This window comes from Anas acuta, chromosome 2 (assembly GCF_963932015.1).
Source record: "Anas acuta chromosome 2, bAnaAcu1.1, whole genome shotgun sequence".
NCBI lineage: Eukaryota > Metazoa > Chordata > Aves > Anseriformes > Anatidae > Anas > Anas acuta.
In genome coordinates, this window is record NC_088980.1 from 118,546,011 (window position 1) to 118,690,189 (window position 144,179).

At 40.8% G+C, this 144,179-nt stretch overlaps 3 protein-coding genes across 13 annotated transcripts; 1 reads left to right on the forward strand and 2 right to left on the reverse strand.

Moving 5' to 3' along the window:
• Window positions 1-208: 208 nt before the first annotated feature.
• On the reverse strand, window positions 209-50,842 carry PLAG1 (PLAG1 zinc finger). Of its 9 annotated transcripts, XM_068671894.1 has the most exons (6): window positions 50,643-50,842; window positions 24,818-24,989; window positions 22,524-22,745; window positions 11,177-11,276; window positions 7,118-7,476; window positions 209-6,543 (listed from the first exon to the last, which is right to left on the reverse strand). In XM_068671894.1, the coding sequence occupies exons 5-6, from the start codon at window positions 7,357-7,359 to the stop codon at window positions 5,280-5,282; spliced, it is 1,506 nt and encodes a 501-aa protein (XP_068527995.1). In that variant the 5' UTR covers window positions 7,360-7,476; window positions 11,177-11,276; window positions 22,524-22,745; window positions 24,818-24,989; window positions 50,643-50,842; the 3' UTR covers window positions 209-5,279. The 9 variants fall into 9 exon arrangements, with proteins under 9 accessions (XP_068527995.1, XP_068527997.1, XP_068527998.1 ...); XM_068671896.1 differs by lacking the exon at window positions 24,818-24,989; XM_068671897.1 differs by lacking the exon at window positions 22,524-22,745.
• A 174-nt stretch (window positions 50,843-51,016) lies between these two features.
• On the forward strand, window positions 51,017-55,489 carry CHCHD7 (coiled-coil-helix-coiled-coil-helix domain containing 7). Of its 2 annotated transcripts, none has more exons than XM_068671906.1 (4): window positions 51,017-51,276; window positions 53,674-53,747; window positions 54,330-54,428; window positions 55,259-55,489. In XM_068671906.1, exons 2-4 carry the CDS (start codon window positions 53,694-53,696, stop codon window positions 55,358-55,360), a joined length of 255 nt encoding a protein of 84 aa, XP_068528007.1. In that variant the 5' UTR covers window positions 51,017-51,276; window positions 53,674-53,693; the 3' UTR covers window positions 55,361-55,489. The 2 variants fall into 2 exon arrangements, with proteins under 2 accessions (XP_068528007.1, XP_068528006.1); XM_068671905.1 differs by having other exon boundaries at window positions 51,017-51,184.
• Window positions 55,490-76,413: 20,924 nt separating this feature from the next.
• SDR16C5 (short chain dehydrogenase/reductase family 16C member 5) lies at window positions 76,414-89,417 on the reverse strand. Of its 2 annotated transcripts, none has more exons than XM_068671908.1 (7): window positions 89,291-89,417; window positions 86,371-86,714; window positions 81,363-81,494; window positions 80,252-80,351; window positions 79,070-79,214; window positions 78,683-78,808; window positions 76,414-78,152 (listed from the first exon to the last, which is right to left on the reverse strand). In XM_068671908.1, exons 2-7 carry the CDS (start codon window positions 86,689-86,691, stop codon window positions 78,059-78,061), a joined length of 918 nt encoding a protein of 305 aa, XP_068528009.1. In that variant the 5' UTR covers window positions 86,692-86,714; window positions 89,291-89,417; the 3' UTR covers window positions 76,414-78,058. The 2 variants fall into 2 exon arrangements, with proteins under 2 accessions (XP_068528009.1, XP_068528008.1); XM_068671907.1 differs by having other exon boundaries at window positions 89,259-89,412.
• Between the last annotated feature and the right edge of the window lie 54,762 nt (window positions 89,418-144,179).

The window sequence follows — 144,179 nt, forward strand, 5'->3', positions numbered from 1 at the left end:
GTTCCTTGGTGAAATCATGAAACGCAGACATTTATGCTTTAAGATTTTTCTGAAAAACTGACATTTTACCAGTCATAAATCAGAAATAGTTATACCTTTGCAAGATCAGAATAAGTACACCCAGCAAAACTAGATGTATTTAAAATTACTTACTGTAATCCCAAACATGCAGACCGAGATTATCTATTGAAATGCCAGGCATAAGGTATTCATTAACTAAAACCATTCTGTAATTTTATTGATATATTTTGTGGAGTTCACATATTTTTGTACAGCAAACATAACACTGTAGGCCACAAGAAGCTGCAGCACTATTGTTTAATAGCAGCAAGGTATATTTTATAATCAGGGTATGTGGACAATAAATAGTCTGTTTCTTTGGATGTGAATGTTTAAAATGAAGTTCTGCTGCAGCTTCATAATGTGATTGCTATTTTACAGAGCTTATACACAAAAATATATATGCAATCTTTTTGTCTATATTTTATACAAATACAACAGTAGTTTGTGAATACATTTTAAAGTACATATACATGATAAGCAACTCGATTTCCCATATCACAGGATAGCAAATTTTAAATGCAAGAAACATATACAAATTCAGTCTGGAATGCAGGGTTTTCTGTGTTCTTTTTTTTTTTTCTATATTTTTGACTCAAAACTTTTATCATTAAAACATTTTAGCATACAAGTCCAAACAATTTTTCCTCTAGCTAAAAAATATAATTTCAGCAATCCGAGTCAGGTTTGGGTGTGTCATCATTCCCCAATATACTTTTTTTTTCCCCAGTTTTTGTCTAAATTCAAAGGCTTTTAGTAATATACGGTGTGTTCTTCACTCCACACCGTACAAAAAGCCCACGTTTAATTTTAATTAAGTCATCTATTTTTGTGAACAAGAGCTGGGCTTGTCAGCGTTTAAATTTGCATGTCCAAAATTTTACTTTTGCAAGTGCATATGAATACATTGTGGTGTTGTACAAAGTTCATTAATGACAAATTAAGTCACAGTATAAAAATATATCATACAACTATAGGTCTAGTATAGTCCTTTTTTCTATGGGTAAAAATACATCTGAATGAGACAGGGAGGTTTGTAGCACCATGAGAGGAGTTGTATCCCAAGTTACATTAGCAGCATGATCCAATATAACAATATTGCAGGAGTGTTTCTGAGGAGATAAACATTCACTCTGGTTCAACTGTACCACTGAAGCTTATACTGAAAAGTGTTTACATATGATTAGCAATAGTTCTGTGTCACTTCCAGGGCTAGATAACTGTTATCAAAAGACACTGCCTTCCAACAAAGTAAGACACCCTTATTACATAAAAAGCTTTGGGACTATCCAAACACATTTTGAGCTACTGTGGCGTTATTTGCATGGTGAGGGTCATGCTAAGTAGGCTATGGTTTTAATGGTACACTGGGAAGATGCAGGATGGGCAGCTAAGTCTATACAGTTTACTACATAACAGGTAAGTACATTTATTTCAGAGGCTTATCTAGAGACCGAGAAGAATACAGGACAAGCTGCTAAACCAGTGTATGAGACAGACATAACGAAGGATGCAATCCTGCTCCCCTTGACGCTTATGGATGCAGGATCAGGCCCTAAGTTAACTTCAGACAGCAGCATAGCGTTGATAGCATAGGATAAAAAAAATCTGCATCAAATACTGCATGTAAGTATTTCTGCAATAGTTTACCATCCAGAACTCCAGAGGACACAGTTTACAATTGGTGAGGACAAACTCCTAATTTTTCTTTTTTTTTTTTTTTGACTGGTATTCAAAATGGCAGTAGAAGACAGTGTAGTTTGAAACATGTAAACCTAGTAAAAACCATTGTAAAACCCTTAAGAAAGACACACTGGTTCTGTGCAATATAGCAAATTGATAAGAAAACACTGTAAAAATGTACCTGTTTAAAATTACAATGTCTACCATTTTGTACACAAAGCATTATACCAAAGGCCTACATATATGTAATCTAATGGCACTTGAAACAAATTATAATAAAAGGTTTTATAATAAAAAGCATAACCTGTAAGAAACTTTCTTAAAAGGTTTAGGTTTTTCTTTTGAAAGTGCTATATCTTGTAATATGTGTAACATAGAGGTTGACCAAGCTTTATTTTAAAAAATATTGGCCTATAATACATGTTTAGCTCACTAGGCAAATGATCCTGAAAATATGTACTCTTAACATTCATTATTAGCTTAATAAAGCAATCAGCTCTGGCTCATGTTTCAGTCAGTATATGGTTTTTAAAAACCGCTACTGCCAAATTAACAATAAATCACTCTATTCCACAATTTACTACTAAATAAAGCACAAGCAACAAGTACACAAAAATATATATATTAAAGAAAAAAAAAAAAAAAAAAAGACCTTACTAGAAGAAGTTGCACAAAGAGTGGTGCATGATCGGCCAGCCCTCCCCCCTCCCTCGAAGCATCAATTTGAAACCTAGAAAACAGGGTTTAAAAACTGACATTTTAGTAGTGGCCAATAACTCTGCCTGAACATTATTCGAAAGCACGAAGGTGTTAATATTGCTTACAGCGTCAAAGCTGCTTCCACGTAATCATACATCCTCGTTCAGCGGCACGCTAACCTGGCCGACTGAAGCCCTGACTGAATGAGGTTCAATATCTTGTCTGAGGTCCCTACTTCTCGAGTGAAATGTACGTCTACCTCTGAAGTGAAATGTCAACCCCTGCTCAGGAAGCTAAGGCACTAACCAAGTGGTAAGGACTCCGGCTAAGTACTAAGAACTGGGTGTTGGCCAAGTGTTTGTTGTGTGTGTGTGTTTTAATCAAGTCTAATCAGAAACTGAGACTGATAAGCAGGTGGCACTGCCTCTCGCTGAGTGTTAGATGGGCCACATCAAATCCCTTCTGCCACTAGTCTGGCAGAGCATCTGGCAGCAGCAGGTGAGATTAAATTTACTAGCGATGCCTGAACGAGCAAATTCCTCCATGCCATACCAAAAACTCCAGCTTTGAAGCTCCCGGTGCCTGCACATTCCCTGCCCAGGAGGAAGAGTGCTGCCACCAATTCTGCTGCCAGAGCTGCCCGTGAGATGCTGAGCACTCGCAGCTTCCCCCTGCCAAGGGGAAGCTCCACGCGGGGCAGAGCCCACCAGAGGAATGAAGTCCACTGATCTTCATCCCTAATTGATTTAAAAAACTGAGAGTAAAGCCAACGTCTCCCTATATGCATTGTGGTTGCTGATTTAAACCAGAATTACATTCTGTTGCATTCACCTTGTGCTCTGTTCACCTGTGTTTTTCTTTCCTTTATAAAGGTGACGAAAAAAAAAAGCAATATTGAACAAATCATTCAACTAAAGATGTAAGTAAGCAAGCGATCTGTTTCATAGAAACCAGAGGAAGCAGTCATGAAGCAGAGCTAAAAGCCCACTTTGAGATAACATGCTCCTAAACCCAAAATCTAGGAGTAGTTTGCAGAATTTCAAAAGGTATTTTCCTTATTAATACATCCTTATTTTAATGCCTTTGGAACACAAACACATTTATAAAAATGTTATCTTTCAGTAATAAAATTTAAATACACATATGTATAAAATAGTAAAACTACACCTGCATATTGCTCCTAGAATTAAAAAAAAAGTAGGAGCTACTGATAAAACATCTGGAGCATGAGCTCCTTAAATGGGAGCAACTTTTGTTTCTGTGAAGTATATTCAGTTTAACCACTTAAAACCTTGTATGAATCCTCATTATTGTTTGAGAGATACTAATGTATTTGATTTCTATTTTTTAATTCCTTGTGCAAAAATGACAAGGAAAAGCGCGTTATTGTTGAATTACAGCAAATCTAGTTTGCTTTCATGCATCACAGGTTTGTTTTTTTTTTTTTTTTCTTTTTCCTCTTTTGGTTATTAGGGGTTGGGGAATAGAATATATTGCATTAGGTAAAAGTGGTGTAAGCAATATGCTTTTACTTCACTCCTAAGAGTCCTGTCTTTAAATCTTGGCAGTGGGCAAAAAGTCCCTAACCAAGTACCCAGGTGTAGAAAGTATGATTAACATCTAACTTGTTGCTTAGGAGGACATAACACACCATGTAACACAACTGAAAAGTTCATTCCAATAAAAAAAAATATTAAAAACTGGTATTTGCAAATTTACATTCACTCTCTGACTGCACACTAATATTGAACTGAAAATAGATACACACTTTCTGGCTGGACTCGATCCACCCTTTGGCGGTGGCAGCTGGGAGAAGACTGATGCCTACAAATGTGAATACGCTATTGGAAGATTCCTATGCAGTATTCTTTCTATGCTACTAAAGAGAAAAAACAGCAAGTTAAGAATTAAAACAAAAACTGCGACAAAATATTCTGCATTACTAAATTACAACACTTTTATATTTCAAGATCAGCCATTAATTTTGCCTGTTTTCCTCTACCAGAGTCATGAAAGCACAACACAGTTCCAAATTCAACTTGAAACTTTTGTCATTTAGGCAAGCAGAGATTCTCTGTTGAAATTCTGTTCAGCCACGATTTTACAAAATTAAACTATATTTTTTTCTTCCAATATTCATAACAGGCCACAACAATTTAAGCCAGAAAATGGCAAAATTTGTAACACCTTTTATAATGACTTCAATACAAGTCAAAATGTTATATATATGTACATGTGTATATATGAACTTCTATATATACACATACAAGTTTTCAGAAAAAATCTGAATTCTATATTTATTTAAAAATTTAGAATTGTCATTATAGAACAGATCAGATGTCACCATTTGGGAAGAGTTTTTTTTTTTTTGGAAAGGGACTAGGGATTTTTTTTCCCAAATCTTTAGGAATCTTTGCAATACATATTTGAACTGGATTCTTTGCAAATGCTTAATATATAAAAGGTAAAAATGGTAGTTCTACCACTGACATCAATAAAACAGAGTGGCTGGTATGGTTGAAAAGTTTATAAAAAGGGATGCATGTTGAAAGTTTGCTTGGGATGACTTTCTAGTGAACATTTTAAATGTGTCAATTGGCAGTGAAAATGAAAACAATATAATGAGACTTTTAAAAAAAAACAAAACAAACAAACAACAAAGTAAACACAGCTGAGAATAAACACTTTCAAAACATTAAAAAATTTCTTACTGGCTTCATGAGATTGGTACTGTACAAAAGCAGAGAATTTATAATGTCTTATAGTAGGCACTAAGTTAAAAATGGTCACCTAAGGCATTTCTACAAATAGACAGTAACAAGCCAGCTTTGTACATCCTATTGGAAAGCTTGATGAAATCGTGGTAGGGTGGTGGTTGTGCTTAGACTGCTTGTGAAAGCTGCTGACAATGAGTGCAGAGACCCAAGACCTATACTATTGCTAGGATCTTGTGGATCCTGTGTTTGTGGTGGAAGTTGAGTCATAGAAGAATGTGCCTCCTCCTGCGTATAACTCATTCCAAGGTTTCCCACTGAAACAGAAGGATTATAGGGAGGGCCATTTACAGGTATGAAGTTGAACAGCTGAGAAAAGTCCAATGATGGGGTGTTTAGAGGTTCACTAATAGGAACAGAGCCCTTGGAAAGGGAAACCTCCCCAGACCCATCATCTAGTGGCCCTACTTGTGGATCCAGCCCTAGTTTTGATGAAGATGCTTGAGAATCCTGGGATGAAGAAGGCATACCACTTTGCAACTCCATTAAGTAACTTTCGATTTCCCCTTTCAATGGCTGTTCTTTTTCAGGCATAGAAACTGCGTATGAGGTAGAACTGAGCGGATATTTCAACGATAGCTGGTGAGAAGGGTGGACAGACTCCATATCTATTGGACAAGGCATTCCCAATGGTAATGATGTGGCAACCATTTGGTGTGCAGATGCAGAACTCTGCATGGACTGAATCTGAGTGTTGTAGAGATTTAATTGCAAAGTGTTTGTAAATGGCTTTGATGTCAGTTCACTGGAAGGTAAAGACATCACTGGAAGCAGCTCATCCTTAATAGGCACAGAAACGTTGCAGGTAAAGGGATCTAGAAGGTCCATTGGCTCTGTTTTGACCTTCAAAAGTTCTTGGTTGTGACTTTTCTTCATGTGGCGCGTTAGGTGATCCTTCCGCCCAAATCTCTGTGCACAGTACTGACAGAGGAAGTCCTTTCTTCCAGTGTGCACTACCATGTGTCTACGGACATCCTTTCGGGTGTAGAACCGACGATCACAGTGTTCACACTGGTGTTTTTTCTCCTTCACTCCACCCGATGACTTGCCTGCATGAGTTTTTAGGTGCTCCAGCAGCACTCCTGTGCTTTCAAAAGTCTGCAAACATACCTTACAGGTGAGGTCACCGCTTGTTGCTGCATGCAAAGCCAGGTGACGTTTGAACCCAAGCTTGGTATTGTAGTTCTTTCCACATTCTTCACACTTAAAGGCCTCTTTGTTGGGATTGTGTGTATGTAGGTGATTCTTTAGGTGATCTTTTCGGTGAAACATTTTCTCACAATAATTACACTTGTGGGTTTTCTCAGGAGAATGAGTAGCCATATGCCTTTAAACACAGATATATTCTGTAAGTAATTATTTTGATCAAAAAACACACGTGCTCATTTTTTAATGGCAGCTAAATACTACACTAAGGTTGCTTTGCAACAGAACCTTTTAACTGAAAGCATGACACTACAAAGACAGTTTGACAAATTAAAATATAGCAAAACACGAGCCATTTCTCTTAAATTGACACTTTAGTTTTGGTGGGTTTTAGCTACTGTAACAGGGGTATAAGGGCAAGTATGAAAGTACTTGTGTAAAAGTCCATAGCCAAAAAATTTCAGTCCATACTCTTTTCTTGTGACAATTCCTTATACAAATGAAAATTCTATTCTCATTAAGAAAACAAACAAACAGAAAACAAAAACAGAAAACAAATTAAGAAACAAAATCAAAGACATTAGCTTGCAAACTTATGTAATTTAGATTTCTAGAAACAATCCAATGGCTACTTTTAATTAACACATCCTCTCTGCAATCAGCTGAAGGCGTACACAAATATATACTTTTACACGGCTTAACACGGCCAACATAAAATAGATAATATAATCTGAAAGATAAATAGAGTTTAATACCTTAGTAATTTGTACTTAGAAACAAAGGCCTTGGTGCAGTCTTGTTGTGTGCACTTGTAGGGCCTCTCTCCTGTGTGAGAGTATGAGTGAACCTTTAATTTCTCAACACTGTTAAAGGCCTTGTCACACAGTTGGCAAGGAAAGTTTTTTCTTGGTTTGGTTTCACCACGCTTACGTTTCCCTGAAGGGACTTTCTGGGTATCTCTTACTTCTGACAAATCACCAGGAATGACAGTGGCCATCGCAGCCTAAACCAGGCCTTCTTGTTGGACACTTGGGAATTGCCCAACTCCACTAAATGATTTAGCTTTAGATGGCTTCTCAAGTTTCATGTGGTCGTAAAAGAAAGCAAAAGGGGACTGGAAAAAAAAAATAAGAAACAACTAGTTTGTAACTAAACTTAAATTTTGAAGTTTACTTGCTATGTGATGCTTCTGAATAAAACTTAAAAATAAAATTAGGTTCAGCTGGTCTAATGTAATACCTGTAGGTTTCTTTACACTATTTGCTGCAACTCTTAAAATGCATTGCTCAGGATGAACAGATCCACATATGCCCTGAAATTACACCTCACAACTTTCCCCTCAGGCATTGATGGAGAACAGCAAAGTTTCTGTCAGGTTTCAGGAGGCATCAGACAAAGAACTCACTTCAGAACATATGAAGATGGCTTTTGGCAGCTTCAGGTTTCAAAGGAATTAAAGCTGTGCCTGTGGTGTTTGTACGGACATACACACACATGCACGCACACATGCACATACACAGTTATCAGAATGAAAATCTGCACGTCTTGAGATGCAACTGGGTGTTTGAAAATCGATGTGAAAAGCAGCGTTTTGACAGCCTGGGGTGGGGGGGCGGGGCGCAAAGCTCATATTCTCTGATATACCGGCTCATTTTGGTTACTGTCTGTGCGTCTATTCTAGCAAAACGCACACTTTTCCAATAATTTGTAATGCCAAGTGAAATTCTCCTCTGCTAACGGAGGCTCAATGTGTTAATAACAGAAACCTCACAGATTAGGCTTTTTATCAGCCCGGCACGGGAAACCCACATCCTCCTCACACCACCCTGCAAGGCACAAGGGTTTTAAGCGTTGAGGTTAGCTCGGGATGAAGGCTCCTCGTCCTCCGAGAGGACCCCAGCCCCTCCTGGGGTACTGCACACTGGGAACTAAACCGGCAGCCTTCAGCTCCAGGAGGTGGGTGATGCTCTCATCTGAGCTGTTGCCAAGAGCGGCTTTAAACTCGCAATCTGGTAACATATAGTAGCAACTGGGCGCCTGTGATTACAGGGTACTCAACAATCCTCCATTGTCAGAAGCCGCTGACAGTTTTTATTTGATCGCTGGAGCGCAATTGCTACTTTAGATACCCAACCCGGTGCTACCCGTGATGGAAAGGGTCAAACGCGAGGTCTGCAGTGGCAGGGGCAGAGAGGAGGACGGCAGAAGGGCAGCACCCAACGCAAGCAGCGGGCAGGGCTGAAAAGCCCCCAGATTTGGCCTTTCTCTGGCAAAAGCAGCACTCCCCCCCCCACCCCGGTGTCATGGCCCTGCAGCTGCCACCCTCCATGGCCTCCACTGGCACAGCTGTGCGAGAGGAGGCCGGGCCGGGCCCGACGGCAGCAAGGCCGGGGGCAGAGGCAGGGCTGGGGGCTCGGTGGCCGGCCACCCCCTGTCCCCTGGCAGCAGGGCTGGGGAAGCCGGCAGCTGTTGGGACAGGTGGAGCAGGGCGGCCAGGAGTCAGGCAGGGAGCACCAGGCAGCAGCTGCTCCGGCCTGGTGCCACCTCCCCAATAAGCACAACAAACGCATCCCAGCTGGCAGCCAGGGGAGGCTCGGTAGCTTGGAGGTCCCTGCCATAGCCCCAGCGTGGCGCTGGAAGAAAGCGGGGAGGAAGGAAAGCCTGTGTTTATGTCAGGACGCGGCAGGACAGGACACGAGGGGTGGGGTGACAGGAGGGGTAGAAGGGGGTGTGCCTCTTTAATATCTGCATGTGCATTTTTACGAATGCTTCAGATTCAAGATTTCCATTTGAAACGCATATACAGAGTATGTCTTTGTCTATGCCTCTTCCTCCCTCCTCCCCGTAACTTCTCTCTTGACTTTGTAAGAGGAGAGAAACACTGGCAGAGCAAGATGGAAACCTGCTACCTTTCAACCCTACAGTCTTTGAATAGCAGATTAAGCTATACTATACTCTTAAAGCAAGAAGTTTTGTAAGACCACCTTTCCTCCCCCAAATTTTACACGGAACCACTAGCCTCTTTAAAGATACCCAGCAACAGAAAAGGTGTTTCTTTAAGGACTCTTATGATTTCAGATTTGTCTCTGGCCCATTCCCACTCATGGGATGAAGCTTGGGGACCACAATTCCACGAGTGGGAATGTGCACAGGTCTTCAAAGAATCAGCTTAATTTCAGTTTCTGTCTCATAAGTGACATTCTTGTTTATAAGTGAAAAAAATTACAGTTGTTTGGAGACTTGAGACCAAAGTACTTCTGTAACAAAAGTAAAAGAAAACCAATTCCAAACACTTAAATGGAGCTGCCAATGTATTCAAGAGGAGGATCTCATTCACATCAAGTTTGTGATAAGTTTATAGGTTGAAAGATTTTTCAGTATACACTTTAATGAGAATCTGGTAATAAAATTTATTGTGCCTTCCGTAAACAAATACACCAGTCTTCTATGCACATTGGCCTGAAGATAGAATGAAATCTCATTTTAGCCTGTTCTTTCCTGACAACTGAAGTTCTGAGGGAGAAAAAAAATCCAGCCCCCTCTATGTTTACATACAGCATACCCATGCCTCGTGGGCACCTACGAGACCTGGTTCCCAGAGTGTCCTGAAACACCTACTGCCTCTATGTGGGGAAGCAGTGCTACCACCTAGTGCCTCCCAGCCAAATCCCCACCTAGCCTGAGCTACAGGCAGTGTTAGTGACAAAGAGCGAAGGAACTACCTCTAGTGCTTGCTGTATGAGAGCGTGATTAATTTGACCATGCTGGGTCACAGCAGCAAGTGGCTTCCATGCCAAGCAGATGACAAGAGGAGAAGCAGGCACAGCTGGCGGGATGCAGGCAGGGCGATGCTGGGTTGAGACAGGACAGTGGACAACAGTAGGGGGGTGGGCAGACAGTTGTGGGGAGCACTTCATGGGGGTACGAACATCTATGGACAAGAGGACAAGGTAGTCTGGTAATGCTGAGGGGCAGGTGGGGAGCTGAATGCATGTTGAACTTGAGAGACACAGCATAGCAGGCCATGCAGATGGGCAATGTGCAGGGTCTGACGCGAAGCCAAAAGCAGCGTTTGTTGTGGAACAGCATACGGAGTTTAGCTGTTAATTTAAACAACCGACAGCTTCTCACTCCTGTTCTAAATGCAAGGATCACATCTCAGGCTTGAGGCCATCCTATATTCAGGCCAATATTATGTTACTTTCATCTTCTCCAAAATTTCAGGTGATCTAGTTGCTGAACCAGATGCAACTCAGCACATTCATATGGATGACGAATTCAAGTTTTGTTTCTTTATGATCAAAACTAATTAAGCTGACTTTGAACTGTGTTTAAGTGTCCTTAAAATGCATTATTAGAACAAATATAGTATGGATTCAATCTTTGGCAATGACAGTGTTTTATTAAAAAAAAAACATGTAAGTACTATTATCTCAGTATCATTTCTCAACAGATGAGGCAATTAAGAACTTCAGTATTGATTTCTGAATAGCAAATAACCACTTTCATTTTTTTTTTCGTGTGGATATATAGACTGAGCAATGGAGATAAAACTTAAAAAAACACTGATCCTCAAATATTACACTTTCCAAAGACCAGCTGAAAGAATTTTATGAGTAATATTGCCTGTCTGTGTCTCAACACAATATCACTTAAAATCCTCATTCTTATTGGTGCTTTCACAACTGCAGGATGAGTGATTATATGCAGTATCAAATATAACAAACACATTACACAAAAGCTCATATATAATACTATTTTTAAAGAAGCATATACTTAAAACAGGAATAAAGGAGCCTCTGTTCAATGCACACCTGATGTTTGCCCACTAAAGTCCTCAGATTTTGGTCTTAACCAGTTCCGCTGACTCTTCTTGGAGGAAACCAGAATCCAGTACTTCCCATTTTTACTGGTCTGAAAAACAAAAGGAAGAATGGACTAGACTCTAGTGAAACCAGTATATTCAGAAAGTCTGGGATGTGGTAAGACTGGGGGTTGAAAAGGATCAGAAAGGAAAAGTTAAAAGGGAAAGAGCCAACCCATGCACAGAACATTAAGTACTGTTAATTATAAACTGTATGAATCAATTGCTCTTGCATTATCAGTAGCAATTAATGCACTTCAATTTCCAGCATACTTACATCATTTCAACTAACTCTACGCTGGACAGTAAAAAATAAATAAATAAAATTAGACAAAAGCAGAGGAGTTTTCAATAAAGTTAAAACAAACCAAGAAATCCACAGACCACAAATAATTTAGAAATAGCAGTGAAACATGTAAAAAGCTGGGCCCAGACTTGAGTTTCTTACTCAGAAAGGACTGAATAAGAGAAGATTTCTGGATTAGGCCCAATTTTACTAGAACCTAATGCCTTCATTCTGCTTAATTATACAGGAAATAGCAGCTTAAAAGGTGACCTGCAAAGGAAAATAAAATTAATTTAAAAAAATAATAAAGCATCCTAATGATGTACGCGCTACAGGTAAATCCCACTAGAGGGCAAGTCTAGGTGTGCCTGAGCAAATCCAGAGGGCCTTTCTGGAATTTCCCTTACATCCCCCTTTTCCCTGCCACCATCCTTTTTAAAATTGCAGTACATCTTCCTTTTCTTGCCAGAAGGCCTCTTGGATGACACAGGTATATACTGAAAACATGCCCAATGCCTAATTTTAGTGGAGAGGTTTATCCCCTCCAAATCCTCCAGGTATGTGAGGGCAAAGCCCTGTATAGTACACGTACCCTATGTGACCTATTCAGCTGAAGGTATCTGGTAGGAGCCCTGGAACAACACAATATTGCCCCCCCCCCCCCCAGTTTTCCCGTCTCATTTTCCATTCTCTCTGTTCAAGTTTTCGTTATTTTGATACCAAATGCAGCTTTGCACAGCCCCAGCTTCCTCTGTTGGGAAGCACAAATGTAAGCAAACCAGCATGCTTGAACACCTATCAAAGGCAGAAGTGCTCCACAGCAACCCACTGAAGCTTTCTGGCAGCCGTGCAGCATTTATAGGGGGCTTCTTACATACAGGCAGGTGATAGAAACAGCTCCAGTACCCAAACCAAATCTGGAAGCTTTTTTTTCAACTAACAAGAAAGAAAGGAGACGCAACTCTCACCTCCTCTTTCAGAGGTCCCCCCATCACTCTGTTTTGGGGAGAAAATGCTGATGATTTCTTGCTCCATCTCCCAGCAAGACCATTATAGATTAGTTACCCTGTGATGCCTATCTCAACATATCCCACTGCCACAGCAGAAAGGAAGTGCTTCATTATCCAAATGTTTCTCCTAAAGTAGCTCACAATAAGCAGACAGCATTTCAGACAGCCACAAAAATTTAATGAATTAAGTCCTAAGGGACTTATTCCCTTCACTATTGGTATTCACAGACTATTTCCAGTTTAAAAAAAAATAATAAAAAAGTGTAAAATAATATAATGAATATAATGCTCTCTCAACTGTATTCAACATTTTTCACTTAAATGCTTATGGTACTGAATTCTCACATCTGAAGGAGCTCTAGCAAAAAGCAGACGGCCTTAGGGACAGGCCATCAGAGGCATGGGAAGACTGTCCTATCAAGGGGAACTGGAGCAATGGGAGCAAGTAAATAAGGAAGGTAAATGCCCGATGTACTTAAAATACTGAACAGAGTGAAGAAGGAAAGTCAGGTACTCTTATTCATTACCTCACAAATATAGCTAAATTGCAATGCAGTGGATCCAGATGAGGGCAATGCAGGATCTCAACTTCTACAAGACCATTATTAAGACAAGGAGTTCAACAAGATACATACAAAAGAGGAGATGTTTGAATGAATGGCAAGAAGATCTGCCACATTTGATGAGATCAAACGAAAATACAAGATAAGAAAACTATGCTTCATGGCAGCAAGTCAGCTATTGGATAAAGGACTTTCTCTTACACACAGAATACCACAGTTGTCCATTATAATGCTGATTTTCAGACCACCTTCTTCAGAAGCTTTTGGTGCTAGAAAATCTCTGAGGCAGAATACTGGACAAAGATTTATCGTTCTTCTCATAACTGCTTATAGTGTTACTAAGCTTTCCTCTCAACCAGGTGAGATAGGAACAATTTTTAATGAATATTAAAGCTCAAATTATTCTTCACATGAAGCAGAGAAGCATCACAATGTGAAATGCACTGTTACATGCGCATACATGCCTGAAACCCACGTGGGAATTTGTACCAAAATAGACTTCCATCATTTATCAGATTATAATTCTTAGAAATTATCAGATTTCTAGTCTCCATGAGGCGTTAATTTTGCCAACCCTACAAACATTCAGATAATTGCCAGTTAGACAATATTTTAATTTACCAGATCTAAGGAGTCAAAGGGAAAAAAAAAAAAGCCCCCAAACACTAAAGTAAATCACTCGTTCCTGCTTTTGAAAATTAAAAGAGGGACATTTGTTTTTTTCAAAATTCACAGGTCATCTTTAAGAATCTGAAAAAATAGCTGCACTTGGAAATGTTTTAAAACATGACTTGTATATGTAAACTAAAAGGATAATGAAGACATTAAACAAACACAACCAATAATCCTCCCCCTAGCTTGCATGTCTTACATTTGTTGAGAGCGTCCAAACATAATAAAGGAAAATGTCAGTGTCGTGGTTATTTTCTTTCAAAATAAGGGAGTTATAATGAGAACACAGTATTGAGAACACAGTATCTGTCAGCAAGTGTCATTGCGTTTTGAATACAGAGCAGTGCATCAAGTTTTGATTCTTGAAATTCACCAGTTTGTAAAGCAGAACAAAGGTCCTAGAAACATTAGTGGTAATAATGACAGAATTAAATATTCAACAGCATTACAGAGTCATCTTGGGTTTTAAATATTTATTTAAGGAAACAAAATGAAAAGTGGTTACTTACCCTATGGAAACTGTGATTCTTTAAGTGCTGTCCGCACAGATCCCAGGTGAGCAAGTACTCACGTGAACAGGACCAAGTTCTCTGCAGACAATAATGTCCATCCAGGCTGTGCCTGTCAACCCTCATGACTGCTACCGTCAGTGGTGTAAGGCAAAAGACTGCCAAACTGTGCCGTGCACATCCTTACAACACCCAGCGTGGTGTGCAGCAAGAGCATCTCGAGACGCTGCTTTCCAGTCACACTGTGGGCTAAGAGCCACTCTGTACACACTGCCACCAACACGCTGCTTTGGAAAGTGGCCACCTCCAGCTTCTGCATCTGCTCCTGGGTGGAAACAGTGTCTGCTACAGCCCTGCCAGACCCAGTCCTGTCTCAGGAGTTTGGATGCTGGATGAGAGGGGGTTGTCAAGGTTTGCGGTGGCTGATGAAGGAGTCAGGCCCTAGCTTGGCAAGGAGAGGGAAATATGTGGCTGGAGGTCGATGGCCTAGCTGGGAGTGTGGTTTGAGGGCAGGAAAGCTGAAACACGGACGGACATCCCAGTTTGGGAAGATGGAGGATGAATAGGAGTAGCCAAGGAAGACAGGTGATGCTGCTGCTAAGGATGGCGATGGAGAAAACCATTACCAAGTTTAGGATGGCCCGGTCTGACCTCCCTCAGATTTGTTACTAAGGAGTAAAAAGATTCCTTCAGAGTGAAGGACAGATCACTTGTGGTGCCTCTGTGGAGAACGTGTTTGGAAGAACCGCAGTTACTGTAGCATAAGAAGCCACTTTTCTTCTTTTCTTTAAGTGCTGGAAGAGGAGCAAAAATACTGACTGAGGAAACCTGCTCAGGCACACCGAGCAGTCAGGCGATGGCAGTGGTAAGGGATAGCAGGGGGAGCAGAGCTGAGGAAGCATCCAGTGGTCGATGCAGCCACTTCCTTTGGTGCAGAAGAGCCAAGACAGCAGTCAGACAGCACCTCCACTACTGAGCAGCAGAACTGAACTACGAAACTCCTCACCAGGTCTGCTTGTCTCAGCCAACGCCATCAAAAACATCCAATATCAAAGGTGTGGATTTAACCCTCCTTGCATCAAACTCCTCTGCTAGGCCACACAAAGGGGTGTAGGCACAAGTGGCAAAGTGCTTGCAGTGCTCCAGGACAGCACGCTGGGACCTACAGGCCTGCAAGGCTCCACCATCCTTCCTGGATCATCAAGGGTCAGTCACCATGCCTACTGCAGACTTGCTTTGACCTCAGGGCAAGTGGTAGGTCTCAGTCCATCTGACTTGGTAGAAAGACACTTGACTTTTGCAGGAGACTCATCTTAAAGCAGATGTAGGTAGCAGGTCAGCCCCCAGCCAAGGCTGAACTCTTGGTCCAACCAAGAGGTACCTCTTACTGAGAGTGATCATTCAGTAAGGGAGGGTCTCAGCTGGAAAAGTTGATCCCACCAAAGGAAACAGTCAGGCACGTAAGAAAAATCTGGCAAATCTTAACTGGCAAAGATGCTAAAGTATTGATGATTTCAGGGGTGCCTTTCTTGGTGTTGAATTAAAATCAGTCTTCTGACAGAAGCAAGGGTCTGAGACACTCTTTGTTCTTGGCAGGTGATCTGATACACATTTATTTGAACAGCATGTCACTTTTTAAAGGAAACAGCCAGTAAAGCCTGCTCACCTTTGGCACCCATGTTTAGAAGGACAATCCTGTCACTGGTAGGAAGATTCTCCAGTTTTCTCCAGTGAGACTGACATCCAGAAAGTGCTTTAACCAGGGAGCTCAAAGAGGCCAGGAGAGGCTCATTTCTGCATTTCCACAAAATGATACTTCATTTAATTTTCTGCTTGCTTTATTGTGTAATTTGGAAGAGATTTGAACAGCAAACAACATGTACGCACATGCTTCCCCCCTAAGCAAAGAAGACACCTGGCACGACAGTCTATAAACACGGCACTGCCAAATGGCAGGAGGGACAGCTTTCAAACCCCCAGAGCCCTGCCTTCAGCCATTGTGGCCTTTTGTACGGGATGCAGCGAGAGGAAGAGAGCCAACAGGTACATTACCTTGTAGTAACAGAGAACTGGTTGAGGTTTTTACAGCTGCTGTTCTCTCACAAGCCTACGGAAAGAAGTGAAAAGTCCAAGGGATCCATCCAGAGGCCCTCAGGGTTGGCAAAATGGCATTGACAGGTGGGTCTCGATGCCATCAAACTTGGCATTTTACAGTTTTGGACAAGATATCATAAATAATTGCTCACAGACGTAGACATTGGCCCTATTGTACAACAGCATTTCACATAAAGGGAGCACGCACACATATGCAAACTACTCACAAAAGAACTGATAAGTGGTTGTTTTTTTTTAATATATATGCACAGCCATATTTATCTTATCTTTAACTTCTCCCCAAAAGGGGAGAAGGTTCTTCTCCCCTTCAGAGAGGGTTCTTCTGAAACCAAGTTCAGAAGAACCCTTTTCCACAGAACTAAATTCTAGTCTACTGTATGCATGGTCCTTCATGGTGGGACAGCAGTGAGAGCAGGCATGGGTTGCAGTACGACAAGACAAAACCCAAGCATGCACCAGGAGAATTGACCATTAAAGCTACTGCAGGAAAATGAAACGATGTGGGAAAAACAATGAAAATACCTACCCAGTGATCTTGGGTATAAGCATGAGAATGACTTAGAGATAACAATACAGAAGACTTCACCCCCAGGGAAACAGCCTAACAGCTAAAACATAAGGAATTAACATGAGCACTGAAACTAACACCAGGCAACCATCGCAGTCTAATGTTAGGGACAGCACACTGCTAATACCTAGCGTGCGTGCAACAAAGATCATGCTGCAAAGTGTACTATGCACAAGGCAGAAAAATACAAGAATTAAGATACTTCATCAAATTCAAAACTTCAACAAAGTCTTTTTTCTTTTTTTCCTTGAAACACATCCACAAAACAGAGAAATTTGCTGAAACTGCATAAAATTGAGTGGGGATAAACAAACATATCCTTTCAAACTAGTGTGAAAGATGGGTAGGCAAGAGGAACAAATGTGCTCACTAAGATGCCCAGACCCACTTCATGTTTCTGTGAATAAACAAACAGATCCCACTAGTAAACATTTGTTAAATATACATTTTTTTTTCTAACTTAATAAAGGAAACATCTGGAGGAAAAAATCTAAATTGCTGTGGAACAATGGCCACTATATGAAGATAGCATTCATCTAGATTTGACTACTACATACAGAACTTTTTTCCTGATCATGAAACAATCTGCAACTCTTAAAAATCTGTACTACAGTCATGAAATATGGACAATCAGTTTTTTAATTTTAGAAAATAACTCAAAACATGCTAGAAAGAGTATAATAAAACTTTTTTTCATAATATATAAAAAATCCTATCATGCTTGTCTTTTTTTTTTTTTCTTCTTAAGTTTCTGGAAAAGTAGAAAACAAATTCACCAAAGTTTATTTTATCATGACTTAATAGTCTGTAATTTAAAAACAAAACAAAACAGAATTTCAGAATGCTAACCAGCATCTCTTTGTGGGCTTTCCATATTTTAAATTACTTAGGTCCACTTTAAATCTTGAGAGCTCAGTTTTGGTTACTAAATGTTCCAAAGGATTCCGAAGAGCTGCCTAGAGTTTAACCCATCTGATGCTTGTGGTTTTATGGGCTTTTTAAGAATCTCCATGGCACTGCATAGAAGTTTCTCTAAAAAATCTGGAAAGACTGTGACACAAACAATGTTGATGCTATAATTATTTTTAGAATGTTTAAAACCTGCAAAAGTACTTTTACGTATTTTGGTGTTAAAACACACACACACACAAAACACACACCAAAAACTACCAGGAACGATCTACCTTTATGATGCTGGTGATGCTTATGTGAAAGCAAACATTGGTTACTACATAATCTGCATATAGGAATATGGCATTTTTATAATAAACCCTAATCAAAAGCAATTCCTGCATACATGCAAGCAAACACAGACACAAAATGTGCCTGAGATCCTACACTAAAACAATTAAGAATTAATTGATGTCCATATAAAACATTATTCTCCTTTGTCCCAAGAGTAAAACAAGACATTCTTATATCTAAAAAGATGAGAGTAAGTGTGTGGGACAGATTAATGGTACACCTAGCCCATTATTCTGTCTCCAGTAATAGCCAAAAGAACAGGTCACAACTGCGTGACATTTCTTACCAATACTCTTCTGACCTGCAACTATTTTCATGTCAGGGGCCTCCTGAACCATTATATAGTTTCTGTTAATTTAGCAACTTTCAGCACATCATTCTTCCAAGCAGTAGTTCAGGCTCCCCTTAGAAACCACATCCCTTTCTAATATCCACAGCATACTTTGGAAAAGTTGTCCCACAGGTCTCTCCGCTTCCAATTTTATGGAGAACCTTTTGAAGGCTCGGGAGCAGCCTTCTCCCTTAGCTTTGTATGCTTTTCCTTGTCCTTCTACTGTTCTTCACGGCTGGCTCCCTTCTCCATAGTAAACTTGCTCACCCACTTGCTCATCCCCTAACTTACACCATTTATGAGTGTGATGAACAGCACAGATCTCTGTGGAATCTAAGTGGGACACTCCTTTAATTGAGAATGGACTTTTTACTTCTACCCTTTGATCCTACCTTTAATACGTTATCTGTGAAGAGACCTAAAGACACTCCCTCCTGCATTATAGCTCCTTAGTTGCCTTAAAAAGCCTTTTATATAGTTTACTTGGGAGTTTTGAACCAGAACATCTTTAATTCTCACTGATGCCTCCAAATAACTCCAAAAGGACCCTAAAACAGGACCCTAAGAGTCTTTGACTCTTCCCAAATAATCATACCTACCCGCGTGGCCACTGACTCTATGCTTTATTGTAGCTTCTATCAAAAATGACTGATGGAAATTTCATATAACCTGCTGAAGGCCTGCCTGTCTTGGACCACCCCCAAAACTGTTTTACATCCTTACCTTTCAGAATTTTTTTCTAAACCTGCATACTTTAGGATATACCATTTAAACAACATAATTAGGATGCAGAGCAACCTAATTGATGACTAATTGATGAAAAGCTTTACTTTTCTGAGAGTCATCTGCCCTGAAACACAATACAAGATGTTTTTAACAGTTTCAATAATCTGTCAAGTAAAAGGGTTCCTGCTACTGTGGTCTGCCAGGTGGAATTCACAATGACACTGGTGAACTGAAAACAAACTCCACTCACATCTATTACCATACAGCATAATCTCGTGCAGCTAGATCTTGTCCGGCTCAGCCGGAGAGAGACAGACCAAACTGGAACAGCACAGAAGAAAAGCAGCCACCAGTCACGCTACTTTGTGCTGTGCTCATCATTTAAGCTGAAAATGTAAAACTTACCAAAGAGCTCAGCAATTTCACTTGAAGGTCTGCTATGCAGACAGCACAAAGGAACTGGCTGTACTGGAGAAATTAACAGGGTGCCAGAAGGCAGGGACAGGTTTTAAATAGCAAAGTCTGTAAAATAAGCATGGGCTAGAAAGTCAGAAAACGTTGGACTACAACAATCCAACCAGTGATTCATCGTTTGGGCTTGGAGAAATCCTCTACCCCACCACAATTTTTGCCTGCTGAGGGAAAAAAATCACCTATCTCACTAACACAGGCTCAAGAGGGGCAAGGTGGTGGGAGGAAGTGTTTGAAAAATTGCAATAGCATACAGAAGCTGAAGTGACTGCAACAGGGAGAGACCATTCACAGGAGAGTTAGATTTGCCTCATGAGGTTAGGTTAGATGGTTAGGAAGCTCACATGTGGGACAGACAACTCCTAACAGAGAAATAAAGTGACTGAGAGAAGGGTCATCTCCCCCCAGTACCCATGCCACATCCTCAGTTTACATGGTGTAATATGCAGCAGCCCAAAGAACACAGCAGAAACCCAGTCCTGTCCTTACTCACACAGCCAGAACAACAGGGCCTGGGGCTCAAAACTGTGACAGAAAAAGCTTAGCAGTGCTTTTTCTTCTTCTTTTTTTTTTTTTTTTAATAACCTCAGATTTTTATATGATTTATTGGTGCTATTTCAATTAAAGCATTGATCACGACTCCCCCATCTCATCTACTTCTTTTCCCAGCCCCCAAAGTAAAGCAAAAAGTATGAAAAAGAGTGCCCAATTTCTAAGCTGCAGCAAATCCTCCAATATACCCGACAGTCAACAAACTGCTGCTCTATCTGAAAAGAAAATAACTTCATAGATCACCACAGCCTTACATTAAATAAAAAGTGTCACAGATAGTCAACATGGCGTTTGCTACTGTTGCTATAGCTCTGATGCTGTGTGACTGTATCATACAACCTTATGAGCTAAAACACAAAAGACTGAGGAGAGGATAAGTAAAGATGCAGAGTACTTTAGGTGGAAACAAGACATATATTGAGAGATCCAATGGGTTCTGCTGCTTGACATCTCAGGCAATGGCCTATTGCCACATGTATGCGAATGACTTAAAAGAGCATGGAGCAAGGGACAATATGCAGCAACAAAGCAAATCCCTCTTCAAACTGGTCAGTTGTCTGCCTCAAAGCTGTTGTCAGTGAGCCTTTTGCAACCTGTGCAGCGCAGGCACTGCAGGTATTTTTGATTCGGTTCATACAAACCAGCTTCATCTACACAGTGCTGTTAGCATACACACAACCAGCCTGCTCTGCTTATGCAGAACCCACAGAGTGCTTGCATGCTGTTAAGAGAGCATCCTTGCTAATGAGATAAAGACATAGCCCTGCATTTGTTCCCATTTCCCATTTGGTGTGCTGAGCAGTTGGTTCACAGTGCTCTGCTGCAGTTTGTCATGCAACGTGCTTTGGGGTGCATACCTGAATCTCCAAGAATTGAGATGTGACGCCAGATTGCTGAACAATTAAAAGCACTCGTGTAATTTAGACCTAGACAACTGAGCACAGCAGAGGGAGGTGAAGCCAGGCAGTTAGTATCCGGAGCAGCCACCTGGAGAGCAACTTTTGGGATCAGGAGACTGGCAGCAACTGCTAGTTTCAGGCAGCGAAGGCAGAACTTCCCAAAAAGTCCATACAGAGCCTGCCCTGGAGCTACAAGACTAATCTGGGAGCTCCTATCAGTCTGATGAAATGTCATCAGCATGTAGTCACCAAACAGTTTTGCCATTAATCACCAGATAATCAGCTCGTTACTGGCAGGGCAACCAAGCCAGGAAGGCTCACAGCAGCGTGAGGAGGTTGCTCCACGGCCCGTCAATGCGCAGGAGGTCACGTACAGCTCTGGAGGGATAGGGCTGCTCGCTGGCACAGAAGCAGGTGGCGAGAGACAGACCTCTTCCCTGTTCGATCCCCATCTCTGCCTCCCAAACACACAGATTTAGGACTTCATCAAGACAGAGCATTCCCCCACAGTCCTGCCAGACACAGTTTATCACAGTAAGCATTCACCAGTACTAATATTAGGCGGTCTGTGGTGAAAAATCTGCATTCTGCAAAGTCATTTTTGCTCTCCACAATCCAAGACACCGGTGTAGTCAAGAGTTCTCTATTTTTTTTTAAAGCAACTTAGTTCAGCTTCCCTGATTTCCGAGCCTACGTGAAGTGACGGTAGAAACACACACACACATGACTTTGCCTTGAACAGCTGCAGGCTGCCAGGAGGGCAGGCTTCCAGAAAGGTGGAAGGAAGATGGTGACAAAAAGGATGGAATAAAAAACAGTCTTATGACTGTATGGTATGCAGCAATGTTTCACGCACATTATGGGAAAAAATCCTGGAGGGCAGATGGAAACATGAAGTGGAGATGCTTTCGCGAGTCCCAGAGTACATTCCTCTAACGAGCTGTCCAACAAGACGCCTGAGCTCCTTTCCTGCTGCAGGAAAGTAGCTGTAAACTAGTGAAAAATTTGCCATCAAAAAGGTATGTTTTACTTTAATTTTATTTTTAAAATGTTGTGACAGGGTGAGCTTTACATTAGTCATGCACTCAGTTTGTGTTTCAGACAGGTGTTCAGAAAAGGGATTTATTTACTGATTTCACTGGTGGTACTTTTTCAATAATAATAATAAAAACCCTTAAAAACAGTAGGTTGTGCAAGGAGTGAGATCCCAAATACTGTCAGGAAACACCTCTAATTAACTCAGCTAGCATAGTGGTCTCCTTGTGGAGCATCATCTATGCTTTGCTGGGTGCTGCAGGTAGATGTGAAATGCTTGGTCAGTGTTTTGCTACAACTGTTTATGTTTAGCACCTTTGTATTGCCTGTTTCTTGTCCCCTTCCAGAACTGCACAATCCATTTCAGTCTTCCGGGAGTTCTCCAGGAAACCCTCCTTTCACCATTCTGCCTTTGCCACCTCCCGCTGAGCTGACAATTTCAAGGTTCAGATCCACCTTTCATTTATCTTCTGAAACCTGATGGCTATCTTTTAGCTAATAATTCCCCTCTTCACATGGGCTGCAGCTTTTTACGTGCTAAGAGAAATCAGAAAAAAATAAAGTTACCACTCACCCCACTTATTACAAGCTACTTCAATAATGCTGACTGGTTTCTTCCCTCTCAACCACATCCAAACTCTTTTCCTCCCAGCTTTTCTTTTCACTGTGTTCCCTTCAAACCTGCAGGATGCTTTCCAAATTACCTCCACATACTACATATGCTGTTGTGTTTTTTTTTTTTTTCTGGGGCATGCGGAATGGGTTAAGTTGGTTGTTACTGTTTCAAAATTTGAAATGGTCAGGCACTGCTGCATAGGCATTTGAATGTAAAGTTCTGATTTTTTATTATTATTATTTGTATAGAAAAAAGACAGTTGGGATTTTATTTGTAACTGTGCAAACATGCAACTAACTGTCCTTAAGCTGAAGGGTATTACTCCCTGGCAAATTCCTGGGAAGTGCAAGGGCCTCATTTATAAAGACAACAGGCAAAGAGGGATAATGCACTACAAGGTTACCTGCTAACAAGATAAATGAACATTTCCTAGAAGGAAAAAAAAAAAAAAAAAGGAACTCCTTTACCTTGCCATATTTGTGTCAACCCCCCCTCCCACACACTCTTTTTTTGTGGTTCCTACAAGTTACTGTAAAGCATAGTGCAAAATTAAGAGAAATCTGTCCTAGTTGTTACGTTTCCACAAGCCCACTATGCTAAATGAGGTTTTAGAAAAGCAAAGCAGTTTGAAATTCCTCGGGCACTTCACCCTCAGCACGCTAATGAAACTCAGCGACAGCGTGGCTTTAGATTTGAGGCTGCATTAAGATTTATAAACACTCTGAGCATGACTAAGGTCTGGAGCAGGGGGGCAGCATAACCAAAGCTGGGGAAGGCTGTGATTAGTGAGGAGGAAATGAGAGGAGATCAAATCAGCTGAGGAAAGAGGCAGAGGAGCGCAACTCGTGTTTGGGACTTGGCACAGCAAAGAAATGAATTGTTAAAGCTTCTACATCGGCCTGAGGAGGAGGATGCCATTTCAGTAGGTTGGGGGGCAGGAGCAAGAGAAAGAAAACCACACGATATGAAAAATGCACAAGCACCAAAAACCGTGATCAAGAGCTCTTGTATTTGTGGGGTCTGGTACTGAAGAGAGAAATTTAATAATCCCCGTGTCACTGGCACAGATTGTCACAGATGGCACTGACTAGGAGGAGGTCAGACCCACGCTTAGAACTGAAGGGCAGCTCGCATGGGCAGAGGTGAGGGGCGCAGACAGGAGGAGGCAACACGAGTCCCATGTAACACCACCCATCCTCTACGACCGTGCCTCCCCCCAAAACAAGCTACCCTCCAGCCCCCCAGTCCTCTCTCCTTCCACCCACACGAGGGGCCAGGATGCTGGAGAGCATGGAGGCAAGCTGTGCCCTGGCTCAGCTGGCATGGCTTTGCTCCTCACCACATCTAGCTTTGTGCCTTCCCCACATAGCCAAACACCCCAGGGAAGGCAGGGAGAGGGCAGCGTGCTCCCAGGTATGTCAGCACTGACAGTGGGGTCACCCCTCTGGTCCTTCTAAACTCCTCCAGACAACAACCAGGGCAAGGTAGATACAGGATGGAGACCTGGGCAAAGAGGACTTCATGCCACTCCTCATGGGATGGGGCTCTTACACAGAGGGTAGGGAGTGTAGGTAATGGAGGAAGGAGAATTGGAGGTGCAAGGAAGCTGAGACAGCAAAGCTTCCTTCAGCAAACCAGGACTGACAACTAGGCAAGGTTAGCTGAGTGAACGAGCCGAATTTACTGGGTTGGATGTGCAAGAATTTGGGGAATGGCAAGGAAGGAGCATCAACTGTAAGGCTGTTATTCTCCGGCTGAGGTGGTAAGAGAAAAGAAGACACGCAGGGGTCAGAGCTGAAGCACAGAAGTTTGGAGGTGGCCGGTGAGAGCACATACGTGTGGATGAGGAGCCCGCAGCTTATAAAGACACGTGCCTGCTCCGAGCTGAACGGCGAGGGGAAGGCTGCTACCTGCGCCAGGACGCTCCAACCCAGAAAAAGTAGTTTAAAACCCTGCTGCGAAATGATTGTGCAATTGGGCATGCAATACTTACTGGATCGGTTTCCTCCTCCAGCCTCTGCAGGATCCTGTAGCTGTTTCTTGAGTATTGTTCGCATCTGATGAGTCACAGTGCTTCCAGCAGGCCCAGGCCGGGCCGGACAGTGTGGCATAGGTGAGGCTACTGACCTTTATTTGCTGGGCTTTTACCTGGTTGCCTTGGGCCTCTGCTGTGGCATTGTGCACCATCCGGGGAGAAAAATAAATACATCACTCCTGGACTTGGTGGCAATGTCACCAGCAAAACCCCAGCCTGGGGCATTTCAGAGGGCACTCATGAGAACCCCGCTGCGTTCCCTCACCTTCTGACGCATCCTTTGCGGTCTTTTGCATCAAAACTTCCCTGAGGCCATGCCCAGGTGTGCCCTCTGGCTTTCACTTACACGGGCAGTGACCTGTACCAGTCCATCCTGCAGTGATCCTCCTCTGAGTAAGGTCAGACCGGAGGCCACATGATCCCAGAGGCTTTGCAGACCCTTCGTGACCAGTAACTCACCACAAGCAACCTGTTTGCAGCCATTACCACAAGTACAAGCCAACACGTATGGTGCATTTACATCCAGACTGGACAATCCTGGAGTGAAGGAGGACACGGACAGGGAGCCAGGTGGGAAGAAACAGAGTGCAGAAAAGAAACTAGCACATTATAAGCCAGTAACTCAAAGAAACCTCAGAGAGGAAACTAACTCACTGCACCGGTAGGCCTTTTTGATACGGCTTCGAGAATTAAGTTCAGCACACACACGACACTGACAGGAACTAGTGTGGTCAAGGTAACATCCTACTGCAGACAGAACCACAGTAGATTGTTAATTATTTCCCAGTGATCAGGAGTCCAGACATTCTTTCGCACTGCCTCGATTTTAAGGCTTACAAAGGGACAGTTCTGCACGTTATTTGCTTGACTGAATCCTACGTTTCCGTACTTAGGAAAGCAAAACAGAAGGAAAAAGAAAAAAAACAGTAAATTTGTCATGCCGTTTTGATTTGTTAGGGCAAAGCTTTATTGAACATACAGAAGAATATCATGCAGAAGGGAAAACAAAACAAAAACAACAACGAAAACCCAACCCCCTTCCCCAGATCATTCCTCATCCTCAGACTTTAACAGCCCACTCTAATAGGTAACAGGAACGGGTTCGGGCACCTGCACTGACTGTTTTCAAGCGTGTCTTCTCAAGCCACCGAGATGCCAAAAGAATGGGTCAGGTGGACACACATCTCAGGTCTGATAGACCCCGGTCCCGTTTCTCTGATACCACCTCTGTATCTTTGAGCAGCGGTGCTTGGATGTGCTGCTTATCAGCTGGTGCATTTTTATCAGCCTCCAATCCTCGCTTAAATAAAGGAACAAAACCACTTGATCGTCTGCCCCTCTGAGGAGTATTCCCTTCCCACGCAACCTGACCTGCCAATTCCTACCTCCTGGGCTCCTGCAGCTTCCCCAGCACAGCGCCACCATCCTCCTGCAAGGATTTCACCTCGAAAATGGTAAAACCTGAGCTTCATCTCCAGGCTGCAAAAGCCCGTAGACCACCAAGCGTTCAAGTTTTCTGTTAGATACACAGGCTGCTTTTTATTTACGAAGGCTTGGATGTTGAGCCGAGCCCACCACAAACAAAAGGGGTATTTATTTACAGATATCACTAGCAATTTACAAGAAAAAGTAATAAACAGGTCACACATGAATGTGAAGATGTCTGAGCAGCTGAAGCGTTGAGCAGCTAGCAGGACATTTCAGCTATCTCAGTCAACTTCAGTATTGCATCCAATGCTCTACGAGAGCGACAGATCGCTAATGCCAAGTTAGTCATTTTCAGTAACAGTTCTCATGGAATTTTTTCCTTCTAAATAATCAAAACAATTGGTCATTGGACCTTATAAGGGAAAGTGCCATCCCAAACGGAATTTCATCAAATACAGCTGGTCTAGCTTTGTGGTTCCCCCTCCAGTGCATCTGCAGCACCTGAGTATCGGGGCTGTGTTTTATTTCGTGATTTAAACAAGATGACAAGATCATACTATTAAAATAATTAGCAGTAGACTAACTTGGTCACATAGTTTCAACTCTTCTTATGACAATGAGAAACATCCGATAATACCACAGCATAGCGATTTTTAATCTAGTAAATACAAATACTTTATTTTTAACAGCAAAGTCTTAGCCTGTGGGATGTACTGCCAGGAGGCAACAACGTACAGTCAGGCAGACAACACTTATCTCCAACTGGATCATCCCGAATTGTAACACGATTTTAAGAGGGCTTCAGAAAAAATAATAGCAACCCTCTTTTTCCAGGACGGGATCCAAACCAGCAGAGAGTTAAGAGAGGATTTGCTCCTCTGTGTCTTACGGTTATACCACCCCCTGCAGCATCTGATAGCTGCTAATATCAAGACAAAACACAAGGACTAGACAGAACGGTAGTCAGAATTCCTGCTGTGTCAGATCTAGAGAGGATAACACCTTTGTGAACTCCAAGCAGCAGCCTCCCATCGCTCCAGAGCGTCACCTGAAACACGCAGTTGAGCTCGCCTCGAGTCTAGCAAAGTATATGTTTTAAGACCTCGGGCACTGGGACACCTGCCAAGTCACAACAAATATGTATACACAATCTAATCTACTTAAATTTTGAGTGGAAACTCTGTGCCCTTTAGATATATCCCTCAAGGCTACGAATAGCTTACTTGTTAGACAGGATGAAGTTTCCCTGTGTAAGTAATAACCCAGCTCGTCTGGCATCTAACCACGCCTCCCGGCTCCTTCCAAAATCAAAGATCGAGGAAGGAGGAGGGATGGGGATGAAGGTGAGGAGATAGACGAGGAGATAGGGGCGAAAGCAGAGTAAGGAAGAGGAAACAGACAAATTATAGGTGGATTAGGAACAACAAGGCTCCCGTAACAGAACAATCATAAGGAAGCAATCGCTTCCCTCCCCTTTATTTGGCAGATGACAAGTCGGTTAAAAAACAAAACAAAAACGAAACAGGGAATACTGTGAACGGGGGAGGAGGCGGGAAGGGGGGGGACTAGAAAGCGAAGTGAAGCAAAGCAGAGGCAAGGCAGCAAGGTTTAACTGCAAGGCAATGCTCACTGTCCAACAGATCTGAGCACAGAGAGGATTATTCACAGCCTTGGTATGGTCACCTTTTCTTAGGAAAAAGTGTCCAGAAAGCAAGCCAATGAAATCCTCGGGAGCCCGTGCTGGCTTCTGCAGCTAAAAATAAAATTAACAGGAGAATAATCAAAAGAGTTTAGTGTACAGATGGATGCAAATGAGCAGGGGCACGTCGCGCCAGCACAACGCGGTAGTTAAATAACTGTGGCGCTTTCTAAAACGAGCTAATACTACTGTTTTTCTTTAGAAGCAGGTGACCATTGTGTTTGAAATTTCATACAGCACTTGTTTTCATGACCTATGAACCCTCTGCTAAGAAAAGCTAAACAACTGGATAAATTTTAAATAAGGGATCTTTGCATTTGGACGCTCTGAGAAAATTTTCACCGGCAGCCTCGTTTCCTACCACTGACCAATCCCTTATAATATAATAACTATTAATCCTTTAAAAACCTTGGTCTAATTGCACACAACAGTGGACGGGCTTATCTGAAGTAAACCCGGTGCGATTACACACTACTTGTTTTAGCAGGTTTTATTCTACTCTTAACAGATAACGTTACAACTCCACATTTCCCAGTGCAACCACCCTGCTTACACAAATCCGAGTAGCAGAGGGCACGTGAGGGAGACGTGGAGGCTCACACCCATGCCACTGATGTTTGTGAGTGCACAAACCTGCAACCTTTAGGAGAAAAGAAAGGGTTCATGACAGCGAGCACTGGGTAATCCAGTCTGACAGCACGGCACCCACCCAAGCTTTCCGTCAGCAGCAGCACACGAGAAAGTAACACACAGAGACTTGGCTGTAGAAATTAAGTTTCTTTCCGGCCTCCTATCAGATCGCAGAAATCTGCAGGAGTAACGAAAGGTATGCATCCCATCCTCCTGCAGAGAGAGCTGGAAGCTCGTCAGACTGAGCCACGCGTGCTATGTATCACCGACCACACGCGAGACACTTGTTGTGTCGTCCTCCTCACCCCCAGCTGCTGAAGGGATGGGTACGCAGCAGCCAAAGAGAGGAAGGGTTGTGTGGAGGAACGGCTAAGAAAAGCAGCTCAGTGCTGGAAAAAAAAAAAAAAAAAAAAAAAAAAAAAGGTAGAAAGGCCTGATGATTTCTGTGTCCCTTTCTGAAACCATCTGTGTCCTTACAGCTTTTGGAGGGGCCTGTATCCCAAATGGGAGCTGAGAACATCAGACGTTTGTATTTCAGCCTTACTCTTGCATCAGTTGCCACCAAAACTTTGGGGTTTGTAGCCGAAAGGCTGTACGTGCACGGATGAGGGCTGCTACTTCACTTCAAATGCAGGGCTGTGGGAACCAGCACTGAGACACCTCATGCTTTTTTTCCTTTTTTAATTTTCTAAAAACAAAACAGTGAAGAATCACTCAGCGTGGGTATAGATACGGTACAGATAATTGCTGGCAGTTAACCTCAAGGCCTGATTCCTCATCAGATTTGATATCTGACTTGGCAAGCAGCTTCAGCGGTTACGTTCCCCTCTCTGGAGCGGTCCCAAGAGCCGAGCAGCTACCTCCAGCATTAGGTAACTGCGCCCAACCAGCGCCTTGTTTACCGGGCCAGCCGCGGGCAGAGGACACGGTGCCCAGCCCGTGCCCCGGGCTGGCCAGACACAAGCCACCTCCTGGCTGCGGGCCAGGGCAAGGCAGCGCCAGGCTGCAGGGACCGCAGACGGCTCCGAGGACAGAGGGATGGAGGAGCAGCACAGTGCCCGCAGCTCAGCAGGGAGGATGAGAGGCACTGGGTGGCTAAATCCATGTCACCAGGGGCATAAGCACTTCCCTGAATGAAGCCGGACTGCCGAACGCCCACAACAACTACTAACTACAAGGAGAAGCAACAGCAACTGTTTCAACTGGCTACTCCCACTACAGGGAAAGTAAGATAGAGGTTCACAGCCCTCGGTTCACAACCAGAGGCTGCTTCCAACCTCCGAGAGCAACACGGGGCCTTCTGGAAGGTGAATCAATGAAAGAAACTCAAGTATCTGGCACACGGACGTAGCACCACCTCTGATATTTCAGCACTACCTTCTGATTTAACAGGAAGCAACGCTCCCACGTGATGAGACGGGAGGGTCTCAGACCTGCATCAAATCCAGAAAGGCTTTGTTTTTTTGGCCTCAGTTCAATATTGAGGAAAGGTAGAAAAAAGTTATCAGGCCATACTATACCTGATGATAGCACGGCCTCCTGCTTGGAGCATGTTTGGAAAGAAAGAATGAAAACACGAAGGTAGAGAGAAAACAGAATAAAACGTAACATGATTTTTAAAAGCTGAACGATGTCAAACATCCAACTTTCCTTCAACATGCCAAAATACTCGTTACACAAAGGAAGCACAACAGTTGTAGTCTAACTCAGTCGGACAGCTGATATACCACCACCTGAGCTGCAGTTTGCTGAGCCGAGAGGAGAGGGGTTAGTTCCAGGATGGCCAGGCAGGAAAAGCAGCAGATCAAGAGGAGATGACAACAGATTTCTCTCTGAAAAGTGGAAGGATGTTATTTATGGAGTGCTGCCAAGACTGGTTGTCAGTCTTTTTTGATTCAACATTTTCATTTCCATATGTACTTTTTTATGCCTGTACGTGAGCACTACCGAAATTTGTGGAAAATGCAAACCGAGGTACCAGAAGCTTAGTACAGACTGAAACAACCCATAAGGAAAAGTGCGACAAATCTTAAGGACAGCTGCGACAGAAAGGGGATGAAAAGTTGCAACAAAAGAGAACTTAATGCACTTAGAGACTAGTGACTTCTGCTGAGAAGTGAGGAGTCATCACCTGGAAGTAGCAGAGAAGGACAATGTCTGTGTATGACCATCCTATAAGCAGCTATTAAAAGACACTAAAGAGAGCTGTTGCAGAAGAAAGAAAATAAAATGATTCAAAAAGCATCAGTATTTCCAGTGCAGAAGGGGACATACAGACATTATTATCAGAATCTTGCTAGGGACACCATGTACAAATCTGGTAACACAGATTTGCAAAAGATTTATTTGGGTAGCATGACAAGACATCTGAAAAAAAAAATAATCACAAGAGGTCTTAATAATTACACCAAACACAGTCAGAAGGCTTGGCATAAAAAATAAATATAAGCTTACCATAAGTAAGTTTAGGTTGGAAATTAAAAGGGTTTCTAGCCAACAAAACACTGCTTTACAGTTTACATGTCGAAAGATGGAGGAACGCATAACTAGTTTGCAGGTGGACCTACACCGGGTCACAGACAGACAGACGGACGTGGTTCCTGGGACAGCCAGCCACTCATCTCAGCCAGGGCAACTTGGTCCAGTCCCACGTCCGAGGTCCCAGCACAGCATGGTGACAGACCCTGCAGGTCAGGCCAGGGGCCCTGCACCAGTCAACAGCAGGCCACGAGGAAAGGAAAGCACACAGGATTTTGGGGAAGTATCACTGCTTTCTTTTAGCTTGTTCTGAACCAACCTCCCACTATTTCTCTTGCCTTCTCGATAATTTTGCTCCTCCTTCATCTCATCTACCTCATTCATGAGTCCTTTATGGCCTGTGATTTGAAACCTCTACTGTGTTTTGTAGTCTCTTACCAGGCTGAAAAATCCAAGTCTCCTTAGACCTTTCCTGTGTGGAAGCTGCTTCACTACTTTGTTCATATTTACCACGTTTTCCTGTATTTTCTCCATTCTACATCTCTCTCTGGTGTGGTATTCAAGACAGAGACACTGTGGCTTGCTCCCTGCTTTACAGTACATGGTCTTCGCATGCTTCTGCTGGGGAACGTCTTGCAGCAGGGTGCTCAGACGCTTGAGAGGCTCAAAAGGTCACAGGAAAAAGTTCATGGAAAAAGTCTAATAAGGGTTGGTAAATAAAAAAAAACACCACATCTGGCCTTTGACCAGCAAATTACTGGAGACCAGGAGAATACTCTGGGAAAGCTACAGTGACGTGCTTGTTCCTGTGCCTGCCACTACACGTTTGGTTTTGCCACTGTCAGATACAAAATGCTGGGCTTTGATACACACACCGGTGTAATCATTCTTACTAAACAGATTTGATCAGCACTTATCAAGCTGATTAAAAGCAGGATTCTTCATCTCAGGCCTGAGTTGAAAGCAAGACAATTCCGCTGTTAGCTCACACAAGAATTGACAGCGCTGTCAGTAGGTGCACGCGCTAGCTCAAACCCAGCATATTTTACTATTGGCAGAATTAGGAGTATCGCATTTCACGATGCTGCCAAACACTTGCCATCATAAGACAAACTTCTCTACATAAGACAACAGATGGCTCTGCCAAACTGCCATTGTTTGGGCTGAAGTTTTACAAGTTAGTGTCTGCTTCAGTATTTTGTTTCTTTGCTTTTTATTCATTCAAAACAGTACAGACGTTAAAAAAAAAATCTAAGGAAAAAAAAGTTTTGCCTCCATCAAAAAGCTCTGACGGATTTTTCCTACTTATCCTTCTCCTAGAGTTTTGAACCCCTGTTCTTTGGGATGGAGACTTGAAATCAGACAGAAACAGTGGTCAAGCTGTCATTCCTGTGACTTCTGCCCAAATCTGGCCGGATGGATTTTTTTTTTCCTCAATTACTTTTTCCACAACCTCTTTAGTCATTCAGAAACGAATCTTTTGAGTCAGATAATTGAACGCTGTCCTGGAGAACTCAGAATCTACTGGAGATCTCTGTCATTTAAATCGAACACTATAGAAGAGGTCATTAATTTTCCAGGTCCTTGGCATGGGTCTCCAAGGAGCGATTTGCAGAAATACTTAATGCCTGCAGTTGCAGTGGAAGGCAGCGAAGGCTGTGTTCTCAAAAGATTACGAAAACAATAGTTTTGAAAAACTAGGCCTAGTAATCTCAAAACAGGTTCTCCTGAAAAAAAAAAAAAACGCCACAGAAACTTGATTCTTAATAAACAACCCTCAGGAAAACCACAAGAGCCGTTTACTTTATTTTCATGCTGGATTTTACCCTGGCCACGCATTGCAGGCTGCCTCGTTTTGGTATCGAAGTGCCTAAGGTGCAGGTCCTGTGGCTCTCCATCACGAGAGGCAGAAACGATGTACCACCGCGTAGGTAACGTCGCGAGGGTACGGGCTGGGGCTGCAGGGCAGGGTTTCTCCAAGTCTCCAGAGCCTGCGGCAAAACATCAAATGTGCTAGGGAGCATACCAGAACTCTGCATAAATATGTTCCATTGTCAAGATCCATGTATAAGTTTCCAGCCAGCAAACTGGCTTGTGAACTCCCATCTGCGGGATATATACAGCTCCGAGAACGAGCATCCCGCTGGGTACGTGCCTTCAGTGATCCAGGGCCTGAAACGCAGGGCAGCCCCGGAGCGCACATGGCAGCGACTGAGAGGAACGTAATGTGGCTTTGTGTAAACGGGGGGCAGAAGATTTTACCCACTTGGTTTAACAACAGGAGTGTCACCCACCACTGCTAAAGTGACACACAAAGTTAAAGCATGCATATATGCAACTGCAAACACTTTAACTGCTTCCCCCCCGCTTTCCTTTCCACACTTCTCAGCTCAGCTCTGTAAGCCTGACAGGGGAAGGACAGATGCCTGCTGTGTTTTCCTTTTCAGCCTCTAGAACACTGAATCCTAAAAATGGATGCTATTTTTTTTTTTTAAAGCACGCGAACAAAGCAACACAAGTCCGAAAGCCTCCTTTAGCTCTATTTATTCTTACACGGTCATCGGTGCTTAGAAACAAACATTCTTCCTGTCCACTGCTCTCCCGTGAAAGCCCACAGTATCTATAGTTACTGGAGAAGAGTGCTTCAGTTATCTAGGCTCTGCTCCTTCCCATGCTTTACTTGCAAGCTTGCCCCAGAAGGCTTCCTTTCTCAGAGGATACCAGAACCACGATTTCGCTTTCTAAAGGCAGCGGCTGAAAGTTCTCTCTCACCACTGGGAAGCTCATCGCTCCTTAAAAGATTCAGATGCTGCGATCACATCTGAGACCAGAGATCTAGACCTGCTTCTGATGGATTTAACAGCTTTCAGCCAACCCGCCAGGCCCCCAGCGGTGCAAGAAAAGTTGAGAGACTGCAACTCTACCCCTAAGAAATGCTGCTGGAGAGCACAGGCTGTGAACAAAACAACAAACCAAAATGAAACGACAGCTACCAACTTCCCCCAGACCATTTTTTCCTACTTAGTTGTAGGTCTTCCTGTCAAAGGAAAGCATATGGGGTAGGTGGCACACACCACCAGAGTAGCACTGCGAAACTCTCAGCAGGACAGAAATAGCATCAGGAAGAGCACCTCAGCTTCCTTCAGAGTGTCCATGGTTTTCTAACAGCCCTGAAAAGCCAACACCGCAATGACTCCCCTGTAAAGAACAGAGTGGCATGAGGGTGCAAGGGGAGAAGGACTATATCAAGCAAGATGCTTTCCTACCTTTCTTATGCCACACCTGCTTACAAAAGGCAATCTCACACAAATATGAGATACTTTGGGCTGATTTTGCTGGGCTGTTCGCCCTTGGCCACTTGAAAATCAAATTTTCTAAAGAACATTTTGTATTTTTAGATAGAGGTAGCTTAAAACCATTCCTCTGTATGAGAGGATGCTTCCCCCTCATTCAATGGGGCAGCAGAAATTTGGGGCATAATTCTGAAGGAGCAAACAAACAAGCCAAAGTCCAGTTCATGCAAATATCCTCCCAGGATGGCGTTATACGATTCTTCCAGCGGTGCACAAGGTGCTCTGAACAAACAGAGCACACCGCAGGACACAGGGAAGCAGCCCAGAGCAAGCCACGCACTGTAGCAGAGCCCTTCCCCAGTGTGCGAGGTCAGAGCCCAGGGAACTGCTGTTGTACAGGACACAGGACAGCAAAACCCATGGGCTGAAACTCTGCTGGGAGATGGGCATTGCTGGGAGCTCAGCGAGGAGAGCAGACAAGAATCCTCTGACGCACACACGTAGTGTATCTGATGCATTTCAGAGGATGATACATACTGCAGGTATGTCCTTGGTCGCAATCTGCCAGCACTTTATCTATGAGCTCCTCACCATTAGACAAATATCCCTGGGTTTCCTAGTGCTCCTCTGTCACAGAGCACCATCCAGCTATGCAGGGAAGAAATAAGAACACAAACATTTTTCTTTTGCAAAGACTGAGAAATGCGTGACAGAAAAATGATGAAAGCAGAGTAGAAAAGCAATTTGGTATGGAAAAGTACTACATTAAAAACAGCAAGGAAAGATTCAGAAGAGTTTGAGTCAAAACAAGTTAAAAAACAACAATTGAAGAATGCCTATAAATCAAAGACTTCAAAATACTAAACAATAAGAGACTTCATTACGAAGAAAAATAAACAGAGAGACAAAAGGACCAGATCAGTAAGATGTTTTATAGTGCTGTTGAAACAACAGCCCACCTTGAGAAGGTAGCTTTCAGATGCACTGACAACTTTGAACAAATTTATGCTCTACATTTTTCATTAGAAATATAAATCAGAACTGTTGTTGAGGAACAGTTGCACAAACTTGAGATAAATGTGGAATAAGAGTAACAATATAGGAAACAAGTCATTTTTAGATGGGCAAGGAGAGAAAGCAGAAACCCAGAAAACCTGAAGCAGGCAATGAAACAACCAGTCTGCTCCTTCTGAAGGCAGTGGGATGCAGTGATGATGGCTAGGAACACACACCCTGGTACTCTTTTACTATAAGGAATTTATCAAGGGCTTGACCTCTTGCCTGCCTCGTTGTTTCAAATACAAAAACTCCTCTTTGGCAAATACATCCTCGTCTGTAAAACGTAATTATGGTCTGAAAGTTGATGCTAAAAATAACTCTAAGGAGCTTCACATTCATGTCTTCTTGATTTCTGTATCAATTTACTTGACTGCAACAGTCAAGTGTACACCCTCTGGTCCTCAGGACTGAAATGAGTCCTTAGGAGGTTCAGTCCTTCAGAGGTGTTTGACAGGGTGACAGTTTTGTATTTACATCTGTAAATAATAGTTTAAACATTTGTGTGCAACTGTAAACACGGATCTATAAAGGACAAAGCATTCACAAATGTTTAGTAACTTTCTTATGAAAAGCAAGCATCTGAGTTTAAAAAAAAAAAATTAGATTAGGGAAACTTGAAAAAAATAAAAAAGAATACATATTCTACTAATCCATACTGGCATGCCAGGAAAACTTAAAGACAATTTGGAACGAACTTCACAAATTCTTACAATTAGGAAATACATGAGGAATAACATCATGAATAAGTCTTCAAATTAGCAAGTGACCAAGAAGTACGCACTTTGCCAATTTCAGTTCAAATCAAAATACTTCATGATACAAGCATATTTTTAGTACTTTTACAAATAAATGATTTCTTTGGAATAAGATTCTTCACTCACTAACATTTTCATTTTTTCCTGCAGTGTCAGAAACAGCCATTTCAGGATGACTTTCATGGATCTGCAAATTTAAAGGGACAATAGATATGCAACCTCACACAAAGTCGGTGCGTCAGGGAAAAAAAAAAAAAAAAAAAAAAAAAAAGACAAGATTCTTTTAAACAGGAATCTTGAAAAAGGCGTTTTTCTTCACTCTAAAGACTGCCTGAAATGACCACGGGGCTAACCTGATGACACATCTATTTACTATATTTTCTTATGCCCGTTACTCAGTTGTTGGCAGTAAGACAACTTTCATTTAGCAATAGCTTGGACCCCTCGTAAGGGAATGTGTACATAGTAGCTCTCTAATCTCGCTGCCCAGCTGCTAAGACAGTCACATGAGTCACTTGCTGCCTTTAGAGCAACACACACCACTTGCTGAATTTAGAGACAGTCTCTGTTTCTGCACTGGCCATACATACAAACGGAGCAATAACTATCCTAATCACACACCAAAGTGTCTAGGTATTGTTTTCTCTTTTTTGTTTGTTTTGGTTTTAAATGTGAAAGTGGTGAGCCAAAGCACAGCTTTTACTAATGCAGTTAACAACCCAGCTCCACAAAACGATTCGGGAGCTGTTTTTGCAGCAATCGTTTCCACACAAGTTAGGCGAACTCCAGGAATCGGTTCAAAGGTAGGCAACTTCATCTAATTGCTGAGCGAAAATACAGCCGTGGTGGAATGAGGGACTATCTGCCAGGACGATTAAGCATACAGCTGCAGGACAAAACAATTTACAACAATTCCTTCCTTATCAGTTTTTCAAACTGTGGCTGTTTGGAACACCATCTTATTCAGCAGTGGACTTAAAAACACTTTACAAGAAGACTGGCATAGCAACTTCCACGCAGCTCCACCAAACTCCACGTTGCAAACATTACAATCACCAAGATAATCTATACGCACTGCATAGGATGTATTTTCACAAACAAATAGCAGACAGCCTAACAACAAAGCAGTTAGTTTTTTGGGCTGTCATTGCTTCCTCAGTGTAGGCCCTATGGTGTTTCATTTACCCTGTACCACATGCTACCTCCTCTCCCATATTCTCCCCGTCTGTCGTCCTGGCACTGCTGTTTGCAGGTGGCTGGGTACAAAGTGGTCAGCAATGCAAGGCATTGAGCTATGGCTGTGTGTGTCCAGAGACCACTTGTGTAACAAGCACAGAACCATACTTCAAGTTACAGAGTTCATCTCACCAAACGAGGACTCTCTTAAAAAAGATTACCCACATCTCTGGTGCAAAATACATTGGCCCTACTTGCAAAAGGTGTTTCAGTGTCCCTAAAGAAGCAGCGTGTCAAACCCTACCTAACTCTATTAGTTTCATGCGCAGCCAAGCTCGTCTCGAAGTGTTCTCTGCAGACATCTTGCCACTAGGAAATCACAGTAGGTAATGTCCCAGCTCACCAGTCAAGCAGCAGCACATTTTCAAGTTAAATACTCTAATTTGACAGATAACATCAAATCGAGCTCCATAACTAGCCAGAACAGAGTATCAAGTAGTAATAACTAAACATTTCTCTCATGTTGTACCACTCTGAATTAGCATTAGCAAGAAGAAAATGAAAATGGTTATTGCTAAGCTGTTCCAACAAATTTTGCACTGTAATTCACCTAAGTAAAAGCAAATTGCTTGCCTTAATATCTAATAACTAAAAAAATCCCGGTCACTGATGCACCCACAGCAGCAGTCAACCTACAGCCAAATTTCAGTTTCACACACATATCTACTGTTCTTCCCAGTGGCATCGAGCAGTTCTGAAGTGAAAAGATAAGACAGAACTTACTTTTCAGCTGTACTTTGTGTGCTTTACAGACCTTTCTGCAAAGTCAGTATTGCTGTCTCCCACCTTTGTGTGTCTCTCTACACAGAGACAGTATAGAATTACAAACACTGAATGAGGAAAATGCCACTTCAGGAAACAAAGTGTCAGAGGAACATGGAGCAAGATTAGCAACTGAAACGGGTAATTCCCATGAATTTCCCAGTCTCCAACCCATCTAGCATAAATTCTCATTGGTCTTTAACCTCCATGTAATCAGTAAAGCATTCCTTTCAGGTGTTTGGCTATCACCATCTAATATTCTACATTAAAACCAGGAACTGTTAATGCCCCTATGCCGAGAAAAGGGCTTTGCATTCACCATTTTTAATCATCAATTTGTCTCAAATGGCCAGAATGCTTTAGATCAGGCCAAAGCAGACTGACATGTAAAACAATTCTTGGAAAAAAGGCTGCAATTTGATAATGCACGTGTTACACATAATATTAAAGAAGTCTCTCTCCTGAAGAATTTGAGTTTATGGGTGTATTTCTGTGATAACCTGAAACCTCTCAGACTGACTCTAGTAAGAGACAGCTGCCTGGTATAAAAACATTCCCTACAGAATGATGTACGATGGCTTAGTGGATTAGCATGTTAAAAGCATAATCTCTTTTGACACAGCTATTTTTAAGCTGTTTAAAAAAAAAAAAAAAAAAGTAGAAAATATTAATTCTGTTTTCCAACAAACATAACTTTTGATCTGCTGAGTCAGAGGTGTTATGCATAATAATCACAGCAGGAGTACAAGGCTATTTGTGTTCACTTGCAGGAAAAAAGACGAGCACAATTCTGTGCAAATAATAATAATAAAATCACAGAGCAGACTTCAATTAAAAGCAAATACACCAGAGGGAAACAGCAATTCTGACAAAGCAAAATACTCGTATTCCTAGGAACACTCCACGGTACTAGAAAGCGAAGTCCAAAGCCATGTAACATTTACATTCAAGTTTTATAATAAACACTCTCAAAAATGGACTAACATGCCAGGTGTTACCGAAGTCATTACCACATCACTTATAATTTTGAACTCTAAGACACAAACCCAGTAAGCTCGCTAACCTTAGAAAGCACATCATCATACGCTGTGTGAATGTAGTGGAAGAGCTCTGTGCTTGTACAGCTCCCAGAAATAGTCATGGCAGGATTCTCAGTACCTCTGCCTGTGTATGTGTCTAGCCTTTTTACCTCTAAAAAGGTTATGGATGTGTACAACTTTTTTTCATCAAGTTCTGATGGTTTTGTTACATAAAACTAAGTTCCTTTAAATGAACATTACATATTATTTTTATTAATTTACTACTGTAATACACATTTCCTTTCTGAGGGTTTCAAACTATTGCTAAATGAACCCCAACATCTAAATATTATTTCCTTGGTTGAAAAACATCAGATTAGTATAGCAGTTATTTTTGTTCGCTTTCAAGACAGTTCAATACTTTTCCAATATTTTTACTGAAAGGATTTTTGTCCTTTTCAAAGCATTAACTTCACATGTGGTTACATTTAATTGACCTTTCAAGTCAACGGAGTTGTAAAAATTATCCTGAAGTGTCCAATTTTGATACTGCAAGAATAAAAAAAAAATGAAAATGTTACTTAGTGAAGGATCTTATTCCAGAGAATTCATTTATCTGTAAAAGCCAGAGTAAAGCAGTTCTCTGTTCATACTGCAGAAAGAGACCGCTCCTTCACTGCAGGTCTGCTCCTCCCCAGCTCAGGACATTGCAGTGCCATCATTAAGCAGCGTCCCCTGCCGAGAAGCACATGACTCCACTGTTCTATAACATGCCCTGAATGACCACCAGTTGCTGAATGATGCTAAAAAAATACTGACTTTAACCTATAAAACCCTGAACAGTTTGATACTTGGCAACCTGAAAGATCACCCCTTTTCACGAAGGCCATCTGAAGCTGTCTCAAATGCACATTGTAATGGAATAGAAATAAAACAGTGGGGAAATATCACTTGCTCCCCAAGAAGCATGTCAGCTTTAGCACAAATCTCTTGCTCTGAGAGAGGCTTACACAGACCACGCAGTTACTACTGTACTTCTACAAGTGACATAGCCAGAATTTGACAGATGGAAATCTTAGATATTTAGAGATAATGAACTAGAGGCTGAATCTTGGAGGTAGTAGTGAAGAAGTACTGTCAGCATTCAACTGGATTTTAAGCTTTGCCAGAGGAACCTGGGACATGCGTTTTTATGGACTTTTTGTTCAACTTCATTTGTTTTGATTTATAGCAAAGCACTGCTGAGGAGGCCAAGGAACCATGCAAATAAATGTGGTCAGAATCGGAAGGAAAAAAAGTCTCCCTCTTCCATCTTCAAGTTTCGTAGTTCAGAATTTGTCACTTAATAACTTTGCCAGCCGCTGTAATGTACTTCTCAAAAAAAGTACCGAGAAACAGACTTCTTAAACAACTGAAGAATGCAACAGGTGAAGGAAAAAAAATAAGAACAAATTTCTGTCTCTGTGGAACCAGTCTAAATACCCACGGCAAGGAGGCAGAATACCTGATATCAGGTTTTGACTGCGTATTTTCTCAGATATGCCCTCATCATTAAATCCTATCACGAATTTACAAAGTTGCTAAATAACAGATTATCTCCATCCCCTAGACCTCTTAAATCTCTTACAAAGGCCTAAGTTACAAAAAGTTTGGACATATGCATGTACGGATGCCATTCGGAGCACTGTCAGCATCAGAAATGGCCGATTTTATTTGTAATTGGGGAAGAAGAATTAATGCATCAGTTAAGCCCCATCTTCTTCAAAGTCTTACTGTTTCAATGAAACAAGTATAACTTAAACACTATTACACGTAACAGTTACAGAGCACTTGCAACTTGGTAGCAAATTCCTGCCTGCCTTTACACTTTTTTTCTTAAGCTATTTACATAAAACCTTTATGATAAAAACACCCCCACCAAGTATCAAAGTACTGCCTTCATGATGAAGGATGAAAGCTTAGCAGAAAAGATTATTTTAGCTTCAAACTCAGTTTAACAACTAAAACTACAACAGGAATAGCCTCCAAAGTTTAGGACGTCCCTAAAGACTTTGAGGGTTTGCTCAGAGAAAAGAGACTTTCTACGGCTTGATTCCTGATGAAATGTTGCCCACATTTGAAAAAACATCACTGTGTGCAAGGACTTATTCAGACAAATCCTTTGGGGTCCACCTAAGGAAGGACTACAGAGTTCATCTCACGATAACAGAACGTATCATGAGTTTCAAGGTTGCAATGGGACTGTGCAAGAGAAACCAGGAATTGTCATAATTAAAGAGACTGAGGGTCAGCGAGTGGTTTAAGTCATCACAGCCCTTTCGTGACCACACCTCCCTTCTCACTCAAGGCTGGAAGAAAGATCTGGTCTCCTACATTCAGTGCTTTTATGAGGCTAACTACAGCAGAAATAGAAAACAACGACATGTTCAACCTCCCCAGAGCGAAGCACCTTTCTGCCCCAATCGAATGGACCAGTGATCAATGCAGTTAAAAGCTTCTTAAATGCACTTTTCTTTCAGTACAAATATTTAAGCATAATGAAGAGTATGAAGTTTGGTCTACATGAGGCACAGATAAAAACTGTACTAGAAACCAAAATTAATACTCGAAATGGACTTAACTTACTTGTTCTCAAGTATTCTGAAGTGGCCAAGTTCTCAAAGGTAAAATAACGTTATACTGCGGGGGATACCTCTAAAACCAGTGTTTTTTGAGGAAACCGATTCCACAGTTCACTATTTCTGAAAGCACAATCTAGATTTCTGTTTGCCCTCTGTGACTGATGCTCAGAGAGTGTTTGATACCATTCACCACTTATCTGATCAGTGCTACAAGGCTGCAAAACCTGAAGTCTTTTCCTCATAGCTTAATTTAACCTTCATCCGCTCTGGGGCTATTCCCACCGCCCAAATACCACTACCACTACATTTGCCACGTTACTCTACACCCTGCTTTTTACACTTGTAGCATCACCAGCACAAGTCAGTTCCCCAGCACTCCTCAGTACAATTTCTGCAGTACAAAAACAATCAGTATCAACCCTTAATGGGACACAGATTCAATCGGAGAGAATGAAAGAGATTAAAGCAAGTTGAAGAAGTGCTGCGATTTGAACCCAAAAGGAGAGGAAACACTTGTGTAGGTAAGACAAAACCTCTTTAAAAAATTACAACTGGGAAAACATTACAATTTACAAGTAATGAGAAATTAAACTAGTTTGATATAAATATTTCATATATACTTTTTAAAGCAATTTCAACACATATTAAAACCAGCCTGAATAATTAGGATAATTAATATATTATGATTCTCAGTAACTTTTTAAGTAACAAATAATGTAACTGTTGTTTAGGAATAGAGCTGATTTCATTGTACTGGTATGCTTATAACCATACTTAAACACCATTTAAAATAGCATGTAGCAACACCATCCTTTGACATATGCAATAATATTTTTATTACTTTTTCTGAAACTGATTAAAATATAGCCATAAGCTATATGTTTGTGCTGGGGTATAATTAGAAGTGGTTTAGTCTAAACACAATCCCAGTATTCAAAAGAATTAAAGAAAACTGTCAAGTCACAGAGCAAGAAAAAAAAGTCTGCATATCCCCATTAGCTGGCATCTATTGTGATCAGCTATGTCCAGGCTCTTCCCTAAGCTACGTGGTTGACAGTTTCTTAGTGTCCTAGATGAAACAAATTATGCTTGCATTGACCACAATAACTTCCAGAGAACAAAATAAGCTTGAACAATGCCTACGTTCAGCTTTTAAGCAAAGTACAAAACCCCACAGGAATTCTACGTTGGTTTTATTTCAGCTGAATCCTCATTCTGCTTACAGGACTTGCGAGGGCAGGAGCACCAGTACCTGATAACAGGTAGCTAACACCATAAATTTACACCTCTGTACTGCATCATCGTATGAAAGCATAAGGATAGCTGTAGGCAATTTCTCCTTTTACATATTTATACTGTATCTATACCTCCACGTGATAAATACTGTATTCTTGTTCCGCCTCGAACGTAGGCAGCTGGACTAAATGCACAATTAGTATACATGAGAATTCCACACGTGACAGTAAGAGTTTGAAGAAACTTAACGTTTACAAACTTGTAAATGTTTTATTACTAACTATACAGGCTTGATTGAAATTTAATAGTAAGCTGCCAGAATTTTTCCTTCTGCCTTTTCTTTTTGGTAATAAGATCACTGGTTTCTTTTCAAAAATGTCTCTTTTCAGAAAAATTCCTATATTACAACTGATTCAAAAGACATGACATTCTTCCTAACCAGCCAGATGTTTCCTTCAAATATGTATATATATATAGTGCATATATGTACCATTCGTGATAAATACGTATACCACACAATAAACAGTTTTATTAGAAGTGACAAGCACTTGGTACAGTAAAATCTAATTTGCATACACAGGGTTTTTCCTCCTGTTCAAACATTTAGTGTAATGAGATCTCATTAATTCAGAATCAGATGACTTGCAGGGCTTTTTAAAGTACTCATGCCCTGGTAAATCTGATACCCTGTAGTATACAAATACATACTCAATAAGTGAAGAGGGAAGATAAGCTTTCTGACTTTTTCCTTGCTGTTTGATTACTTGGCAATTCACAGTGAATGTGCACAAGGCAAAAACCAACCCTCTACATCTCATTTCACGAGGAATACTTTGGATTTGGCAGCCTCAGAAGTGCAACGTGACCATGACCATAAACAGAAGCTTTCAGGGTGAAAGTCAGCAATACACAGCACTGGGCTGCCAGGTAAATTACCTGGATGGTACGAGTAAGGTACAGCCCCTGTGCGAGCTGCACAGCTAAATGGCATGAAATAGAAGTATTCTTTACACAAGTATGGAGGAGATTATTATAAGTTATCCTAACTTTGGTAAAAAACAACTTTGACAAATAATTCCCTTTAAACACTTTCTAATCTGATTTCTAGGGATATTCTCCTCTGAGAGGGGAATTTAGCACATTAAGTGCAAAAGAAGCTTACAGCAACACAGTTTACTGTAACAGACACTTTTTTGCATTTTTCCAAGTTTCATTACATAATTATTTCTTAATTGCATTTGATGGCAATTCCAGATTTTTCTTTCCTGATTCCCACTTGACTTCTCAAAAACTGATTTGAGCTGTTTTACTTTGGAGTTTTGAGTTACTGTTCTGTGCATTATAGCCACACTTGTCTACATTGATTTGTTTTATCTGTCTCATTTTTTGGTTTTGTACTAGTTTGGTCCTGGGTTTTTTAACTTTATTTTTCCATTTTCTTTCCTTTAAACAAATAAAATAAATTTATGCACATCAGGGCACATTCTACTCTCTTCATGCCCTTGCAAGTCTATCAGAACTGTCAGGGTTGGGCAAGTGTAAATTTGTCCATCATTTTGGCCATGCATTTGGATGTATTTGACAAGGTACCTATGCTCTGAACAGACAGGGAGGTAGAAAAGGAACAGAATTTATTACAAAGAAGGCTACAATATAAATTGATTTATTCCTTCAACATAAGAATAACTGCATAAGCTTTCCCACTCCTAGCTGTCAGCTATGTACATATGCTGTCATCTCAAATCACTGCTATGCACTGTGGTTAACTTTAATGCCATGATCCTACAATAACTGTTTACAAGACACGCAGGGTCCATTTAAATACTAACAATTTTTTATATATTCTATGAGAAGGCCCCATCATTTATAACTACTTTTCAAAGCATGTAATATCTCGTTAAATTTTTAAAAAATGTAATTCTCTTAATTTCTGCTAATTCAGCCCTATGAGATGAGACAATAACAAGTGAACAGTGATGCTGAAGTAGACAAGAGCTACTTTAACAAGCCTGTCTAAATAAAACACTTACAGTAATGGTGATCAACTTTATTCAACATTAGGTTTTCATAACTGGCACACAATTAGAATTTTTCACATTTGATGCTTGGTGGACAAGTTTTCCCTGAAAATTCATTAGTATTGCAGTCTGCTCAATTTCAGGCAATGGGCCACTATGTTCCTTGAAAAATTACAAATAAAATATAGGCAGCTGCATAAGTGATTCTGCTGAGGGCTAATCAATGTGTTTTACAAGCCAGTTACAAATTTGTACAATTTAAAAAAATCAATATAAATTTAATTAAATTCTGGATGTGATTTTTTGATTAACAATTAAGATACACAATTCCTTATGATCAAAATGCTCAGAAAAAAATTAAAAAAAAATCCCTGATACTTCAGAAACTTAAACATTTTACTTTTGATCAATACAAAATGTTACTGTGCTCTCCTACTTGAATTATTTTTAAATAGTTTTTTAAGGCTACCTAAACATTTGGTAATTGGATAAAGATGCTCAGCAGTTCAGTGGATAGATGCTGCACCTTTCTCTCAAAAGCCCTGCAAGCTAAATCCTCCCTAGCTGCAGATATTTGGAGTACCTCTCCTTGAAAGCAAGTGCTCTATCACTTCGGTGGAGGTGGCTGCTAGCTCCTTTTAACTCTACACTGCCTTTGAGAATGGCCTCAGTGCTGTAGCATACTTCACATTTTCCAGAATATTTTTCCCTTGGTAAACAGATAAACTTGTTCAAGAACCTCCCCAAAAGGTATTTGCCTGCTCACAAAAACTAGTTTTAAATACATAAGAGGTTACAGACACAAAATGTAACAACTTTGTTTTAGACTCTGAAACAAAACCTCCCTTTTAACAAAACAGCCTTAAACAGTTACAAACAGTGGTTTATTTAGTGCCTGAGCAGTGCCCTCTTTAACCCATTAATTTTAAAACATATGCACTGCCCTGAAAGGAGGAGACTTAAGGGCACCATTTTGACTGACTAACTGCAGAGATGGACGACCATTAGAAGTGGCTGCGCTTTGGATGCAGTGGCTTTTTGAATTTAAGAAACTCCTGCAAAGTTTCTTAATTTAAATCTCAAAGTTCTACACTGGAAAAGTCATTTTTCAGGATTACTAACTAAAATGTACACACTGAGAAACACACTCGAACTAAGCATTCAAGACTAGTTTAATGCAGGTCAATTTAAATTCCTCTATTTGCTGTACTGTTGTAGAACACCACAGTTATTAACTTTTAAACATTATTGAATAGGATTGAGAAATATCTAAAAAGGTTTTAAATACATTTAGAACTCCCCAGTTCGCCTACAAGAACTAGGGTAACTTCACCAACAACAGCCCACAGTATTTGTTTCTTCAGGTGTTTTAATTTTAAAAAATATTCAAAAAAATTACTGAATCATGTATAGAACCAAAACAACATATAATAGAGAAGATTATCTTAACTCTTAGAAGTAAGGAAGCTTTGAAAATTACTTCTGTTTTTATTAAACACCACATCATCCCTATAAGAAGAATTCAGTTTTCTTCAAAAAGAGAGTAATTAAGTTTGTAAAAAACAATCCTAAACAACATTTAGCTTCTGCTATTATCATCATCATCTGGATGACACCTTAAAATTAAGCCCATTTAGGAGAGTATCAAGTTCTGTGAGAACACCCTTCCCTCCTTCCTCCTCCCTATGTCCTGAGTTTTGCACTCTGGTTGGACATACCGGATTTACTTTGTAATGCATCGCTCTAAGTCAAGAGAGAGCCTCCACAACATGTGTGCCTTTCATGTTGTTATGATCAGTGCTTATACCTTTTTTTAAGCACTACTAAATTAATGATTTAGAAGCTCTTGAGCGGGTAAAAAGGTTGTAACACCTTAAATATTTTGTACTGCTGGTCACAGATGCAGTATTTGAGGAGTTCTTACACACTGCTCTCAGCACCATGAACTAGTTTATTAAAGGCAGTTCTCTAAATCTGCCCATCTACCTACCTACCCTGGCACATTAAGGAGAAGAAAAAAAAAAAAAAGAAACCACACAACAACAGATGATGTACTGTTATTAATTTATCAACTTTCTATAAATTTTAGGATACTGTTCCTTCGGTCAATAAAAAGAAGAGACCAGTGTAAGAAATATTTGGAAAGGAACTTTGAAGTAGGAATTCTCACTAACTATAAAAAAACTTCAAACCATGAAAGACAGCTCTGGAAAAATGTTCAATTTCATTTCTTTATACAAACTGATTAATCTTTCTTCCTTAATGAACTTCTTTTCTAGCCTAAGAGTAGCTGATGTGATTTAATTTTCACAACTGTGACTCAGTGGAAAACTTTGAGATTTCTTCCAAAATCTCTAACCACAAGACTATACTAGTCAACAACTACTGTACTACAGCTTCTTTGGCCACACTTGCAGAAAAGGTAGAGATCATTTGTGCACAGGCACTATTAAACACAGACAGCTACCACAACTGATACTCAAATCCCAGAAGTTCAAAGAAAGCACTTGCTGGAGCAGCCTCCCTGCCAGTTTAGTGCTCCATCATCCCTCTCTAGAACCCCACACCTGCATTCAGCTTTTCATCTAGAAGCAAATACAAAGAATGCAAAAACAAAGGGTGTGTAAGGGAAGCACTGAAACTCCTCATAAAGCTATCAAATTGCCAGGTTAAGAGGCGATGTTAATTTTTTTAATAGGATATTTTACTGAAAACTGAAATCCATAGGAGGTAATTTGAACAAGCAGAGCATTTCACATCATGACAGTTAAACACTTCCAAGTTAACAATTCAGCAAAAAACTGTACCAGGCAAAACCCATGCTAAAAGCACGCCTGCACACACACATGCACACGCATACCATGAAACTAGACCTCAGTTAGGATGATTTTTCTCTTTTTTAAACAAAGCCAGAGGCGATTCTTCCGAGAGATGCTATAATTACACAGGTAAGGTGTACTTGTAAAAAGCCCCTAGTTTGGCCAATTAAAACCTGCAGTTATTTTCACTATTTTCGAAACCTTTTGGAACTGTTCAGAAGAATTAGGTGTAGGACAAGCTCCCCAACACTTTTCAACAAACCCAGGTGCCCCCAACAAAACTGCATTTATTTGAAGTAGAAATAATGCACCCCGCAACTTTTCCAAAATGCCTGCGAAATCGCACTGCACACATAGGTCTCCTCCCAGGGAAGTCATAGCTAGCAGAACAGCACTAGGTTTTGACATAACAACCTGAGACCATTTCATTTCTGCAACACCCTTTCCAAAAAAACGCTCTCCAAAACACAGCATTTTAATTAGCACACCACGAAAACTCCCCTGAAGACTTTGCTACGCACAAAAGAATTGCTGCGATCCAAACGAATCTGCACGTTTCCCCCTGTTATCTATGATTAATTTCTCAGACCAGGGCTGATTTGAGACCTTTCCATTAAAAAAAAAAACAACAACGAACCACCCCTCTGCTAGAGGCAGAGGTACTGCAGAGGTGATGATAACCATAGGAAAAGAGAAGCTGTCTCTTTAAAATGCCCTGATCCCACGTGGAACCAACATCAGCAGCACTTTCGCATTAACTTCAATGTGAGGCAAGATGAGGCATCATTATTTTATATAAATAAAACGAGGAGACTGCAGAATACATTCTTTGTGGGACACAAACAGGTGAACTGGCCATGCCAGGGAAATCAGCAGCCACCCGCAGGAGAGGTGCCCTGCCCCTGAGCACTCCGAGCTTTCCCTATGGAGCATTACCTCAACCCCATACTACCCTGAAGAATCCAGTTTAAAGAGAGGAGGGAGCCACCACGAAAACTGGAAATTCAAAGGCAACGAAAATGCACTTTATAAACCGGAAAGGTTTACTCTTTGCCTCACACATCCTAATTAGATCAGGAAAGTGACACTACAAAGGCTTTACATTCCGGTCCGAAGAGAGAGAAAAAAAAAAAAAAAAAAAAAAAAAAGGAAAAGGGAAAAAAAAAAAAGAGAAAAGACAGAGGAAAAGAAAGGAGCCCCCATCTCCAAAACTCCCCCAAAGACACAAAAAGCATTAAAAAAGGAAGTTATAAAGCAGCATATAGAGCATTTATCTTATCTAGGATCACTGCACATTACCCCAAAGTTATGCACTTTCTGCACTATCATCTCCCCCTACCTCTCTCTCCTGAAAGGGATTTTCACGTTTTCTCATTGTCGGTGGCGAGTTATAAGAGGCTTTTGCCTTCCCAAAGAATTCATCAACAAAAAAAAAATAATAAATATTAACTCCTTGCTCCCTGAAACCTTAAAACGGTCTCGGGAAGGCAGGGGTTTTATTCTGTTCCCTTGAGGAAGAAAAGGGGGAGCAGCCCCGATTTTTAGGTATTTTTTGGCATTTTTTTCTGATTTTTATTTTGTTATATGCCTCAGTTCTCCCTCCATTTTGGTTGTTTATGATACTGACAACAAGCTGTCCCTGCTCTCTCTCTCTCTCTCTCCGGATCTCTCCTGCTTTCAGTTAGCAAACCCCCCTCCCCAATGCAACGCGGCTCAGCACTTACTTGGGTTCACACTTTTCTCTAAACACACACCGATGGGGAAGGGGAAGGCTTCTGGGCCACTCGGAGGGGGAGAGCAGGCAAATTCGTTTCTTTATTACGAAAAAAAAAACTTTTGTCCAAAAAACGACGGGGAAGGGGGGGCGAGCGCCCCAAAGTCCCTCCGGATCCCCCCCAAAGCCGCGGCCGCCGGGTCCGGGGGACACCCTCCGGGTAGCCGGGTCCGCGGGGGAAATTTCTGTGCGAAATTCGGCCGGTTTGGGGCGGGGGGCGAATTTATATTAATTTTTTCCCTCATTTTTCGGCCCCGCGGGCTCTTAATGTCTTCCGCTCCCTCTTCGCCGCTGTCACTGCCTTCGCGGCACAGGCTCCGCTCAGCCCGGGAGGGGGAAAGGGGGGCGGCCGCCGGGCTCCTGCCCCCGGGCCCCCCCCCCCCTGCCCCCTGCCCCCTTGCCCCCGGGCCCCCGGCCCCGGGGGTCGGCGCCGGGCACCCCGCGCCCTCCTCGCCCGTCCCCCGGGCAGCCCCGCCGCCTCGCCCCGCTCCCTCGCCGAGCAACAGAGCGCCGCGGGGAGGGAGGGAGGGGAGGGAGGGGAGGAGTGGAGGAAAAAAGTCCGGAGAAGAAGGTTTTTCGCTGAAAATCATCCCTTTTTCTCCCGGCCCGGGGAGGAGGCTAGGGGAAGGAGGGAGGGAGGGAGAGAGAGAGAGAGAGCGAGCGGAGGGAGGGAGGGAGGGAAGGAGGGAGAGAGAGGGGGGCAGCGCTCGCCGCCCCTGCCCCTGCGCCCCGCTCCGCCGGGGGGGTCCGGCGAGGGCCGCCGGGGGCTGCGGGGGCCGGGGGGCGCGGGGTGGAAGGCAGGGGCTGGGCAGCACCAACTCCTCGCCGCCGCTCGCCGCTCCTCTCCGCTCTCCCCCCCCCTCCCGCTCCTCCTCCTCCCCCTTCATAATTTAAATAACCCTGATATTTCCCTGCTAAACCCCGGCGCCTGCCCCCCAAACCCGCAGCAGACTCACCGCGGGAGCCTCAGCATCCCCTCTGCGCCCCGTTTCCACCCTTTACAGTGTTCTCCGATTTTTCTGAAATTTTTTCCCCATATTTCGGGCTGGACGCGGCGGGCCTGGAAATTGTTTGCTTTCCCGTCCTTCCAGCAGCCATTGTAGTGTATGCGCTGCGGTGCAGCCCAGCCTGCCGCACACGCCGCGCCCACACCGCCCGCCGCCCACACGCACCGCGGGTTGGACGCCTCCCCCCGTCACTCAGCGCCGCGGCCGCGCCCCGCCGCCGGCGCCTGCGGCCCGCGCCGCCCGCCCCGTTGGTGGAAGGAGGCGCCGCTCACGGCCGGGGCGGGCCCGCCGCCGCCGCCATTGGCCGCCCGGCCCTGCCGCTCAGCGCCGCCGGGGCGTGGGCGGCGGCGGCGCTGGGGCCGGGGGGAGCCGCGAGGCCGGGAGCGGGGTAGGCTGCGCCCGTACTTAAGCGGGCTGCCCGGAGCCGCTGACGTCTTTCGAATTGGAGACGGGGCTGCCCCGCTCCCGCCGCGGGGCTCCCGCCGAGCGAGGTGAGCGCCGAGCCGCGTCCCTCTCCTCCTGCCTCCGTCCCCTTCCCTCCTCCTCCTCCTCCTCCTCCTGCTCCGTGTCCCCGCCGCGGCAGGTGAGGCTGAGGGGAGCCCGCGCGCACGGCCGTTACCCGCGCGGGGCGGCCGTTGGTGTGCTGGGGGGGGGGGGGGGGGGGGGGGCTCCTCCTCCTCAGCGCCTCAGGCGCCCCCCGCAGCCCCCTCGCTGATGGGGGCGGTGAGGGGCGACCCGGCTTAAACACCGCGCCCCCTCCCCGTGAGGCGCCGGGGGGGTCCCGCGGGCCGCTCCGTGGGGTTTGGGGTTGATAAAGTGGTGGTTGAAAGCCGCGGTGTGGTCGGCGACCCCGTGTGTGGAGATATTATTATTAAAAAGTACCGGCTGAACGCGCACAAGAAGTCACCTTTCGGCGGGGGGAGCCCAAAGGAGAGGGAAAAGTGGAACTGAAGTGAAAAAAGCCCCACGGGGAAGGGAGTGCGAGCAGCAAGCGTGTGTCTGCGCCGCGCGGTTTCTGACTCCTAAAGTTATAACTGCTAAAAGCATAACTTCTAAAGTTATAACTGCTAAAAGCATAACTACGAGCTCTGAAACTGCAGCAGGAGAGCGCCCGGGTTTGGAGCCGTGAGCCCAAAGCACGGCTGTGGGGAAGAGCTGTGGGGTCAGGACAGTGACCGCCTGCCCTTCCCTCGGGTCAGGCTGCGAGCGCTGAGGTGCTGGGGACAGAGGGGCTGTCAGAGCTTGTGGCAGCGCTGTGCTGTGCTCTGCCTGGCAGGGTTTGCTCGTGGCTTGGTGGCAGCCTGAGCTGCCTGCTCTGAGTCTCTCTGTAAGGTCCGGGGGTGTCGGAGGGCTCCGGCAGTGCGATCCCACTGAAAATGTTCGCCGCCGTCTGTATGGTGAGCAGCGGTGGTGGTGTGTCCTGTGGTGGTTGTTCTTTCAAGAGGGGAAATCTGAAGTCAGTCTGACCCCGTACACCGTAAGGCACGCCTGCTTTTGTAGTACTTGCACTTCTGTTACCAGTGTAATACACAAGTTACAACTTAGATACACGCAAATATCTAAAAACTTTGTCCGTAGTACTGATGTGGGTGAAGTATCACGGTGTGCTTCTCTTCTCCTGTGCCTCCTCCCTCTCAAAAACTGGGGTTTTGTAATTGTTCTGCATGCACGTGTTTCCATTTTAGTTAGGAGTTCCTGATCAGAATCCTCCTGCACCCACAAAAAAAGCAAACAAGCCTAGTCTGTAAACTTAGCTTGCCCAGTGGATAGTTCTCTAAGGAAAGCAGAAGGTTTTCCTGATGCTGTTTTTTAAAAGGCCCATTTGCAGAGAGTTGTCATGTGTCATGTAGGAAATAATGCAAGTGTCTGGTCAGTATAGCTTCACAAGAGGTGACATGTAAGGCTTATTTACTTGAAATAGCTTACTTTTAGCCAGGAATGAATCTTCATTTAAAATACCCTGTGCGCTACTAAGAGCAGTATTTGACTTGTTGGTAACTGGTATCAAGCAAAACTGGCTGTTTTATTGCAGACCTGCAGTTATCATTTTCCAATGGGGACAGAACAAAGTTTAAGTTCAGACTTAGCAGCAGTGTCTTTAGGCAAAATAAACCAAGGTCAAGTGAGGATGCTGTTCCAAAGTCTCTTTAATAAACCTTATGTTAGTTTTCTGCAAAGATTTCTTATTCAGTCCTGCACTTCTGCTTCCACTGTCTCAAATACATCATCTGGTCAAGGTTAATTCATGTTTTTGGTTAGAACTTTTCTTTTTTTGAAGAAAAACCCACATGACCACATCAGTGCCAGAGGTGATGTATGGGAAGCAGTAAAAAAGGGGGTGTGGGTCTGTTACTCTTCTCAGTGTCCTCATCTTGGACCTGTGTTGATTATTGGCACTGAAAGATCTCAAGCTTATGGTTCTTAAAGCCAGGGTCAAACTAGGTGAAGAATGTGATAGAAGCTGTCACACACAGCGTAAGGGGGTCTGGTCTCCTTGTGGTGAAACATTTCTGTTTTGTTAAATGTCTGATACAGCAACACAGCGGAAAGCTGGGCGCTTCTGTAGACCTGGGTACAGGTGATGTGATCCAACTAAGGAAGAGGCACAAATCTGAGAAGGTTTTAGTGCTTTGTTTCTGAGGCCTGTTAACTGAAGTATCTTAAGTGCATTGGTTGTGAACTGTTTCTATGTAGCTGATGTGGTTGCTTCCTCAACAATTCCTCACCAGCTGAGAAGCTGGTGTAAGTCACCTCAGCGGCTCCGTTTTCTGTAGGAACTTACCCAGGAGTAAGGTAACCTGATGATAAACTAAACTTGCCTGAGCTGTCTTGCTGATAGTGCTTTTAAAACTTTGGAGAAAAAAAAAAAAAAAGCCCTGCTCTGTGTGCATTGAAGCCCTTTATTAGATGCTGAAGTTCAAACTTAGCACTCGGTTACTATTAAAAGCAGATGCTTAACCTGTTTCTTTTCTGTTTCTAGCCAGGGTCCGAGTGCCTATAATGCCCAGGCACGCACAACAACTTAGAGACCATGACAGAAATCCTTGCATAGCGGTAAGACGATCAATTTGGGATTTCTGTTTCTATGCTTCTAGGTTAAAATGCAAAATTAATTCCTCTAGAAATTGTGTTATGGATAGCACTCCTGCATTGTCATTTTGCACTACAGGTTCCTTAGACTCTAAAGATGGGAAAATATGAAAATCATGTATTAGAGTATATGTAAAATAGCAACCTGTAATTCCATATAAATGGGAGTAATACAACTGATAGTAACTGCTTTGTTTTTCTGTCCTTAAAATCAGAGCCTGAAGCCCTGTTTGGACAAGCCCAATGTTATGTTTTGTTTTCTAAATAGTCCTTTGTGGGTTATACCACAAATCTTTGTAAACAATTATTTTGTGGACTCTATCCTTTCTATGTGAAGAGTATAATGTTTGTTACAATTTCCAAATGAAGTCATTGCTTGGGGATTACTGATTATCTGCCGGGGTAGATACTCCTTTGCTCTCTTCGATACCATGCTTATCTGAGGAACTGCCTTCTATCTTCATAGATATTCTGGGACTTGTTAGAACATTTAGACACTGATACAGTGACTTCACCCAGCTCTGAAGTTTGTTTTTCCTATTAAAGGAAACAGATGCCTCTAGAAAATGTATGGATGACAACAACTATAAAAAGGATATGTGTACAGATTATTTTTTGAAGTACAAGAACTGCAGAAAATTCTGGGTAAGCAGGTTTTTGTAAGCTTCACAGATTTTGTAAATTTTATTCCACACCTTGCTTGAAGTGCATTACTTGTGTTACAGTGCTTTCTGAACTCTTTGGACTTCACTAGTGCTGGCTGCTGCTGCTGTTCTTAGGGTGACTTACAGACGTTGGTAGAATTCCTAGGTAGTCTCAGTATGTGTTGCTGGAAGACATAAGGAGATGCACATCAAAATACTCCACTTTGTTTTCCAAAGTTTACCCTCTTAAATTGTGAGTCAGTGTTCTTGTGGTATGTTTCTCTCTAAATTAGTCAGATATTTCTGGCAATAAGTTCTGTTTTGCAATGTGTCCAAGGCTTGTGTTCTGAGACATAAGACAAGTTCATCTATTTTTTCTATCCTTATGGGTCATGTTCACTTTAACTTAAGGTAAAACTCATGAGGAGTTCATTATTTGGTGATTATTTCTTACTTCTTTCTGTATTGTGGCAGGAAAGTATCATTAGGAGCTACGTGCAGTTAAACTGTTCTGTTGTCATTTCTCATGCTATTGTAATAGGCTTTTAGCTTATGCCTTTAAGTACTTGTGTAAGCCACCAAAAACCTGTGTACAGACAATTGCACGTTAGTCTGATGTGTCATGGGAATACTGTAATCTGAAGCAGCAAGGTGAGCTATCAGATAGCTTCAGTTAAATACTAGCACATTTACTTGTCAGCTAATCAGATCTAGAATATCTGGCTCCTCATATATAAAGAGCACTTGTGTTGAAGAATCTCATTTAGTAGGAGCTCAGAGGCAGAGACTTCTCAGAAGTGTGTTCTCATGCTTGCTTTCTTCTATTTTCAGCATGACATAATGATGCAAAGGAAGAGAAACGGTGTGAAACCAGAGATGCCCTCAGCAGAAGAGAGAAGGAAAATCTTGGAATCGATGGAGAAGCCGTACTGACTAGAAACTGGCGCTGTTTTACTGTTCTCACTGTACATATGGAGACCGGTCAGCAGCAAGTTGGCCTGTTATAAACCGGACTTCACTGTTGCCATATCTTGGATTAAAATCCGCTCCTAAATCTTTAAATGTGTGAGCTTTCTGGGATAGGACTGGTTCTGTTCGTACTATTCCTCATGGGAACTCACTGGAAGACATGGGTACCAACGCAGTTTGTCTAGACACCTTGGAAGCAGAAACTAACTTGCTGTGAAATGCTAAATATTAAACCAGTGGGACCCCCAAAAAGTCTGTTGGAAGGAAAGAGGGTGGGAGGGGGAAGACTTATAATTCTAAGGGTGGGGGAGGCTTAGAAAGATGAGTATGAGCAACATCTCTTGTATCCAGCTGTTCTGATTAACATCCTGAATTTATCATGTGTGGCCCTATCACTGTTCTCACATGAGTTGTATTCCATGTCCCTAGTTTAAGTAAGACTGTTCATCAACAAAAATCCCAAATCTAACAAGCTGTCTCGAGGCTTGCAACTGCGCTCCTCGGTGGAATTGGAGGGTTGCTGTACATCAGTTGTGCAAGCTTGGCTTGCTACAAGGTTCGAGAAGTTGGTGAAGATGGACACGAACTCAGGTCTGAACCTAGTAGTGCCTTCTACAGATAGTAAACAGATACTGGGAGGGGGGGCTGTGTTGGGGTGGGACTTGTAGGCATGTAAACATGCACTTGGAGTGACATAGCAGGTTTAACTATAGTACATCTAAGACTCTGGACAGCTGAACCTCTGCGTTTGGAAATGCTTACTCATATGAGACTACAAAGCTCAGTCTCCTCAGGCACTCTGGTCTTAAGACTGATTCCTTATCTAAACCGGATAGCTCGGTTGCTGCCTGAGAACACTTGTTTTCTCTACCTTGAGTACTTCTTGGTGTCCTGGCTTAAAAAAATCACACTCTGTGGTAAAAGAGGTAAAAAGCCACTGTCATGAGCTCAAGTTCCATGTGAAAACCTCTAAGGCTCGCTGTGATTAAGTTGGCAGAACTCTGGCTGACCTCCTGGAGGATGGTGTAAAAGTGTTGTCTCTATTTAGACTGTTTTGGAAAGACTTCATGGCTTCCTGTTTCTCCTTCTGTCTGGCTTGTCTCATCTCTTTCCACTGGAGGCCTATTTCTACGCTTAGTGGGATTTTATGCTGTTTTCCCCTTCCCTCTTGTCATTTGACCTGACCAGTAACTAATAGAGATCTGCTTTTCTTCTCTTTCTTTCTGGCCTTTCTCCTTTTACACCTGAGTGTTGGAGTGGATCGATCGTGCCATTTCTGTTACTGGAAAGTGTGTGTAACTCTATGCCTTCGGAGTGCACAGTGCTCTGAGCATAGCTGTCCAGCCTCCAAACCATGTCACAAGTTTTCTAGTGAGTTCCTGGCAAGGGAAATAGACCTCCTTCAATAAAGATCATGAGATTCTGTATTTTGAAATGTTTTCTCTCTACTTAACATTTAAACTTTGCTGTCGCTGTTCGTTGTGGTTTTTAGTTTGGAGCAGAGGAGAAACTTTCAGAGCAGACCCAAAGGCTCTACCTTGCCCACCACTTCTAAGTTTGTTCAATATCCTCCTATTTACCAGGCTTTTCTTCTGATTTGGCACCATTCTTCCTTGGTTTGAGCATTTTGGCCTATGTTCCAGTTCCAGCATTTTTCCAGTAGCTCCATTCTTCCTCTGCCCTAATGTAGTCCTGCAATGGCTTTCTAGTACAGATCTGCTTCGTGAGGATCCTGTGCTCTCCTGAAGGGAGGATCTCTTGCTTTCATTAGTCAAGCTTAACAGTGGTACTTCCTCATGGGCTGTGCCTCTCATTAACCTTCCTGTTCATCTGCAGTGCTGGATGGAGGAGCTGGCTGTCCACTTTTCCTTAGGGTTGTATCTCTCTGGACTCTTCTGGCGTTGCTGCTGTGTTCATCTCAGGGCACCTTCTCTCCCAGTTGGCACAGGCTCATCATTTGGCACCTCGGCTGCATCTTTGGGCATGGTCTCTTTGCTCCTATGGCTTTAGTTGCTATTCTAGTGCTTGCTGTTTTCCTGTTGCTGCACTCAAGTTCTGGGATTATGCTTAAATCTGCTGTATGCTTTAATTCTTTGCAGCAAAAACAGCATTTCCTCTTTAGGATTATGCTGATGCTGTTCTGCATAAGCTCGAGTCTCTTGAAGCCATCTCATTTATTCTAGGTTATTTCAGATTTTTGACTGTAGAAATGCCCCTTCTAGTTCTGGCATTTACTTCTTTTATTTTTATTTTTCCTGCTAATGTTTGCTTGGAAAGTTTCCACTGTTTGTTTTCCCTTGGAAGATGATTGACTTACAGAGCTGTGCAGGGTGTGTATTATACTGTGTCCTTACAAAGACTTACTAGGACTGGACTTCAGAAAGCCAGAAGAGGAGATGCATTCACTGCTGGAAGTATTTCACAATGCAGAATTGGGATTGCAGGACAGTCTAAGGCATATATAATACAAGGACAGTTTTCTAACATTAGAGCATCTGACCATCAGTGGACACACACGGTAAGTTCCTGGGTGTTAGGGCAAACCTGGTTTTACTGAAGATCTGAGGGCAGTGTAAGCAGTGACCTTGTGCATTTCATTCAGGTAATCAATCGTGTTTTATTTCCATTCACTGGAGGTTGCTGCTCCTACTTCTGAGGCTGAAGGATGATAAATTAATAGCCAAAACATAGGCTCTTAAGTATGAAATAGTTTGTTTTCATTATTTTTTTGTTGTGTGTTTAACTGTCTTTGGTTGTGAGCCAAAAATAACAGCCTTTTCCTCATATCTGAGTTTATGCTCCTTACTTCACTGAGACACTGAGGTAAGCTGTAGGCTGCCAGCCTTACGGGGCAGAAATACACTGGGCTGGGTTCCTCGTCTCTCTAAAGTGAACACATTCCTGTGCGCTAACCCAGGAACACATCATAAAGGACCAACGCGATTCTCTCAGAAGAAGGGAAAATGCCTCTTCTGGGTTTTATTTAGCAGCATTAATTCTTAATTTTGTTTGTAGTACAAGGGCCCAATCTGGACAGTGGTGGTAGGCGGTTTCATTTTTTGTTTGACAGCTGGATGGTGCTGTTGCACAGCCAAGACTATATGAAAACAAAATCACTACACCTACTACTGGCTTTTTCTAGCTTTTTTAGCTTCTTCCCACGGAGATAAAAACTTATGCAGGGGAAAGGGAGTCTCGCTGTTGTCGCTACGCTATAAACAGAAGGGAGTCTGGAGTCTCGGCTGCTGGAGAACAGGGTTTATGTGCAGCCTGAGAAGTCCTGGAGTACGGTCCTTCAAAGAGTACTTCTTCCACTGTGGTCACTTGATCAGAGCGGAGCACTGAGCCAGCAGCAGCTGCAGGCTCGCTGCCAGGTCCAGGTAAACACCCAGACCCGCGTCTGTGTGTTTTACCAGCTTGCATTTCCCATTAGTCTTCAGCATGAGACTTGCACATTTGGTTCTGGAGCTTTCTGCTGCTGTGATTGGTATGAGTTTGTGCTCCCAGAGGTGTCCATCATCTAGCTCCAGTCCTGAAAACCTCTTTGGGTTTAAAAGGTGAAGCTTTGCAAGGCAGGGAGTAGTTCTGCGAGTGTGAATGGTAACAGAGCAAAACATGCAGACTCTTTTAAATTTTTTGTTGCAGCCTATTTAATAGGAAAATGCAAAAGGGATGTACTACATTTATACCTACTTAATGCAGTGGGTTATCAAAATAAAGCTTTAATAAGTTTATATGTCTGATATCATGTACTTAACTCAGATTTCGAATAAATAAAATCCTGAAAGATGGAGAAACTATCTTGATGCCTTCTGTCTCCAAATCCTTTTCTGACTGACTGCAGTTCTAACACCTTCAACACAGCAATCTTTAAGTCACACACCTTCCATTTTGACACTTGAGCTGCTAAACTAAATGTAGCTGCCTTGTGATTCCTGTACACCTTGCCCGTCTCCCTTTCAGCATCCCCTTCGCTAATTTCAACCTCTTGCCTTGCACTAATGCTAAATTCTGTCCCATGGACTCTATTCTCCTATTACACTAGTTTTGTGGATTTTTTTTCCCCACCCAGGTACAATGCTATTTCATCTCTTGAATTCTCTATTACTTCCTTGCTTTTTATCAATTGCTTTGCCTCCTTGCTTGTCTCATAACTTCATCATCACCATCCATGTACAAGGTGCAGTTTGTTGTGGAGGTTTGATTCTGCAGCTTTATCTTCCCTAAGTGTCTTTTGCCCAGTCTTCTGTGACAAGCTAGTTTCTGTTAGCTCTGGCTGGGATATCATCCTTGCTTATCTGTTATACGACTATTTTTCTTAACATTACATTTTCTTAGCATGCAATTTTTTTTTTTTTTCCCTAAGCATTTCTTACAACAAATTTCTTACAGTTTCTTCCACTTCAGCCCCAAAACATTCTTCTATAGCTCATTTCTGGTGATTAAAAAGAGCAGGTTACTCTAGCCTACATCTGGGAATGTCTACATCTATATAGGCACATATACATAAAATGTTAATTAGGTCACTAGTGAAAGCATCTCAATATTTTTTAGAGGTTCTAGTAGCCCTTTCTCAAAAAAATAAAAGGTTTTGAGTCTCATTTGTTGCATGGTGGTGCCTTGTGTTTAATGCAGGCTGTCGGCTCCTTCAGCAGCAACCTGCTCTTCTGTGTTAGTCTGTGCAATGCTCTACACAGCCATGGCACTGTAGGAGCAGTGCAAATAATACCAGAGTTTGTTAGACTGAGAACTACAACTGATTTTCGTATCTTTGCAATCCCAAAGTGGTATGGTAATGGACTGGTTATTATTAATTATTCCTTCCCTGGATAATCTCGTTTTAAGAGACATGAGGGCTATTTTGTCATGGAACATCCTGAACTGGAAGGGACCTACAAGGATCATTGAGTCCAAATGCTATCTACTGATGCTGTCTGTGGGAGTAATCACTAATTAAATATATTATTTAACAAAATCAGACAAGCTGGAGAGGCGTGGCTCTTCCATAAGTAGGAGAGAGGCTTCTTTTGGTGCCTTCTTTATTGCCCTTGAAGCTAGGCATACACCTATTGTTTTCTGAACACATCCTTTTAAAATTAGTTTTTAGAATTGCTTTTTTTTACTTAGCTATATATGTTTGTTTGTTTTTTTCCTCTTTTACCGAGGTAATTGAAAGATTTGCATGCCTAGGTCCATTATTAAATCCAAAATAACATTTGGATTCACAGTCTGCCTGTTTCAGGGGCTAAGCATTCAGTGTGAGCAGATTCTGTTTAAAGCTCCACTCCTAATTTATTCAACTCTATCTGCAATTATTCCACAACCTGCTATTTTTTTTTAATTATTTTTACTTTTTAACGTAGAAGGTGAATTAGATTTTGTACTGTTCTCCCAATCATTGCTCTTTCTTTAAAAGCTCTGGTACCCTTGAGCTACCGCTTTACTTTCGATACTTCGATAAGCAGATGTACTTTGCAAACATTTCCTGATAGTTAAGTGCCTTGGCAGAACGCAGACTTGAAACTGAAATGAAAATCTGTAATTGCTCAATCTCTGCCATTTTTCTAACAAATAGTTTTCACTTTCATTTTCAAAAAGCATCTTACCTCCTCCTATTTCATATTTTTTTGGTTACATCAGTGAATACGAGCTATGGTCCACCTTTTGAAGCTGCTAAATAACAAATGCTTTCTGTTAATGCCAAATTCATATTTTACCTGGAAAATGTTTTTACCCTTTTACAGTAAATACTACCACAAACACCTCCTGTTTTAGCTTTTTCTCTGACCTACACTTCTCATTCCCTTTAGTGAAGGTATCTTGTTTCTAACATCCTCATTGGCACTGAAATGTGTGCATCTTTGACTACCTGGTTATCTCAATGTTTTTGATTTACGCCTTTGCTTTTGGAAAGATGCTGTTAAATTCTTGGCTTTTTTTTTTTTTTTTTTTTCTTCTTCTTGTTGTTGCTTTGTTTTAACACTTCATGTGACACTTTCCTGGCACAATACCCACCCTGTGTGCCAGGGAATATTAATGTCATCCATTGTCCTGTAAAATAAGAGTAATGGCCCTCATATATTGCAAAACACCATTTCATGCATGCTATGGATCAGTAATTTGAAATAAAGTGACCAAGCTAGAACAACAGCAAAAAATAACCCTCTTTATAAATTTATTACTACTGGAAGGGATGAAAATGAAACATTTCTTTAGCTTTTTTTTTTTTTTTTTTTTTCCATCAAAGCAATTGCATATGAATGCTGGGTGATGTTAATAATAATAATAAAGTACTTCAAACTTTGCAGTTTGGAAACTCTGTGGGTCAGATATCAGATTTTTGTTGTACATGCATACAACAAAATTGAATTAGGGTCTATCAAATATGAGTATTGCCTGCGTAGATAACACTATTCCATGTTATATCAGTGGGTTAAAAATTGTAAGCGGTAAAGATACTTACACTTAAAAGTTATTCCAAAATAGAAAATGATTGCAAGATAAACAAGAAAATGTACAATGACAGGCAAAAAAAAAAAAAAAAAAAAAAAAAAAAGCTTATGGTCAAGATAGAGAAAGTACTACTAAATATACTAAAAACAGTTCACACTTGTAAGACAAAATTAGACTAGTAGTAGAAATAGGGCATGTCAGCTCAAGCTTGAGGACAGTTATAAGCCAGTGAAGAATTTAAGAACTTTTCTTTGATGATAAAAGATTGCAACTGTTTTGTCAAAAAGGATTTTGCATTATTTTCACAAAAAATAGCCTGCTAGTAATATTGTTTATTATGACACTTAAGTCTCAAAATTTGTCCTGCCTTGACATGTGTGAACCCCCAAGCAGTCCTGAGAGCTGGAGTTGCACATAACTGATTAAGTGATCGGGGACAACAAGGTTGCATACAGGAATTAGGGTGGCAGGAGTCACGCTTGTGGTGTTTTCTCCTGAAATTTATTATCAAGTGGAATTGAATGAAGTTGCTGCACTGGAACATCCTAGGAATATTCCGTGCTTGCTTCAATGCATAGGTAAGGAGGAGGGGATAAAGGGACAGATCCCAAGGTAGGGTGTGCATTATGAATTTGCTGTATCCTGTAGTGTCAGTCTTCAGTAGTTTGGCTCTAAATTCCTAGTGGCTGATGGATTCAAACAGACTTTACTGATGGCCTAAGAAATGCTGTGCTTTAGTATTCTACTTGACAAGTTCAGCAATTCCTTAAATAAAAGATGGCAGCTTAAGATTCTGGGCTAGTCCAATTCCGAATGGAAGAACTGCTTTGACTCTTAAATTCAACACGTAGATCCCTAAGGGCCTGTTTCCTTGTTAGCTATCCGTGTAGATGGTGAGAACCTGTGGGTGCCAAACGCTTTGGTATCAGAAGTCCCCGGTGCTTCGTGTTGTGCTGTGTGCTTTGGTGCTGCTGGGCTGGGAGCTGGCCTCAGCTCAGTGCCGCTGGGACTGATGGAGCAAGTTCTGCCCGTCCTGGGGGTGCTCATGAAGTCTGCTCAAGTGGGGATGAGGGGAAGGAAAATAATTTTTCTGCAGGCTGTTATGTGATGGTTGTGTTTCCAGTGATGCCCTTCAGGAAATGCCTCTCCAAGCCTCTTGTCACTGCCCTCCAGCTGGTCCATCATTGTCATCCCCACCACGAGCACTGGTTCAGGGCACTAGCCTGGGGAACACAGGCAGCCACAAACCAGGACAGGAAAAATGGGGAGAAAGGGAGGATGATTGCTTCCCAGCCCAGCTGGGTAGCTGGGCACTTCACCATGCAGCTGCAGCATCACTTGTGCCCCTGGGCTGCAAGGGGTGATGCAAGGTGTCCAAATGAGCAGCAAAAGACAGGGAACAAATGCTGAAGCCACTGCTACTATCCCAGGTCAAGCAAGGTGTTTTGTGCTTGCTAAAGGAAGGTCTTGGTATCTATCCCCATGAGTACACAAGGGCTGTGATTCTGGAGATGGCAGGCAGCTAAAAACAGATAAAACCTAGAAGGAGCAAAGAACTCCTACTCTCTCCAGCTGGGCATTTTAAATCATCTTCTCGACAGCGTGCCAGTCTTTTTAGCCCTGGATGTGATCACATCGCAATTAAATGCTGGAAACCTACATACGTGAGGAGCAGAAAAGCACCGGAAAGGCTTGGTGGTAGGTTTCACCTACCCACGTGTTAAAAGCAATTTTCAGGTTTCTGCCCTTTAAATTTTAATGCTCAAAACCCCGAGAATCAATTATGTTAATAAATACTTTAACACCTCAGCTCTTTTAGGGTTGCTGAGGGACAGGAAGAGTTTGCAACGTGTTTTGATTTTCTGTGGTGTAGAGAAATTGCCAGCCAGGGGTTGGCAGAGATCACCGCTATCTCTCTTGGTCTCCTCCAGTAGGCAGCCGCAGGGGATTGGGCTCCCAAAAAAGCTGCTGTGAAGCCGCCTGTGGACATCTACAAAGAGCCAGCTGGTCCTTGTGGTGGGGAAAACTAGTTCTCAGTTTGACCCAAATGGGTACAGATCTGCCCAGTTTTGTGCTGGTCCAGAAATGCAAGTTTCTGAGTGTGCTGGTGAGGTCGCAAAGATTTGGCATGTGTAAAACAGTGACTAGTTGATGATGCTGTCTCTGAAATCACAGAATCTGACATTTTAAATTATTAATGGCTTCATCTATGTCTTGGTTTTTAGTCTTTCATCAGGTAAAGAATTTCTGTTGACTTGTAGTGAATGACATTACGTGCGTGTTTTTCCTCTGATTTATCTCCAGGTCCGTATTCATGCTGCTAGATTCTGTGTAAACCCAAGAGAAATCAAATTCCCCATTCAGTAGGGGATTAATACTTCTCCTGAGATGTTTCTGACGCAGGAGGCTTGCAGATGTTCTTATACAAGCCTTTAAAAGGACATTCAACATGTGGCATTGCAAGAACAGACTCAGCAAACTTTAGGTAAGCAAATTGGCTTAATTTAATGAGCCACTTTTCATCAAGCTAGATGGGGCCAGATCAAGTGCCTTGCCAAGAAACTTACTTTTATTGGTGCAGTGTAATTCGGTACTTACTAAACTATCAGTTTTATGCAGTGTTTTTGAGGAAGAAAGAGCGGAGCTGTTGGAGTGGGGAGGTTTCCCACCGAAAGAGGGCGTGATGGGGATGGCTCAGCTGAGCACAGCAGGGCTTATTGTGAGCTGGTCATGCAGGTTTCCAAAGCAGAAGTTGATACAGTGCTCCACAACCAGTCCGTGGAGCTCCAAAATCATCATCTGAAATGAAGCCCAAAGCAACGTGAGCTGTTTCATGTGCCTGCCTCACTGCTTTGTGTTTCAGCACAGATAAAATCTTAATCCTAAAACAGGTTGGAGGAGGAAATCGTGACAAAACCAGAAAGTGTCCTGGCACTTCTCATCCCACAGTAACTTCTGGGGGTTTCTAACAGGGAAAACCATTCACCATGCTAAATTCACGTGCATAAACCCTTTTGTGGGTAGTGAATATTTTGGCAAACTCAGAGTTGGTCTTTTGAAATCTGTGTGCACCAGGGGCTTTTGACATTTCTGTCCATAAAGTTTGTTTCCTGCATCCTGAAAGACCGAGAATGGCAAAAATTAGGCATTTCTTTTAATTAAAAGTGGGAGTACTGCAGTGAGAGATGCTTGCACCATCAGAAATGATTTTATTTTATTTGTTCCTCCTAGAAACTGCCCCCCTGTATCACTTTCTGTACTGTGGGATGTGTGTAGGTTTTAGTTTGCTCTGTCTTCTCAGTGGGTCTTTGGAGGAGACCTTACTGACCACCTGCTTTGAATATAGTCTGAAACAGCCTGTCAGGCAGCTCGCAGATAACATTGACTACCACAGTATTTAACCAAATGGCCTTAAAACAACCAAATAAAGTGTGTGTGTGTCCCCTCTGCACCTCAAGCCCCAGAAGAACAGCATAAAGATCAGGATTTTTTGAGAGAGAAGATGACTTTGTTAATATTTTCTTTGCTTATGTTACAGCAATTGATTAATTCGTCCTGCTGTCTCTGGGCATACAGCACTCCTGAAGCATAAAACACAATTTATTAGACTATTTCATACCCTATTATGAAGGCAGGTCCCTTACAATTGCTTTTCTTGGGTCAGATATCGACAAGCCCCTTGTTTCACTGCCTGATTCCATTTCAATACATCACTTGTGCCTTCATCACCCAGCACATGCTGACTGCTCTGTTTTCTTAGGTAGGGTAATAAGTCTTCCCTCAATGTGTGAAATAATCAGGCGAGCCATTATTAGATGTCACTACTTCAGCCACTGGAGTAAAAGCTTTGTTATAAAAGTGAAATAGAAGTTAATTTTACTTTGAAATATTAGCACTTGGTTGCTAGGGCATCTGTTTGCCAAGTTACTTTATATTTCTTTATATTTCTAGACTGTACCATTGTTTCCTGGTTTCTGAAGCTGAAACAATATTGTTTTTATCAGTCACATGGTTTCTGTTAAAAGGGAACTTTGGTTTGGTCCTCTTAAAATTAGAAGCATATTTTGATACTATTTGATTATTTTTAATATTAAGCAACCCAGAAAATAGAGAAATTTCTAAAAACAATTTCTTAAAAGGTTCTGGACATTTCCAAATAAATATAACAACACTAACTAGTTGTCTTTAAATTATCTCGTTGTGTTTTATTTTCTCTTCTATTTCTTTTACTGTATTACCCCCTAATATATCCCAATAAAGGCATTTCAATCACCATAATCATAAAGGACTCAACTTATTAACACACATCCATATTCCTACAATCAAAAGGACAGCCAGCAGCTTACATCCCTGTGACGGCTCCTTACTTTCACTGGTGGATCAGAGGGAAGCTGTTAGGGCTGAGCTGTATTGCTGAGCCCTGCTGGGTGGTGGGAGAAGGAGATAATTTGTGCGAGGTGGGCAAGAAATGCTTAGACTATCAATACCTGGAACATGTAAGAAGATGTTTTGCTTGTGTCAAGGAGTTCAGAGGTTATTCTTCTTCCAAAAGAACCTCAAAATGTGCCAAGACATGATGATAGCAGCCTTTTGAAATGTTGTCTCTTTGCTAAACAGAATGAAAGCTGTTTGAGAGCGATCCAAATCTGGCAACCTGCTTATTAGCAGGTGTGTCACCTGCTCCTAACAAGTTACCTGGGTGTAGAGCAAACAGCATCCCTAACAATCAGCTTCACCTACAGACATTAAAAGAAAGCATCCAATTAACTCTCATCCAGCAGTTAAAGTACGTTTTGATTCAGCAAAGATACCAATAGGAAACCAAAGTAATGTTTTCTATTCCCAAGAAGCCAGACTGCATAACTGGTACTCTCCTTCCTCAGGAACTCCAAAGACCTAATCCTCAAGAGAAAAAAAAATAATAAAATTATATCAGCCAAGATTTTATTAACTTAGAGGAGAAAAACAACTTCCAAATTCCTCAATACATACCATGTTCTACCAGCTGAGCTGAAAAAATGATCCAGGGAATGCCAGTTAGTGGCACTACTGAAGAGGACATCTCACCCTATTACAAAGACAGGTAATTTCCCAGGTAAACCTATCCTAAGTAATTTTTTACTTAATTTTTCAAACTTCTAAGCTGTCTTCATACTTCATGTGCAGGTTTTCTCTCTGTTGAGGCAATCACATTTTAGTTCTCAAAACCAGAGGCATATTTTCCCCTCTTCTTCGAGACCTGTTTAAACTATTTGGATGTTATTAAGCTAAGTATCATTTATAAGGATAATTCAAGCAGCAGGAGACAGAATGGAAAAATAGGATAGTTGAGAGTATTTGCAGACTTTAAGAAATATATCTTGCTTTAGTGTTTAATAATAAAATTATGTTTTTATCTTTAAAAAATCCCCCGGAAGAGGATTTTTTTATTGCCAATATAAAAAGATCTAGGCCATAGCTACTTCGGTCTTGAATAACAATTAGAAGTTGACACACACCTGTAGCATCAAAGCTCCCAGGTTAGCAAGTGAGAAGATCTGGCTGATACATGTGGGCAGGGAGCACTGCAGTCTCTGCCCTGTTCTTTGTAGACCTGTGGCATCCCCAGTGAGGCCAAGGACTCTTGTGTTTGTAGACCCAAGCCCAAAGACTATGAGTTTCAGACAAGGTTTACAGAAAGGAAAGCTGTGACTTCAGGCATTTTCTTCCCTCTAAGTGTTGGGTTCTCTGCCTATGTCTCAGGCTATGCTCACAGTATGGAAATGTTTGGACACTTGATGTGCCTCAAATCATGATGTTGATATCACACTCCTGATGCTTTTACACCTTCTTTTAGTTTCATTTAGCTTCATTTAGCTCAAGAACCTGCACCACATGCTAAATTCCCAACTCCTCCTCCTGTCTGGGGAAGCGGGGGCAAAAAAGAAGAGGAGATTTGGGAATATCTTGCCTCCACTCATACACTCTTCCAGAAACTGAGCTAGTTTGGGAGTCTGGAGCCTACTTCTCATCCAATTTTCTTGTCCTGAGGGTAATCCAAAGATAGTCTTCCCTTTGAGAAGATGAGTGTGTCCTCTCCACTCACCCTGACCCTTGATGGTAGAAATTCACCCCAGGCCACATGGTCAGAGTGGAAGTGCAGCAAATTGTCCTTTGCCACAGAAATGACCGATCAGTGTGAGCTTCAAGGTATATTTTGATTGCAAGCAAGTGTGCTGAAGTGTTACATTGTCTGTGAATTTGGCTTTTGTGCACTGTGGGTTAATGAGTAATCCACCGCGTACCTTTATCTTGCAGAGTTTTGTGTTTAATTGTTGGTTGCACCAGAAGGAAAGGAACTTATTTTTATACTATTTAATACTGATATTTTTTATTTTTTTTTTTTTTAACGTGGCAGCTGAGATCAAGAAACAAACTGCTCTAAAGTGAGTTAAGCTGGAGGGCTGAGTTATCTAACAGCTTCCTATTGTGGAAACGTGGAGATCCTGCCCCCTTTCCCATCCCTTCTTCCCCTTGCCCAGGGACAGGCTCACCTTCAGCCCGCCACCAGTTCTCACACGTGCGGGATCCTTCCCTGAGCTGATCAAATTTGCTAACCCAGCAGGTTAAAGGGAACAGCTTCTGTGGGGTTAACGGCTGGCTTTATGTAATTTCACGCTTAAACAAAGTGATTGTGCAAGCACTGGGACACGTGAGCCGCAGGCATGACACGGCATCTGCTCACAGATGATCATTTGCGATTGCTTCCCCTCTCTTCAATTATTAACATTTGGGCCAAGAGACCTCCCGTTTAAGCCTGGGTTACCACAAACAAAATTGATGAGTCAAGACTCCGCAACAGCTCATATCCTCTGTGGCTCACCGAGGAGACCTCTAACACCAAAAGACTCCAGTTGCACGACACGAGGTTCAATTCCAATTTTCCCATCTAATTGTTTGACTTCTTACCAACAATAGTCTGGGAAAAAAAAAAGGCAAGAAACCAATCTTATGAGTATTGCTTCCTGTTTTCTGAAGCTGACTCCAGAACAACAGTTTGTGTAATGATGATGAACTGTTAAATATAATTAGGTCTTTTTCCCTATGGACTTTGTAATAAAAATTGTAAACAATATTTTGCAAATAAAGCTGCAGGCCTACAGGCTGTCACTCCCAGATGGCATGAATTAGCAGAGGAAGATTTGTTGTGCTTCCTTTCCCCGGCAATCCACCCCTCCCTTGGTTCTGGATGTGCTAGCCTTGGACAGGGATGACTCAGCTGCTGGTTAATCACCTGCTGAAGTGCTAAAAGTGATAGCTTGGCTCCCTTTCCTTAACAGTGAGCTGTCAAGGCAGACCAGCAAGAAAACACTTTCCTGCGGCTGGGAGAGTTTTCCTGCCTTCACATCTAGGTTCAGTACAATTAGAGGTTGGTGCCTTCATCTGCACAGGTTTTACTGTGACTTCAAGGGTCCCTGTTGAGATCTTGTGTAATAAAAGCTTCCCAGTGCCTGAACTGCTCATTCACAATAGAGATGACTTTTTACAAGCATCGCTGTAAAACTTTCATTAGCAGAAAAGCAACTGACATGAACAGCTCACCCACAATGTAACTGGAGAGATATGGGGCAAGGATGTTTCACTGTTTTATGGCTGGCAACATGGAAAGTGACAAAGGATTTCCAACCAGAGAGACTGTTCCCCAAGAGAGAGCGGGTCTAGAACCACATTGCAAAATCTTGCAATTTTAAATTACTGCTTTCTAGATTGGTGATGGTAGAGAAAGATGGGAAAACTACAAACCACACGGGAAACTACCAGCCCCTACACCCCCAAGAGGCTGTACGTGTCCAACAGCTGCTAGGGAGAAAAACAGGGAGAGCCTATGGTTGGGTTGTGACAGGTCTCAATGTCTGAAATACTGTTTACAAACAAATTGTGACAGCAAGAGAGATACAAAAGCCCAGTTTACCACACTCAGTTTTAACTAATGCAATCCAAGGTCCTCATGGACTATTTGTTTCGGTGTCAGTACCTTCTTCCCCTAAATATTAGAGGAAATGTAGTGTGTGAGCCAGCTGCCTGCTCTCAGCATTAGTAACACCAACCACCCCTGCTGACAAGCAAGCAAATATTGTGAGAAGATCATCTCCAAGTCTCCGCTGTGAACCTTGGCAAAAGCCAGCATGCGCTTTGTGTTCTCCACCTGCTGCGGTGCAGATTTGTACTGCTTAACCTAACCATCAGGAAAAAGGAAAAAAAAATCTAAGCTTTATTTACCATGGCAAATATTTTGCTGGATGTATTTTACTTTGGCCTCTGTTGTATGACTGAATATATTTGGGAGAATTGGCTCCATCCTAAAGAGAAGAGCATCTTCAGCTCTCCTCCCTCCCACGGGGATGGCAGCAGCAGTATCAAGGCCCCTCTTCAGCTGGTTGACCAGATCACCCATTCCCAAGAGATATTTCCCATCCTCTTTGTCACGGTCCTCTGAGCCAAAATTCTGCTACAAGCCCACGATTGCACAACGCTGCAATTTCAGTCCTGGAGGGCAGAGAAAACAGTGCCAAAAATGATTATTCAAAGTTACAGGTCTGTGTAACTTCTCATTGTCGCGATGCCATCGTAGAAAAAGTTCACCACCTGGCAGGGTCAAGCTAAATGAACACATGTAATTCTTGTTCTCTATTCTTGATTCTTGTTTTTGGAACAAGTCTGATTGTTATTAACATTTTTGTGTAGGAAGGTCCAAGGACATGGCAGAATCCCATGCCAGGTTTGCTCATATAATCATGCTTGCTGTCTCTCAGCAAATTTACAAATTAGTTGTGTGATGAGCTTGTTGTTTGAGAAACAGATCTCAGATTTATTCTTTCACATATTTTTCCTTAATGTTAATGTGTTATATTTAATATATTCCATATATTAAATTGTCTGGGATAGTAAATGTTGGACTTGATACTATTTAGGATTCTTACCTGCAGAGTTAATATTCCAAAACATCACCACATACAAAATGCAGATATCCAAATATCTGCAGAAAAACAAAAGCAAGGGCACGCATACATCTCTAAATAAGTGGCATGTAATACTGTGTACTCCAACCTCAGCGGAATGCCACTGCTAAGCTGTGTTCTTTGATGGATGACAGCACATGCGAACCTTAAGAGCCAAACAAACATTATCAACATTGTACTGACTTGGTGTTTTGTTTGTTTGTTTTTTTTTTGGTCTTTCTCAATTCATTTTCAAACCATTGGCCACAAGTGCTGGAAGTCTCCAGACTAGCAAAGCTAACTATTTACCATTCTTACCATTAACTTCATCTTAAAATTAAGCACAATGTATGTGTATGTGGGCTTAGCTATTTTTTTTTTTTTTATGATTTATTTTTTTTAAGAATGATCTTATTCCTTAAGGGATTATACTCCACTTACACTTAATCTATTTTGCTAATCCTCTTTAAAATATCCAAGATAACAGCAATCAATTTATAGCAATTCTTTTCTCTACACAGACAAAATACAAAGGTTCTTAATATTTCCAGCCAAGTTTCCTTATATTCCAGCTTGGGAGTGGCAATAGGATGAGAGCCAAGGAATTTCCAGAAATCTTGAAATGCTAGTAAGTCATTACTGACATGGTGCCATGAATATTTAGTTGAAAAAAGTTAGATGTAGGATAATTCTGACCCTGATTAGCACTTATTATCAATGCACCCCGCCAGAAGTCAAAGCTTGCTTTCACAATGGGGAAAGAAGAAAGGTAGCTACTTCCATAACTACAGAATAAACCTAATGTTTCAGCATTTTCTGACCTCATATAGTATCTGAAAGAAACTGCTTTAGCTACTGTCTCTTCTGACTCTCTGTCACTACAAGTTATAATTGATTTAGGTTACATCATTATTATAATTTAATGATTTATTGATGTGAAAAGGTTATTTGAAAACAGTTGCAGGTACATAAAATCTGGAGAGCAGTCCTGTGCTACAGGATATCTTTGAAAGTTGATTTCAGGGGAGAAAGGGGTAGGAAGCAGAACTTCAGAAGCTCTAATGGTTCACGCTGAGAAGCGTAAGCACAGACAGTGTAGATTTCTTCAGTGTTTACCTGGATTTCAAAGTGGCTGAACTAGACTCTTCAAAATAATTAAGAGAACTCATATTTGGTTTGTAAAGGCCTGATTTGTTGTTCTATTAAATCGTCTCCAAAATCCTCAGCCAAGGAATGATATCTCTCCCTTAGATCCATGGGTATTTTCAGTGCTCCTTTTTGTTATTAAGAGAACGTTATTAAAAGGAAAGAAAATATATAGATCCATGTAACTCAGGTATGGATATTCATGGTGAGGCTCTGTGATTTTGCCTTCTGGAATATGATAAAATGCAGTAAGACAAAAAGTAAGTGTGCAAGAAAACACAGGACAGGCGTCAACAGCAGAAATAACACAACACTTTCTTTGGATGTGAAAATCCATTATTTCTGTGTGGCATTATTCTAAAATATATATACATATATATATATTAAAGAAATAGGAAAAAGGCTAGCCTTGTGGCTGAGTTAATATATGATTATGTGAATATGAAAGATATTCATACGTCAGTTTCTCCTTAATACAGGTTCTTAGCAGTCAGGGTGCTACCCCACAAAATGCTTGCTGTTTTTAATGAGCACAAAGGCTACTCATCCAAGAAGGAAAGCATTGCATAGATAAGTCTCCATGACATCAGATACACTAGTCTGCTAGGGAATAGCAAATTGCAAAGACTAGTTTAAAAGACTTTGAATAAAATCAAGCAATAGTTCTCCCAAATCCTCTTAAGATAATTGTTCAAGGCCTAGAGGAATCTATGCTCTTCTATGACTTGGATTTTGTTTTGGCCTCTGATTGCCTTTGACTACCTAATTATATCACTGTTTTGTCCACTGGTCTACAGAGATGTCACCTGTGGAATTAGTGGCAGCTCTTGTAAGGGCATCACACAGCTTACAACATGCTCAGATCATTTTTGCCCATTTTAAAGGCGACTGAAAACGTTGCATTTTAACTGCACAGAAAAAAAAAAAAAGTATTTAAAGTAGAGTGATGTATCTATATTTTCTGAAAAGAGTTAAAACTCAGCCAAATAAATTTTTACAGCAATGCTTCTAATGCTCACTGGGTAACCTGAAAACCTAACCCACTTTAGAAGGACAGAGTTACAATCACTTGCAAATTAAAAGCAAATATATTTTTGTCTTACATTATCTGAATACTAAGGACCAATCTACAACCCTTAAAATGTTAACAGCAATATTTTTGCAGATAAAATCTGCTGTACTGAACATTACGATGGAAGGTTTTTTGCCATTTCATTGCATATATACATATAAGTGGTAGAAACTAGTTTTGTAGTTATCTTCCAAGTCCTTAGCTCGGAAGCAAGGTTGGACACGAATTTTGGCCCGTTACTGCAGGTGATGATTAGATCTACAAGCAAGCTCTGCCTGCTTCAAGTATTCCCTTCATATTTCCACTTGCATTACCCTCCACAAGTATTACACTATACTGCAATGCTTGTATTACATTCCCACTTTGTATTACAGAGCAGAGTGCTCACGTGGTGACTGTTTCTCATTGTCCACAGGCTCAGAGATGTAAGCCATACTGATATGGCTTACATGGCAGCTCACCATTTTTAGTCAGCTATCTTAATTTTGCCCTCTTGCATTCAAATAAGTTTATGCTCTCAATTGCTTGAGAAGCAACTTACATTGACATCTACAGATCAAAGACTTGAGGATGAATTAGCTCTAAAGCACATTATACAGTATTTTTTGTCACACAAGTAGCAGTTGCTATTCTTGTCACTATAGAGTTACATGAATTGTCTATAGCAGATGTAACGGTAGCTCTAAATTCAGTTGAAACTATATTTACATACATGTAGAGCAAATCCTTAACTATACAGTGTGATCCATGCCAAGGAAATATAGTTACAGTTTAGAAAAACTTCAGGCTCAAATATAGTGTTACCTCAAGCTTATTATATATTTTCCTTTTTTTTTTTTTTTTTTTTTTTTGAGTGTGTGTGTAAGATTAACTTGGCATTCAGTTTTAGGAAGCTGTAACACAGGAGATTTCAACTACATACCTTGTCATTTTACTCTCATCCGCTGTTGCAGACTGACTCGATGCCAGAGCAGGGAAGCTGTGTACTTCCTGAAGGAAAGACTTTAAACAAGCACCTCACCTGGCTCTTCTGCTGGGATTTGTTCCTTACACAACCATTACCCACATGATTTCTTGGAACTGACAGCTCTTTCTTGAACTGTTAAAGGCTTCCCAAAACACAGGTGTGTTGTTTTGCAATAACTGCAGCATGTCTGCAGTCAGATTTAATATTCAGTTAACTGTACGTGGTGCATTGTATGAATTTTGCCTCAAGGACAAACATTAACATACCAGAAATATGCAGACAGATCAATAAGTAATTCAAAGTGTATTTTTTTAAATTAATATAGAGAAGCCCACAATACCTGCTCTCCATTTATTGATGATGCTCATTGAAGCTTTCACATAAAACAGGTACCTCAACTGTCACATCTCTGCGTTAGTCTCTCAGCAAGCTTCTTTTATACCGACAGACTTAACACAGATGATGCAGACTCCCTGTGGGGCTGCACCATCACCAAAGTTTCATAGCTTACAAAACTTATTCTGCAAAATCTTTGTTGCTGCTGCTGCCTGCATCTGCTGACAGTGCCATTGCCGCTGCTCCTCTCCTGCTTTGCAGTCCGCATAGCTGTCCTCAGATGATCAACTGCCAAAAGTTACCTCTCTTCTGGTATCTGCTCAGTTTCTTCCTAAAATGAGATCAGACCACGATGAAGACCAGCTACCAAACAGATCTGTGCTGCTCTGGAGTATGATTACCAAATTCATAAAATTATATAGCCGGCATCTCAGCTGCTAGCTTTTCGTTTTCCTCTTCAGTTGCATTCAGAGGATCAAGTCAGTGCCAAGAAAAATCATATTCCCCATGCTTTGAAGCATTAGGGAATAGTAAGACATTTGCTACCACAAGAATATGAGCTCATATAGAAAAGAAACGCAGCAGGCAACAAAACACCATGCCCTGGATTGTCTTTGAATCACTGTATCAATGACTGTCAAGCTAACCTTGCCACCCCAGTCAACTTTGGGACCCAGTTATTTTGTTAGAGACTATTTAGGGTTCCGAGCAATGGCCGTGAAACCAGTAATTCTGGTAGGAGCTGCCTGATGTGAAAGCAACTCTGGGCTGATGTGAAAGCAACTCATGGTGCTGTCCCAACTGAGATACTCTTTCATGTTCTACCTTCTTGTCTGAGTCTCATGGAGATCCTTCTGTGAGTTTTCTTGCCGGGTGCAGGAGGAAAAAGTACTTCTGGGCATCAGGAAATAATCAGAACCACTGTCATGCTGGAAGTCAGCCATCTGTGATCCTGAGAAGTTCATATGGTGGCAGAAGATCTCCACACTCACCTCATATCTCCTCCTGAATCCATGGGAGGAACCCGTGTTTCTTAACTTCCAGGGCACATCTCTACACATCTATCATTCAGTGATGTGCTTAGTATTCATGGGAGATCAAACCACCAGCAGGATACGGTGTTACCTTCCAGTCACAAAGTAATCATCACACATGCTTTTGCAATATAGCTCTGTTTACTTCTTGCCAATATTCATGCCTACCATGGGGATTGTCTCTTTCCAGAAAGACACACGCAAGCTGTAGCCACCTGGATCACTATCACACAGCATTCATCTCTTCCAGTTGCACAGGTAGATAATAGGGACATTATGTTCTACTGCAGGACAAGTAGGGACAAGATCTTTCTTCTGTGTCATCAAGCAGACTGAACTGATGCATCAAATCCCCCTCTCTAAAATGCAGACCTAAACTACAACATGGCTCGAGAAGCAATTTACACCTATATCTACAGATCAATGACACTGGTTGTCAGTCTGTTTTCTTTCATGAACAATACTGCCTGAAGATATTGCTTGTTAAGGAGACCAACAAGAGGAAAAAAAAACCACAAAAATGCATTTTTTCTTTTGTTAGATACATAAATCTTAATTGCTATCATGCAGCTGAAATAGCTTCAGTTTCTGGACACAAATCTTGCTTCATTTGACCAATAATATTTTACCACTGCCTCAGCTTCATTCTAGATGGCTCTTCCCTGCAGAATTTTTAAAGACCTGTATCTGACCTTAGTAGTATCCAGTGAGAGGACAAAAGACTATGGACACAAAACAGAAAAAAATCCATACAAGCATAATTTAATTAAAAAAGCGAGTGTGGTCAAACACTGGAACAGGTTGGCTGGAGAGGTTGTAGAACCTGCAGCTTTGGATATACTCAAAACCTGGCAGTACTGAGCAACCTGCTCCAGTCAGCCTTGCTCTGAGTTGAGGTCCCCTCCAAGCCCAATGATTCTCTGAAGCAGAAACAGCTCTATGGAGATACGCTTTTCACATACATTACTAGGAAAGATCCTCCATATCTTTAAGAGGTGAGGAGCCTGCAAGAAGCACATACACCACACAGCTGTAGTAGTTGACTTTACTACCAGCAAACAGTGCTATGTACATACATATGGGCACAATATAAGGCATATCTGTTTATTAATTAGTAACTTTAATTTCCTGAGGTGTCCTGAAAAATGAGCAGAATTTCAGAGACAGAAAAAAGACACAGATCTGAAAGGACAGTTAAAACAAATCTTTTCTTCATCAGTCTGAATTCTACACCTCACAGTCTGTCATATCTGTAAGGCTATTTTTAACATGCTTATTTGACCCATTGTTTCTTGCTCATCATTAGCAAAATAGTTTTATGTAAACTTTTCTCAAATCAGTAAATCACCAAATGTATGGACAAGGGAAATGAAAGTAGCTTCAGGCCATCATGGGACTTTTTAAAATAAAAATCACCCTTTTCTTTATACTGTCTGCAATTTATTTCATACCAGAGAACTTCATAGTCATAGTTTGTAGGTGTTGCCAATTGCCAGTGGACTACTGTGACACGAGATAAGTTTAACCAGCATGTGCAGAAATGGCATACATTTAAGGTATAATCTTTTTTCTTGTTTGGGATTTACCTGAAATCATGGTGTCGCTTTCAGTTTTCTTGGGGTTACTGTCAGAAAGGGCTTCCTCAGCCTACCAGAGGACAGTCCAAAGAATAAAGGGAAAGTAAAACAAGTCGCTGTAGGCACAAGGCAACCTACTGCCCAATCCAGAGGAATAAAACATGATGCTGTTACTCAAGCTGGAGCTGTATAGGTCCCACTGACTACAGTTCCATCAGCACCATTCCCTTCTGAAATAATCCCAGGAGAAGCCCTGATTATACCACGCAATACCTTTGCTTTTAGTAGCTTTCTTGGCAAGATGTTTGATAGCCTACCTAGACTGTTCGTCTTTTAAGCATACTCCACTTAGGAGGCAAAACGTTAAAATTGTTCCTAAAATATTGCACTTAAAAGGTATGTAGAATTCTACTACAAAGTTGCAGGCATAGTATTAGCTTTTAAAATAAATTAGACAAAAAGTCAATTAGCAGCATAAATGTCATTTACATTCATTCCTTCCCACCCCCCCCAAGACATGCATAGTCTGTGAACCCTGAGATCGCCAACCTCCCCCAAACTAATACATTACATTTATTTTGCACCAACAGAGAATATTTTCATTGCATAAAACTTCCATTTGTATAAACTTGAATCTGTTGGTTCAGGAAAGTCTTGAGTTCCTCCGTTTACCAAGGAATGGTAATGGCACTGGTAGTACAGCCCCTCCTCGTGGTCCAGTGAATGGCAGAGGTCAGGTCCATTAGAGTCTCTCTTGGCTCCCAGCCAATCACATGATGTTTCTTAGTCCCATCTCCCCCCCAAAAAAAAGTGCCAATTATTAATTCGTGAAGCAGAATGGTATTTAAGGCATTATAATAGACCACCAAGGGAACCTATTTCAATTAATCTATTTCCATAATGAGGTAAAAAGAAAACAATTCTTTGGATAAAAAGTTCAGATGAAAACAGTTAAAAGCTAATTAAAAAGTAATTTTCTTAAAAATTGTTATGAACTAGAAGTGAAGCACCTTAAGTTCACAGCTGCTACAGAAGCAGACCTTTCCTACCACCACCTGTAACAAGCTCTGCTTTTGTGTTGCTGAATTTTGAGATATTTTCAGTCCTTCTTCCCACGACCTTTGAAGTTATCCATTAAATTGTAGGCCCCAGCAAATTCCGCAAGGAGAACAGAGATTTTCACTGGCAGGATGCTGTAAGGCAGAGGAGTAGGAGAAGAGGAGACAAAACCAGAACAGTTTAGAAGAGTTGTGCAGTTTTATCACAAATCATTTCACCTGGCTAATACTGGCAAAGAAAGTATAGTCTCCAGAATACAGTACCACTGGTCCTCTACTGGCCCTCTCAAATATTGATTATGCTCATTTGGCTGCCTTCGTTGTTACCATAGATCAATTTCCTGGCTCTTGCAAGCCAGGCTGGAAGTACTCTATAGCTGGGGCAAGAAATGCCAGAGGGGCACTTCCTGAGGGGCAGGCCCAGCCTGTAGAGCCTGCAGTGACACCACACCCCAGTGGAATGAACAAGCCAGTTAGACATTGCTCTGTGGTCCAAGGGTAGAATAAATCCCTAGAAACTAAATTAAAAAGAAAATATCCAGAAATGTGGAGAACTTAATGAGAATTTGTATCAGCAAGTAGAAACCTAGTTTGCATTTTTAATCTGAAGTTTTTTTTCAGTCTGGCCTGAAAAGGGGAGGAAAATAAGGAAGGACATGACTTACTTTTTCAGAGCAAAGAAAACATACAGGCTGCGTGGTATGAACAAGATTTCTTGGTCTCGTCGAATAGCAGTCATTATCTTTTCAGCCACATACTCTGGCTCTAGAATAGGAAGCACACATGACCACCTGAAAGAGAAGGTGTTTTCTTATAACAAATTTCTTTGGATTCACAAAGAAAACAATAACATTTCATGTTTCAGCTAAAATGAATAGTAAAGTACCAAGGGCTTTTGTCACTTAAGTTGCCCAGTCACTGAAATGTGAGGCCCTGAAGATAATAAAAGCAGAGCAAAGTCTAGCTTGTAAGAATCATAAAGGAAACAAACATGAGCACACAAGCATGCATAATGTGGAAGTTGCATAAAAAGATCACAGCAGCTTACTCACTTGGTCTGAGCGCCATCAAACATTCCTGTGTTTATGAAATAAGGACACACAGTTGTAGTTTTAATACCAGTCTTTCCCAGACTTCTCATCTCTACATCAATAGACTCCGCAAAACCAACTGCTGCAAATTTACTTGCACAGTAATCTGTAAAATAAAACAGTAATTGCAATTAAACATTTTAGCTTCTTAATTAAACCTTACTACACAGGTTCAGTGAGTCCTACCACTGGACATGGTCACAGGAGCAGTAGCAGTATTTGACAGAATGAGGACAAAACTATTCAGTTTTTATGGTGTGCAACACCAGCACTACATTATAGAAACTATACACACACTACCTGCAGAAAATTACTGTCAGATAATAACACTTTACAATGGAGTAGGAGGCATTTCCATAGGTTACTAATAAAACTTGTTTGATGTGATTCATTCTTACTTTTCCTTCTACTACGTTCACTGTTATAGATTGGCAGACAGTTTCCCATCACATCTCTCTCACCTTCTTGCTTGCTAATGAACAACAGCAGATTAAATTATCTTTTTGTACCAGGCCTTATCATTGAATCCATGAACTAGCTTTTTAAGCAAACTCAAGCTTTCAAAAACTCTCTAATGTGGTTTCAGCTTGCATCCCAATTTGTCTTCATTATCACTGCCTTGAAGCTAGATTTCTTTTACTCCTATGCCACTTATTTCATTTTCCTCCCCACTTTGCAGGCACTTTCCAGGAATTCATTCTGAATTTGCCCTGACCTCAACACTTTCACTGTGTTCTCTTGAATGAATGGCAGACAGAATGTGAAGTGAGATATCACACATCTACCACTGTACCACATCTGGATTTAGTAGTTTTTTGAGTTAGGGAAGCCTACACAGGACCCTGCTTAGCTTGAGAACACATCTGCAAAGAAGTGGTCTCTTCCCCATGAAATACCTTTAGGTTAACTTTAGAAACTGAGTGCTTGTTGTTAAAGTTCTGCATGAAGCTTCTAGGTCCTCTTATTGCCTTGTCACAACACTGCTGAGCATCTTGAAAACCTTTTGAAGGGTTGCTCTATTTAAGGTCAGCTGATTTCAAAGTATCACCATTTGCTTTATCTATTCACAAAGACTCAGGAACTCAGAATTAGGACTTTAAAGCACGCTAATTGTCTAAATTAACATTAGCTTCAATACACTACCTGCAAGACGATTGACTCCAATCAGTCCCGCTGAGCTTGCGATGCTAACCAAATGTCCATGGTTAGAGGCTATCATTGCTGGGAGGAAGGCTTTACAAGTCTGCAATGTAAGTCAGAGTTCCAATGAAACATTTTAGCAAGGAGGCTACCTGCTAGAATATTTTGAGGATTTTACTTAAAGTGCAGGCAGAATTTCCCTATAAGGTGTCTCCTCCACACCCTTCATTATACAAGTGGGGGAAAAAAAAAACCACAGGAATTTTTTGTTTGAACTCTAACCTAAACCGGAACCTTGCAGGTCCTACCAGTATTGTATTGTTTTCCCCTCAACACCAGCGACAGATGTTAACTTGCTGAAAGGTAAAAACACAGCTTCAGCTAGCTGTTTTTTTTTTTTTTTTAAACCGCAAAACTCAGCACTGTATTGCTTCAAATGGACATTAAGCCCTCACTACAAATTTTATAAGCCAGCAAAAATTCAAATTTCATGTCTTCCTTCTATTAAATTTACTTAATCTTTGTGATTAAGTTTATTTACGAAAAAACTGAAGCATGTTTTAATATCCTGTTTGCAATTCCTTAATGGTAAAAACACTGTATAGTGATCATTCTTTCCTGAAAGGAAGAAAGTTATTCATTTTGGACAAAAGCCCCGCTTACTTAGCATAAGAGCATCGTCTGAACATGTGGTATTTCTTACTAAAACTATCATAACCACAAAGCAACTAGAACAATAACAGAATTGAACACTTCTGTTACTAGAGCAGCAACCTCTAGGCGGGGCCTGCTTCACATCAATGAATATTGAGGGATATCGCATCTGACTCCCCTCAGAATTTAGCAGATGGCAACCTTCAGTTCTTAAGAGCATTTGTAAATGCTAAGCAGTTTTGCTTCCACCTACCTACCCAGAAGTTCCCAAAGGATCTATTCTCCCACATTTTTTTTTTTTAAAATCTCACAGACTGCAAGGCATAGAAAATTTCTTGCATTATTTTTTACTGAACTGATGGGAGCTCTATATCCTTGCATATTTTACTCTATTCCAAAAGGCAAAATTAAAACTGTAAACACGTTAAGAAGATGTCTTAATCTATAAGGAGAGCATTACCCAGAAGTGTGCCATTGCGTTCACTTGCATAGTTTTTTCCACAAGCGAATCTGGAGACTCGATAAACCTCTTCCCAGTTACAATACCAGCATTGTTGACTAGGATGCTAACGTCGCCAACTTCTTTTTTAACCTAAAAGAAAAGCCTTAAGATTATTACGCAACAAATAAAGCGTAACAAAAAAAAAATATATATATATAGAGAAATAAGAAACAGAAGTGTTGCACATCACAACCAAGGTGAACATGCTAATCCAAATCCCTTGTGCTCTTGCATGTTCTCACCTGTTTGGAGCTCATCTCACCACCGGACTTTCCTTGGAGCCCAGCAGTCTCACAGCTCCAAAGGTGCCTCTGCCTTTCAGCCTTCAGTACCTACAGTCCTTGCTATGACTGTTCCAGCAAGCCCCTACTGCAGAGACCTTTGCTAATACTTGTATTTTGATACGTGAATCCAGTCTTAAAACCAATGGATGATTCTGTATTTAGGGCCATTTCCATGCCGTGCTGTACAGTACATAAGTTCTCATGCTAGGTGAGCTAGGAACTACTTACTAGCATTTTAGTAGTTTGGATATTTCAAGATTCCCAAGGTTCCACTTCTTCTGACTACAATTGTTAGACACTAGCAAGCATTGCACAGCGGCTTCTCCACTAGCAGTAGCTTTATGTGTATGCCACGAGTGTTACCCTATTAAACCAGACCTCCCAGCACCATTCTGGAGGAGCAAGGGGAGTTCCCTACTACGTCGGGGTTAGAATGAGCAGTCACTTTTGATGATAAATATTCCACATATTTATAAGCAGTGAGAAAAACAGCCTAGAAAATTAATTTCTACCTTACAACCATCTCCTTTATTCAAATACCTTGGTTACTTCAAGCCACTTTATGGATCAGGAATTAAAAAGTTTCGTGTTTTTTTAAAAAAAAGTTTATTTTCCATGAAAGCAGCCTGAAAGAACACCACAGTTGCAGCGATGTTAGGTCTCAAGGTAACACAAGAAGTGAGACAGTCCTTCGAAGGACACTAGTTTGTTACAAAAATTACACAAAAGCTTTAGGGATCTTTTATTTTGTCTTCCTTATAAAAGGAAGCTTTTATTCAGGCATCTGCACTTTAGGTGAGGGAGTGAAAAAACACATGCATTCACAGAATGCAAAAGCCTTCGGAGCCTTCCGGGGCAGGGCATGGTGCAGAGGCTTTGTTTCTAATTTATTTGCTTTGATTCTAACACCGAGCCAGAATCCTTTTGAAATGGTTCCAGAAAATAAGTTGGCTAAACAGTAACCTCTGTGCATGTAGTTCAGTAAGAGGAAGCACGGTTCTCATTTTAGCTCCAGAATGAGAGCTTCCAAGAATAGACTCACCTGACAGGACAACTATAGGCCAGCTGATATCATCAAGATATTGTACCAGCACAATTACAGTATTTAATGCAGTATTTCAAGTACATGTCATTAATCTGAGCTATCCAGGAAATAGGAAGTGAGTTCACTACTTCGGTTGAATTTGCACCTTCAAGTGCTAAAACAGGTGGTGATGAGTGGATTTGGGAAACTATGTTCTTATGCCCTCTAGCCACCCAGCTCCCGATCACAGGAAATTCATTTCTTGATGGTATCTCATCTCCTACATAAATACATAAAAATGACTGAGCGGACCACAGAGGGTAGGGTAGCCTGTATAACAGTAAAGAATTGAGTTCACCATTTATTCTCTTAATTTCCCTGTCTTCCTTAAACTTGTTCCAACTTCTCCATGTTCATTAAACCAATAAGTGTTATTAAAAAAAAAAAAAAAAGGAAGTAGCCTTGGTAGGATTTTACAGAATAGCTTTGATACAGCTCCCTAAGCCAGAACCCCTCTCCACTTCAGTCAAAGTGCTGTCATATAACAATTAAAATATTTCTGAAGCAGTGCCACATGATCTTCGCAGTCAGCTTTAGACAAGTTGATCCAGTCACCAATGCATGCACTCCTCATTACAAGTAAAAATGAGTCTGAGTTCAGAGACAGCCAGTAACCATTAGTAAGTGATGCTGCAGTACAGGCTGCTGCCTCGGGTCAGAGGATCTTAGCAAACCTGGAAGCATGGACCCATACCCTAGGGTCTACCCTTTAGGGAAAATAAATACCTGAATAGACAATCATGCTGTTATTGTGCACAGGCACGGATGTGGTGCACAGTTTGTAACTTGGAGCTTGAGGCATTCAGGTTAGAAGGAGAGGAAAACATTCTCAGATGGCAGCCAATAAGAACAGCCTTGATCACTCAATTCTAGCCAGGGGCAAAAACCTGAGCAACCTCTTCCTTTACTCATGTTTAGGGATCACTGTCTCTACCAAGCTTTCCAAAATATATTCACACTTGGGAGAGAATTCAAAGCAGACCCGAGTGCCTTCACGCAACCCAGACAAACGCTTCCAGCTTCACAACACCTTTGGTCGTGCTGCTTCCCTGCTAACCAGATGTGGCAGCTCCTCGTTCAGAGGACTGCCTGTTTTAATCCCCTTCCCCTCTCAGCTATCCCCGTGCACAACAGAGCCAAGGCACTCACACCAGGCTTCCCCATTCTGCTTTCAGGCCAGAACAGAGGACCTTTGCTGAGTGGTTTAGCGGGGCAGGGAATGTCAGCCTTCCAGAACTGTAAACCTCTCCACTCTGCAGAGCAGGAAAGCACGTTCTGGGTGTTTGTTTTAAGCCTAGGTAAGCTAAGCATTATGCAAACTGCTGATCTGGTTAAGCATCTTTTTCAAGCATAAGCGCTATTTCCTGTTTGTTTCTGCATTTACATTTACTCTTTATGTGGGGAAATTTGGTAGTGACTAATTCCCATGAATCACGGACAGCATCCTGAAGTATCTGCTTTCTATGAAGGGAGCCTTAGCCCCGCCCCCCCCCCCCAGCTGCCTCCAAATTTTGGAAGAAAGCACTGGGCGTTTTATAGGCAACATGAAATATCACCAGGAAGTGTTTCTGCTGTGCAAAATAGCAACAACAGAAAGAGTTCTTAGGAAAATGGAAAACTGGCTGCGAACTGTCATGTTGACAAACAAGCAACAAGAAACAGCACACGAGCAAACCAGTAACATGTAAGAGACCCTGGAAGTGAACGTGAGCCCAGATGCAATCTTACCATGTGATAGTTCTGAAAGGGCTTCTTCCCCATAAATTCAAAGCCCCCATGCTTAAAGGCTAGCTAAACTCTGGGGAAGGAGAAGTAAATCAGAGAAGGCCACACTCCTTTTATGGCTGGTAGTACTTCTGCAACAGGGATGTTATGAACACATCCTAAGGCATAGCTCTTGGTACAGGACGGTAACAAGGACACCGCATGCCCAGCATTTTTGGTTTTCCTACTGAAGTGACTGGTCTGTTTGGTCTCTGTGTGACTGATGAAGTACCCAAAGCAGGTAGTTAAGGATCATTTCATTTTGACTTTGAAACTGTTGAAAATATGATGGGATATTGCTTTGCATGGCACAATGTGTGTGAATTTAATTCCCTATGGTCTTATACAGCTCCAAGTTATTGTATACAGCTGAATCACAGGAAAAGCAGCCCCGGAGCAGTCCTGCCTCATTTTGTGAATCTGAGCACTCTGAGCCAACACCTACTACACAGCAGTACATAAGCACTATTAATCAGTGTTTGATACTGCTATGGTCTTATTGTTGCTAATAAGACAAGAAAGCTTTCAGTGTTGTTCTGTAACAGCTGTCAGCAAAACAAGATGCATCTGAAATAACAGTGGTAGTGTGTTCCTTCCCTGTTGATCAGCTGTTAGTGAACTGCTGACATAATTTTGTAAAGAGAGGAAGGAATCATGCACTGACAGGTTACGGACCCTTTTACCACCTCCTCACTCCTGTCTCCCTCTGCTTTTATCATTCTGAACTCATGCCACATCCTCCATACTCAGCCAGAAAGGTTCTGCTGCTGCTTATCTCCTAAAGATGGGTCAGATCAGGTCTCTTCTTCATTCCAGTGCTCTGCCAACTACAATACTCCTTCCTTCTCTACCAGCTCAGCCAGAAAAAGTTACAGGCATGTGGTGAAATGTGCAAGCACTCCGCAGGGATGGAAGACACGCACCTCAGCCAGCAGAGCAAACCTGCAAGGGCGACTGCAGGCAACTGGCATTACCAAAAATCCAAGAACAATGGCATGAGCCTCTAATAAGCTGCAAGTCAATTTACAAGCTTTACGTATCAGAAAGCTTGTTCTACGGTCATTTCCAGACAGAAGGAACACAGAAGGCTAGAGCTTCTTAAGCAGTACTTTAGGGGACAAAATAGGAACGTTATTTCAGCCAACAGATGTTCCTAAAGACAGCTGAACTTTTTTTTTCTTTAAGAATTCATCCTCAGGCAAACACTCACTGTGGAAATTTTCTAGTCCAACAGTTAAGTTTAGCAACATCTTAAGCAAATGAGAACAGGTTGTTATAATGGAAACTGTTAAGCAATTTTAGCTTTTGGCATTTCTGCTAGTCCTGCCCAAGATATCTAACCACATGCTATATTTACAAAGCTCTTTAGAAAGAAAAATAATATTGAAGCCTTCAAGACATTTATTAAATCTGTTCAAGTGCATTTGCAAAAATCTACTCACAGCCAGGAAGTTTGTCTGAATTTGCTTAAGTCGTTAATCCCTTGTACAAGGTAAGGTCTTTAGGGTTAACTTTTTGGAAGAGATTTCCAGAACATGAAATACTGCTTTAGCTTCAATAAGCTGACTTTCCGTATTTGCCAGTAAGTGCTTGCTGAGTATCTGCATGCATGTGAAGGCACCTAGCTGAAGTTATTGAAAGAACCAGCTTTTTTTTTTTTAATTTTTAAAGAAACAAAAGGTATACAACTCTTAAAAAAACATATGTATTCTTAGAATACATAGCACATGCAATAAATCAAATGAATTAACTTTAATCTCTTGCTTTGAAATGGCTAGGGCTTCTATCACAAATGCTTTGGAATAGTGTCAAAGCCACAAATGAGATACTTTACCTGATCTGCTACTCGGTAGACTTCCTGCCTTTTGCTGCAGTCGCAGATGTAAGCATGTACTTTCACTGCTCCATTTTCTCCAGCCAGCCTGCTCGTCTCATGGAGCCCCTCTTGATTAATGTCCCAAAGAACCAGCGTGGCTCCAAGTTTGGCAAATTTTATGGATAAGAGTCTTCCAATTCCACTTCCTGCTCCTGTTATTAATACTATTTCACCACTAACACTCTTCTTACGTTTCGGCACAAACAAAAACACCAGCGACTCCAACATATAGTAAGTCGTAAGTCCAAGGACTTTGAACAACTCCAGGAAGAAGTTCATCTTGAGGCTTTTTCTTCAGATACCTGATAAAAGAGAAGGTTTAGTAGATAAATCAGCTATAAAGAGACCATGTAAACATTAATATTGCAGAACTGAAGAGCATTTTCCAATTCATTCTAACTATTTTTGAAACAGCATTCAGAAGCAGGCTAGCAAGTACATAGGCTTACAGCTGCATGTCTGACCCATTTTTCCTGTTCTCATTTTATTTCCAGAACATTTGTACTCTTCTAGTATGCAAGACAAAATTGATTTACCATTTGGAAGAGATAGGGAATACCTGCTTTGGAAATAACCCATCCATCACAACACATGAGTTTCCAGCTCTGCACCCAAAGACATCTTAATAAAGTGGCAACAGTTGCCCCTTGAGTATCTGAAGCAGAAATAGCAATTACAAATAAAAACTCGTAGCTTGATCAAATTGCTTTAGTGCTCAAAACCTGTTACTTTAGGTCAGGAATTTTTTTTTTTTTTTTTTAAGGACCATGGCTTTTTGTGCTTGTAGGTACCCCTTGTTGTCAAGCAGCCATGCAGATGGAGGTACAGTCTCAACTGTGTTGAAGAGCTGCCAGCATAGGAAGCTTCAGAATACAGAAGATCTTTGTCTTCTTACCAGTACTATTATTTAATAGTACTGTAATTACCAGTACTATCCTTATGGTTCAAGTGCATAAGGCAGGCTCTCTCCAAAGTGTTTTACTTAGGAATGCACTCTACAGCTGTTGACTTTCTTCTTCTCACATGAAGCAAGATGTCACAGGTTTGAATCACATCATCTCAGGTATGTGTTTACCTGCACACTCCATACTCATCACAGCAACTCTCACAATGAGCAGGTGTTTAAGTCCTTAAAAGAACACTACCTATTCCCCAGCATATGAATACTATGCAAGAAAAATGCCCGTTTTTTATTTCTAGTTACAGTATAAAGGATAAATAGGCAGGTTTTTATCTCTAGGTACATTATAAAAAGATTAATACCTTCTTTCTGAGTCAAAGGTAGAGCATGCTGGTGCTTACACTTCAACCTTTAGCACAGCATACCAGTCTTAACTAAGATGTGAACAAATCAGGTATCTATGTACATAGATAGCTATGTCTGACAATTGCCAAAAGATAAGTTACTTAGGTCTCGGCTACATTTAATGAACTTTGCTCAGGGTAGCATTTGGATGTACATGTTGTCATGAGCCTCAGGTTTTGGTGCATGGGAAACAACTCCATTCCTGCAAAGGGACAGACAACTTCAGGGGCAGAACAAGTTAGTTCAGAAAACTTTATAGCGTAAGCATTAGGACATCTTAAACTATTCCAGTAACAGGAAAAAAAAAAAAAGCCAAAACCATAGTGGGTAGGGAAACAAGTTCCTCTTTCCACAGATTAGTTACAGAATAAGTGTTTTCTGTTCTTAGTTCCTTTTAAAAGGCTACAGAGCACTTGCAGGAGTTCTACCACAGGGAAAAAGAGACAGTAAAACTGATTCTGGTATTTCTTAACACACAGTAATGTTCTCCTAGAGACAGTAGTGACACTTGCTGAAGTAGACTCTCACAGCTGCAGAAGTATAACAGATATATGCAAAGCTAGGGTTATATGGAAAAAGTGTTTTTTTATGCATATGAAAGTTAATAACAAGTTTCTAGAAACTTGAATTCTTTGCTGGGCCTAAAACACAAGCAGTAAAGCAGTAGAAGCAGTTGCCGAGTTTAGCTTCATCGTGCTGACTTTAAGCAATGCATGTAACACGCCTCATTTGTGTGAAAGAGATTGGCATCTGTGGAACAGATACCAGTTTTTCAGGGACTGCGATGCAGTCCTTAATCCTTACAGAAAAGGCAACTGAGGTAGCTGCCTTCAGAGCAAAACATGCAGTTTGATTTCAAAGCAGTTTGCAATGGGTGCCAGTAATTTATTACGATAATCAGCTATTGGGCCTGCCTGGGGCAGAGGCACACCAGAGCTCAGGGAAAAGGCTTCCTTTCTCAGAGAAGTGCACTTGTTTTAGAGTACAGACTGTTAGGCTACTCACTCCAGACCCCTCAGGAGATGCTAACCTCCCACTGCAGCTCCTAGCCAAGCTCTGGCTGGACCAGGAGCACCCTGCTCTTGCTGGCTCACCGCATGGATGCTGCCCAGTTCCCCCAGTACGTAAGCACAATGCCACCAGCACAGAGTTGGTGCTGATGCTCCCTGCTGAGCAGCTCCCACAGACAACCAGAACAGAGCCTCTGCTAGGGAAGGAGCCCCAAAACCAATCCTTTAACCCCAGGCACAGTGGGTGCCAAGCATGCACCCACCCCCTAACCCCGGAGGGCTGCACCCCCTGCACACAGCAACCGTATAAACCAAGGCAGGCCAAAAACCCTTTAGCACATCGCTATACGGTCACCACGCCACCCCACAGACACCATATCTCCCTATGGACCCTATCAGTCCTGCAGACCCCACCCCACAGACCTCACACCGCCCCAACGCCCCCTCCCCGGGGGGAGGCAGCGCACCCCCAGCCCCGGGGACAGCGCTGGGCACAGGTCCCCCAGTCTTAGTCCCACAGCACCCGGTACCTGGGCTGTAGGGGAGGAAGGCCAGGACCCACCGGGGAGCAGAAAGGAGCAGAAGAAGGCGAAGGGGAGCGGGGCGGCCCCGCCTTTATGCCGCCCGCCCGCCCCGGCTCACCGGATGCCCGGGGGCGGAGCGGGGCGGGCCCCGGCCTTCCCCGGCAGTGCTTTGGGCTAGGTTTGTGTTCGCCCTCCGACACAAGGGCTGGGATACTGGGAGGCACTGGGCAGCTACAGCTTCGGAGAGAGTCCCTGCGAGCAGAGGATGCTCGGTTCCGCCGGGAAATACACGGCCGACGGCGTTTCTGTGGCGCTTAGGTCCCCTATATCCCCCCTATCCAAACCGGCGTGTTTGTATTGCTGCTGCCCTTGTGTAGAGGGCTAAATACCCAATACTTTTCTTCCTTCCACAACACCTCCTCCACAAAATATTGCTGAAAGCGGCCAAAAGCTCTTTTCCTTCATGTGTACGGTGTGGGGCCAGAGCCTGGGCTCTGCACGGAACCTGCTGCACCCTCCAGAGCTGCTTGCAGAGCAGAAACTTGGTCTGAGTTAGGATACCTCAGTGGGAGTTAATGTATAATTGTAATAATGTACCACATCCAGGGGGCTGATGATAGCCAAACAGTAACAATGAAGTTTGGTTTTGGCTGCTGCTTGCCTTTGTGGATTGCATCGTTTGCTTAAAACAAGGAAGTGTTAAAAGCCATTCGTATTCAAAAAGGTTTAAATAAAATACGTGCTTTGGAGTTTTACTTGCAAATTAATAATGTTTAACACAGGGACTGACCTGATGATCAGAGTAGGAGGCTAGAACTTGGGATCCTTGTCTTCTTTCCTCCCCTTCTACAAGTATTTGCTATAAACAATACTATCACCAAAATCAAACTCACTGAAATAAAACGTTTGAATGTCTCCAGTTTGCTTATCTGCATTATGAAATGCTAAAGCTAGCTTGAAGAATACTCTTTTTTTTAGGATTTTTGAGTTATTCTCTACCATGCTTTGGGGTCAGAGCAGACCCACGCAGAAACATCACTCTCAGTTCAAGTCCAGAAGCAGCACCGCCCTCATTTGTGTTAGATGAAGATGTCTCCCATGTGCCGCACATTATCTTCAGCCCAATTTGTGAGTGCTGGCAAGACTCCAGCAGTGCAGAGCTGGGCCTGGCATTGTTTGTGTGCGTGTGTACCATCACACGGTGTGTGTTCAAAGGAACCCGAGGTCAATCCAATCATAAGAACGAGTTTGAGCAACTTTGTAAGTCTCTTCTGCTTGCATGTAGTATTTGTGCTACTTGAGTGTACTGCAACTCTAGCAGTTTTGTACTGAGGGCTGGACTTTATCTTAGCCTAGCTTAATTTCCAAAAAGCTCCTGAGCTGCTTTTCATGCCTTACATGAAACTATGGCAGATTCTTTATGGCATTGATCATGACTTCATCACCATTTAATCTTGACTGTCACAATGAATGAGTAAATGAAGTAAACAGAGTAAGGGTTGGTCTAAGCTAGATAGATGCAACTGCATGGTGACTAGGACACTCATCCTCACCTCAGCATAAAACAACAATGTGACTTGCTCAGAGCCATGTTTTGAAATTGTGCTCTTCACCCAGACAAGAATACCTTCCGTGTGAAGCCTGTAACACCTATGTTTGCTGTGAAAGTAGGTGACTAAACCAGCTCTTATGAGTAAACAATGTTTGTTGATGGTACAAGTGGTATATGCCCTTCAGTCATGGAAAAGTGTGCCAGTCTGTGTTATGGGAGGGTTATGACAATGATGGTGTGAAGAACTTAAAACCACATTTTCCACTTCCCAGGAGAACAGGAGAAGTGTTGTAAATCAAGCCCTCACCTATCAGCTTCATGTTTTCTGATCCCTCCACTGGGATTTTATTTGCTAATACACAAGCTTTAAGTCTGATGAACAAGGAACATAGATAATCAATAGCCTGCAGTGGTAAGGTGCAAAGAGATGGCTGCTGTGTAGCTCTATGCTCACTGCTTTTTTATACTCCTTTATGTGCCTCTAGTACATATTCCTCACGGTACCTCTAATTTTAAGAGAACCTGCCTTTGCTGTAGGTGGAAGTGTCCCACAAGAGATTCTTCCCCCTCCTCTGTGCAAAAAAGAAAGAGTTTGGGCTGAAACATCACTTATAATAAAGATGTGTACAAGGTGTCAAGATGATTTAAAGGAAGAAGTTGGCAAAAAAAAAAAAAAAAAAAAGCTAATTCATAATAATATATTCATAATAATGTAATTCTGAATAGCAAACAGAGTAAGGCATCTTCCTACCATTTGGGACTTTTAAAACTTTCTTCTTAATAAAATGTAATTCAAGGTTTCTGACATGGAAAAACTGACATGGAAAACAGGGAAACTCAGCAGGAAAGCAGAACTAGCAAACGAGCTCAGGGGTCTGTAGTGGTGTTTGGGAAACGAGGCAGCACTGTTGATGGCCAGTTAACAGAAAGAAAAGTTAGCACGGTTTTAATTAATTGAGTGTATGTGAAAGCAGTGGGTGGGAGAGTGTGTTCTAATAAGGGAATAAGCAGGGACTGGAGGAGATCTGGGATGGGAACAGCAGGGCCTAACAAAACTAGGGTCTAATTTAAAACTATGTATACTGGAAGGAAGACTCCAGGTGAGGCTGTGACAAGCACCATGTCTGGGCTTTCAGATCTATGCCCTGAAGGAAAGTCAGGGCAGTAGGGTCTGTGTGGGGAGATAAGTGATAGGGGAGAAGAAAACCTATGAAAGAGGAAACATAATGAGTCTTTCTAAGACCTTGTCTTCACTCCTCTGCTTTTCCTCCTTTTCGAATTCTGTTGTTTTTCATCTTGTTTTAGATGGTAAAGAGTCTGCAGGCAGCGAGGGGCAGAAGTTTTAGGATACTCTGATGTACTCTATAACACATGGCCACAAATTCTCTGAGTACTCAGCCTTGTTCCATACTTGTGACATTGTAAGCTACTGTAAAAAAAAAGGAACGTGTCCTTTTGCTCCGTCATCCTTTCATTACTTCATGTTTTATTGGCCTCAAGGACATAGTTTCCACCTTTGTGCACACTGATCTCTTACACACCAGCTGATGTGATTACTAAGCATCAGGGTTTTGGCTATTCTGAAGTGCCTCTCAGCAAGAAGTACCCTCTCTCCCTCTCAAAGAAACTCACCTTTGCATTTGCCAGTTTTGGTTTAAACCAAACCATGCCACTCCCCTACATCTAGAGATTCACATTTTTGTAGTCCACTTAATAGTTCATTTAAGTGGAGCAGCTGCCCAGAGGAAGGTGTGAGTGTACAGGCTTGACTTCCACCAGGTGGCTTAGACATGCAGGGTGTGCCTTGGTAGTACACACTTACGTTACATGGTACACACGATGCTATGTGCAGTGCAAGTGCTGTTTTCATGATGCAAAATTCAGAAAGATGGTTTGTGTTCTGGATTTTGATGTCTTGAGTGCTCTACTAACCAGGCTACTGGCCTGTGTAGTGCTGCTATGTGGCTTAGAAAATCAGAGAATATAAGGAAAAAGAAATTTAAAATATAAAACCAGGGGAAAAAAAAAAAAAAGAAGTCTGTCCAGCTCTTTTAGACACATATCCCAACACTTTTGTAAGTCGTACTACTTTTCAGTGTGTATTAGTTATAATAGTTCCACTTTGATGATTTCGTTACATCAGTTTGCCTGCATCCACTGCATTTTTGAGGTTTGAAATGCATCCACTGCATTAAATACATGTTTTTTTTTTCTGCAATAAACTGTTGTGTTCATATGTGTTATATATAAATTTCATATTTAAGATATTCACTGTTGGCACACAGAAATTCTGGTTTTAATGCCCAATACCAAGCTTTTGATACATGAAACTGAGCATCCTGTTGTTAGGTGACAAAGGGCTGATGCATGTGGGATCACAGCAACACAAAGTGGTATTATACAAAATCTCACATTTTAAAATATACCTACACCACTGAAGTTTGTGAAGAGAAGGTCTCTCCAGGAGATCTTTACTGCCAGCTAGCTCTAAGGAAAAAAAATGCTGCTTTTGTAGTCCCTTATCTTTCATTGTATTTTATTCTAGAAAACCTTGAAAAACAGTGTTAAAAGATTTTTCTACATCTGACTTTGAATAGCCATGGGGGATTTTGACATTTGTAATCTATTTTATTTTATTTTATTTTATTTTATTTTATTTTATTTTATTTTATTTTATTTTATTTTATTTTATTTTATTTTATTTTATTTTTCAGACATCACCTGTCTAAGTGTTAAACCTTACCCACAGAGAATCCGATCAAATCCGCTCAATTCTAGAGGCAGAAATTTTTGCCCTTTTCTTTTGGTTACTTTAGAGCTCAGGATACAATCTTAGCACTCACTGTGGCATTTCTCATCTATCCGAATATGAAGTAGGTTCCTTATATTTCCAAAATGGCTGTATTTCATATTGCTCATTTAATTTCTGAAATATTTTTCTGTGCTACAGTTGAAATCTATAATGTGTTAATTCCATACCCCAAAGCCAAACTAAACCATTTTTAAAAAGCTTTACTGTTGCCCATTTAACTTCCTGCAGTTGAAGGATAGTTCCACTAACGTTATTTTCCTCAGCCTCCTTCCCTTTCCTTGAAAATTATGGTTGGACAAAACATGACCACTGAGACTGCTTTTAGACTGCTTCTAAAATGTAAGGGTTTGGGTTAGTGCAGTTGGTTTACAGCATATTTTCTGGACTTTGTTTCACAATCTGTCAGGCTGATATAATTGCTTACTTTTGAAACCCCAAACAAGGGTCTCTGTACTGGGGGAAGAGTTCTGGGAGCACTGTGAAGAATTTAAGAAAAAAAACAGAAATGAAGTGATAGTTTTTAGGGAAAGAAATAGAAACAGAAAGCAATAATCAGGCCATGATTTAAAGCCATAGTGCACCCCTATCTTCAACACCGAGTGAATACTAATCCCCCTGCACCTTCCCCCCATTTCAGAAAGGATTTAGTAGAACTCAAAAGGTATGCAGAAGACTGATAAGGATGGTTAAAGTACGCAATAGCTTTTGCTTAAGAGACTTTTCAATAGTTTGGAAGAGAGTTGAAAGGTGACAGGTATGATGTATGAATATAAAATCTCTAATGATGTGGACAACATAAATTCAATTTCTTACAATAAATAAATAGGTCACAACAGGTGAACGTCATCCTCAAATTTCAAACAAAACAAAAGAAATTGCCCTTTTTCTCAGCACCCTTAGCCCCAGAAAGCTCTTTTCAGAAATTCATCAGTCAGTTCATTTACAGATAAGTATTGGGCATTTTAGAAAGTGATCATGGAGAATATTCTTATTCTTCCGAGCAGCAGTTTAAAGAAAGAAGTATTTCATTTCAGAAAGCTAAGTTACATGGTTGATCTGACATGACTGATTCATGTGTCTGTACAGTACTGGCTGTAAAATAGTTCTTTACAGAAGAACAGCCATACTGTATTAGACAAAACATCTATTTAACCCAGTATTTTACTTCTCAGGTAACCAGCAGCACGTACTTAGGAAAACAGTATAAGAACAGGGAAAGCATACAAGTGATATTTCCCTAGTGCATACACACACACTCAGTTCAGGGACTTCTGAAGCCACAGAAAATAGTTTTGTGTTTAATGGTCCTGATGGATAAATGGAGTAAAGGCAGTTGACATGCATGCACATTACAGCAGCTTCTGAATAACTACGGAAACGTCGCTTTTCTGCCTTTTGAGCTCTGGATAATCTGCGTGCATTTTGGGGGGAGAGGTGAGGAGGAAGGAGGAAAGAACTTTTGAATGCAAAATGCATGATTTCCATTTATCCATATTGTTATGTTACCCATGTACAATAAAAGTCTCATGTTTTATTTTATTTACCTCCTGTATAGGCATGAGAATGTAGGTATCTTTATATTGTAGCTGTCAAGGGAAGTCAATAATTATTGAAGGCACCAGGTACCCCTGAACTGCAAAATTTAGCCTATCTGTTACATTTCAGACTGTGATCTGTTGATTACGTGTAACAGTGTGACAAGGGTAACTAAAAACGTAAACGTCTTCTTATTGAGCTTAATTTTGCCATATGGGGACATGTAGCTTCACTGCAAAATTTCTAGGCATCTGCAAACTGAGATGGAAAAAATATTTTCAGAAGGGAAGATCAGCAAGGAAAGTGGGAAAAAGCTTCCCATTGTGTTCAGCAGAGATGTCCATTTTATTTTTATTTTATTTTATTTGATTTGATTATAATAAATAATAAAAAATATTATTTTATTTTATTTATTTTTTATCCAAAGGGCCATCCAAACTTCTTGAAGGAAAATAACGACCTAGTAACTTTTTGAGAAAAGAAGAGCCACAGGGCAGCTTGTGCAGTTTTGTTCCAATGGTTTTCTGTTAGAATCAACCAAAACTGAACCTAAGATCTGAAGATTCAGTTCTTATTTTCATGTTGCCTGCATTTGTTTATTTGCACTCCCAAATATTTGTGGGTGTGGTTTTGGCTTGCTTGTTTACAGTGCTTTGCTAGCCTGCCTTTTTGTTTTTGGCATAACATAGAGAGAGAAAACATTGGTCAAGAAGGTGTGGCCAAAGTGACGGCCCAGCTACCGTTCTCATGCTCCCTGTCTTTTCTAGAGAAGACCAAAAAGCCCCAAGAAATGAAAAGACATGTGATGAGCCTGCAAATCTCATGTAATGCAAGAAGTGGGCTACACAAGCCTTTAGGGTGAGAACAGTGCACAGCTGTAGCCCCTGCCTCCCCAGGGCTGAGCTTTCAGTCTGGTTTGAACAAATGGTCATAAACGTGGTAGATAGGCATGGTAATTCTCTAGCAGCTGTTCCTCTCCAGGATGTGTGTGGTTACAGATATCATAAATTTAATAAATGATTTTCAAAATCGATCTTTTTAGTACCAAGCCCTCAGAAGGCAGGGACAGTTTCCTCCATGTAACCACCTGGGAGCCAGCTGAGAACCTCCTCATTATCACTGTCACTTGGCGCTGCCATCAGTGGGCTCGGCAGGAATAGGGACTGAGTAAGCAGTCTTGCTTTTCTTTACATTATGAAGTTACAAAACCCAACCCTCTCCTTTCATATGGTGCACCGAGCCACTCATGCTCCACTAAAACTGGAAAGCAGAGGCAAGGGACTGAACTCCAGACACTGCTGCTGTCACGCACCGGCCCCTCTAAATCCACATGCAAACACTTATGCGATAAGCATTTACACGGGTTGCCGGCAGTGGAGCTTTAATTGCATCTCTAGGTGCCTGTTGGCCTTTGTCAACTTAAACCGTGCCCTCCCAAACCCGGGGAGAAGAGGCTGCCGCTCTCCCATCGCGGGTGGCTGTCCCAGCGGCCCCCGCAGCGGCCATGGTGCCTGTTGCCCCCAGGGCTGCTGGGAGATGTAGTGCCGGGGGGACAGGACATGGCGGGTTATCGCCGAGCTCTCGCCTGCCTTCATGAGGCGCAGGGGTGGCTGCTGGCATGGGCCCAGCTGGGGGCAGCAGGGACATGGCCACTGGGGCTGTCACCCAGCCGCAGCCCGCCCTGAGCAGCCGGTGGTGGCAGCGAGGGAGGGGAGCAGCTCTCCTGAGGGACGAGGGGGGCATTGGGGCGGTTGTTCAACAAAATGGTACCTGTGGGCTGTGCAGGCACCGGGAGGGAGCCCTGGCACAAGCAGCGCAGCCTTCTGGTGCTGAACTTAGCAGAGGAAGGCAGCTGGTAGTGGTAATCACGTATCTGAGAAGAGATTGGTTTTGTCTCATTAATAATGGCAAGCGAGTAATGCTACCTGATAAACTGGTACATATCAGATGCACCAACACCACTCCTGAGAGTGCTCTGTGTACTTAGGGCTTAGCCGTGGCACTGTGATGAAATCTCCCTGAGTGGAAAAAGCACCTGGATGTTTATTTCCACTCCCCTTTTTCACAGTGTGAGGGTTCAGCATTGCAGGCCACGTTAAAACCAGACCTGGCTCTCTGTGCTGCCAGGGCGGTATCTCTTTTTCCACATTTGTGATGCTTATGTCTTAAGTCATCCACAGTTCTGCAGCTTGCCATGTGTTCCCAAGGCATTTGCTTTGGCATCTTACTTGCATAAGAGACAGAGCACAGTCCTTCCTTCTTTAGGAGAATCCTATGTACTCCCAATTAAATAGTTTCTAGATCCATATCCAACCTGTATTTACTCTGTGTTGTAATTCTTGCAGTCTTCCAAACATCATTCTTGGATATTAGGTTGTATCTCATACACACCTCTTTGAGGAATGAGATTCTTAGCTCTTCTCACTGTTCCCTTTTTGAGAATGACTACCTCTTGTGCTCCCAAAACTCAGCAGTCCTTCCTATTCAGCAAACTCACTGTTTTATTCTTGCCCCCCTTACTATCCATTTTCTCTTCACTTTCTTTGATTTCAACTCTTTAAATATCAAAATCAATCCTTTCCTTACTGATTGCATTGCTGCAATGGTTATCTGCATCTCAGATGTTTCCCATTGACTTCAGAAGTCTAAGGATCAACTTTTCATAGAGAAAGTTGCCCAGACACTTTAATATCAGGACAGGGAAATGAGTAGGACATTATGAGAGGCTGGTGGCAGATCAGTTCCCAATATAGCAAAGCCAGAGGACCTCTTAAGTGTCAGGGATATAAAATGTGCCAGAATCCATTGTTAGTGGCAGAATCTGCTTCTTTCTTCATTTCCGCTGTTAGAACTGGAAAACTGGGACAGGGGAACCTCCGCTGCATGCACCTGCTGCCCCCTCAGTGAAGTCTCTGCAAGAAAGGGGAAACGGCAGTAGTTAAAGCAGGAAGAATAAAACACATTCAGAACCTGCTTTGCCAACCTGACTTCTGCAGGTCAGGACTGCAGCACATGAGAGCCTTTTTCTGCATGGGCCTGAGCAGGAGCTAGGAGGGGAGAGTGGCAGCAGCAACTCTTTAAGGGGGCTTAAGTCCTTGATTTCTTTTCAGTGGAACTGGGAAGCGGTACTGGCCTGAATGATGTCAACCGTTTAGTTAAGTTACCCACTATAATTGCTGAAAGTTTACTGTAAAGTGCAGAGCTCCTCTAACAAGAAATCACAGGAGTACCTTGCTCACAGGCTGAGTTCTTTCCAAACTTCTACAGTTAAAGGCTCATATTACTCTTCCCACATCTTGCTAAATATTCAAATATTGAGGTCTGCCTCCACAATTTGCTAATGATTCTTGCCCAACTCTTCATTATTTCTGTTTCTGGTGTATTACACTTCCATAGCATTGTTTTTGGGTGTAACGAAATGTGAATAAAATTTAGGTAGGAGGCAAAGTGCTGCAGAACAATTCACTCCGAGGCTTGCTTGCTTTGTGTTTTTAGAGAAACAAACCTGGGTTTCTTCATCTACCAAATATTTATCCTGGTATTATGGTGTTCATATGTGATAGGAAAGGAAATCCATTAGGTTTTGTTTCATGTGCTTCCCTGTAAACCTCCTTCACATTTGGCAAATTTGCTCTGCTGTGTGGAAAATTGGACTGTAAACACTTTGAAACTAGCTTTTGTCTTTTTAACTGTTCCTCTGAAGCATTCCCTAGTGAAACTTATAATACTGAACACTATTTCCGAATGGCCCTATAGTGGAAAAAAATTTTTAAAGCTTTCTGAGTGCTGTGACTCAGAAATAGTGGCCGTTTGAAGGGGATGTAGTCATTAGGTGTTGCTGGAAATCATGTATGCCTGTCTTTTAACAGCATCTTTTAACTAGATGGAGACACAGAAAGCCACAAATGAATCACACAATGCAAATCAACAACACTTCATTAAGTAATGAAAACCAGGGAATTAAGAATTATGTTGAAAAGTCTACTTTTCATCTCATCCCTATATATTTAGACTTATTCTCTTGTTACATGAACTGTCAATAAGAGGTCTAAACCTGGGGACAATTGACTGTATGAAGGTCAATGCAGTACACGGGTTTCAGATTTCATAGGTTAATATGATTCACAGAACAATCTAATTTTAAAGATTTATTTATACTAGCATGGAGGAATTTCCTCCCTAATTTAAATAGTATAGTGAAAACGACTGTGAAAACATAAGTGAAAATCCTCCATGTTGAAGGGCACAGAGCACCTTGAACAGTTGAGCCAGCAGTTGAGCAGTTGTCTGTCCTGAACAGCTGAATGAGTGTTATCTAGTTTTCAGATCTAATGCCCAGACTGCTAATTAGTCTTTCCAATTGAGCCATTACTTGTCTATATGTTCTCAGAATTTTATCACTGTTTCCCCTTTGTAGAAAGTCCCTCTGCCAAATTTCTACTTCAATTTTATTTCTCCTTTTTCAGTGTATCCCATGAACTTCATTTTGTGTGCTCTGCCACCTCCTGCATAGACATAATGATGCATTCCTTCATCTGTGTAGGGCTTGTAGCAACCAGGGTATAAAACAAGCGTTGTAAATATGTGCAAAGTGGAGCAGACACCATGTTATACAGAAAGACACAGTACCAGGTGTTCTTTGTGAAGATTTGATACCCTTTTACAAGTCCTGAACACAAGCACATTACAGCTTCATAAACTGAATAGTAAAGGTATTCATTAAATCTTCTCCCATTTGTGTGTGTCTGTTCAGGTTTCACTTTGTCTGATTCACAACATTTAGAATAGTTGCAGGTAGAAACTGAAGGTGGCTGCAGTCTTTGCAGGAGGTTATCTTCCAATATTCCATGTCAGTTCCAATATATTCATACTACTCTTTAGGGAAAAATGTTCATATTTTACACTCTGTGGAATAGTTCACATAGATAAAATACAAAGTTGTTAGGCTTATGACTACGTCAATAGCCAACAAGTGTACCATACATAAGCTCTTAAACCAGAAAAACTGGGCCAACAGTGCATTAAAGACTTATGAGAGATAAACCATGTCATTTTATTTCTGAATGTAATGGCCACACAAAGGAAGAGAGGCTTGCATGCAGAAGGGTGAGGAGGAAGCGGGTGAGCTTGTGATTTAAAAAGCTTATCATTAGTTCAATAATCCTGCCAGTTTCACTGCAGAAAAATGTGTTAACACATTGTTAAAATTGCTTTGTAATGTCTCATGCTATTTCAGGACATGCAATTCAGTAACACTCTGATCTCTGAAAACTGGAGAGTAAGGAATTAAGATACTTTCTAATGCAACCTTAGCTCTGCTTCCTGAAACTGGCAATAATCACTTGGAATTATCTGCTGGTATCCAGCTGTCTCCCTAGTCTTAGGTAATGCTGAATTGAGGGGTCAGGGGATTAGCTGGAACAGCCTGAGAGAGCTGTTATTGAGATATCATCAATAACATTCATGAGATTGGCATGAGATGATTTACCCCGTGTATGATCAAAAGAAGAGAGATTCCCTAAGGAATCCAGGATGGCCACAGCCAAGTTGTATACAGGATGTCAGTGTGGACTCCTGCGGTCTTGTAGGAGCTGCTGATGTACAGCACAGAGTGGGTTGTGGGGGTTCATGGCAGGCCTGTGAAAGTATAGCTTTGTGTAAGAGTCATGTGACTCAGAATAAAATAAATGGTTGCAAAATTTAGCAGAAGCAGGGTTAATTCTGGATACCAGACTAAATGTTTTGAGTACATAGATGTGGGGGACACTTTGGTTTAATATGTCTCACTTAAATACGTGTTTAGATGTAGCAACAAGATGGAATCAGGGTAAGAGCCTTAATTTTAAAACAGGATGCATAATCTTTAAAGGCAAAATATATTTATGTGAATTAAAATACAGTCGCTCAGAGAGAGAAGAGCTAAGGTGATCTGGGAGTTTGCTCTCTCTTCTGCAGTTACCATTGCCTGACTGCAGAAGTGTGAACGACACTGAACACAGCGCGTGGTAGTGTGTGATCCTGGTCTGATCCCTTTACACTTGGCTATAGTGGAATGAGGCCAATGGTCATGCTTTGAAATAGCTAGAATATTTTACAGCCAGTGAGAGAAATTAAAAATTTGGTCTACCTCTGCCAAATCCTGACAGCATATTGAGGACATCCCTCTTCCTTTTCACTTGCCTTCTCACCTTTCCCTGAGACTTGTTGACCACTGGCAGCATTCCCGGCTCACCCTCTTTAATTCCCATTGAGCTATTCCCATTGGACTTTGCTTCCCACTGAACAGGCAGTGAAGCTGTAAGTGTGTAAAAAGCTGGTGTTTTCCACCTTACCTTTTCTGTTGCTGGACACATGCCACAGATATCAGTTTGGTTTTGAGTTCAGTCATTACAGGCTACCTGAGGTACCCGATGTGCTGTAGTTGGGTGCAGCTGCCCTCAGGCATTTCCCAGGCACACTTCTTTTTATGAAGGGATAATTAGCTTGTTTGTTTGTCTTTGAATAGTAAAGATGAGGCTCTTCTTGTGTTAAGCCTATTGCATTTGTACCAAGATCTGATTGAAGAAACAGAGAATGCATTGCAGTACTTAAATCACTTCCTCAATCCATTTAGATCCTTGCGTTGGGTGGAAGATGAGCTCAGGCCAATGGCTTAAGTAATTTATGGATGGCAGAGGTGTGCTAGCAAAGAGATCGTGATCACTGTAGTCACCCAAATTATTTATAACCATGTGGTTGTAAAGTGCTCCAGGAAAGTAAGAAAGTAAGAGGTCAAGATTTTCTGGCAGCAGCTTCTGGAAGGAACAGAGCCAAGATCTGCAATGGCTTGTGAGCACTCTGTCTACTCATCTGTGGTGAGGAGGAGACTTTTTAAATCTCATGGAAGTGGAATGTGTTGTAGTTCTGTCCTTCCCAGTCTGAGGGTTAAATTTGCATTTCCTTCAATGTCTCTCCAGCTAACATGCAAATAACTTCCATGTGTCACTTCTTTTCTCTTTAAAAATAGTTTGAGTTCCTTCTAAACTATGTTCAGTATTCTGAATATACCCCCAAAATACAAATGTCCCGATGCACTTGAATGTAGTTTGAATTTCTTCATTTCCATATATCCTTGAGTTAGAAGACCTACTCTGATCTCTCTTCAGTGCTAAAGAACAGTAGTCTTCCAATACACAACCAGTGTTGTGTCCTGTAAACTCCAGATACCTTTCTGAGCACTAGTTTAGATAAATTATTTCACTTTTCTGTTACACAGACAGAGAAACCAGGAGTGAGATGAAGTCGCTTTGTGGGGAGCACAGGGAAAGCCGCTTCTCAGTTTGGGTTAGATCCCCAGAGCTCTCATCTCACAGGCCTGGTTTCTGATCACGCTGAACCATTACAAACCAGGCTGTCTTTTTGGCTGCCCTGCCCGTAATCCGTTGGGTGATCTCAGGAATATTTGGCAGAAGGACACAGAGGTTACATTTCCATATTTTTGTAGACGCTTGTAGAGAGACGAGAGTTGAGCTGAGGGAAACACAGGAAGAATTGAGTCACTATCTGCTCCGAGAGGCAGCTGAAGCTTGGCCAGTCCTCCAGTGCTCTCCGGAGAGGGCGCTGCCAGTCCCCAGCCAAACAGGCAGGAGGCATGGAGGGGAGACAGCCTTGGGCACTGAATGGGAACTAAGCACCCTGAACTAGGAATACAATGGTGGGCTGAAGGTATTGCAGGGTCCTGTTGGTGGGGAGGAGTTGGGACAGCTGTGCTGTGGAGCAAAAAGGAGGTGGGAGAGAGAATAGAGGGTGCAGTGGTGATGCTGCTGGGGAGATGCAGGGCATTGTACAGGACCCATTAGTTCTGCTGCCCAGGAGCAACTTACACTTTCAGAGCTCTGATTACCATTCAGGGAAAGAGATGAGAAGAAAACAGGGGTGACAGAGAAAAGTTTTGTTTTCCTTTACGATACAGCGGGATTTCAATGAAAGGCGCAAGATCACATCTAGGGCCAATAATAGCTTTGCAGGCACTTTCACCAAGAATGTTTTTGTTTCTTTGAAGATGAGATTACTCGATTCTGTCAGAGCTGTTTGTCTCCATGGTAGCAGAGCAGGCTATGAAGGGAACAAATGCAAACCCAAGTTTTCACTTCATCTGATGTTGTTTTCTTAGGACTTGTCTACAGTTGGATGCTTAGGAATGTTAAAATGAAATAAACTAACGCACATGTACTAAGTTGCATTAAACCTCTGTGTGGACACTGTCAGTCATTGTAACTTAGGTCACTGTGTCTTGGCCTACTGTGCAATAAAACTGCCTTTCTTCTGGATGTAATAAAGCCTCACTTATGTACATTGACTGGTTAATTTGTCTTGACTAGACATTTTCCTTAGTGTCCCCGTGTAAACGAAGCCTTAAGTGAAGACAGTACTGAGGCCACATTGTTGGGCAATGAAGATCCCAAACTTAGCTGAGAATGTTATAAGGATACGATAGGACCAGACACCAGCTTCTCCTTTGGAAGCCCTTGTTAACACAAACCTAAAAATATCTTCTTCTTGATGCAGACAGTCACATCTATTATAAGACATTTCAATCTGCCTTTTTGAAAAAGTTTATAGTGAGGCAATTCCAGAAATATTTGGAGGCTTCATATTTCCTTGATCCCAGCCAAATTGGTTTCAGGCCTCATTATGGTACGGAAACTATAAGACTGTCTTATTAGCCTACTGCCAATAGCCAAAGACTGAGTTTACACATCAATTATCGTCAAAAAATGGGGTCATGAAGTTTGGGGACATCCACGGTAGACAAATACACTTCATTAGTACATATGCTTCAAAAAATATACTGGCACTTCTTTCAGTGTAAAAGGTCACAGTGAAAATGTCAGTTGATCTTGTGTTAGAGGATTTCTTGTATGATGAATGACAAGGTAGGGTGAATATGGGGTCTCATCAACACAAAATATTGTAGAAATGGCTTCACTAATTGGTGTAGCTTGCAATTTCTTATCTTGTTATGATGGGTATACTACAGGGCTTGAATTGCTTGAATACTTGCATTTAAATTGGTCAGGATTGAAAATATAAAAAGTTGCAAATATGCTTTGTCAGTGATCACTGCTGTAGGTACTCTTGCTTTCTTAGAAATTAAATAGAAATGTGTTTGCCACAAGAACAAGAAATAGGGCAATTAAGATCTTCAGTCAGCTAAGAATGCATTTCACATTTTTCATATCAAAATAACTTTGTTGTATTGAAAAGGGCATTTCCATGGGATGATAAATGTAGGTAACACCCTCGTTCATAAGCGGGGGCTGATTGTATCCCAAAGATTAATTGAATTCTGAAGATAGAGATGTGGGAGAACCAAGAGAGTTAGCAAAAGCCCATTGAAAGATTTAGAGCTGAAGATTCCAGGGACTGGTGAAGTTTGTCAGCCCATATGAGCATGTCTGTCTGGATGTGGATAATATGTCATGTTCTTTAAAGAAAATAATCCTCTAAGCCCTGAAGAAAGTAAAATGAGAGGTAGAGGGGGAATCAAGATGTAAATGGTTGATATCTCTAACCAGAGCAGGACTATATGGATTTTGTTTGTTCTTTTTCCAAATTGTTAGTTGCACTGTAGCAATTGAAATAACTGTTTTTCACCAACAGTAGAAGAATAATACTTAAAGGGATAGGTCCTTAACAAATAGCTGATGCTGAAGTATCGAAAGTAAATGATCAAAAGTAGGAGATTCCAACTAAAATAAAATTGTATTGGAAAAAGTAAAGCAGAATTAATAGAAGAGAGTAAAGAAATGCATTATACACTGAGGCCACCTACTGGGTATTGTTGAATTAGCAGAGAAAATGTAATCAGTTGGCAGGAGAGTTAAACAAAACAAGAGCGCTATCTTGCTCTCAAAAGAAAGGGGTGGTGGGGGGGGAGAGAGAGATAATAAATTTATGTTATGGAAACTCAGAATTTTCTGACTGCACTAATCAAGAGAAACAGACCTTGTTATGGAGGTTGTTTTTTTTTTTTTTTTTTTTTTTTTTTTTTTTTGTTTGCTTGCTAGTTTTTTCCCTGTGGCTATGTCTTCTGAAGGGACATTATCATTTTTCCAATGATAACATCATCCCTTGTGCTCTTTAATAAAACTGATATGGCTGAGCTTGTGCTTAGGGTAGTGACACTCCTTGCATCTGGATTCTGCTATCCTAAATGAAAAGGCTATCTTCATCTTTCTCTTTTGTAAATTGAAGTAGGTTGTTCTAAAGGAATTTTGAAAACAACTTTAAAATAGTTTATTTGGATGTTTTAGACTAGTTCTAGTCAAACCATCAAGTAGAGTTTATTCATGATGGTGTGGAAGGAAAAGTGCATTTTTATTTCTTGAAGCCTAATCAAAGCATTAGAAATAATGGCTTAATCATTAAAATGAATTTACTGTCTGGATTTGCTAATGGCAATTTAAGATAAAGTTGCTATGAGAAGAACCTAGCAGTAAAATCGTTTAGATTTCATAAAATGGCCTTGGTATTCGTTCTGTCAATTTTTTTTTTTTTTTTTTTTTTTCAAAAAAAAAAAAAGGAAATCTTTTTTTCAGATTTAGTATTTATTCTTCATCCTTAAAGTACATCTTTTCCTGGGTGAGTTCATCAGCCCATGAAAGTCTATGAGCCTTATAAATGGTGGTGAAGAGTCAGGAGATTATGGCTGAGTGTAATACAATTTCAGCACCATCTTCAGGGGAACTTTGTGTGAGTACAGCCTGACTGTAAAACTGAAATATTTACAAATTAATTTTAAAACAGCTGAAGGTTCTTCATGTATGATCTTTTCTACTATTTGACTTGCAAAAAAAAAAAAAAGTGTATAAAAAGTAGAAAATTTGGGGAACAAGTAATGCCATCACTAGAAGATACCTGTTTTTTAGGCACTTCTCCATTCCTTTTACTTTCCACAGTTCTTCCCTCTGTTAGTATGGAAAAATGGGAATGACTGAAGGATGTGTAGAAATTTGGCCATTCAATGCAGATTTCACAGAGAAACAATCTAAACAGAAAACTATTATTCTATCACCTGTATCAATGCAATCTATAGCAATGAATTATCCTAAATGAAACACCGGATTTTGAAGAAATCAGGGCAAAATATCAAGAATTTGGCAGAGGAAGTGAGGAAGGTGGTGCTGAGCTAATGTATGCAAGAGAAATGGGCTTTGGTGTGTCAGAGGGTAAAGCAGGCAATGCCTTTTGAGGTTTGGCAGGTCTGAGAGAAACGTATTTGAGTGGGATGAAAAGACAGCTTCATGGCTGGCCCTTTTAGGGACTACGTAAAGGGCTCTGATTAAGTCATTGTGGAATGCATTAAAACAGAGCGGGCTATGAAATTTAGGAAATAAATAAAACTGAACTAAGTGGAAAAGAAGAACTTTCAGCCTTCCTGACAGCTGATGCTTACTTTTGTGATTGCCCCAGGTGATGGGGTTGGAGGGAGCACAGTGCATTGCCTCCTCTCAGCCTGTATGCATGGCTCAGTCTGATTCTGAAAATCTGGGAGGGGGGAGGCTGCTGAATTCACTGGGAGTTCACCTACCAGCTTTACATCTGACGGTACGACAGGGCAAGAGCCTGCCTGGTTATCCAGCAAAACCTGGGATGGTTTTGGCCTCAGTTGTCATGATTTCTATTTCTGATTGTTTTACAAGTGAATAGAAATGGAGAATACAGAGCTCAAGAGTTTATTTCACAATTAAAAAATGCAATTTCACAATTAAAAATGCAATTAAGCATGGGATAGATATGGCTACACTAATGGGGAGAAGTCTGAGTGAAACACATGCAGTATGTGCAAATGATAGGGGAGAGGCATGATCTGTCACTCAGAGCATTTGAGCAGTGCCCTGTGCTTGCTGATGCTGAAACATCAGAAAGGGGGAAACGTGCTGTCAAGGCTGAACGTCTGCTGTATAGTTTTCCAGGCTTTTCACAGTAGATTTATAGTCAGTAAACTTGGCTTCAAAATTATAGGGATGTATTCAATTTTTTTGCTGGCCTCAGTATGTTGCTGATCTTCTGTGTATATTATTTTTTTCTTCAGAAAAGTTTCCAGGGAATGGATTGTAGATTTAATTTTTTTTCTAGTATACTAGTCTTTGACTGGTCTGCAAGAGCAAATCTAACTTTCAATGTATATTCTACTTGGTATTTACTGAAACCAACTATTAAAGAGATTATGTATCACAGCCTTATAAAGCATTAACCAAATATACTCACAGTCTCATTCAAAAGCTTTTCGTAGAATCATAACATCACAGAATACCCCAGGTTGGAAGGGACCCACAAGGATCATCAAGTCCAACCCTTGGTTTCACAAAGGACCACCCAAAAAGCAGACCATGTGTCTGAGAGCATTGTCCACAGGCTTGGTGCCATGACCACTGCCCTGGGAGCCTGTCCCAGCACCCAACCACCCTCTGGGTGCAGAACCTTTCCCTAACCCCCAGCCTGACCCTCCCCTGTCCCAGCTCCATGTCGTTCCCTCGGGTCCTGTCGCTGTCCCCAGAGAGCAGAGCTCAGCGCCTGCCCCTCTGCTCCCCTGTGAGGGAGCTGCAGGCCGCCATGAGGCCTCCCCTCAGGCTGCTCTGCTGTGGGCTGAACAAACCCAGGGACCTCAGCCGCTCCTCATATCTCTTCCCCTCCAGACCCTTCACCATTTCCATAGCCCTCCTTTGGACACTCTCTAATAGTTTTATGGCCTTTTTATGCTGTGGTGCCCCAAACTGCATGCAGTGCTCAAGGTGAGGCCGCACCAGTGCAGAGCAGAGCAGGGCAATCCCTTCCCTTAACTGATTAGCAATGCTGTGCCTGATGCACCCCAGGGTACAGTTGGCCCTTTTGGCTGCCAGGGCATGTTGCTGGCTCCTAGTCTACTTGCCATCAACCAAAACCCCCAGATACTTTTCTACGGGGCTGCTCTCCAGCTTCTTATCCCCAGCCTGTACATATATCCAAGGTTGCCTCATCCCAGGTGCAGAATCCAGCACTTGCTGTTGTTAAATTTCATGCAGTTGGTGATTGTTCAGCTCAATAATTTGTCAAGATCTCTCTGAAAGGCCTCTCTACAGAGTCAGCAGCTCCTCCCATTTTAGCGTCATCTGCAAACCTTCTCGGTATACCTTCAAGTCCTGCATCCAAGTCATTTATGAAAACACTAAAAAGCACTGGCCCTAAAATAAAGGCCTGTAGTGACTGGCCGCCAGCCTGATGTAATCCCATTTACTAGAACCCTTTGAGCCCAATGTGTCAGCCAATTGTTCACCCATAGTATTATGCATTTGTCTAGGTTGAATGCTGAACATTTTGTCCAGAAGTATAGTGTGCAAAACTGTTTTGAAAGATTTACTGAAATCCAAAAAGATTACATCAACTGGCTTTCGTTGATCACCTAGATGGGGGACCTTGTCATAAAAGGAAATTAAGTTTCTTAAGCAGGACTATCCCCTCATGGACCTGTGGCCAATGACTGCTATGTCCTTCAGGTGTTTTTCAATAACTCCTGGAATAATTTTCTCCATAATTTTACCAGGCACTGAAGTGAGACTGACAGACCTGTAATTAACCAGGCTATTCTCATTCTGAAATCAGGTAAAGAACAGACTAGTGACAGTGAACAACCGTTATCTTGTCATCAGAGTGGCAATTTTTTACAATGCTTGAACACTAGTGAACACCTCACTCACACATTTTATGGGGTAAATCCATTTTCTATTTAAAAAGATGAAAAAGATGATAGTAGAGAAGATTAATATATTTGAATTGTTAGGAACCTTATTTTCAGAAAGCCACAGTTTTGCACAGGAAATGTTAAGAAAACAGAATTGTGCTTCTTATTCCGAGCCATTTTCTGTGCAGTCGGTTAAATGCAAGGACAGATGAGGTCTGCAATAAGTTGTCCCAGACTGGGTTACTGTATGTCTTATCTAAATGAAATCATAGTTGCTGACCCATCTGTTAATTCACATTCCTTCCATCTGAACTTTGTCATTAACTATGTCACAAAAAGTCTTAATTCCATTCAGTGTTTGATTTTATGGTGGAAAAAATAACTTGTGCATTTTATGGACTCAAAGATATGCTTCTGTATCATCAGATGGATTCTTACTTACGGGCTGAGCAGCAGCCCTGATGGACAACACCTGGTTTATTGGAGTGGACAGATAGGAGTCAAATATGAGCCAAGACTGTGTTCTGGCTGTCAGTGTGGCAAACTGCATAGTGGGCTACAATAGGAGGAATGTGGACAGCACATTGTTGGAAATTGTTGTCCTCATCTAATCGTCTACTAACAAGGTGAATTAACCATGGACTGTGGCCTGGGATGTTCAGGATGCCCATTAGGATAAACTTCTTTATTAGGCTTGATAATGCAGCACTGGAGATTGAGTCCAGGAAGGTTGTGTTACCTCTTGATTTTCAAAGCTCAGATAGCCAAAACCCTGGCTGACCATGTAGTGTTGAACAGAGCTCCAATTTGAGCAGAAACTTGCGTTACAGACATCCAGAGATCATAGAATCATCATAAAATGGTTTGGGTTGGAAGGGACCTTAAAGGCCATCTAGTTCCAACCCTCCTGCCGTGGGCAGGGATGCCACCCACTAGATCAGGTTGCCTGGGGCCTTATCCATCCTGGTCTTGAACACCTCCAGGGGTGGGGTTTCCACAGCTTCTCTGGACAAGTTGTTCTAGTGCCTCCCCCACCCTCTGAGTCAAGAATTTATTCCTTATATCTAATCTAAATCTCCCCTCTTTTAGTTTAAATCCATTCTCCTTCATCGTGTCATTATCTGAATGAGCAAAAAGTTGCTCTCCATCTTTTTTACAAGCCCCCTTGTAAAGGTATTGAAAAGATACCTTCTGGCCAACATCTCTATGAGTTTGTGATAAGTCCTGTGAAAAAGAAAAGATAATTCTGCCTGCATGAAATGAAAGTTGGCAAAGTTTGGCTTCACTTAGTACAGGCCATGAGTATTTTTCATGTGCTTTAGGAATTATTCCAAATACAGTGACATAATTCACACAACTCTGGACTGCACAATGGGTGCAAAAAATAACTGCTATCATTTTGGCTGTTGGTAGATACCTATAGGGGCACAAATTTAAATAAGAAATGTCTATGAAGCCCCTACAAGCTTCATCCCAGGCTACTTGCTGATACATGCTCCATAAACAAGATTAGAAAACTCTTTTGTTCTTTGAGTTTATTAAATGGTTCTACAGCAAGTAGCCCATGAGTCACAAGAAGGAAGTGGTCAGTCACCACAGCCTTCTCTTGCTCTCCTGGCACTGTGTAAAGATGCATCATACCCTTGGTTTTCCTCTTCTTCTATCAGTGCCTGCATCTGTACTTGTAAAGAAAACAATGTCAGAGCCTGAATGCTTTCCCGTAGTCATCTGTGGAATTATTGGTGTCATGCCTGATGTGGTTTTTGTCTTTACCAGTCAGTGTTCTCCCAAGTGTGGCTGTGGTTTTGAGGACAGTACAGGCCTTGGGTGGTTCCTTGAGGTCACCCTGTTATTGAGGAAAAGGTACTTTAAGTTTATAGACCTTAGGCACTAGACACATTTTTTATTAGTATGCTTTTTGCAATACAAAAATGTCCAGAGTTGTGTGTGTGAAGTAAGAGAATCTGGTTTCTCAGGTTACTCACTAAACATAAAGAAGATTTGGTCAGTGGCAAACATCGAAGTATTGTTAATAGATTCAAGTACCGTAAAAACTGCTCATTTAGTGTCTCAGATTAAAGAGCTTGCAGATGTCCTTCTGATTAAAACCAAAGTGTAATCATTCACGTTTTTATCTACAGTGCATTTTGTTTCTAGTACCCTTTGATGCCTCCCAGATGCTCTATTTGGTGAAAAAGCAGAGATTCTCTATTTACCCTCTCCATGCCACCCTTGATTTCTGTATCTCTTACCTTACCTGTCTCATCACCAGGTTTTGTCATCCTAAACTATTCTACTTCTTTTTAGAAGGGCCACTGTGAGGTAAAGTCATCCTTGCGAGGTTACTCTGTACCTTTTCACTCCTGCTGTACCCTTTCAGTCATGCTCTTGCTATTCATAATGTACATATTGATTTTACACAGTGACATAGTGACATTTTTTTGGTCTTGTTCAGTATTAATTTCCTCATAATTCATGGCATTTCTTTTCATTTTTTGATCATTGTTCAGCACTGAGTTGATATTTTCATGTAACTACCTATTATATCTCTAAAACCTAATTCCCTAGTAGTAATAGCCAATTTGGGGCTATCATTAAAATTGTATGCAAAGTTAGGATTGTTTTTTTATGTATCATTTTACACTTGTTTACATAAATGTGATTTCCTTTGCTCTTTTAGTGCTTAGTCACTCAGCCTCCCGAGGCTCTTCTGTGGTTCATTTTCAGCCCTCATTCTTACTCGGATGGAAGCATCGGCAGCAAACCATGTCACCTTCTGAGTCACCCCCTTGTGGTCATTTTAGACAGACGAACACCTTGGATGTAAGCACAGGTCCTAGAGATACTCCTGGTAGTCTGTGACAGATCGAATTTATTCCTATGTCTCCTATTTTTTTTTTTTTTTAATAATTGCTAATGACACTTAGTCCTTGTCAGTGTAGTTTATTTAATTGTTTCAAATGTCTTCTTTGAATCTGGATGGACTATGTTAACTTTTTTTTTTTTTTTCTTGACCATATGATTCTTGATTCTATCAAAGAAAAACAACAGATCTGTGAGGCAATGTAGTAGTTTTCTTACAGTATAAGAATTTTTATCTTTATTCTGTATTGCTGTTGTCAGTCATTTACAGGAAACAGATATTGTCTATGCTTATTGTATATACAGATATATTAAATGATATGAATGGAAATGAACTCCTGGAAACATGCAGAAAAAATATTTCTGACACATATAATTGTTTTGCTTTGTTTTCTTTAATAATCCTGTGATAGAATTGCAACAACATATACATTGGATATCTGCCATTCACAGTTTCCTCTGTCAGGAAATATTGTTGTTGTGAGTTATATTTTCTCATTAAAAAAATCCTGAGTAGTTACACAGAGGCAATTACTCACTGGTAAAGAGATATTATTACTTTTTTTCCTATTCCATTGCAATGAAGATATGCAAAATATAAAGCAATGCTACAGAATATCTGTTTTGACTGAGCAGTAGCTTGTTCTGTAATGTGAATAAGAAAGTAAAGGACTCTCATGACTGCAAAAGAATTAGAAAAATAAATCCTCACAGGCTCATTGTGGTTGAGTCATTAAATCTTCAGTCTTTATTATGATGAATTAACTGTAGAAAATGAAATGACAGACATTACAGAGCTCAGGTGTGGAATGCAGAGCAGCCCCCTGTGTGTTCCAGCAAGCAAGCACCTACTCTGCAGAAGAAATTACTTGACCTCAGGCCTGGCCATTGACCTACAGAGCCATTTATCTTGAATGGTTAAATGCCACTACCATTAATGGAAATGAGTACATAGAGAGAACTAGAACTCTCCCACATCTGCTCACAGCACTTGCGATGGTCAACCATGAAAATATGTTGTTTATTTCCTCTGAAAGAGGTGGGAAGGAAGCTGGAGAATGTACCAAGCTGCTCTGAGTCCATTCTGCAGGCTTGTGGTGATGATGAATAATTGCTAGATACTATCAGACTGCTCACACGTGGAGTTCAAGAACAATCTCTCTCTGATGTTTTTTATCATCAGCCTAAACCAACCTGGTGGCATAGACTCAAGTACTAGAAAAAGGTGGATGATGCACTGCTCTATCTATTAGTTAATCCATACGACAATGCTGCTGTTTCTGTCCTGTTGGCTCTGTGCTTGGACAAGGTTAGTCCAAGGATGAAAAACAGCTGTGTGAAACAGAACCCCTGCAAGAATCATGAAGTGAGGAAAGGCTTTCTGAAGAGTGTAAAATGCAGTCTACTTTGGAGTTAGTCAATCCACATCTGTAATTGATCAACTGAATCTATAATTTAGAAGTCCTTTTGCATTCCTTGATTGTGCATTCCTTGATTGTGCTAAGTTCGGACATAGCATTACCCATGAGTAATGCTTTCTATGAGCTTTGATTGGCTAGAAGACCCCATCTCATGCTGGCAGACAGTGACACGTTACTCAGTTATTCATGCTTCACTTGCTTCCTGGCTGGACTACAAGAGTCTGATGTATTTGGTCACCAGGCTTTTCAGCACTTAGAACAATTCACCTAGAATAAAAAGCCCTCAGCCATGCTGTTTATTTTGAGAGTATCAGACCTGTCCTCAGCTGTCTACAATCTCTTCCAGCAAAGAAATAAAAGGCAAGATTTGGTCCTTCTCATCACAGCAGGGTTTCCCACAATGGCCAAAAAGCATCTAGAGCTTCGTGTTGACAACTACACTCATCTGTCTTTGTAGACCATTCCCTTTGCTCCCAATCTCCACCTCAGTAGGGGTAAATGCTGTCATAAAAGTTGTCTGTCCAGGAGACAGAATGTTCTTGGAGACCACTCTGGGATTGTGAAATAAATATCCTGGGATATAAGGACAGTCACAAATCGGACCTTCCATGCAAAGAACAAGACATGTTTATTTGACTTTGCTAGCAAAAAAACACCAGGACAACATAAATATTTATAATCAAACCATCTCTACCAAAAGATGACACTTCACTGCCGAAGCATCTTCCCTTGGGATGAAGATGAGAGAACAATCAGCATGTGCAACAAGCAAGAAGTCATGCTTTTTAATGTATTTTGGATGTCTCTCTAATGCCATACTAATGAGAGGCATAAAGAACTCTTGCAAAGCAGAGCAGAAAGGCACTTAGAGCCTAGTTCCCATGCTGTAAGCTGGTCCTGATGCAACCTTGACACCTGCTTCTTTGAACAATATGTAAATGGCATCGAGAAAGTAAATGCCAGCTTAAAGTGCACTTGGTTCTGCCATTTGAACATTTGCAATACTGGCAAAGGGCATGACATACAAACTCATCATTTTTCTCTTGTTAAAGGTTTTATGGTTGAGAACCAAAGCCTGCACAGAACACTCCCAGCTTTTCTCTGTGCTCAGCCCCCAAATCCTTACTCAACGAACTCCAGTCTCTGCTCCCTCTTCCAGATGCCTAATTTTTTGTCAAGCTAACAGCTTTCTTATCCATGACAAGAGCTCTTAGATAGACTTAAGAAACACAACACCACACAAACTAAAAAAGTGATTGTCATATTGACTGCAAAACCTAACAGTAATAACAAAACCAAAAGAAGATTGTGCCTGCATTTTTATTTTCCACCTTTTATAAGAATTCATCTTCTACTTCTAGAGAATTCAACAGAAAATTAATAATATTTAACATTTAAATTGTAAGGCAGTTTAGTGATAGATAGAGTTGTGTGCACTTAAAAGAAAAATGTAGAGTGGAACCCGTCTTGGAAACCTGGTGACAGAGATTCCTGTCAGAGTTTCATATCTCATTTTCCCTCATATATAAATAATTAGGAACTCTGTCTCTCTACTGGAACACTTTTTTTTTTTTTTTTTTTTTTTTTTTTTTTTTTTTTAGTGACAGGCAAACACAAGGTATAATTGGCATTTGTTACTCTTTCTCTGCAAAAATGTAATTGCACTCTCCCCGCAAAACATTTGTAGTTTAGCTGATAGTTTCACAGCTTCATCTGCTTAATTAACTTAACTCATATGGAGTTTCACTGAGCAATAAAGGCCAGACTGAAGATCACACAACTGGAGCCTTACATAATACAGAAGGTATTAAGTCTAGCCACCATTAATTTAAGCTTATTTTCTTTTAGACTCTTAAGTAAATTCCAGAGTCACCACAGCATCTTTCCTGGCACTCTTCTTGTTCTTTGTATGTTCTTACCCTTTCCCAGACAGTCTTCCTATGAAGCCTACAGTTTCCTGATGTTCAGGAGGTACCAGCCCTCTCCACCACCTTTGCATGCCATCTTGACTTTCCAGCTTCTTAAGGTGTGCAACAGTTTGAGATGGTAAAGCCGAGGGGAATGCTGTCAGAAGGCAAATCCAGCTAAATGGTTGTCTGCAGCCCTTCACTGAGGCAAGCTTTTGCTTTTGCAAGAGGCAGTTTCTCCAGTTTTTGAAGGTCAAGAAAAGACCAAGACACTGGAAATTCATTTCGGAAGTTGGTCAGGATGCTATTTCTGTAATCAATACAATTGGTTAGTTAATTTTATGCATCTAGAATAATATGTGACAATCACTAACGTTCTCTGCATTTAAATGTGAAATTAGTGTGCATGTTATTTGACCCTTTGCATAACTGTGTGCATATCTGTCCACACTGACATGGAATTTGCAGCTGAATGCCATAACTCGAGGAATTCTTTTTGTGATTTCTTTTCATCACATTATAATTTGAGAAGTTACAAGTAACTGGAAAAACACAAAGAAATTTTTATAATACTCTTTTTTAAAAAAGAAAAAAGATAACAGATTAAAGAAGGAAAATTGCAGGGTAATAGGTTCATTGTGAATATGTGTTTTTATTTGTTTTATACTTAAATCAAATGAGAAAACTAGCTTCAGGAGAGGAAAGAAATTATACTAACTCCGTAAGAGCATATTGTCTCTTTCTTAGTTCATTCTTTAATTACATTAAAATATTTTCATATTTTCATTGTTTGAAGGTAGTTATCTAACACCCTACATGGCTACATACATCATCGAACAGAAGGCAAGAAATTAGGAACAGGAAAAATTCTAAATTATTTACCAACAAATAGAGTACACGATTTATATAGATTATACAGAGATTAATTAAAAATAACCCTGTCTGAAAGTACCTCTTTTACTTTTTTACATGCAATGTGTAAATATATACTAAATTAACTTGCTTTCTTTTATTGTTTTATAAGGAAGAGCTAAGATTACAGCTAGGTTTAATGCTAGACACAATGAAAGCTATGTGCTTTCTGAGACCTGCATGCGTGAAAGAATGAAGAACAATTTTCACAGCAACTCTTCATTTAACAGACAAGAATAACATGTTAAGAATAACATCCTCAAAAATTCATAAATATCATACACAGAATGTTACCTAAAGGAGGACCAAACCTAAATAACTGATGAATTCTGCTAATGACTAGGGAAGTTCAAATTCCTAGTATTAAGGTTTCTAAAGCTGTGTAGTTTTAGTCCTTTCTTTCCTGGTCAATGATGTTATCTAGGTGGTTGAAAATCCCAGTATAATTCACAATAAGCATTATTGTTTTCCTAAGTACAAAACAGAGATGGGAAATATAAAACTTCTGTTAGCTCATAAAATTGTGGGAGTCACCTTCTGCTTTATCCTCAGTAATTCAGTTTAAAATCAAAATACTTTTCATAATTCACAAGTGTTTCTTTAAGTGTCTGTGTTTTGTTTTCATTTTTTGCTTGCAAGGTTGTACAGGAAGCAACAAAAATAGATGAATTCATATGGCCAAGAACACAAGTTGATGCAGCCACGGAACTTGATAAATTGCTGGCACTGAAGATCTCCAGAGACTTATTATATTATTTAATCTTTTCTTTTCATTGAGTGAGTCTCCAACAAACTGAGTAAATTCACTCAATGAAAGACAGCAAGGTAAATGAAAGATTAGCACCACTTCTGAAGGTGCCAAACCAAGGAGAAATTTTTAGCTAGCCCTGAATATATTATATATTCCCTTCACTAACGGTATCTTAAAAAAATAAAATAAAATAATAATGTGTGTGTGTGTGTTTTAAAACTGTTAAATTCACCGTATTTTCATTAATATGGTTACTGCAATAAGCTATTTGGATATTCCTGCAATACTCTCTTATTTAGTAATAACGGTATTGATAATTGCATTTACATTTTTGACGCAGTTCTTCACGATGTATTTGACTTTCTCAGGTTGCAAATGAAGAAGCCCTGTGCTTAAATTGAAGCATTTACGCGACAGAGCAGGCAGTAATAGAGGCTTCAGAAACTGGGAATTGTTGATTTCTCACTCTGAGGGCATTTTGCCAAAGAATTCTGCTTGAGACTCATGGAAATTCTTGGACTAAATATATGCATACATGGGACTGGAAAAATATATACGAAGCATGTGTTTCTATAGGAATCCTATTCACCTAAAACATAACAAGATTTGAAAACACTTTTTTCTTTGTGAATCATATTGAAAATGACTGTGAGCTTGACAGTCTGTCTTACTGCACATTTTTACAAGGTTTGTAGTAATCGATATTTGCTAATCGATATTTGGCAGAGAGAAGAAAGAGACCATGAAAAGAAAAGACACATTCTTAAGTGTTTAAGTAAAAATGTGCATGCGTTTTTCCACTTAAACTTCAACTGTGATCCTTTTGATGGCATGCTCTATGTCTGAAATAGAAAATGAAAATGAGCACCTGATAAAATAACAAATGTGGATCTCAAAAAAGTGCAGATTCATATTTGAGTTCCTTTTTTTTTTTTCTTTTTAAAGATATTTCCGTATTGATTCTCCAGTCTTACAGAGTTTCCTCTCAATAAAATATGTAAGAACAGCTGCAGACATTGTGAGATTTTAACAATGAATAAATTACACTTCCTGCAGCACTACTTCCAGAGCCCGATTAAATTTATAGGACTTTTTCCCACAGTAACTGACTTGTTCAAGAGTTTACTAATTCGTGCTATATATAAATATTCAGACTTCTGCTTTTGTAAATGCATGCCTAATGTGCACCAGCTGAAGGCGACTCTCCATGCTGTCTCCTGCGGTGATACGAACACTTGTCTGGGAAGGCAGACTTTATTCGTACTCAGATGTATGAAGAAAGCTCAAAATCTCAGCAGAACTTCAGACTAGTTACCTTCTTTCAGTTGTCTTTTCTTCAATCTTTTCACTGACTGTGTGTGGGGAATATGCTCCTGGAATTACAATTGACAGTTGTGAGCAAATTCATTAAATATAGTATCTTAAAATATCAGCTCATGGCTGATAAGCTGTACTGCTGGGACAGCCTGATAATACCTGGAACATATCAGCATTACCTGCCTGGTAACTAAAAAGGATGCCAGAGTTCCTGGAAAAGCCTTCTTTCTTTCTTGTCCTACATGATGCACATCAGGAGCTATAACATGCTGTGAAATCCGTGTGCCTTCAACTGGAAATTGAAGTAAAAGCATGAAGAATTGCAATGCCATTTGATGGGGCGTTCAAACTGGATCTAAATTCTTTTGGGAGAAAATGCTTATTCTTTGAGACTGAAGTGTATAGGTAGTGTACAAAGATTTCATTACAAAAGGACATAGCCACACAGTGGGTGTCTCTCTACACATTAGTTCCAGGCTATCTGTACAATTGTTGTGGCTTGGACGTGACTGTAAACTATCCACACACTGCGCAGGCTTTGCAGAGCCAGAGGGTGTCTGTTGGAGCCTGCAGATGCCTGCATCTGTCTCACAGTGTCTGACCCTCTCAGGCAAGTGCACAAAACACCTATGCTTTTTACACTGCATGTCTGCATAAGGTTATATCTTGCTTTTGTTTCTGAGGATATTTGCAATGTAGCTATTTTCTACTGCTTCAGGAGAAGCAAAAACTACTTCTTGCTCAGCACTAGACCTGCACCACAGGGACATCACTATTTTTCATCTCCTGTACATCCTGGATGTTGTCATGTTTACAGCAGGTGAAAATCTCCAGTCAGAACATCTCAGCATGTAATGCCAATGGAAACTTGCATTGCGGTGAGAATGATGGGAACCATCTCCTGCAGTAAAGCCTAAATACATGACTTTTCAGTGTAGTGATCTGCTTCTTTATCTTGTGCTGGAGGACACTATTTGTTATGTGTTCATAACTGTATCTTCCCACTTGTAGCATAGTTAATGCTCAGGGTGCCCCTTTGCCAACTCTTCTGTACTTTTCTGTGTTCATCCTTCTTTTCCCTCTGTAAACTGGGCATCCTCATCTGCTCCTGTTATTTTATGTTAGCAAGGACTTCCAAGTCTGGCTCTGAGCCATGTCTGCTCTCGCACATCCAGCAGTCTTCTGGGCATCTCCTTTTAGATAGCTTGCTGCCCTTCAAATGTGACATTAACAATTTGCCCTTCTGATTCCCCTCTTGTGCTCAGTCTTTTCTTTTTGCCAGGCTTGCAGTTAATGAGGGCATTATTAAGGCTGCCCTCAGACACATTAAAGAAAACAAACACAAGTGCAGTCCTAGGAATATGAATAACTATGGGTCAATTTATAAGGCGCGCATGATTTTTCTGGTACATAAGGCAATTTTCTAAAGAAAACCCCCCAAATGCTTTCAGTCCACAAGCATGAAAACCACACTGAAATTTTGAAACATGCATGAAGAGGTATTGCTTTGAATGTACAGATGTTTTCCTTCAGCAGAGGGCATCTCCTGTGTGCACAATGTCTGCGTGGCACTGAAGAGACACAGGCAAGACCTTAGAAGTGACAGCTGGATCTAGGATCGTACAGTTTCATAGCAATGTCATGGAAATCTGTTTCTTTTAAAATACTTTATTTCTTTATGAATCTATCCTGCCTTTGAAAGGTACGCTGCACACTTCGGGGGGTTGTGTAGAAATCGGCAGCAAAAAGAGAACTGACCCCTCAGTGTCTTATAAAGTGAATGGTCTCAGGATAAGTGTGTGCCTTAGTTGGGAGGGGAAATAGAAACCACTGGCAGCTTGGAAAAAGAGGAAAAGGGAAAGAAGAGGGGAAGGGAAGGGAAGGGAAGGGAAGGGAAGGGAAGGGAAGGGAAGGGAAGGGAAGGGAAGGGAAGGGAAGGGAAGGGAAGGGAAGGGAAGGGAAGGGAAGGGAAGGGAAGGGAAGGGAAGGGAAGGGAAGGGAAGGGAAGGGAAGGGAAGGGAAGGGAAGGGAAGGGAAGGGAAGGGAAGGGAAGGGAAGGAAAATTTGAGCCTTCCGCCTTTCAGGTTTCACGCCAAGGCTCGCAGAGGCCGCGCCGTGCCGGGGCCGCCACCTGCAGGCCGCAGCGGGCTGAGCAGGGGAAGGGCGGCGGCGGGGCTCGTCCCGGCCCCTCAGCGCCGCCCGGGCAGAAAAGGCCCAGGGGATGTAGGGGGATTCCATGTGATAAGAAGATATAAAAAAATCCAGAATTTGAACCCAAACTTCGTGTCTTCATCGGTGTTTTTCAGGACAGGTTTGCCTTTCCAGAGGTGCGGATGAGAAATGGCAAGCAATCCGTCTAGCTGGGAACACGTTTGCCATGGCTCGTTCAGAAACACTCATTCCCAGCCCTGAAAGGAAAATGTCCTGTAAGGCATAAACATCTTTCCCCGTCATTTATCTCTGCAGAGACTGTGATGTGAGGCAGATTTTACCAGAGAAAGGCTGCTTACCTAAAATAAATGCGTTTGAACACCTGCAGCTAATTGAATAATCATCGGAAAGACTTCAGTTGTTGTAATGCTCACGCTGCCTGCAGCATTCACCTCTGAATCTATTGTTTCCAGTTTGCCCAATCATTACAAGTGTATTAACTCTATATAAATGCTAATCAATGAAGTGAAGAAAGAAGGAAAAAACAAACCCATCAACAGCATTGTGAAGTTTTGGTACTATAGATTTAATTTTTAAGACCACATTGAACTTGCATATAAATTGTTATACAGTGATGCTTCCTGTCTCTTTCACGATGAATAGTCAAAGCCCAAATATTTGAACTCATACCCCTGAGAACACAGAGTGGAATTCCTCCACCCCATTTTTAGCCATTGAAACAAACAACTCAGGACAGAAAATTCATCCAAAATTCTTCGTTGGCTGGTAGAAATAAATTGCTGCAGAAGGATTTGTGCTGCCATAAAACAATCAGGCAATGAAGCGGGTAGCTTGGGTCTGCCACCTGTCCTTTAGCTAGTCAAAATCAAGTGAGACAAATCACATACTTCAGGTGGGAGAACACAGATTAGTATAAATAAGTGCTGCACAATTAGATTTTCTGTTTAGAGTGTGCTGTAATTCTGTGTAATATACTTTGAATTTAAACAAGCATCACCAGCAAATGTTTCTTCTGCTATTTAAGCTCAGAAAAGTGCTTCAGTGATTTCTGGTGATGAAAAGGGAGACGTTCATGTGAGAATGAACCAAATGACCTCATAATATTTAGAAGGAAAAATCAGGAAAGACTCCAGTTCATTTAAATGGTGTTCTTCATTCTGTGTTTTTGTGAGAAAAATAGGACATCTGAGAATAGATGCCATAGACTCACAGACATTTATTTATTAAATCCATTTCACCTTGACTAGTTGAAAAGAGGGAGTCTGCAAAAAGCACCCCTGTGTTTCTTCCACTTTGGGTCCAGTTGGGGAATTTTGCTGACAGTGAAGACAGCTTTGCTGCCTCTCAGTGTGTTGTAGCAGCTTACAAAGGAGCAGTTTTCAGAGGAGGCGTCCTTGCTTCCAAACAAAGTCAACTATTTTTAATGTTTGTTTTAGTTTGAGCTAAGAATGGCAGCAACCAGCTTCAGACTGACTTTTCCTTTTTCTGAGTCACCTACTCCTCCCTTGGTCCCTCTTCCTCAGAATCATGATGGGAAAAGTACACTGGGGACCAGCAGGAGGCTAGGGATATATCAGTCTTGTGGGAACACTTTTAGCTCACATGGAAATGTGTATAACCACTTAATTAGCCATTTTAATGGTTATTTCTATCAACTATTAAGTTGTTTGGGGCTATGGTGTCACCCAAGGCCTTTCTAATAAGGCAAGACTACATATTTCTTAAAATGATTGGAAGCTCCTGATTTTTCTTTCCCATATTTTTGGGGAGACAGGAGGCCATTGGTATCACCAACTGAGTTGTGACAGTGTATACTGAGGGTTGCTGAATTAAAAAAGATTTTCAGCCTGGTTGATACGAGCTAAGGCTAGTCCAGTTCAGAGGACTAGTTAATCAAATGGGACAAGTTAATTACCATTTGAATATAATTTGATTGATGCTAAAGAAGGAAAATGCTTTACAGTAGAATGCATTTTTTTTTTCCATAAGCTTTAAATTAAGGGAAATGCTAAGAATCTTTGCTTTTTAGATCAGAGTCATCTGTGGAAAGACTGGCTCTGTGGCGAGCTGAAAATCCCAGTGCTCTGGGAAGAACAAATCATGACGTGGACATCAGCCTGACCTCTCTGTAGCTATGGAAAGGTACCTAGGCATGGAGAGCTCTGATGCCAGCCACCTACCTGGTAGCTCCATGTCCTGAGAGAAAAGTGGGAGGGCAGTCCTCTGTTATTTGAAGTGACATAAATTATAGGTATCTTTTCTAATGATTGGGGAATTCTGAGCAGTTTTACATGCTCTAACATAAAGGACTGAAAGAGTGGTTGTGTGTCTGCATTTGTCTGTGAACACTGACAGAAAATATTCCCATCGGTGAGGGACAGGACAGAGTTACCTGGTCAACCTCGAGCTCTCCAACAGCCTCCACTGTGCTCTGGATCTCACCACACTTCAGTAGAGGTCCAAATCTTCTGAACCTCTGCAGAGTTTTGGTGGGGAAAAGAGGTATAAAAGGTTAAGTGTCTTTCTATAGCTGTTTCTTACTTTCCTTCCTGAGATGCCTGTCTGTAATGCAGAGGCAGTAATTCATTCTGCTGTCACCTGCTCAAGATAAATCCCCTTTCTTCCAAATTGTTAGCACTTTCTCCCCAAATTTGCCATGTGACTGCAATTCCTTGCTGTCCTTTGATAAAAGTCATGTCTCATGAATGAAAGAAAAACGTTCTCCCACACCTTATAGTTTGCAGACTGGTTTGGCACAGATGATAAAAACAGTTTTCCATATAGCTTTCTATATTGTTGGTTTTCATTACTCTTGTTGTGGTTTACAGTTTTAGGAAAACTGGTTAGTTCTTTCTGACAATGACAGGCTGAAAGAAATATGTCTGGAAACAAGTATTCCTTATAAGAAAGAGTCTTTGAAGTCTTTGCCTCTAATAAATGGTTTGATTTAATAGTCAGGAGGATTTGAAAATGGACCTTGTCATGTCTGCAATCAGTGGAATATTATTTTACCATTACATTTTAGCAGTATTTGGGACCCCTCCAGCAAAGATGAGGAGGAAGTGCACTTAAAGAGCAAAGTGGGGGCTAGCGCGTGGTGTGTGCCTGTGATGTACTGCCTAGTGAACACCACAAGCAGAGTTTTACACCTATTGTGACAGCCAGGCATAAGTCATCAACTCAGTGGAGAAACTAACACTGTCCTTGATTTTAGTCATCCCCCGAAGCATTGCACTGCTCATATACATGTACATTTGACTAAGCATAGAGAATAAAAGCAGAAGCAACTTTCCTGCTTTTCTTTTTTCCTTGGTATCCTGTTAAAATTTTTGATTCTCAGGAAGCCAGAAAAAGCATAAAACTTCAATTGTTACACATAATTCTGATCTTGGACCAGAGCAGCTTATGTATTTTACAGGAAAATTTAGGTGGAACAGCTTCCAAGGCACGTTAGGCTATTCATCACAGATGCAGCTTAAATATTGTCTACAACTTCTTTGTAGAATTAGAAAAATATTCTCTGTGGTTAATCATCTTTTCCAAGTGTCACAGTTTAACAAAACATAATCTTAAAAGATTTACTCTTCTGCAGAACAACATATAAGCAAGAAATTCTGTTTTACCCTTCTTCTAGGGTAAAAATGCTAGGACAAAAAAGGATTTATGTGTACTGAAGAGCTAGAAATGTCTCACCTCTCACTTTTGCATGTAATGCTATTTAATGCTAAATACTCCTTCCTTGTATTTTCCCAGAAAGTTGACAATTCCCATTAATAGTACAAGAGAAACACAATGCTACAAGTCTAGTATTCTCAAAATCTCCTAGTGTTCATAATCCACACTTTTCTACTTAGATACTTATATTGATAAGTATCTGAATGCATTTATGTTGCAATACTATTAAAAGTATTTTAAAGTATTTTGCATTTGGTGGAATACTAACCACTGAATCTAATCAATCAGCATTAGCATCATTAGGTATGATGCCATCGCCAAACTGGAAACATGCCTTTCATTTACAAAGTGCATGTGATGAGAAAGTATTCAAACAATACATCAGTTGCAGATATGTGTGGTTGAAATCACATATGTTTTAAATTGTGAGAAATGTACCATTATTCCAAAATTATGTAGGTCGTTATCTAGTAATTCTGTTTAATACTTTTGTTGATAAACAAATAACATTATTTCTTATATACAATAAATGGTATTTTTCTTCTTGCTTCTTCATTAGTTATTGCAGTGGTTACTAACTCTCTAAGCTAACTCTAAAGTTGTGTGTTCTTTGGAAAGGAAACAATAAAAAATGAAAATTGAAAGAAATCATTAATTAGAAAGCCACTGTAAAGTCTGCATAGAAAGCAATCAGCTATGATGAAATTAATGTCATATATATATTAATGAATTATTTATGTATTAAGTATTGTGCATTATTTATTAAGTAACATAGATATACAGAATATATTTATATATTAAAGAATTACGCATCTTAAGGTAACATCACCAATTTATGAGATGGCAGACATAAGGAAAGCATGGTCCTATGTAACATGGCTTACATATTAAACGGAAACTTTTTTTTTCTAATTTCCACTTCCACGTGGGATTACAGTGTGGGAGCTCACCTCCTGAGTGTGAAGGAGGCGTGATTAGAAACACAGTTCTGCTCTTAATTTAAGGTAGTTGATTAATTTTGGGACTTTCAAATTTTCCACTTTAGCAGTAAAGGCACAACTGTTCCTTCAGCCTACAGGAAAATATAAGCTATAGGTACTGAAGGACTTTAGATAATGAAGGAGCCATCGGGTCTAACCCAATTTCCTACTTTACGGTTATTTGCTGTCAGGATCTAAGTATCTTTCAAAGACTTTTTTTTAGGACTGCTACTCTGCCTCCTTTCAAATTCGTTTCCTGTTCTGAAGGAGGATGCATCCTCTTTCTTTATTTTCTGTTGCTTCCTAACATATCATCCAACAGAAGACACTGATTACACTTTAGCCTACTCTATCTAATCCCCTCTATTGCAGAAAGGAAAGCATGTAAGTATAAAATAAGAACATATACACTTGCATCTGCATGAAATTTGTATTTATTTTAATTACATGAAAAACAAACAAACAAAAGTTAGAGAAGAAGCATTACATCATGTTTTTTAAAAATACATCTTTTTTTTTTTCTTTTTCTGTAAAAGTCAGTACAGGTGACTCAACTGGAGAAATTTCAAGAATTAAAAACTTTTGGCAAAACCACTTTCGGATATACATAGGCCAACAGCTACAACTACACTACTGACATATTTACACACACACACACACACACATACCCTTTCATATTTTGATACTTTGCATTAATTATATGTGTGCTCTCCTTCTACTGTACTAGACTAAAATCACTGTATAGGTCAACTGAACTTTGTGTATATTCTCTAATGTCAAAAACTCAAGAAGGACATTAAAATACATTATAATAGAGCTGAAAATTACATCAGGTCTTTCTTGATAAAATGAAAACCAAGGCGATTTAGAACCAAACTCATAAAATCTATTTTGGATATCGTCTTCTAGTGATAAAGTACTGCAAAAGTTTAACTTTAGCGAGGCACATCAGAGCAACCTGGCTGACTATAAGGTCCAAAGGAAGAGTAAAATTTACCCCCAAAACTGTGGGACACTGGTCCCCCAAAACACTGGAAAATGTCTAACTAACGTATGGGCAACATTGACAGCAGCTGAGGTGCTACAGAGCTCTTAGCGTCTTAGAGCATGGAAGTATTTCACAACAGTTGTTTAGTCTTAACTACCAGGTGGGGTGGTTTAGATAATGAAGCATTATTGTGTGTCAACATCTCTGTTATTTGTACTGGGCTTATCATTGCTGCTACTTTGACAATACACTTTCTAGAAGGAGCTGAGTTTGCCAAAAGATAAATCATTTAACACTGTTATTTATTGAGCAATTTCTTGATATGGAACTAATAACATGCCTGACGTGCCTGTACTTCATAAAAAAAGTATTTATAAAGCTGTAAGTTTATAATTAAAATGCTAATGGTTTTAAAATGTTAACAGTGAAAAAATATTTTTCAATAATTATCAGAAATGGTCAGCTTTTAAGATTTGTGAGTATTTGTTTGTTTTGACTGAGAAACAGGAGAAAGAAATTAGGAATAAAGCAACCGTTTCTGTCCCAACATCATCTCTTTATCTCTCACAAGTGAAAAATAGAAGCAATACCTTTACACATATGTCATGTCACTTTATTTTCTGTGCTTTCCAAATTACAAGTGTGGATATCAGAACAGCAACCATGTTTTCCCTGAATGTCTGAACTACTAGTAACATTGAACAATTTTATGAAGAAATACTTCTAATCATCAGCCCGTGGCTTGGAGGAATGACAAGCAATGCTTCAAGTGAAGAACTGCTACAATGTGCAGTGAAAAAAATACCACTTGAATTTTCTGAGTCTTCCCTCTATTAGATAGGAAGGCCACCCTGCTATATGGGAAATTCATTTAACCCAAAGAAAGCATACAAAATATATGCACCTGTACCTGCACAATCTGTCTAGGCTCTTGACAGGCAATGCAACATTGCTGGGTAGGATTCATTTCATCCTAAACCCGACAGCAATAAGAAATCAGGAGAATGATGAAATAAAGCGCACTCAAAATGCATACTGGAAATATTAACGTGTTCATTTGTTAACAACATTTCTGTGAAGGATGTAATGGACTAAGTGATAGAGGAGCTGCTAGAATGGCACTTCCACCAATACAATGTGTTTGATCAACGAACGTATGGGAAGCATGGAGTTTATGAAATCATTGAGCAATGCCTTGTGGCTGTTTAAATCACTGATATCTCAGGCAGTACTATCAGCTGGGATTAGTTAAGGAAATGGATAAACACCTGATCTTCTACCTGGCTTCAGCAACAGTTCTGTGCATTTGTTAAATGGTAATTAGATATGTATTCATTATTTTGTAAATTAAAATCATTTTTTATTAGCAGTCTGTGTCATCCTGGATTATCTGAAGTATTGAACAGAGACACTTTATCGACTGAAGAAAGGAACTAGAAAAATCTATAGTAGTAATCAAAGTAGAATTTTGATCTGTTAATAACTGAGCAATTTGGATTGATTTCAGCCTTTTCTACCTCATGGAATTATATAAAGTATTGAAAATTGTGACATAATATAGAGATCAATAACATTTTTTCTCTGTATAAAAATAAAGACATGAAGTTTCTACTTCTGGTTATCTGAAAAATTGTATAAGCATGAAGCCTCCTTGTCCATAGCTTGTAAGAGTGAAAACCAGAGACAATATTTGAACTTTATATCACTTTAACTACTTTTTGTCCTTCCCAGGTTAGAGATGAGGATATGAGAATGGTGGGATTAAACCATTTGATCGACTATAAAGGCTACATCCCCATCTCCACACAATGTCTGTCTTCACTAGAGCTGTGTATTTCAGATGGTTATCCTGAGCTGGCTACGACTGTGCATCACATACCCAAGAACTACATGCAGACATTTTAGGTCTGGGTCTAGAAGGGTACTGAATAGCAGTGTCTGTGGTATACATCATCTCACATCAAACAATATACACTGGTTTCTGCAGATGTTTTTAAAAAACCTCTTCCTCTAGAAGGAGCTTTGATGTGGGACAGGAACTAAGCTGCCCTGAGCCATCCAGCCTGTGGATGTAATGAGGCAAGCTGCTGCAATGAGCCTCTCTGTTTGCTCATCAGGGAATCAGGAGTATTGTGTATTGTGTATGGCCAAGACCACCAGAGCTCTATCTGAGGTGCTCAGGTAGTGTCACAGAGTGGCACCGAAATGTCCAAGATACTACAGAAATTGCTGAGAAATTAAAGTTGTGTGTGGTTGACACCAGTTTAAAGATTTTTGTTGTGTTACAAAGGGACCTAGTATTATTCAAAATTTCCTTTCCTCCAAAAATTTGTAATTCGAATATGACTGATGTTCTTTATAAGAAACTTGATTCTACAACTTCCTGTAAAAGCAAAATATGCTCTCAAAAGGTGTGTTTTACTGATGGGTACCAGCACATACTTTTGTGTAACTAATTCTACAATTTTTCTTCAGTTTTATTTTTCCTTAGGACTGTTTTGTACTAGCTTCATTTTCACTGAGAGACAGTTGAATTCTTTATGGATTGTTTCTTTACTGTAAGTGGTAACGCTTCGCTAAATGTTGAGAGGGTGGTTATTTACACTTTCTAAGATTTTTAAAATGTGAAAGATGTTAAACTTTTTATGGCTTTTCTTTCTGCGTGAACAATAGTTCCTTCTCATGTTTTGAGATTTGCTCAGAAATTGAGAATTCGGAGTAGGAGATGAAGTCAAACATCCCTGCTTGGCTTTACTGACTTTTACTGAGAGCTCAGATAAATATATAAGTAGAATGCTGTCACAAAATGAGACAGCGGGTTGTGGCTGAGACTCAGTATTAAAAGACAGTTATTTGGAATTGTATTGTATGCTGACCATTGTCAAAAATTATACAAGAAGGAAATTTTCAATTTTCTGTCAAAGAATGATCTTTTTCTTTTTTTTTTTTTTTTTTTTTCCTTCACCAAAAAAAAAATCAGTTAGATGGCACTTAAGGTCCTGAGAATAATTTTATTTCAATCTTTTTTCTTTTGACCAACAACTTTATCCAAGTCGCTGGGGATCTCTGGGTAAGAACGGATGGATAAGTAGTACTATTTTTCAAGGAATGAAACCGATGAGACAAAGGCTGAGTTAGCCTCATTTTTTTTTATTTTTATTTATTTATTTTCAATTAGAAAAATGCACTTTACTAAATAAGTGCATATAAATTCAGAATGTGCACAATGCTTCTAAGGTCTGGCAATAATGCATTTGTCACTCCCGTGCTACAAATGGGAAAATTAATACAGACTGAACAATGTTGTGAAAAGCCCAGCTATTAGTGGAGGTGGTTATGGAAAGCACACAGCTTCTAGTCCACAGTGTTCCCAGTGTACCATCCCATAAAAAATTTTGATTTCTATACCCAACTATAGCTTAAGAAATATATTAGAGACAGAAGCTTCCAGAAGAATGCTAGTCACCTAAATTATTAAAAATTAAAAACACCGTTTCTTCATAACTGAATTCATACAGCTGGTTTGACTGCAGGGATGCTACCTAAAGGAATATTTTAACTAAACCACCCTGCTGATTTTGCAGGCATACGGAAAAGGAAGGAATGAAATGATAAGAGACAGAAGATACAATTTTATATTTTAAAAGCCAAAAAGCTAAATATCAAAGGTATAAAAAGATACAGCTTTTCCTTTTGAATTGCATCCATGATTTTGCTGGCTACATACTCTGCATCATAAGCAGGAAGTAAAAGTTGGTTTCTGGTGAAACAAGAAATAAAGCATTATGGAGTTATAAAACTTTACTTTTGAGTTGTATTCTATCCCAGCAATCATTTAATACAAAAATTTCCCTCCTTCCCCTCATGTAGTCCTGGACAGGAGTCTCCAATCTAATTTGTTCTTTCTATAATCAAAATACATTGAGAAGTTTTGTGATATTTTGAATTTTAATTACTAATACCTAACTTTTGTATAAGCCCTGCTCAGACCCTAATGAAGTTTGTGCCTGTATTGACTGTGGTGTTGAAAACTTCCCAGCTCATCTGTGGTATATCATGTTCTGACTATATATGGCATATCTAGTGACCAGCGATTACTTTTTACTTGAGATAAAACATAATGTAAGTTTCATTAACTGGGTTTGAAAACCTCTAGCTAATTTAGTATTAATAAAAGAAGGGTAAATGATTGTGTTTTTAAAGCTGCATTTTTTTTTTTGCATGATATAATTCTGAATCTAAGGCTTCCATCATTCTGAAGACTGCATACTTACTTCCACAATAATCTGAAAAGTAAAGAAAGAAAGACCAAAACTATTTCAAAAGCACCATAGTATTATATACAGAATTTAATGTCTTGTAATACTATTTAAGTCCTGATACTAATTAGTTATATATTAGCAGACTTTACTTAGTATTGTAAGGATGCTATGCATATTGGTAATAATAACCCTGAAGGTTAGTGGCCCCTACCATGATTGATACATATATTTCTAAGGTTAAGATTCATAATTTCCAGAGGATTTTCCAGTGAACTATATAAAAAGATGGGCTTATTTAACATTTTATATACGTTTCCAGACACTCATTTACAAACCAGGCATTCTTTCAGTTCAGAATGTTTTTCACCTTTCGATATCACAGTTAACATGTCAGTAAGAACTATTTATAGTTGTAAAATCTAAAAACCCTACCTGTAAATACTGCTTCAACCCATTACTTCTTCTTCTGATATTGCTTTGTACCTACAATACCATTTTGTTTGCCTGGGAAGACTGAATCTCATCTAATTTGTATTGCTTTATGTAATCTCCTTTATTGGAGATAATCAAAACTTGAGTGCACAAGGTCCTGTGCAACCTGATACAAATTGGGCCTGCTTTTATTTGGAGGTTTGGACCAAATGAACTCAAAAGATTTTTCCCAACCTAAATTATACTACAATTTTGCAACTGTAAAAACTTTATATAAGATAGGAATTTACATGTAGTTTCCTAAGGCTTTTCAAATGTGTGTGAAAATAGATATTAGGTGCAATTAAACCCACTTCTGCTAACAGTTCAAAAGCTGTCATCAAAGAGTTTGTTATTCTTCAGAAACTTACCCACAATGGATGGAATGATATGACCTAAAAGTGCAAAAGTGCACAGCTAGTGTGTAAAAAGTTATAATGCCTCGACTGAAAGGTCCACTCTTACAGGCATTATGGTTCAATGAAGAAAGCTGAATGTGATCTTTTGTCAATACTGAATCTGACCCAATAGTAATAGGCGGCAAATGTACACCCAAGTAACACCATCAGCTGGCAGAAGGAACAAAATGCACTTATTAATATGCAGTTCACATTCTCACAGGGCAATCTGAGAGCTCTAGTCAGAAAGAATTAAGGGAGTTTGGGTAGCACACACAGGTTGATGCAATGGGCAGGACTGTAGCAGCCAGCTTTCCTGAGTGAAACAGAGGAGAATATGGAGCAGTTACATAGCTTAAAACACAGTTCATTTGAATGCATTTTGATGAAAATTCTGCCAAAAAGCCTCCTGAACCTGAAAACCATTTTCCAACCAAGTGTATAGTCCCAGGTTCCACTCAGGACTCTGAACATCCATCCACAGAAAAACAGGAATTGTTAGACAACCTGTATGTGGGGCTCCCTTCTACTGCACACCTACAAGATGTGTTGCCCTTCTGTGGAGATAAGATGGGCTGCAGTCAGCCCGTAAAATCTGTAGTGAGCTCCCTGTGCCACACAGGCAACCTACCACCATCCTCCTCTTTGATATGCCACCACCTTTCATATCTGTGGGCTCTTCACGAGTGTCAATGTCACAGTACAAACTGCTTAAGCCAAGCATTTCTGAGATCTCTAGGGAATGGTATTGGCATGTAGATCTAATTCGTAATAGTACTTGGCAACACCAATACGATGATTTGTAGACTCCCAAGAATCCTGCTGTACTTGCCATGCTAACCAGGCATCCATGATTACAGTTGATCATGGCTGGAAAAAAGGCCTTGTAATTCTAGGAGACACATTAAAAAAATATCATTACAGCTAGATGTTTCAAAAAAGTTGCATTCCAAATTAGTTTTTACAACGTGAATTACTTTCTGGAGCATCATTACACAAGAAACCCAACTGATTTGCCATCTCTGAAAGAATTAATAAATAGGAGACATTTCCTTGAATGACAACCCTTCATCTGAAGATCTGTCAGCATTAAAACCATGTTATTAAAAGCAGTGGAGTTTTTATTTTCTCTTCCTGCTGTTTCCTCGTGTTTTGAGTAGTCTGTCTGTTAGTAAAGACTTGATACACAAGAGGGAGCTAGAAGTCAACACATCAAGGGAACGTCAGCTGGCTCCGGGCCCTATTTATTACAAACTGTACTTCCTGACAACTCTGGGCCCCCAAACCACCAGTGTGGTTGGTAACAATTATCTAAGGAGGACACTAGTGTTTTATGAGATGAAATGAGAAGAAAAGAGACAAGAGTAGTTACAGATTTTTTTTTTTTCAATAGCTGAGATGTGCTGCGATGTTCGTCACTCCAGATGTGGGCCTAGTACATACTGTTTTGGTCGGGGGTCCACAGTCACTGTCCTGCTGTCCTCTGTGGCTTCAGACCTGTCTAGAAGAGCATCTCCCCCCATACTTTTGCCTCATGTATGTGGAAGAATGATGCACTGTGGGCTGGGAAATGATTAGAAGATTTACTTGGGATGATTTTCCAGTGAGAAATGTCATTTAGTGAGGAATTTGCGATGCTACATTTTTCCTTTATGCAGGCTGCTCACTCAGGTGTATAAACAACAAATACGAGAGGGTGCGAGGGTAACACTCCCTCACAAGAAAAACCTCCTAACAGACAACCGAGACCCCAGATAACAGCAAATTCCTTCATTGGAATGAAAACAAAGCAAAGATAATACATACTATTTAGATTAGTTTTCTACGTATGTGAAGAAGATACTGATGAGAAATGAAAGCACAACCTGAAGACTGACACCAAGCAGCATGGTTGTGCCTCGCTGAATGCTACAAGTCCATTAGAAAAAGCTCTCTGATGCCAGCAAGTGTCAGCAGTAGAAAAGTCACAGGCCATTGTGTCAGCACTAGCTTCAGCCACAGCTGACAGAGCATGCTTCATTATACAGCTATACAAAGACTTTGGATTTAGAAGAGTGCCTGGGCAAGTTTTTGTGAACATTACTGAGACATGGGGGGTCACACTGTCAGTTTGGTATATGTCCAGTTACAGGATGATTAAAAAAATGGACTTTCCGAATTCAAGGACCTTCCCATCCCTCTTCTAAATTGGGTATCCAAGGTATGTGCTGCTGTGGCGATTCTCTGATTGAAATATTTGCCTGTGCATTTCAGGCACCCAGAAGAGAAAGTATATATATTACCCAGACTCGAGACAGGAAGTTATTTTTTTTATTATTATTATTTTTTTATTCAAATTTGGGAAGCAATATTGATTAGAACAGTAACATCCCCAACTTCTCATTTAACCTGAATTAAAAAAGGATAAACAAAAAGCATTAGAAGGTATCCTTGCCTCTTTTACTTCATTTATGAAAATGTCTAGTGATATTTGGAATTACTTATATCTATACTGGAAAAATAAGTATGTAAAAACTGTTTTATTGTGCCAGTTCACCTAGCCCCATACCCTTTGTCTCATGGTGGACAAGGACATTAAGATCTCCTCCAGTGTACTCCTCAGCTTTTTTCATTCTGCAACTTAGGACCCTCCTGAGCCAGATGTGGTATTTATATCTTTGTATTTAATGTAACCTCATGATGACTTCCCTCCCCCGCCCCCCAAGAATTTGTCTAATTGCTTACTGAACTCCAGAATACTTTTGGTTTCCACAGGAACCTGTGGGAATGAGGTGCGGTTTTATTGTGCACTGTGAGCATTCTTTAGCATTACAACATGAATATTTCTTTTTGACTATTTTTGGTATTGTAATATATGTATTCCTTAGGAAAACCACCTTTCTACATCATTTATACTGAACAGGAGAGGTATCAGGTGCAGATTCTTGGGGGACACCAATGCACTGAGTACAGATGCATATACCATGAAATAGATATATAACATCACTTGGAGAGAAAGCTAAAATAAGCATTAAATTGTGTTTGTAATACAGAGATTCTGTTCTATAATTTGGATTTATATCAAAGTACACGTCCATGATTTACTTGCAGTATTAGGAATAAGACTCACAGCAGAGATTTCTGTACTAGAGGCAAATGGTTACTTGGTATTTCAAAATCATAGAATGATTACAAAAATGTAAAAATCACGGATTTGCTGCTGTTTGGCAACTTGGAAATGGGTGCTTGGATCTGATTCCCCAACATTCAACCTTGCTTTGGCTCTCTCAGGGAGCCTTAGTGTTCATTGAAGAATGTTTTGATACTCAGGCTTTGTCAGGCTTTCTCCTTGTCATAGGCAGCAGGGCTCAGATGCCAGCACCTTTCCATCTGCACAGGAGAGTGAAAATCAGCACACTGCTGAGTATGGCAGATGTCTAAGCTTTCTACTTTCTCATGTCTTTTAACCACTGAGCTGATCTGTATGATAATCCTCTTTTCTTCACATGACAAATAGCTTCACAAACAGCAGCAATTTATTAGATCTGGTTTCATTTCAGCTTTTTACTCATTACCCCCAAAACTGTGGGAAGCCTGACTTTCATTTACAAAAACTTAAGCTGATTATACTTTGTTATATATTTCTCCAGGTGTCCATTAATTCATTTATTATTATTGTTTTTATTGTTTGTACCAATTTTCTGTCTGACAGGTTTGTAGTTTCATGGTGTCTTCTCAAGTGCTTTTGAGCTTTGGCATATTTGCTGCTCTTCATTCTTTGGACAGTGAAGCCCGTCGTTAGCAATACATCACCTGTGCATTTATAGTTCATGAGATCCATATCTGATTTCCTTCAAGGTTCCCATGTGACACTTCTGATCCTGAAAATCTGTTACTATTGACTTCATTAGTTTATTCTAAAACCTCTTCCTTCAGTGCTCAAAATTGCTTCCAAGAAAGATAGCTTCCATTATGGGAATATATGTACATTTTTTTTTTGCAGTGAACATACCAAATAAAACCAAATAATTTAATGTAATTTTTCTGCTATTGCTTTATTACCTTTGTCCAAGCTCAAGATTTTTCATATTACCAATAAACAGTTGAATGTATTTCCAACAGTAGAGAAGGTCCCTGGATGAAAATCTCTTAGGTTAAAAAATAAAATAAAATTCAGCCCCCTACATGACTGTTCAATTCATGAAAATACCTGGTAGAAATAACAATAATTTAACAACTTAACACCAATTCATGAATATCAAAGAGCTCTTTGAGTTTCTAGTCATAGGTCTTTAAAATGTTCGCTGCTAATATGGGCATGGCAAATTACTCTGCAGGCTGGAAAGAGATTTCATCTTGGTAAATTCTACTTTTATTTATTTATTTATTCATTCAAAAAGAGCATTCTAGAAGAATGGCAGTTTGATTTAGAGTATCATTTCAAATAAGGATCAAGTATCACATTTGAAGTACTGATCACAAGTTGCCTAGCCTGATTCTTCATCTTGCTGGGATGTGACAGCATATTAAGATCTTGATATTAAGAACAATCAAACAACTGTAATTCTTTTACATGGAGTGAAATTGTAGGAGTAGTAATCAGAGACTTAGATGGTGAGGATCACGTTATCTGTACTACCCCAGTAATTGACAAAGATCATCCTCCTAGAACACTGTGGACTGGGTCAGCACAGGCCAGAACGTGCTCATCTCTGCAGGCGTGCTATTATGGTATGATACATCCTTGGTCACAGTGTTCAAGTGGTATTATGAAACCACTTGCAGTTCTTAATATCTAACACCAGCAGCCCCAACAAGAATTATTCTCCCATGCACTGTTAGTTGGTTATGCCCCAAAGTGCTGCTAACAAGTGCAAGTAAAATAGTACATTTTTGACTGCAATCATGAGAACTGATCCAGATACAGAATCCAACTTGCTCTCTTGAAGTACTTTCTGTCAATAGCATTTCTTTCTGGTACAAAAAAGACAGGGATCTCCTGGAAAGAGTCCAGCGGAGGGCCACAAAGATGATATGGGGCCTGGAACATCTTCCCTATGAGGAAAGGCTGAGAGACCTGGGTCTGTTCAGCCTGGAGAAAAGAAGACTGAGAGGGGATCTTATTAATGTTTACAAATAACTTAAGTGCGGGAGATGGAGGGATTTGGCCAACCTCTTTTCAGTGGTTTGTCCAGGACAAGGGGCAATGGCCACAAAATGGAGCACTGGAAGTTCCACACCAAGGTGTGAAAGAACTTCTCGATGCGGGTGACGGAGCACTGGAACAAGCTGACTGTTCTGAATGCCTACCTGGGCAACCCGCTCTAGGGAACCTGCTTTAGCAAGGGAGTTGGACCTGATGATCTGTGGAGGTCCCTTCCAACCCCTACAATCCCCCATGCTGCAGCCCGTGGAAGAGCCCCCGGTGGAGCAGGTGGATGTGGCCTGGAGGAGGCTGCAGCCCGTGGAGAGGAGCCCATGCAGGAGCAGAGGGTCTGGGGGGAGCTGCCGCCCACCCATGGGGGACCCGTGCTGGAGCAGTTTGCTCCTGGGGGATGGACCCCATGGTACGGAGCTGTGTGGGAGCAGTTCTTGAAGAGCTGCTGCCTGTGGGCAGCCCCTGAAGGCTCAGCTGGGGAAGGACGGCATCCCGTGGAAGGGACCTCGTGTGGAGCAGGAGCAGAGAGGGACCATGAAGGAGCAGTGGAGATGCAGTGTCAAGGATTGACTACAGCCCCCATTCCCCGTTCCCCTGCACTGCTCGAGTGGAGGAGGAGGTGGAAGAGGGTGGATGGGGGGAAGGTGTTTTGAGTTTGCTTTGAGTTTCTCACTGCTCTAGTCTGTGAGTGATAGGCAATAAATTATATTAATCTCCCTATGGTAAGTCTGTTTGCCCATGATGATAATTGCTGAGTGATCTCCCTATCCTTATCTCAACTCATGAGCCTTTTTTTGTCATATTCTCCCCCTGTTCTTTTGAGGAGGTGGAGTGAGTGAGCAGCGTGGTGGAGCTTATTAGCGAGCCATCAGTGTGAAACTACCACATGAAAGACTTTTGCTCATTCCTCTGCTCAACACCTTCAGACAGAGAATGTCGAAGACGTGACTTAAGAATGATATATATATACTGAAAATTAAGAAATAGAAGAATTTATCCTTGCACAAAATGTCAGAATGAGTAACTATGGATTATAAGTGAGATTACAATGGGAAATATTTTCAGGCAGTACATAGTTTAAGGAGGAGTAAAAATAAATAGCAAAATAAATATAATAGAGTCCAGAAGTTGTACCCTGATGATAGAAAAAAATGTAACAGTTTGCAAAGCATATGTCAGCAGAGCAGAAGAGTCTCGTTTAAAATTGAGTTCTTGTCTACCTTACTTTACTGGTGGATTGACCAAAAAATAAACTAAAGTTGAGTTGCCAGTTTGACTGGAAAGCAGCCACACCCTGATCATGTTTCTGAAACCATTGCACCCAACCTCACCCTTACAGGGCTACATTTTTCTAAACAGATGGTCAAATTAAAGGGACCTCCTCCTCCTTACATTTTTTTTTTGTTGTTGTTTCTTGATATATTACAGAAATTTAAAAGTCTAGAAAGTTCATTCATGGGGTTAACCTCTGCCCTATACCATACTTTTGACGTAAAAGAAGCTGCCGCCTCACAAAGAAGACTGGAAACAGGTAAGTCTTAACAGAACAGATTAAACCCAGTTACTTTATGGCAAAAATAGTTTAAGTTCCATCTAGAAATTGTCAAGAAGAGAAAAGTAATCGCCCTACATTATTACTTCTGTTTATTGAATGTGTATTTTCTAAAACTATGTCTGAAAAAAAAATATTTCAATAGCATATACCATTATAAGAAAGGAGAAAATCACAAGCAAGAAGCCAAATCAGAAGCCAGAAGCTGTATCTTACCTTGTCTTCCTATTCATAGACCTGCTTCCTGTTGCTGCATTCACAGTGGAAGGCCAACACTTGTTTAGCCCCTTTTTTTTTTTCTGGCTGGTCTGCTTGTCTCTTTGTTACCTTCTTCATCAGTTTCCAGAGAACAAAGGTTGCTCTAAAAAGAGCAAAATATAAAGCAATCTGCTTTCCAGTCCCATTTGCAGGTCAAGTAGTAAGCACTGTTTGCCCAACAGAAGGGTGTTTTTATTTTATTTTATTTTATTTTATTTTATTTTATTTTATTTTATTTTATTTTATTTTATTTTATTTTATTTTATTTTATTTTATTTTATTTTATTTTATTTCATTTCATTTCATTTCATTTCATTTCACTTATTTGTGGAGGAAATAGGAATAGGATGAAAGTCTTGAAGAGTAAAAAACCTGATAATCTCAGGAACCTCAGCGTCTTCTGGATGCTTCTGAAGTTGAACATAATTTTGCAGACACAAAGACTGCTCTTATATTTTAAAATCCTGGAAATACAGCCTCTTACTGGCACTTCAAAACACAGAGATATTGGCTAAGAAAAGAGATTGACTTTCAAACAGCTACTTCATTTACATTATTCTTTTGCACAAATAAAAAATGTAACTAAAGACATGTTTTGTGAAAGCTGGCAGCTTCTTGTGGTATTAAAGATAGAGATCTGCTAGATCCTACACACCTGCTGTTTCATTCCAGAGACCTCAGTTTAAATCTAGGCCTTTTAGAAAGTTTATTAACATACATCTTATATATGTATGTTGTGGCAATGTTTATAGAGTAGTTTGTTTTCATAGTAAGTTGATATTAGCTGAAGAAAAAAGTACTTGAAAACACTGGGGTAATATCAGCCTTAGAAGCACAGTATGCTGTTTAGCATAAAATGTGATTTGCTATTTCAGAAAGCCGGCAGCAAGAATGTATTTAAGCAATGTATATTTTCTGATAATGTGTGGCAGAAATCACATCACATATCTTAATTTGTGAGCTATACTGAACATCGAGGCCCTACAAGTTAGGATCCTTGTACCTTATCCTGCATTTTGACCAGACCATTTCCTGTATATATAGCACCCTTTTAATGGTAAGGTCTACATTATTGAAACATTTCAGTGGCATTCTGTCAAATAGGCAAAAAAGGTCAAAAAGCTCAGTGTTGAATATTGTATTTACGCAAGTCTCTATAAAAATAACAAAAAAGGAAAATAGTTGGCAAACTGAACAGTGCAATATCTAAGAAAAATACATGCCTTTGTCTCCCTGCTAGGAAATCATATAGGATTACGACAGGTGGATGGGTTGGGTCCTTGCCCGTGTGTGATGGGGAACGCACCATGCCACGTTCTGCAACCCCTTGGCTGCCAAATGACAAACTTTTGGTTATCATTGCTTCACACCTTTAAGATGATAGTTGCAGTTCCTCAGTTTTTCACACATATGTTATCGAGCTTTATGCTCACAATCCTGCATCACTGTTGTGTCATTTTTTATTTTTATTTTTAATAAGAATTGGAAGACTGAATAGAAAACCATGTTCCTACTGAGCCCTTCATACTCTTGCTTTTTACTGTTATGTTCTGAGTTTGTCATGATCACTGTGACTTTTTCCACATGCTGTTTATGTAAAAAGGCAAATAAAGAGGACAGTATTTATTTGTTGCACTTTGCACTTTAACTAAGTGATGCTAAAGGTCTTGTCTTGCTTATAGGGAAGCTGTAGAAGGAATGAATCTGAAGTCACTTTGCAGTGAAGCTGGTCATTTCTACCTTAAGATGCAGTTGATCAGGGTTAGGAGGGAGGTTACTGTATGCCCTGTAAATGAAGAGGAAAATCTCACAAAACCACAAAACTTTGCTGTTGTGTCCTGAATCAAAGCATTAGCAACTATTTTTTTTTAATTATTATTATTTATTTTGTATTTTTATTTATATTTTTTTCCAGTGAATAGTAGGGAGCAAAGAGGATCTCTTTCCTATGTTGTTTTTTTTTTTTTTTTTCTTTCTTGTTTTCTTACAAGTTCAATAAACTTCATCACACAGTTAGCCAAACTAATTTAATTTCTAATCCATGCGTTGAAGTGAAAGCCTTGAGTTGCTGTAGGAGATTGGTGTTGCAATGCTTCTGGGGCATGATCCATAAAATAAGATAATTACAGGCTACTCTGGTTATGGGAGGATTTGTATTTCTCATAGTGAAGCAAGACTTTTACTATGATAAAGACAAATTTCAACCCTCCTACTCTGAGCCTACAGAGACTTTGTGGCTCAGATCTCTACAGCTGGGTAGGTAGGCATGCCTTGGCAGACCCATGCATGCCACAGACATCTTCAAAGCTGTAGCTCATCTGCATCTACCATTAAACCTTCAGCTGCTCAATGTTCTGCCAATTGGTAATTACCACAATGATCAAAAGGTGACTACCAAGCATGGCTATGATGCTTGGAGTATAACCCTAACCAGCACTGGGGTTGTGCTCATTGTGACCTGGTGGTACACAGATGTGGTATCTGTGGTGGTGTAATCATTTCTGGTGTAAGTTACTGAGGGCACCAATACAAGGTAGGAAGAGGGCACAAAACATAGAGCTTGGCATTGTTGTACCTAAAGACATTTTAAGACATTTTAAAGACATCATTAAGCTACAGAACCCAAAATCCTTCAAAATGTGTGTTATTTACAAAAAACTGCTGTTCACTGTGCTCTTCCCAAGAAAACAACAACAACAAAGAGAAACCTTAGAGACAGGCAGGCTTAGGCAAATGAGCAGAGGACAAATTATGAAGTTTTCTTTTGTGTATAGGCAGATCTAAAACTGGCATTGCTTCCCAGGGTGAAATGACCATATTCTTCAGGAGGAGAAGCCGGGAAGGAGAATGATGTCTTCTGTAAGTTAGTCAGACACACAGAGTCTTTTCTTATGTAGTCTGGCTAGTTCTTTTTGTCAAATAGTATAACCTGCCACCCGATTAAGTGAAAAGACTGAAATTATTTATGACTATGGAAATACATATTCTATTTTCTCTTTAATCCTTTGTAGCTCAGACGATAAGAAACTGGGCTGTTTCATTTGCATTGGTTGTTTCTTTGCACGTGGGTATAATGTGCACTTGAACGTACTCCTGAATAATTTGTCCGTCTTTTTGTATACTGAAAAAATGAATTCTTATATTAGTGGCATTACTGCTGAGGACTACAGAAGTGTGTTCTCTGATCTTGTAGAGCCTGACTGAACAGTACCCAGTGTCCCTGTGCTGCTGCATAGCCTACCAGGGATGGCTAGAGGGAGGGAAAGGCAGTTTTCCTGCTCAGGAAGGACTTTCATTTTGAGATCAGGGACTCTGAGCTGGATTCTGAACTCCAACAGCAGTGAGATAGCAGAAGGCAAAGGGGATGTGCTGATGGATGTCTGAACGCTTAGGGAGACAAACTGCTATTTTTTATAGTAGTTGGAACTTTCTCAAGGCATGACTCGATGCATCTAATGAACTTTAACAACCAAATGCTCTGAAAATCAACAAAGAATAATGATGCCAGGAAGCAGCACAACTAGGAGACCAGAACAACTGGAGTGTACTAACACTGCCAGAGAACCGCAGGCGAACTCAAAGCTGTTCAGTAATTTGAGGGACAGATGTCTTCAGTAGTGAGGGATATTACTCTGAAAATAATTTCCTTTAAGTATTTCTCTTTACCTACTGCTATGCTTGTTTATTTTGCCTAGGGTAAAGGTTAGTTAGTGACTTAACTGCTATTTTCATTAAGATATTGAGAAAGCTGATGATGGTATTCACATTAATTGAACAGGGTAGAGAAGTAGATTTATCAGCGTGATGCCGCCTCTTTTGTCCAGACCTCACCAGTGAATTTAACCTCTTGATGGCTCACAAGGATTGATGTCAAGGCAATGAAGGTAGCTGTATGTTTGAAAGGTGCTGACAGAACCTATGAGCTGCGAACGGTCATGGTGTTGTGAACAGATCTATTTTATGCCATTCTGGTAAAAATCCTTGAGTTCAAGGGGTCACTGAATAATTCAGAGGGAGAAGCTACCACTAATGAACCTCTTAATCTAGTCCAAGAACCCCTCTCAAGGAATTCTAATCTCTGTTGCTATGGTGAAACTCAGTAGGATGGATATCTGGGAGTGGAACATCTCCCATAGCTCAGCCCTGTGTATCCACAACTCGGTGGGAAAAATTTAAATATTGCATAGGCTCCCATAAAAGGTCTTTACTTTGGCTGGTTTCCACTGCTTCCATTCAGATGGAAGCTGATTTTTTTTTTTTTTCCTAGCTGACAGGAAAAGAATGAGTTAATCACTTTCTGAGAGTGACTTTGTCACATTAACTCTGTCATTAGCTGTCACAGCATGACAGCTATGCCATATTAACAAAAAAATACAATAAAAAAACATTCTGCTACTGAATATTTTTCTAGCTGGAGAAATGTGGTGCAGTTGAAATTTCAGCCGTATTTTCCACCCTTGTCAGGTAGTTATTTGCAGAGATGAAAATGGGAATGAGGAGAAAAGTGAAAGGCCTCCTGGAAAACCCATTTAAACTGCAGGTCATGATTGAAATATCCTGTTGCATGTATTCTAAGAAATGTTTAGATGAATTATCTTAGTCAGCTGCTTTTGAGAGAAATTCATCTATTATTTAGACTATTGCTGCCATTGTCTTCTGCTGATGAGAGAAAGAAAAGCATTACCCAAATAACTGTTTTAGAATGTTTTCTAGAGACATTCAGAGAGTTAGGATGCAGGTTCCCATTGGAGTCTAGGAACAGTTTTCATAATGCAGAAAGCTGTAGTATTAGGTGGACTGGAATCACAATGAGCTGTGGTCAGAGGTCTGCACACAGTCCTCGCTGCAGGCTTGGAGTGCAAGCCATTGCATACATTTTAATTTACTAGGAAAATAAATGGTTGTAGGATCTTCTGGAAACTGTCACTGTGAGGCTGGAGAAGCCCATGTCAAGAAAGAGAGTAATGGCAGAAAGTCAAGAGGCAAAGATCATGTATATCCTTGTACACCTACAAGTGTGGATACCTACAAGAAGGTTTAGCATTGATAATCTACATGTAATCTACATATGCCAGCCTTCTCCTTTAGGTAGCACTGTAGTGCAGTGCTTTTAGCAAAGCATTTAGCATAGTGATGTGCTTTTGTGTTAACCCTGCAAGATTTCATCATGTGGTTTCAGCAGGGATTACAGTAAATGCTCAATTTAGGTAAAGTCACAATCTAATTAAACAAATTCAGTCGAAATCCCTGCTGGGCCAGTAAAGATTTGTCTGTCAAATATCTCTAAGCAATTTTGTTTTCTATAGCAACAGTTAATTGGATATGCTACTGTCAGTGTGCTTTAAATGAGGCTGATGGGATTAGTAATTGAATGCTTGGATTAATGATTTACAGCAGGCTTTGCTACCCTGTTCGTTGTTTACATCAAGGCTCATGATAGCTCCCTACACTGAGCAGGCAAGTGGATAGTGGACTCTAACTGCAATTAAGTTATGATATTATGATATGCAGCTATTATACAGATATGATGTAGCCCATTCTTCTTGATATGTGTAACTATTTTTAGTGCTGTGGGCTGCAAAAGTTTGTGATCACAATATGAGAAGCAGAAAACCTGAAAACAGCCACGTAGTCTCTGTGTTTAGGATCTGGAACTGGAGGTCTCAGTCTTTTTCCAGCTAAAAGTATGGAATTGTTTTTGTGGTTTTGGTCAGAAACCAAACATCAGCATTGTGGGGGTGTAATTACAGCCAAAGCTGTGAGTGGACACAGGTGTTTCTACAAGAGGTGGTAGGCTTGCAGAGAAGGTGGAGAAAATGCAATCAAGTGGCCACTCTTGAAGAAAAAGAACAGACTACAAAACTTGGTCGGGTAGAAGGATCTCTTCAGGAATGCTTGAATCATCAGTCTTCATGATCTTCATCTTCCATTAAGATTCCACTTGAGTATTTAAAAGGGTGAGAAATGTGGTTTGCTCCTTGGAGTCATCCCAGAATGCCATTGTAAATAAGATGGGTTTTGGGACCAGCTAACTTGTGCTGGGAATTTCTTCATTCACAAGGAAATCTAGGATCAGAAATCGTAACTATTTATTTGCCTTTTAAGTTGCAAACTCTGGGATGCTCCTTTTGGCATAATAAGGGATCTGGCTGTTGGTGTCCAGCTGATCTCTGCAATTCTTGAGGAAGAAGGCTGTAAAGAAAATTTTCTGTGGTGCTGTTTACACCAATTGTAGAGCTGCACTATGAATTTGTCATTCTGC

What these genes read in the sequence shown, in the direction of transcription:
- PLAG1 (XM_068671893.1), bottom strand. Translation starts at nt 7,359, where the DNA reads ATGGCCACTGTCATTCCTGGTGATTTGTCAGAAGTAAGAGATACCCAG. An exon ending in TCTAAGTACAAATTACTAAG is followed by an intron (nt 6,544 to 7,117) that starts GTATTAAACTCT and finishes CTGTGTTTAAAG; the next exon opens with GCATATGGCTACTCATTCTC.
- CHCHD7 (XM_068671906.1), top strand. Translation starts at nt 53,694, where the DNA reads ATGCCCAGGCACGCACAACAACTTAGAGACCATGACAGAAATCCTTGC. An exon ending in ACAGAAATCCTTGCATAGCG is followed by an intron (nt 53,748 to 54,329) that starts GTAAGACGATCA and finishes TTCCTATTAAAG; the next exon opens with GAAACAGATGCCTCTAGAAA. An exon ending in AGAACTGCAGAAAATTCTGG is followed by an intron (nt 54,429 to 55,258) that starts GTAAGCAGGTTT and finishes TTCTATTTTCAG; the next exon opens with CATGACATAATGATGCAAAG.
- SDR16C5 (XM_068671908.1), bottom strand. Translation starts at nt 86,691, where the DNA reads ATGAACTTCTTCCTGGAGTTGTTCAAAGTCCTTGGACTTACGACTTAC. An exon ending in ACGCAATGGCACACTTCTGG is followed by an intron (nt 80,352 to 81,362) that starts GTAATGCTCTCC and finishes CTTACATTGCAG; the next exon opens with ACTTGTAAAGCCTTCCTCCC. An exon ending in TGGAGTCAATCGTCTTGCAG is followed by an intron (nt 79,215 to 80,251) that starts GTAGTGTATTGA and finishes TTTATTTTACAG; the next exon opens with ATTACTGTGCAAGTAAATTT.